The following is a 107,290-nucleotide window of genomic DNA, read 5'->3' as shown; positions in this document are numbered from 1 at the left end:
TGAATACACATCGATGTTATTCTCAATGTACCCTGTCTCAATGTAGCCTGTAAAAATTCTCATCTGAGAACGAAAATACCCACAGTTGTCTCTTCAACCAGTATACGAATGGTATTTATATTTTCTTTGGTATTCATGACTATTGATCATTGCATCGTTGAGAAACTGTTCCTGGAAATGAAAGCAGTCGGTATTGGCAACCTCATAGTGACATAACCAATAGTACTGCAGCATTCTCGGGAGTCAACAGAGACATAAGGACATAAAGTCCTGCGCACGATTAAAAAACAAAACATACATGTATATATATATATATATATATATATATATATATATATATATATATATTTATATATATATATATATATATATATATATATATATATAATTTATATATTTTTTGTACATACAAAATGTATTGCATTGGGTAAGTCCTCTGACACAGTGAGTACGACTCATTCGTAACTATGGTTTCACATTCATATATATATGTCGATAAACAATAAAAAACAAAAACAAAGCTACATGGTAAATACAATAAGATTGACATGAATACACAAATAGCTAAGAGACAGTATTCGTGAAAATATCCGTAACACAAGGCTTATATACCGGGAGATGGAAAAAGAAGAGAAAGGGGGGGGGGGGTTAGAGAGGAGTATTGAAGAATTTAATGATCAGTTCAGTTACATTACACTGTTTATACAATGTACGTCTAGTACATTGTAATTCGCAATCAGTAGTCATCACACAACAGAACCAAAATCTTTTTCGATCTTGACCACATTAGTTCCTGAGCCAATGACCGAGTGAAACACCAGCATTGAATGGAATCAGTGACTATAGTACTGTAATATTAATGGTGCGTAAGCAGATAACACGGTATAGTACCACGCAGATAACGTACACGCTATAGTACACAATGAATAATCACATTGCTATAGATACATGTAGTGTTAAATCCGGAACCTCAAAATCAAAACCTAACATTAATACGAAATCTAAACGGTGTACATTCTTTTTTTTTCTTACTTACTTTGAATAAAGCCAAAAGTGAGGAATGGGACATAAAGAAAGAACTGTAAAGCATTAAATGATATTCATGTGAAAGCATTATATAAAAGCAAAAAAGCACATGCATACATAACTTCCGGATGAAAGTGAGACATAACATTTGACTGGAAATCTCCTTTCCGCATGTGATTATCAAAATAAGAGTTCTGTTCAGTCAACACACGTACGACGTGCGAGGCTCCATTTTGTCTACGCTAGATTGTTTGGTGTTCATATCAGTCATTTCATTCCGCAATTCAACGGACAATATGTGTAAACAAGCTTTCAAATCAGATTAGTTTCTTTCAAAACAGGCCTCCTACTAATCTCTCCTTAATGTTCATTGAAATGCCATTGCATGGAGAACATTAAAAGCTTATAAAATTTCAGTCTTTGCACATAAGTCGCACCAGTTGGGACTACGCAATAAAGACAATCCTTAAAAAACAGAGGCCCTCGAAAGTCAAGGCAAGGCGGATTTTTTTAATAATGATAACTAATTATCTTTTTTAATGGCATCAAAAAGAGGTGACTCTTTCCTGAGTTTTCAGGTTGTGGAAAGCAGTATATGAAACATCTAGTAAGTTGATTCTTTTTATATTAATTGTGTGTGTGTGTGTGTATGCATGGAATCAAACAGTAATATACCGCCTTCCTTACCTCTGCCACAGCTAAAAATCAATATTCCACTGAAATGTATTTCTCGTACAGTTTTCCAGTTTGTATGAGCAATCAAGGTCTTTGTTTAGACAGAATTGAATATTCTTTCTGCGATGCAAGCTGTAGAATATTTCTTTACAGATTGATTATATCATGACACCACAATAACCGTGACGCTGTATAGTCAGTTCCTAGACGAAAGAGCCAGGATAGTCCCATTTTTTTTTCAATATACAATAACTTGGTATATTTAGAGGTCAGTGCGGTGTGGCGAGTCGTTTGCGCCCACCAGGAAAACAGACATTTTTGGAGTTTAGAAAAGTGTTTCATTCAAGAGGACGCTAATACGGTGTGATTGCAATTCTTTCCTGAGGTGAAATCCTTTCATGACATATATCTTACATAAAATATAATTAAAACAAATTGCACCTGATTTCGTCTTCAAGTGCAATTCCAGTCCAAAACTATAGAACACATATTGTTGCATGGGGGCTACTAGAGTGATGGTGTGCACGAGACAATCATCTCGATTGTGAGTAAATAATACTGACTCAATAGCGATTGGTCCTTCAGCCCCGAACACGGTGCATAAGCATTGCTATTTATATTCATTTTAAAAGGTTAATGAGTTTTAAAATATCTATTTAAGGCAAAAGCATTTCTTTAAATTCAAATCTAGGGGCCTACACCTTAATAATTATTTCTAAGATCTTATCAATTCATTCAAATTCTTTCTGAAAATGACCAGCGTGTTCGTCGTGCACCATACCAATCGAACGTAATCACTCAAAAATTATATAGATTTCTTTTCTACGCGCAATTTCTTGTCTCGAGAGAATTCCGGGTTGCGTCACGTCCCAACCGTCATGTTATGGACTTGACCCCGAGTATGTTGAAAATTTCTTCGATGTTTTGAAAAGGAGAAAAATCAGCTAGACATGAGAGTCAAAACGAGGGAGCCACTCATCCGGACGGTACTCTAGCAGACCCCCCTCCCGACGAAGCCGATGACCCGCGACCCTGACTCAGGCCCTGACGCAGGAGACAACGAAACTGGCGAACCCTTTTAAAATAAGATTTCTAATGTATGGACTCTACTGTCTTGATCAGAGTTCGAACACAGGACCGTCTGGTGCACGTCAAGCGTCTAAAATGGTAAACCAGAAGTAAGGGAAACATTGCTTTAGACACCATTTCCATGCCTTTATTTAGTTCAAGAGTGCAGATTCCCTTTTTGTTAGGTCAGGCTCCATCGAATATCCAAATAATTTAAAATCAAGGTCATATAATCTGTAAAGTTTTTTAAGTAAAATCGGTGAAATCGTTTGGTAATATGAATTGAACACTTCGTCGCTGTGACTTGTGTTTCTCTCTGTGTCTTTGAAGTGTATGAGGTGGTCTACTTTGGTATATTTCAGAATGTTGTCTGCATCTTCGGAAGCCGTTTCTAGTTTTCCGATGTAGTCGAAATCCACCGTGCAGGGGAGAACCATGTGGTATATTTGTTTCCAGTGACCGTCTGCATATTTCGTACGACTGTCCGTCAGAAATTGCACAAATTCAGCGAAAGTCACATTGACACCCGTTCTCAGCTCCTCCCTGGTTGGATTCTTCCGAAATCGACTGATGATCGTCCTACCAAATCTCATCTGAAAAGATCGATTTGGCTGCTCGAATTTGCTGCGATACGCAGACAGCACGCGCGCGAGCGGGTCGCGAACGAAGATGAACTTTGTGTAATTGCGCAGACGATAGTCAATTTCAGTGGGTGTGTACGAGCTGAGCTTTTTTAGCCTTGGGTCGTGGGCGCGGGAGCCGGGCACTTCTTCTACACTTTTGTATTTACCCATCAGAACGAGGAAGGCGCTTTTCCAGTTTGTGGAGCCAACCTTGGAGACATAGGCGAATATCAATCGATACTTGTCGTCGACAATGAAAGGCCAAAGGAGTCGTCTATTGTTATTAATGACATACGTCAAGTCCTGCCAAAGTTGAGGGCTATCATGACACGCTTCCCGCAAGGTCTGTCTTCGTGCGTCCTGTCTCTCCAACCAAGTCTTCTCAGGATTATCTTGTAAAGCTGTTGTTATGTCGCACGTTGCTTCCTGCGAGAAAGGAGACATACAAATCGCAGCGTGTCATAATGGTTGAAACGCATTTTGAACATTGATTACAAGGGAAAATACACTGTAGTTTCAAAAACAATGAAGGAATCACAATTTCCTACTTCGCGATGATGGATTGATTAGAACACCTGTAAATATACCCATCTTTTACGATCGATTTTGATCCCTCATGGAGACAGGCATGAAGATAGTGATACAGTTTTTTGTCACGAGTATATTGTTAGCAGTTCCAGAAACCTAATTATTATGGAACTTTCAGACATTTACAGGTGGAGGTAACAAAAGTAGCCTAACTACAATAAGGTACAAAACACACAAACAGACAACAACCGAGGACAGGTGATCTTGTTCATTGTGACTATTTCTTTTACTAGTAGTGAATGAAGTGCGACTTTTGCTTTCAACATGATCACGTGACAACATAATCAGAAAGACAGCGAGGAATATTCAACAGGGCTTTATTATTAAGACACAGCCAGTTCCACTTTAACACAGAAAGTATTCGGAAATATAAAATATCTTGGGAGAACTTGTGAACACAATAGTCATAACTAAATTGTCAGATTAACAGCTTAGATCGCTAGGAGATTTGGCATGAAAGAGCAAATTATGGATAAATTAAAGTACCGTATTCTCTTCAAATATGCATTTACGCAAGGACTTAAATGCTTAATATATCTACCAGTGTTATGTACTGTATTCATTGAAGGGGCTAAAGAATGCAAAAAGAAATGAAACGACTCACCAACTTTAGTGTCGAGTTGTATCCAAATAAGTCGAAGTCCGGCTTGTACAGCTCCTGAATACCCTGCATGTCCTCTTCTGATAACTGCGAGTAAAAGCGTCGAAGCTCTGTCTCCGTGACACGTGAGGCATTATCCCTTTCTTCCAGATGCACAAGCTGGTCCACTTTCAGAGCCCGAAGGATTTCATCTGCATCTTGTCTTCCCGTTTCCAGCTTCCCAATAAAGTCGAATTCTATATCACAAGGTAGGGCTGTTTGATACACGGGCATCCAGTGCTTCTCGACAACATTCAGGCTCTTGTCGGAAATGGCTCTCACAAATTCCCTGAATGTTACCGTACTATTTTTCGTTGCTTTTTCGTCGCCTACATCTCGATAGTGCCCGATTATTTTCTGACCGAATTTGCGCTGGAACCACTCCACGGGCTGCATGAATTTCGTTTTGTAGGCTGACAGGACGCGCACGTATGGATCCCGCACGAAAAGGAATTTCTTGTAGTGACGAAGGCGAGTCTGGATTTCTTGCGCCGTGTAATGTTTCAGTTTGCGCATAACATGAGCCTTCCTCGCCAGCGAGTCAGGCACGTCTTCAACGCGCTCATATTTCCCAGCGAGAACAAGGATTGCCTTCTTCCAATTCGTGGACGCGACTTCCCCCACGCTGGCGTAAATGAAACGATGTTTGTCGTCGACGATGAACGGCCACAGGTGTCCTGGGTTGGTGCGGATTACGTCTGACATGTTGCTGGACAGATAAGGATACCTGAGGCAGGCGTCTCTCAAAGTTGATAGTCGTCTAGCCTGTTCTGTCTCCCATGACATCACAACATCAGTTGAGCTGCTTTTGGTTGTGAACTGCAAGTGTTTGAAATATCATAATGCAAATGAGGGTATGTCTCATTTTCTTAGTAAAATGAAACATGCCATATTTTCCTTATCATATTATCCGACAATATCATAATTATGAGTGAGGAAATAATACATGTAACAGGGGCCCACTGCTGATTTTGAAATGAAAATGAAAGGAGTTGATCAGGCAAATCTGACTGAAGATTCGGCCATGTATTATGCCTTACACGTATAACTCCATTTCAATCGCAGAAAGAAACCCTTTTCGATGGAATTGGACTATGCCAAAGGTCCAGAGGGAGAACCATGAGCTCATGTCATTTGCCTCTTGATTAAGACCGGTAGAAGTCAATAATAACGAGGTGAATGTGTTAAAACAGTTTAAGATGTGAATGGATGAAGGACTAAGCGCATGGACATGGTCTTCAAAATCCCATATATGCAGCACATGCGCATTGATTTATTAAGCTTTCAGAATATCTCCTGGAACAAGACGCGATATCTTAATTGGTGTATTTGATAGTCGTACTGTACGACTGTTGTGTACCATCACTGTACGTGTACGTAACACAAATTAAAACACTGATCAAAGTTAGACTTTAGTTACCCGATTTCCTCTCTAAAGAACCAGAGAGAGAGAGAGAGAGAGAGAGAGAGAGAAATCGAGATGAAATGGACGGAGGATTACCTAAACGAGTAAATCCGTTGACAGATTAAATGGGATCGGATAAAAGAAACAAGAAAAGGTCCAAAACTTACTTGATTTCGCTGGTTTGTATGAATTCCTGGAGTGATGTCGTCTGATACCCGGTAGATGATATTTGTGATGTTCCGTGCAGAGAAACCAGATCTCCTCTCTTCGGCCAACACAGCTTCTCCTCTACCTGACGTTGGGGATTCATCCGACACTAATAGCGGCCAAAGCAGACGATTGAACAGGGCGACATAAAAGGCGGGAAGAAGAAGGCGCGGAGATGGGCGAGGAGATGGAGGAGAGAAAAGGAGTGACAATCTCATTTTATTTCTGCTGATTCGATATAAATACTGCAGTAGCTTCCTCTACAGCAGACTGCCAGGTCCACAATCAGTGATCTCTCATGGCCAGTTTTTCACGTTTATGACGAGGCATGACAAACTGCATGATAACACACGCAAACATACGTTACGCGCAAAAAAAAAAAAAAAATGGCGAAATGATGCCAGCTTGTGTGCTTCGCGAAAGTTGAGTTACAATGATCAGCAATAAATGGTAATAGCTATCTCACCCGAAGACACATGGAAAATAATATTTATATTCGTTTCATGTTCAAAACAGATTACTTGGCACATAACGTGACTCCATTAGCAACTAAAAGATTGTTGTTTACTGTGCAGCAGAAACAACTGACCCCCCCCCCAAAAAAAAAAAAAATATCGTTGGTTGTTTGACAAGTAAGTTTGAAATGCTTCCATCCCAAACGTTTGTTGTTTTGGCAATCAACCAATTCTTATCAATGTTTTAGTAGTAAAGGTGAACGCAGTGACCAATATTGTTACACCGAATAGAGATTGATCACGACAATTATCTGACATAAATATGAGCATGACATAAGATACACAATATGACTCGAGTGATATGGGCAGATTTTGGTCCTACCGGCGTAGTGATAGTATACTGCTTTGCAGGAGGATTCTTGAGAGTGATTTCATTCAAGTCTAAGGATTTTGTCACATTCAATGACCCTTAATTTTCATGACTGCAGAAACGTTTTCATTTACAACTTACGGAAGACTTTGATCTGGGTCCATAAAGAAATCAATACAGTCAGGACGAGACAGTGAAGAACAATGATCAAGAAGAATAGGTAGCGAACCCTTGGAACATTCATTTTGTTTCCCTCGGTCCAGGCGTGTTTCAAAAGATGTAACGACCTGCGCAAACAATGAGAAAACAAGATTTCACAGAACATATTGCGCATCAGCACTGTCCTCGTGTTAAACCTTTCAGGACCATCTCTTCAAAGAGTCATGTACACACGATTTACCTGTAATAACGACTCAGTTTCAGATACATTGTATGAGCAATTCCAGCGTTACGTTACATTTAGAGAATTTGCTGTGACTTTGTGGGCTTTTATTTCAACAACTCGATCAGCATGATCATTCTGAATCCATTCATGGTTTATTCTAACCCAGTCGTCCTGAATGTTCACATTCTGAGTTTTGATTAGTTACTATAAATCATTTGGTAGATATTACACAAAATGCTTGCCGTTACAGACATTACATTTTTTTTTTTGGACACAATTATTTACTTCCATGTGGATATGATGAGAAATTTATGAATTAGAGCATTAAGTAAGAGAATTTCAAAGCGTTCGCATTTATATACTAGTACTTGTTTTTCATGACTGTTGTACGCAAATTCGGCCTATAACAAGAAATTAAATCACAAAAAGGGGTAATATTTGTATACACTTTGACACAGTAATGATTGAAAAATTGATAATTTGAGATAATCAGAGTGAAATGATTGATGAATTATTTGTCTGAAATAAATGGATTGAAATAATTTCGAAATTTTTTAGTAGATATGACTGGATTAAGTTTCCCTTCCAAAGGGTGCAAATCTTGTTTAAATGTCAAAATTATTTCCTTTTCCTACATTTGGCCATGTGAGTAAAACGATTCAACATTTAAGGCCAACAATATCAGGTAGTTTTATCTAATATAATAGAAAATCATTCAAACGAAATATCACCTCGCGTTGGTGGATTTGAATTGGCAAACGTGGAGTACAATAATTATAATCATGTCGTCATAAGGGACATGCATTACACTGCTATTGGCATCACAAGCAATACAGAAATTCGTGGCGATAAGACGATGCCCGGTGTTTACTATACTTATTTAACGAATTCTCGAATTCTTTGAACCTGGAATATCTCTTTCCAGGCAACAAGAGAAAACATAATATTCATTCAACAATAATATCATTAATGTATGCGTTCGTTGGTTCGTGCATTAACTAAAAAGGGAAAAAAAAGGCAGTGTTGTAAATGTTCGCCCATTGAGATCGTGATGCAAAGTTTCTGAAGAATTTGAAAGCGAGAAATAAATCAGGTTTCTCAAACACAATCTGGCAAAGCCTACACAATCTACATTGGTCGTTTTAATGTTAAATAAAAAGTGTATGTTGTGGTCAAACATATTCCTATTTTCTTATTCTTCTATTTCGAGGGTAACTATAAAGAATTGCTATTATGACAGGTTATGCGTTATCTGCACTGTAAATCTCCACTTAACACATTTATAATAACTAATACATGTACCTTCCTTGTACAGAAAAGAACACTTACTTAGTATGTACTTTTATAAGTATGCCTTATCATCCGTGCTATGTGGATGATCTATCCACCTGTAACGGAGGCTTACTGTTTTGGACGGGCATTAGCCTACTTGCATGTACTGTATTGCTAATGTAATACGTGGTACCTACTACACGTTATACGCCACGTCAGATGACATTGATGGCAGTTATCTCGTGCTTTGCCGGATAATGATGATGTCCATCAAGTAACTGCAGTTCCTGTCTCTTGAAAAAGAATAGTCAAAGCTGTAGCAGAACGTCATCGCACCCGCAGTGGTCATCTTCACCCAGAGAGATTCACCTCCCCCTGTCTTCACCCGATCACGACACGTAGAACGTCTTGTAGGCGTTACATGTCTTCTGTGTGTAGATTGAGCTCACCAGCTCAGGTAGATCCACAACTTGGGCGTGCAAGGCCGGAGACACGTATGAATGAGTAGCTATTGTCATGTATCCGAAGACATACACCAAGACGCAATGCCCAGTCGCACCTCATCAGGAATTCCGCATAATAATGGAACCTACCCACTGCACATGAATAAGAAGACTGTCTTTTTTTGTTTGCCTTCTCCGACGGCAATATTAGGGGGATTCTGTTGCAAGTATGCAAAGTACACTGACTTCTCGGAGACCATAATCTCGGACCGGCAATACCGAAACACAGTGTTTAGAAGAAGACCCTTGTGATCTTAAGGTGTGTTATACGCTGGGTGGACTCTCTATGCAGCAAGTTTGTTTACATTTTGGTCCCAATTAGTTAACAGTTTGAGTAGCCTAATTAGTAAACAACAAATATTCTCCAGACCGAGCACTCCCATACATCGTGACTCCGGCCGGTTTAGTTCCTTATCATGGACTACGACATCTTGAATTCGTAACTATACTGAACAACCATGCAGATAGCTGCTAAATTGCTATCAGAGCTATTCCAATAAATGTAATAGTGTATCATGTAGAAACAGTGTGGTAGCAATTGAAAGGTATTAGCTAATTTCTCGTTTCTTTGAAAGTTGTACACATGTATTCTTTCTGTCACCTTTCTTTCTCTCTCTCTCTCTCTCGCTTTATCTATCTACAGAGGATCTCCACTTTTATGAAATGTATTATTGTGTATGTTTGTATATGATTGTTATGTATATATTTTATTGTATCATAAATATGATTTGTTACAGCAGAGCTCCCTTGGAATGCAGGTCTTGCGGCTTGAATGGGACTACCCTGCTTTTATAAAGAAGACAATAAATAAATAAAATAACTAAAAATAAACAACTCTGGCATAACTTCCTGGTTTCACTTCGTAATTTTGATGTTGAAACCAAACATGAGAGGAGGTGATGCTGCTGCGTTACGTCGGTGTGACATTCTCGACACGTGAATTTTGTTACATTTTGTGTTGATATGACCAAGGATGTGGCCCATTGCTTCAGTTTGATTTGGTCACAAATAAAAAAAAAAAATCATGCAACTTGAGTTGGCATACAGCACAACGATGCAACGTACGAAGGAGGTAACAGTAGGCCTATACACACGATGATCATTTAGTGTCTGTGTTTTTGTATATAAAAAGCTATGGTAAGGAAGTCAGTTTTATTAAGAAGTTTACAAATGATAATTCATTTAATTATTCATTTACTTATTTGTTTATTCATTCAGTTGTGTATTTACATTTTTATTAATCTATTGGTGTATTCATTTTGACAAGGTCGACATCCATGTTCCTCATTCACAACAAATCTTGTATCCATAGATGTTTGTTATACCCCCCCCCCCTTTCAAACTTACATGCCATATCCTTGTGGAAAGGATGTTTTGAGTAGTTGAAAAAGCTATTTTAGACAAATGCGCGGTGTTGCGAAAATTGGTAGCCAATGCTACCCTCTCGCTCAAATTTGGAAGAGAAGAAATCAATTAATACGTGGTTAAAGGTGAAATCCATGATGTAAAGGTGTCGTTTTAAAGGGTAAGGTGGATGACCGATTGGACTGTGATACAATAGCAGTGCGCTAAACACAAACCCTGTAAACTGTACAGAACGCAAAGTTCCTACGTCGATTGCCTTTATTGGTTTCTTCGTCCTTACAGGGACCACACCCCAAAAATAAACACAAAAGTCTTTTGGAATCTTACCCCGGCGGAATGTTCCACATTCCCCCATTTCCCTTGATAGAATACGTTGTGAGTATATGGTTAATGTTAGGGTTAAGGTTAGGGTTAGGGCTAAGGATAGGCGTTAAGCCAAAGCGTTGTGACTGTGTTACCGCACATATTACGTGATGATGATAATGATTCATGAGTTTGTATGGCGCCATATATCTGTTGTAGAAACATTCAAAGGCGCAGAGCGCTTTTCCATTATGACATATTTGACATCCATTTGTATTGAGATATCCTGCAAAAGCTGGTAGAGCAAATCAAGAAAGATATTTGAAACAGTTTCTGTCGTGATCGATGATGAAACTGTGTAAGAGTTTTTTAAAAAATAGACTGCTCATTGCCCGCTTATGAAGAAATGAGTGGGGAATGATTGTGAGCAGTCTAGTCAGGTGTTTGAGTGGATTGTCTTATTTGTCACCCTTTAAAATGTCAGCAATCGACAGTATCAATGTTGATAAACCAAATATTTTTGTAAAAAATAGCTTGAGGTGGTACCATATACTGTTGAAAGAGTTCTTGACTTTGTTTATTCATCGTGCTGTGAGCTCTCGAAGACGGGCGTATGGTTATTATATGCTCTGACAAAATATTGACGTGTGTGTGTGTGTCTGTGTGCATGTGTGTGTTTTTATGTGTATGTGTGTTCTTTTATAGAAAAGTATGAATATCCGTTGGCCTAAACCTGTCCTTCTTTACATAAAATCAACGTTTACTAATATTTTTTTTTTGGGGGGGGGGGAACTGTAGATCGATATCATAAGTTCCTTATCATCGTTCGCACACATTGTTTCAATAAGAAGGAATGGGATGATTGTAACAGATTGTTCAGCGTGTAGGCATTCTCTTCTCTTTTTTCCTTCTTTCCATTCATTCTGTCAAGTCGTGTCATGTTGTTGTTGTGTGTCTCCTGTTTTGTTCCGTCTTGTCTTAAATCATATTTGTGCTAAGCATTTGCAAATAAATATTTCATAAGATTTTCCTTTGAGTAGTTCATAATATACAAGCTTGCTTTTTAGTGGACCTCTCAATTCTTTTTTTTCTCAACTGAAACATATAACTTTGTATTTTTTTTTGCCAGTATGAATGCATATATATCTTTATTTGTATCATTTATCCTTTGCAAAGTTAAATGTATACGTTTGTGACATAATTCCTGATTTATTCTGTGTTGTGCTCTGTTGGAAAAAAAAGAAGAATTAAGATAAATGAATTGAAATGAAATTGAATTGATTTAATGCATACTGAAATAATTTCGATGTCTTTTCCATAATTTGTTGTCCTCTTCCTAATCACATATACCACGGGTTAAAAAAAAAGAAAAGAGAAAAAAACAACATGCTCGTGTATGAGCCTCAGACAAAAACAACTACAAACAATATAGATTCCAGCAAAACATACCTTGACAGAGAAACTGTTGTGCTGGATTAAATAAATAAAAGAAGAACAGGAAAATCCTCATACATAGACCCAAACACAGACAAACGAAAAAGAAAGGACCGCAAACAAACAAACGAAAATAGAAACATAGGGATGCCTAGGTGCCTATATTATGACATGCAATAGTATAGGACAAATTAAGATGTGCTCAAGAATTAATCGTAACAGTGAGTGTTAATGTACTTTCAGTCATAATGTAGGTATGATTCCATCGCAGAGAATGACATAAAAAAAAATACATGTGAGAACATTTTCCTCTATACTTCCCCTTTACCACGACCCCTCCCCCCCCCCCCCCAACACACACACACACCGTCAAATGGACATCCCGTCACCGTAGATGGCAGCATATGAGACAAAAGAAAATCTGTTTTAATCGTACGTAAGAATGCTTTTCGTTTGCAATGCGTCGAAGTGCTGATGGTGTTCCAAGGGAGGCCAAGGCGACATTTTGAAACGTTACGTACGTGATGAAATGTTTGCATATCCGTGCTGTCTTGGTGTATACCAGGGAGACCACCTCCCTGGTGATACTGTGCGGCAGAGCTTTAATTCGGGGAATAATACGTTTGCTTCACAATTTGGCGGTGGTGCCTTTGAAGAATGTACTTTATAGCATGATGGCCTTGATAAAACTGATGACACACAATAACATCGGACTTTGGGACTTGCTGAAAGAATCGTTACTTCAAAATGCTGAAAGAAAAGAGAGATATCAATCATGAACAAGACACACGTTCTTCCAGAAAAAGATGAATCGGTTCGGAAAAATCATATTAGATCAAACATTATTTTCAGTCACGGGACATGTGTGTGTACAGGGGTATAGGTATGATAAATACCTAGAATGGGATATCAAGGTGCCTGACTCGGTTAACGATGTAAAGGGATGTGTCTCAGGTGATGTTGTTTGTTGTTTGTTTGTTTGTTTGTTTAATTTTTCCATTCGAGAAGATGGCTAGATAGCCCATATTCCGCAGCACAATCTGGTTTTCCATGGGGTCTAGTTTGATGTGAGGCGAGACCACCTCACCGGGTTATCCGATGCACCCTGAGCTTTTTGCGATGAATGGATGAAGCGGGATGTTTTACGTGCATGAGTTGTGACTCTCTCACACAATATTTAGTAACCTCCATTAAATGTCCTATCCGAGGGACAGAGTGTATTGCCTCTTACTATAGAGGGGACGGTATAATTACACACAACATTACTCAGATAGACTCGTGAATCTAACCCGGGTCCTTTGGATCTGGAGGCAGACGCACTACCGACTGAGCCAAATCACCGCCCTGTTCGTTATTCCGAAGGGTCATTATTCCGAAAATGAAATAAATGATTCTGAAACACACGAATTCCGTACACCCAGATGGCGAAAACAGAATATGGTTCGTTGACCTGAACATCTTTTGCGTTATTCCAAAGGTTCGTTAATCTGAAGGTTCGTTAATTCCAAAATGAAAAGGGGTTCATTATTCCAAAGGTTCGTAAATCCGAAAATGAAAAGAACGTAGGCCTACGTATTGACGAACCTTGGAATAATAAACCTTATTTCATTTTCTGATAAACGAACCTTCGGATTTAAAAACCTTCACTTTCGGGGAACCTTCGGAATAACGAACCTCTGGGGGGCATTTCATGAAGGAACTTGTCGGATAAAATGTCCGACAAGTCAATCATATCCGACAAGTTTTGAGAAATCAGCCAATCAGACGAAAGAATTTCTCAAAACTTGTCGGATATAACTGACTTGTCAGATATTTTATCCGACAAGTTCCTTCATGAAATGCCCCCCTGGAATAACCAAAAAGTAACCCTTTTGTCCTTAAAAACAAAACAGGAGAGGGCGCTTTCACCAGCGCGTGTTTCTTGCAAGAGGGAAGATTACGTCTACAAACATATAATAATTCCGCAGGCGCACTGGAAGAACTTGCCCTTCTGCTGGCGACAGACCTCGAAAGGAGGCGTCACTCTGCTCTTACTACACGGAGACGTCTGGGGTGCGAGCTTTGCTGTCACGTGCTTGCGTACAAGATAAGCCATTTCTATTTTCCATTTCAACATCAACACGACGTATAACATGTGGTGACACGATTTAAGACGTTCAGTACATTACATTCCATGTGACCCTCATTCAGATCACTACGCAGTCTAGGAGAAAGAAAATTATCATGAACATATCCACCGTTTTCATTCTATGTTTTTTTTTTTTTCACCGCAGGTCTACCTTTCCTCTTAAATTCATCGCCTACCTACGCATATCCTCTTCTAATTGCCTTGGCATCTTAGTTTATTTCTGATCTCTGAGATTTTCCTGATTTTCCCTTTGTTTACAGTTTCTGACGAAATATAACATCACATGTTAGCAGACCTATAGTGCAATAAAACAGCAAACAGTGATGCCTCAAAACTACACTGGTCATGCTCACCAGGGTTTTTTTTTTCTTTTGTGTGTTTGTTCGTTTATTCTTGACGCAATAGTTCAGCATAACTCTGCAGTATAAGTCGTCAGGCGTACGTGTTCCCTTAACATAAAAATGAAATGTCAACGCTGCCGTAAAAAGTTGGGTGAGACGGGGGGGGGGGGGGGGCAGGGTGTACCAGAGAGGCTCCATTCCCCCCCCCCCCCCCCTCGAAATGACAAATGGTTTAAATATTTATATGTGTATATGCTCCATAATGTTACTTTTTTGGTAAAGTAAATAGATGTGACGACGTCAGAGTTTGTGGCATTCGAGACATGGGGAGTTCCTTTACACACTAACTTCCCGTCTACGGCCTTGCACCCTAAATACACGGTGTGAGTGCAATGCATATCATCAAACACTGAAAAATGAGTGCGCATCACGGAAAGAGAATTAGATGCAGGTAGCCTAATAAAGTATGCATTAATGGGAGATGGTCTCGGAGATGTGGTGATACGTCGAAAGGGGCTGTGAGTCCAGAGTTCACTCTATCATGGACGTATAAGGAGACGTGTCCAAACAATGTCTGGATAACGAGGACTAACCATCATTATTAGGATGCCTGTTGGTATCAGTCGCCAAGCCTGATCAAACACCGACACACTAACGGCGGGATTCGTGATCGAACGGAACGGTTTCCATGTGTATGCATCGATCAGTGAGGATCAAAAACGTCCCGTAGTGATCGCTGGCCAAAAAGTCCGGTCTCTTCGACTTCACTTTCACGTATAGTGTAGCGGTGGCATCGAGGTATGTAGGCCTACATAATTATTACTGAAAGGTTGAAATTATCTTAATATTTTCCGCTATCTGATTACAAATACGAGAGGACGCATATCGTCGGCCCTATTTCAGTGCAAAAGCAACGTTTAGTAGACATTTTTAATTAAATCGTGCTAGTGTCGATGCTGTTGTAAATGTTGCATGCTCCTTTTAAATTATCTTAACAAATTGAACAACTTCGAAGGTATGATGCTAAAACTCATTGTTCTAATGATACTACTGTACGGAGACCTTAGTGGTCTGCTTCTGTGTGACGAGTATACTGAATAGTCCTACTGCTCAATACGCTTTAAGTCAACATGTAAACCTCAAAGTTATGAGTGTTTGCTTAACATTTTTATGTTACTTGCTCTGACAACATGCAAGATTCGTGGGTGGGGAGGTGTTGAGAGCCAAAACAAAAAACAAAGAAAAAAACTAGTCGTTTTATCCTGTATTTCTATAGTCATAGATCGTCCTGTCTCATACACAAGTTTGTTTTCGAGTTTTGAATCCGTACATCAATTTCAGACACGTTGTTTGTTGGCTTGTAATAAAGACCAGTTGCTGGATTCTGCTCTAACTCAGGAATATCTGTCTGGAGAAAATTAGGCTTAAAATACATTCATATACGTGAGATTGATCAAGCTGATACTCCTGAAGAGTCTCGAAATATTTTAATTAAAAAACAACAACCTTATTCTTGAATTGTATTGTATTATATTGTATTATATTGTATTGTATTTCATTCTTTCGGTGCTATCAGGTCAACTCTAAGTTCTACTTAAAATGTTTCAAATCATGAATTATAAGGTTTGGCCAATTATGTGGAAAAAGTGAGATACAAAAAAAAATACACAGATGGAATTGTATTGTAGATGTGAATTTTACATCAGACAATGTCAGATGTCAGAAAATACAATTTACAGCAGTCACAGTGGTTATGCGGGTTGACTGGAAATTTCCAAGTGAAGCCCTATGTCAGTTGATCCAAACAAAGTGTAATGATAGCATTGATCGACTTTCGGATAGACGCGATAAACAGTTGTTATGCATTATGTATAAGATTGTGAACGAAAACATGCCTTCACATACAAATGAATTATTTATGTACAGACAATATTTGTATGGTTTGAGGAAGACAACCCTCCAGCTAGATGTACCCAAACCAACCACAAATTTAAAAAAAAAACGCAGTTTTTCATATCGCGGTGCCCTAATGTGGAATAGTTTGCCAAGCGGCGTTAAACAAAGTGCTTCTTTAGCTGCATTCAAAAGTGCAATAGATACGTTTTATACAAAGGTAGGATTTTTAAGATAATTGCTTGCAGTTTTATAATGTGTGTGTGTGTGTGTGTGTATTAAGTCTATATGTTTGAATGGTCCTACTTTATTTTTTTTCTTTTACTTTTCCTTTCTTTTTCATTTATCACATGTGTGTGTATATATATGCATATTCAAATTCATGAAATTCATGAAATTCATGAAATTCTTCGACGGAAGAATTTCATGAATTTGAATAACAAAGCAGTACCCGCTGCATGCTATAAGGATTAGAGCCAACACTTACTGTCGGGCGAAAGCTCGGTGGTCTAGTGGAGATGACGCCTGTTCGGTGATCAGGAGGTCGTAGGTTCGAATCCTGCTCGAGTATGTACGCCCATGATTTTTTATCATGGCTACTACTAAAACACTGATCAATTCAGTGCTTATTTACGTCGATGTAGGGCAATTTGTCAATCAGTTGCAATATATGCATATTTTTCTTCTTGTAATGCGTAAGTAATTTTATGGAATTATTTCAGTATGAATTGCAGTATTCTTTAAATATGTCGTTGATTTTACAGTAAACAAAATTGTGTTTGTTTTTATCTCTCATGTTTTGTATACTATAAGTATAAAATGTTGTATTATGTTACTTTGATCTGTTTTTACCTCCTCACGGACTCACTGAAGAACAGCCATTGGCTGAAGTGAGTGACCGTGTCGAAATAGAATAAACTGAAACTGAAAGTGAAACTGAGATAGAATCGTATCTTCGAAATATCGGCTGACATTGGCACACCAGAAAACACATTTTCGGACGAACACAAATGCACATTCTGATCGTCTGTGCGATTGAAAATAGCTCGTGATATTATGTAACCAGAAGTTAATGGGCAACTCTAGCTCGATAAACAATATGTGGTGAGACACTCGGAGATTTAACAAGGTCAGCAAGGGGCGTTTCTGTTGACAAATCCTCGTTTCAGGGGGATAGCTATAGATTAGCTAGAGGGTTCTGGAACATATAGTGAGATACATACATACATACATACATACATACATACATATACATACATACATACATACTACCACCACTATTACTACTGCTGCTACTACTACCACTACTACTACTACTACTACTACTACTACTAATGATAATGATGATAACAATATCATTATTATCATCATTATAATTGTAATTATAACAATAATAACAAAGGACATTCACATTGCTCACCTTCTATGATAACATATTCCACTGTGCATTATACAAAATAAAAGTTATGACATACATTGGGTAGTAGAAGGCTTAACGGTGCACCATGCATTCTTTCTTGGGTATGTATGTGGCCCTGAAAAGGGCCTACCCACTCCCGACGTTTCGGCAAGCATGTTCTTGCTGTTCTCAAGAGAATGAGTAATTGGAGGGAAAATCTGGCTTTAAATACGCATTCTTTTGAATTTTCAGGGCCACATATTACATAGGCTACCCAAGAATGAATACGTCGTGCACAGTTAAGCCTTCTACCATCTACTCTGTTCTACCGTCACGGAAGACTTCAAAGATTTCATTATGTCATACATATTTTAAACTTATGTAGCATTTTCAAAAAGATGAGTTTTTAACAGAGGGAGATTGTTCCATACAATTTGGGAGCAGCATGCGTGAATGCCCTGCATGTCATCAAGGGTAGTTTTTGATTTCCCTGAAGCATACTTCAACAGTGTCTGATTTTGATAACTTCAGAGATGGTTAAACGTTTGAGATGATGACTTCACTTCTACAAGTACTTTCCTGGGCTGTTACGAATTGATGAAACAATATGATTTGTGCAATTTATGATTGTTTTTTTTTTTTACCCTTTTGTTGAATAGAGATACACGAAAGATGATGAAATTCAATTATCTGTACACTGGTACTATGCCATGAATTATATACATAATATATGTATATATATATACATATATCTGTGTGTGTGTGTCTGTCTGTCTGTCTGTCTGTCTGTGTCTGTGTGTCTGTGTCTGTGCGTGTGCGCGCAGTGTATGTGTGTGAGTGTGTGTGTGTGTGTGTGTGTGTGTGTGTGTGTGTGTGTGTGTGTGTAGATAAAAATTATGCTAACATTAGCACTATACATAATGTTTAAAATGTCTCGCTTTCTCCTTCAAACACAGATATAGATTCACATAACCTTACGGACAGTTTTTGATCGGTTTTCAGATTTATTTATTTTTTTCTTTTACTTCGTGCCTGGCAACAGGCATTTCTGTCAAAGATGACAACTTGCCAGGATCAGCTACGTGGGTTTGTGCTGAAGGCGCTTCTCGTCATGGTGATTCTTAGCACCGCGGGAGCCGCGCCGGACCCAAGCGTCTGCATCCCGAAGCCACCCACTGGGGAAGGGCCGCCCTTGCCGAAGCTTCCAAGCCAGTACACATTGAGAATCGAGGGTAGGTCAAGCTGGTTACTTGTTTCCAGTAGCACCACATAGCTCTGTGCATTCTTCCCTTTGGTATCATGCAGATGTTATTGTTGGTTAAAGTGATTGTTTGATAAAGTGACAAAGACACCGACACATATCAAATGCGAACATTTAATGCACATGAATGTAACCACTTTATACATACGCTATAGTCTGTAATTTTAGTTTGGATCTGTGAATTACTTTGTCCTTATCACGCCTTTCTCTGTGTGTTTTTTTTTTCTCAAAATAATGATAAGCTAAATTTGTTGTCCACAGGGAATATCGTAACGAAGAACTATTCCTTGGAGATGCAGGAGTACTACGATGAGCCGGGAAATAGGGGTGCTGCTGACACCCTCTCACGAGGTTTTGAATCTCACACCTCGTATGACTATAAAACTGGACAGTCTATCACGACGTTTGGTAATACTTTTCTTTGTCTTTATCAAAATGTTGTACTTACATGTATGTTGTTTACTGTTTTACGTTGCCAAACAGTTCAAGGTCGAAATCTCTTGCCTGTGATGACTTGCTTGTGTTGTTCTATTTTATTTTTTTTCTTCAAATTTCTACATTGTCATTATTTTGATATAATCACATTATAGTACTCTCTTCAAAATAATGTGGGAAGGAAAAATAAATTTTGCAAAGTTATAAAGATGTATACGTAAATTACTACTTCAATGGATTATCAAGAAGAAAGGCACAGATGCTATAATAATCAATGTGATATCACGAAGTGTATTGACATGTTCTAATGATGTTTTTATTTCTGAGTACATGTGTATCTCCCCAAATAAAGACGTATCTTGCCTCTCAGTGCATAAAGGGGAATTAATCCCCATTACCCACAGCTGGTTTGTTGTCATAAGTCTGGAATTGAGATTCATACAATTTGCTGGGGCATGCGTCCCACGAGCTGGACTCCCACGAGCCATACGGCCCATGAGCTAGACACTATAAGGGAAACAGGCCCATAGATCAAGACACTATGTGTTCAGCTCGTAACTACCGTGCAGCTCGTGGGCTAAATTAAATGTGATGTCGACTTCATGGACCTTGTTCATGTTTAGCTCGTGGGCTGTACGACTCCTGAGTTGCATGACTCGTGGGCAGTGTGACCCGTGGGCTGTTTGACTCGTGGGCCGTATGACTCGTGGATGTGTAGCTCGTGACATGCACCCGATTTTCTCTGATATAAATGATGGCACCCGGGAAGGTCCATTCTATCTAAAGGGTGTGTCTGTTTTTCTCGCCTCAGGTCATCGATGCGCTGTTGCCAATATGTCAACCACACCATTCAATATGTACGGATTCAAGCTCGAGGATGGTTCTCCTCATATTGGTGGCGTGAATGATGTATTCGTGTTCGGAGGAAAGGTGAGTCGAGACAAGGGGCCAGTTAACTTTATCATTCGTCGTTGCACGCATTTATACAGCATTATGGGCAGGCGAGTAGGAAAAAAACATACACACGAACGTCTGGCTCTCTGGAAAAAAAAATAAAGCTCAAAACAAACTTCTATAAAAAAAGAAGAAGATAGTTCCACCCGTAGCAGGGGGAGGGGGAGGGGGGTAGTGAAGGGGAGGGGAGGGGAAGAGTTTATATAGGCCAATTAATCTATTATCCTCTGATAAGTTCAATACTTGAGTTTGAGAAGCTTGTAGATATATCACATAGAAAGGTACATTTTTTCTGAATTCTAGTTACACTGCAACTCTTCAGCTGGTGTCGGCTGTATCAAGAACTTAGGATGTCATGAGCCAATGCCGGTGATATACTCGAACCGTGAAATATCATCTCTTCCATCCATCATACATTTAATGTCATATGAATAGGCCCTATGTAAATGAAGAGAGCGCTTTCAAAATATAGTTCTCATTTATTATTTTTTTAACATTAATCTTCTTTCCCCATTCCAAGTACAATGAAACTTACATCGGACAGGAGTATGTGCGTGGCATCTTGACCAATCACTGGCAGAATTGTATGTACATCGAGAGCGCGAATCAGACTTATTTGCTGGACTACTACTTCACTCTTCCCGGCCAACACACAGCGGGTGGCGGCGAGCAGATTCCAGTGCGAGCTACCATCAACGGAACGGGTGAGGCGATATTATGATAAGCATAACTGACCCACTGTCGCCATAGGCGATCATAGTATGGGTGGCCGTTTCAACCTTATTATATTTCCAACAATTCGTAAAGAAAAATAGAATTTTGATTTTCACAAATTATAAGTTTTTCGTATCGAGAAAATGCTGCTAACAAACTAAAGGATCGCCTAGAGTATATTTGAACTATTCGTGCACGCCACTTAAGTTCCCCCCCCCCCACGATATCGAGTAATGAATGCATGAAATATCAAGTACTTTGTAAAAAAACAAACAATCAATTATTTGAAATCTCGATTCACATTCAATCTGGCCCATCAAGTCATTTTATATATGTATATAGTATTCGTGTCAAATCATGCAATTTTTGTGATCCACGTAATACCCCAATAAATATCACTCTTCTATACCTATAATGTGTCGACCGAGCTAATCCCCTGGGTTTGCATGTTGAGAACCGCATCGGTAATAACACAAAGTCATGCATTCTTCGCTACCATAGTCTTGTTTGAGCGCAACTTGGATTCTATTTGTACTTTTTGTGGTGAATTAGCCTGTGACCCTGGGAAATATTGTCAGATTATGATCTTAGATGGAGTAATAACCTCCCAAAACAAAAACAAAAACAAAAACAAAACAAACAACAAAACACACTCAGAAAACAAACGAAGGTTTAAAATATCAATCATACGATCGTGGAAAACGCATCGCAAAGGTGCTTGGGAAAAATGGCTGCTCAAGATATTTTGGATCTGGATCTAGATAGTCACTTTTGCTACCCATTAGAGTTGTCGATCACAGATCGCTAAATTTGTCCTCATCACCCTCCTCTCTTTGATCAGAAATGACAAATAAATTTCGTCAAGCAGCATAGATAGTAACTACATATTAAAAATCATGCTTAGGGAATTTACAGATTGTACGGACAAGAGACAAGTATCCATGTTAATATCTACCTGAGATATTAGCATGGAGTATTGGATCAATTCAATGAGTATTTCTTTACGATAAGGCGCACAGAACGACTTTAATACTCTTTGGTACACTAATCGCTAACTCGTCTTGGCTGATCTTTGCAGCTCAAACTTATGTACCGACTCCAAGTGGTGATTTCATCCCAATCAACGAGTGGCACAGCTTCTATCACGTCTACGAATTCTTCGAAGTCATTCCCGGTCCGGTGGAGGACGAACGCGCCTTTGAGGTAACTATGATGATGATGATAATGATTGTACACTTGAATATGCTATTATTATAATAATGGTGATGATAATTATCATTATTATCATCAAAATTGTTATCATCATCGTCAATATCTATAACCCTTTCACAGGTTCCTTTTATCAATAATGGTGTAATATAACATACCAAATAACAGAAATCCGTATTGACATACCGCAGTCAGATTGAAATAAAACAAAACAAAGTAACACAGAGTTACACATATGACAAAAAACAAATCATTATATTGCGAGATTCTGAAGAAACTGGCTTTTTTATCATGTGACAAAATTATTATCTTTTTAGACATATCCACAATCAAATTGAAGTCATGATGTGAGATCGTGTGAACTGTGATGGTGAAGGAGCAAAAATCTAGGGAAACGCTAACTGCCAATTCTTGAGTTGGACCGTTAAAGCTGCTGCTGAGTTCAGAGTAATAAATACGAACGTGATCCCATGATTGAATCTGACTTTATTTGGTTTCCGTCAGCCACCTCTTGGATATGTCTGTGAGAACCGAATCAGCGAACAGCCGTACCCCGACATGTTTGCCAACTTGGAAGCATTTTCCATAGGCGTGGAGGTCGCTATACCGCTTGCTCAGCGAATCTACACTTTGTATGTAAGAAAACGGTTCTGTTTATTCATTTACATATTATTGTTTGTACCCAACACCAACATGAAATTTTACATGCAATCATTTATATTTCGTACTCCCCGAGTCAATTAAGTAATTCCATCATGAAGGAATTTTCATCTAGGCACACAGTTGTACGACTCTGATGAGCCATACGTGTGTGCACCACGTGTATTCAAATCAAACAAGAGACGGATGATGACCAATAAATGATATCCCCCGAGTATTTCAGAAAATACGAGTTTTACTGTGAGAGATACCTGTGGTATGATTAATATACACCATTGCTCCGTTCACATGGTTTTTGATGTTTATATTCGATGACAGGAATACTACAACTACCCAGGAAACATCGTGGCCTACCAATATCAACCTTGGGGATTGACAGAGCCACAGGATCCCATCAAGGAGGTACATGACTACAACCTCGGTAAGTCACGAATCTTGCGTCACTTTGCTTGCAGCTACCATTTAAGACCTCCAAAGCTGCCAGTTGTGTCGCTGCAAGCTTTCCACATCTAAATGATTCTTCCGTCAACATGTTGAAAGATGCGCTCTAGGGTGAAAGTTAAATCATCATCAACACAAACACGCACAGACACACTGTCCACACCTGGACAAACACTTAGATAAAAGAAAATTAGGACTTTCATGTAGTTCCTCCAGTTTGACTCATTTCAGTTCAATTTTTTGTTGAAAAGGGCATGAATAATGATATAAAGTGAAATGAAATGAAACATTATAAAGATGTAAAGATATACAGCAAAACACCACATTTTTCGTTTTTTTTTTCTCTATGCGGTCACCATCCAAATCAAATTCCGTTTGAGATGCAATTTCCCCCTTTTCTGTTTCTGCATTGTCTTTGAAATACAGGTCTAAGTTTCAAAATTGACCTCGTGAAATCAGCCTGCACAATCGGCCCGATTCCGACTTACTCGGGCGAAGCAGGCTCGTCGGATGACGAGCACGTGTACTTGCGTTCCATCTCCAGTTTCTTACAACTTGGCAAGGTTAACTGGGTGTATGAAGGCAAGGTACGCGTATATACGTCAGTGCTCAATATTTACTGTTTTCTCTGTTGGTTTGGTCTGGGCCACTAAAATATTAATGAGGTATTAAGTGCGTAAATTATCTTATTGCGTAGATGGATTTGTAGCACGGGTTCTTCAAGAACGCTACTCTTGAAAGCAAGAGATTATAAGCAGAGGGGTGAATATTTGGGGTATATCTTCAGAGTTCTTATGAGTTACATTGTAGAGGGAGACAAGTTGAAGAAAACTCATACCCCACAACGCTACTCATGTTTCCAACTCACAATAAAGGTAAAACATTCAAAAGATTTCTCTACCAATAGAGAATTTTTTACCTAAATGTAAGAAGAGGTCAACTTGTCCCTTTGCTGTGCAGGGTATCCAGTAATGATTATTATTTCATATAATATACATAAAAAGAAAATAGGTATAGACAATACACTACACATGACGGAACTTACTGCGCATAAATAGAGATAGACGTAAAGTCTATGTTTGGGTACGAAAGAAAACATAAAGTGTTTAGTTACGTATAAACATGCTAGTTTGACTTCAACTCCCAATGGACCCTTGGTGCCTTGGGGTTATACGGGGTATTGTTCGAAATATGAATAAAATCATAAACACGAGGAAGTACGGCAATCATATAGGTGCATTACACTGTTATTGTATTGCAGTCATATTTCCATTAGTGTTTATGTCCACATGTCAATGGTCCAATATTCCAAATTATCCTAAAATACTATCACGTATTTTATCCCGCTCTTTATTTCATGTTTGATGCAGTCAACATACCGGCAGATTCCAGTGGAATCATGGATCGCGCGAATGTACAACTACCCGGTGGCACCGGGAGTAGAATCTAATGTGACTTTCGAGTACTTCTTTGCAAACGTGAGTGAACAGGCATATAGGCCTACTCAGTATACATTGCTGAATCATTTGTCTTTTTTTTTTCTATTCTACTTTAAACTACAAGTACTTGCCTTCTACAAAGAATTCATTATATAACCAGATAACGGTTTTGAAAATCCCCTGTAATCAAATGTCTTATTGTGATAAATTTGGCGGAGTTTATTTTGTTATTTGTGTAAAAGAGTATCACTCATTACTTAGAATTTTGCAAGTAATATGCGCAACAATTCAGAGGTAAATATAGGTATACATTTAAAAACATGTGGAGTTTACCTATCACTTTGAACACATTCAACCTTTAACTGAAGTTCTCTAGAATGCACCTGTAGAAAATAGGCGGATTTCCTATTTGATATAGCACTCTCGTATTGGTGTCAAAATTACAAATGAACTTTCCCTTGAACATTTGTTTGCTCCGACCTCTTTACGATATTATGCTTTTTGATTATTCCCCCGAGGCACATTGAAAAAAAAGAGGAAAATATCAAGACATAGTGTAGTCTATTGTCATGAGCATGCTTTTGAATCAATAATAGATGTGCTACTCGTATGAATGCTACATTCTAATGCGTTTGATTATTCTCCCTTCTGTGACGTAATTAGGAAAGTTGGAGTTCGGAAGCCGCGCTGCACCATGCTGTCAATGAAATTCCCATCGCTCTTGACGTGTCAGTTTCTACAAGGGTAAGACAATTCAATCATGTAGATAATAATTCATTTCCTCCACAAAGGATTCATCATCCCTTTGTTATCTACGAAGATTAAACAAGCTTTATCATCATTAGTTAGGGTCTACATTCCTAATACTGTATCTGATATTATTTGATTCACACATGTGCCTCATGTTATATCAGTATGATTGTTCATGCAATGTACTAATTGTTTGGAATTTCGTTTTGTCTTTATTTTTTTCGATGTACTCACTGTGCTGCACAAATAAATGAATGCTTAAATATATGCATGGATAAATGGACAAAGTAAACGTATACCAACCATTTGTTGTGTGTTTTTTTTTTAGTAACAATGGTTCCTTTGATTTTTGTCATATTCTTTTTTTTTCCCTGAGGGGACTGCGATATACAAGTTAAGCTTTTCAGCAGTTGTCCCCCTTTCCAACAGCCTTCCCAATTATCCCCATTGTTTGACACAATGTTAACTGATTCCATTTGACTTAGTTTAAAGTTTGCTACGTTTGTCATGTAGAAATTCATTCATTGATGTAAATATTTGAATTATTTTGTGTTCATGATAATCAAATTGTGTCAATGAATGTATACAAATTAGTTAGAAATGAAAAATAGAAAAAAAGAAATCTAATGAAAATGAAAAAAACAACAACAAATGGTATTATAATTTGTCATTTGTGTGCAGGACAATATACCGGCATACACGAACTACATCGCGTCACAGAATTTCTTCGCGTTCAATATGGGGGCCTTTAATCCGTATATGCACGACGTCAGTATGTGCTATGACTCATCCGACAGCAAAGAACTAGCCGTCAATATGAAAGACAAATGTGAGTTTGGTTTGGTGTGAGTTAAAGATGACTTGTCGGTGGATGTCTCCACTTTGCCCAATTCATCATGTACTAGTAGTTATAAAGCCACTAATACTAAACAGGCAGTTTACCTCATTGTTATGTCAAGTATTATGTCCATTTCTTTGATAAACGCATTCTAGCTTTACTCGGCTTGGGTAATTTCTGACTTTGAGGGTGGAAAGCTATTACAGCACTCTTTAACACTAAAGAGAGGAAGGCTAAAAGCTTTGGGAGATCGTCGAGAGTAAAAAAAAGAGAAGATGTTGTTCTCGAGTGGGAGTTCTATCCGGACTGGATGTCAAATCAAATCCATTTACAGAGTTCTAGTCAATACGAATCAGGTTCCAACAGTTGTGTTTTCTTCTTTTCCATTGTTCATAATTATCAGTTTACTTGCTTTATTTCTTTTAGACGTTGTATTGAATGCATTAGACTTCTAAAATATAGTAACTTAGATATTTCTCCCACTCTATCTATTCTCTTTTTTTCTCTTCTTCTCCTTTGTGTAGTCCTTTATGATCAGTACGTCCAAAATAGTTCCAACTCATTCTATTTTGGCGTGGTGAACAGTCTCGCTAGGGCAGCCAATGTCACGTCAAGTAGGATCACAAATCCGCTGGTAAGTATTATCAGGAACGAAAATGAGCAAGTAAAGTATATTATATAGCAAGTCAAATACCGAACTCTAAATGGTACAGTCCAAGACAATGCCTGTCTCTCGTTTCATTCCTTCACTAACTTGTAGAAACTGTCATTTTGTTTGCCGTTATTTGCATTTGCAATACCGGTTTTACCTCTAATTTTCATGTGAAATATTGGTAATCAAAGTTCATGCAAAAGCTAGACTCTGATTTTGAGCTTGAATAAGATGGTTACAGATACATTACTTAGTGTATGTGCGATGAACTGGTAAATCACAAAGTAACGTCACCACAACCCCCCCCCCCCTCCCCCCACCACACACACACACTTCAATTCCATTTTCTCGATGTTCTGGTTGTAAATTCTGATTTGATATTTCCATATTGACCTTCAAGTCTCTCTTTCATCAAAATTATATCCAATAATATTTACATTCTTACAATATCCCGTGTTTGTTCCGCTTTGTCGTAGGCTGTGGAGGGAAGCGACGGGATTATGACAATCTACTTCCGGTTGCTGGGGATTCCTCCGGTAGAGGGCGACGTTCTGAATGTGACCCAGCAAATCACCCTCGAAGAATCGTATGCAAAACTGGAGACGGCCGTCAATACGGGTCTTATGATCACATTCCGTCATCAGACAGAGGTACAGTGATACGATAAATCAAATGAGGTCATTATTAATAGATCTGTCTAAGTGCAAGTCCTATTCATCTCACTGCCCTCGCAGTGGGCAAAATGACTTTAGCATCGACCTTAGCTCTTTCTATACATATTGAAGATAAAGGCCAGATTTTCAGTAGACCATCATTATTGGAAAAGCAAGGTGGCCTTGAGCTAATATTGATTAGTTACACCCGAAATGTGTGTACTGCTCATGACATAGACAGACGCAGAACTTTTAGTTTCTGCTGGCAGTGGGATTGATTTGAATTGATTTGATTTGAATTGTGCATTCTTTTTTCATTAAAATATAACGCAGAAAGACAATTGAATTAAATTATTGAGTAACATTGAATAGCAGAAATACATGGAAAGAGGTTAATGATTTATTTAAATCAACGGCACAGTTTTTTCTCAATAATACAAAATATATATACGATGTGGTCATCAACGTATTAAGAATGGTTTTTAAAAACAAAGATGTCACGGACCTACTGTTCAAAAGTCAAATTACGCAAATCCAAGTGTTATAGGAATGCAGGAGACCACACTGTATAATGCAGATGCTTGACAAGAATAATGGCCTCAGAAATATACATTATAACGCGATCATAGAGAATCAACTCACTACTCACTGATCAGATGCCGAGTGGGAAAACAAGTTTGATGTGGAGTGGTGCATAATAGAAACTGTAGAGAGCTTGTGTGTAACATAGCGAAGTGTTGTGTGTGTGTGTATTTAGGATGTATATTTCATGATTATGTTTGTTATAATACGAGCAAAGTTCGAGACCATTTCTTGAATACTGATAGTGAATATACTTAGATATAATTATTTTGTTTCACCAAGGGATCTACAAAAAATTTTGATTGAATGTCAAACGAATATTATCACATTTGCTTAAACTTAGCTACTGTCACTTTTTCTAATCTATGTATGCACTGTAAATTTTATCAGATGGTGAGTCTAGAGGTTGCAAGCAAAACTCTTCGTGCCGATTTCTACGAGACGTCCACCTCGTCCGGATATTCTGTGGGTGAGTTAAGCCGCACCATCTTTTGTTACAATGATGATGATGATGATGATTATGATAATTATATAATAATCATTGATATTACTATCATTATCATTATCATTATAAGAGTAACTTATAGTGCACTTATCTAGTTAATCTAATCTGTAGTGTGCTCATACATAACATATATGACGAAAAAAAAAAGAATCAAGAGCTTCTTCATTCCTTCATGTTTCCTTTATCATTATTTCAAATGTTTTCTTACCCAAGTGACATGACTCGGCGTAGATTATGCCCATATCAATGAACAATTGATGAGCAGGGCCTACTTAAATTCGACTCTATACGTACCTTTAATTACAATTGAACCTTGCGAGCGAAAAAAAAAAATCGGAAGTTGGTCGGTTTGCCCCTGTTAATGCCCTTCTTAAAATGATGTCTCTTCGGAATAATTGTTCATCCTCAAACTTCGTGGGTTCAAAATATATATTTGCGGGCGCCCCGATGAAGCAATAAGTAAATTATCTACAATGTATGTATAAACAATAATTTCTTGTAGATTCATACACACAAATAAAGGCCGTGTCACACCTTTCCGGGCAAGCCTTGCGTGCGACTTTTGCAGATCAATTTTTGCCACCCGGAGGTCCCCGTAGATGACCCGCAAATGACCCGCACATGACAGTACCTAGCACGTATCTCACCCGTAGTTAACCGGAGTTACGCACGCAGATCCTATTTACCCGTAACCAAAAGAGGCCCTGTCACACCTGTCCAGGGAAGCTACGCGGGCTAGTTGCGTGTGGGGATTTTCCAGCACGCAGGACAAGGATTTGGGCGAGTTAAGCGTGCTTCCTATGTGCTGGACCCGTGCTACGTACGTTATACTTACGTGCATTCCATGTGATCTACGTGTCAGGCGCATGGGTGGCGAGTGAGTGCTGACAACTTAGCGAAGGAATCCCTCTGAAGGAATTTGATGTGGCAGAACTCCCACAAAATGCCATTATCTTGGCCGCAGCCAGCTCTCAACTAACCAGCAGAAAGGCAGTAACTGACCCTCAGCTTGCACGCAGAATTGGCAGTTTCAACACCGTTCCTTGCCAGTGAAACACCCGTATTATGCTTGTAGAATGCCCGCAGATGACACGCTCTTCCGGCGCATAAGCAAATATCCACGGGCAACTTACGTACTTCAAGTGGGTCAACTGCTTGTGACTTGCGGCAGCTACGGGCATCCTACTGGTGTTCTGCGTGGACCTATGCGGGCAATCCCCGCGATTCACCCGGAAAAACTTTTGGTCATGTTCAATACTTTGCTGCGGGTAAATCGGACTTGCGGGCCAACTGCGGAGAGCTACGGGTAGCAAATATTTTTCCCTGAAAGTCAACCCGCAAAACTTTCCCCGATACGGTATGTTCCGGGTGAGTCGCGGCTGTTCTCGCAAACATTATTGTCCGCCCGCAGAAAATTCTCCTACGTGCTGGAAAGTCCCTTCTCGCAACAAGCCCGCGTAGCTTGCCCGGAAAGGTGTGACATGGCCTAAGTTTTTTTACGGTACGATGAGTATTTAATAAAATATAACATACAATATACACATTGTTTGCGTATTTTCATCATCTACTTTTTTTTTTTACGAAATTTCGTTATAACGAAAGAAAATGCCATTCCCGAGGATTTTGTTATAACGGGAGTGCACTGTAAAGCTTTAGATATGGCAGCTACTATAAACAACAAAGTATACACATTTGTTTTATTGCATTGTGTTTTCTTTGTCTTTCTTCTTCCCTTTTATTTTGTCCTTCTTTCAACCCCATCTCTCTTTCTCTCTCTCTCTCTCTCTCTCTCTCTCTTCATCCAATTTCCATTCCCCCTCTGTTTCTTGGACTGCATGCTTGTCTGTTTCACGCGCCGCAGGAGCTCTGGTGGGAATGGGAATTGGAATGTTTGTATGCGGTGCCCTCATCGTGGGAGCTGCATTTTTCGCGATGTCCCGGATGTCGAAGGGACCATTTTCTTACAAAACCCAGGAATAGAGAGGAAGATCGTCCATAGGAGGGGCAGTACGATGAAGCAAAAATTCGCCGCAGTGATGTTGCCATTTTGCGGATGCCTGCCAGGCTTAAATCGACAGATATATATATATTTTTCTTTGAAGAAATTACATTTTGTACGTGCATTATGATGACAGTTACATAATCATGACTAGATAACTTAAAGCACTGCAGTGAATTAAAGTGACAGGGATTTTCTCTTGCTGTCATCGGAAAGCCGATTTTGTGTTGTTGTTTTATGGTGAGGGCGTTTGTCAGATAGGTGCCTTATTTATTTATCTTTTTTTTTGAGGGGGAATGTACAAGGGGAAGCTGAGCTGTTTTGAAGTTCACGAAGAAATGAGGAGCTTGGATTAGAACGGTATGATAACATTATAATCATCTTAGAACATTGGAGTCCGTGTAAAACACACATACTATACACTGCTTGGAATCACTATTATGAAGACTATAGGTGTAGCAGAGATTATCTGCTCTTTTTCATTTAGTAAATTCTTTTTAAGTAGAATATATTTTGATACTTACACACAAACAAACGTACACACACACACACACACACACACACACACACACATATATATATATATATAGGACCTATATGTGTTTGTACACGTATACACATACATATTGAAAAAAAAAAAACTATTTTCAGAGAGGAAAAAAAAAGCATTCATTATACTTCATCTATATAGCCAGAGCGCCGATTTTAATCAGGATAACTTAGGATCCGAAGCGAATGTTTCTGACAAAGTTTTGCTAACCGCATTGCACAGTCGTTAGAAAGTAATTATTGTAGGAATAAGAAATTGTCTTGTGCCATGCATCTTAAAATGTGTGCTTGTTAGAAATGTATTGTTACAAAATGATATGCTGAGAAATAGGTTCTAGCATTCTTTATAGTTTTCTTTATACACATGTTTACTTTTGACTAAAACGGGAGGCAAATAAAGTGAAATGATGTATTCACAGATTCTGCGAATTATCAAGAGGCCTACATGGATTTTATTCTATACTTATCACGCGTTTTGATTGTGGACTATACACCAATTAGTTGGAAATCCTATCCAACTTTGACAATATTGTTTGTGACAGTATTCTGTCATCTATATCGAAGAACCATCAATGATAGCCAATTGAATTCGATGTGTTCTATCTTTTAAATGTGTAAAAATGAACGTAACAACAACAAGGAAACACTTGTTATAAAAACGGATCTGATCCAATAGATGCATTTTTGGTGTTATTGTCAGCTGGTGATATGCATTTCAATTTCATTCTTTTGAATCAGAGAGAAACGGAAATACACATAACTGGTGCCGAAATCAACTAAGCAGTCTATACTTTTATCGAGAGGTGTATGAAGTACCAGAAGTATGGAAACTGAATGAAATGAAGCAGATTAAAAAAAGCTACATTTTAAACTTTCAATTTGTCAGTGATTTTAGGTAATCAAATTATCTCACTCCCGTTTAGAAGAGTTTAACAATTTGTTCGAAGAGTTAAGCAACGAGTAAAATGAAGTCGAAACGAATAAAGAACAAGGTGTGTGTGCGTGTGTGTGTGTGTATGTGTATGTGTGTGTTTGTGCGTGCGTGTGTGAATGTGTGTGTGTGTATTTGTAAGCAGGCGTGCGTGGGAGAGGTATTGAGACGAATCATTAAATCAGGATTTTTCTATCTTTATGGTGTAGTTGTGTGCTGTACCGCATTTAAGATTATCAAAATGGATGTTTTTAAAGAGACTTTACCTGAAGTATGTACATATAATGTATTCATGTGGATTCAGTAAGAAAAGCAGAATTAATCTTAGTACAGGGTGAATTTTTGAGAAAATTGGACAGTCAGTCCCAATTAATTACCAATCATTATTATTTTCCAAAGGGAAACAGTAACTATTAAGTCCTTGCCCTAGAGTGCGTGAGCTCACCTCAGTCAACATCATTCTTTTAGGAAAATAATCTGTGAGATGTTGACTTTGACAACTGGTTATGTATTCAACCACCAGATTATTGAAAATTGTACTTAGTCCACGAGCATTTAGTTGTTATAAATTATGCCAAGAATATATAATTATCTGCATTCATAAGAGTCGTATACTCAATTGTGCGAGTATTATAGGAGGGTTCTGCACAGTATCGGAAGAAGAAGAAGAAGACTTTTATTACATATCCCAGTGACACTAACAATAGCAATAAGAATAATGATGTTAATAACAATAATGATAATGATACTACTACTATTACTACTACTACTACTACTACTAATAATAATAATAATTATTATTATTATTATTATTATCATTATTATTAGTAGTATTATTGTTATTATTATTATTATTACTATTATTATTATCATTATTGTGACTATTATAACAAACAAACAAATAGAGTCTCATCACCGCAAAACGGCATTTATAGAAGTAGTTTACACCAAACGTAAACGTTTGACCACGTCATTCAAGCTCAAAGAGCATGTGGCAGTGCAGCAGACTGATGTATATGACGGAGAACTACTGTAGATTGTTGCTGAAAGTAACCTCCAAACCACGCAGCAGTCCTTTTCCGCTGACTTTTTCAGGCTCTGGTATATATGAATGAGTTGGACGTAAACTCCTTTCCACATCTAATATAAAGAAATGGAGGACACTTTTATCGTCTACTGTTATAGAACAATTTCTTCGCTCTTCGCTCTTCGCTCATAATTCTTAATTTTGCTTTGACGTGAAAGTTTGTCAAAATATCAACTTTAGCAGCATTTTCACGCTTTCCTGCTGTGTCTACTCGGTAATCACGGCACAGCTTTCTTGATTTCTTTAAAGATTCTCCGTCTTTTATTCTTTTTCTTATTTGATAGACGATTATCACATGTGAGTATAAAAGAAGAAAAAAAAAGGAGAGCTCGTCATTCTTCCACCTTCTTCCACCAATCTAGGAATGACGTATTTTTCCAAAGGTTGTTGAATCATTGACAAGGACAGGATTGGCGTCATTCGTTGGGCATATAAAATCTGATCGATCAGTACTGTAGAATGTAGACTGTGTGTAAATGGGTTGGGTGTTCATGAGAATATCTGATTGTTACCTGATATAAAAGAGGCTTGGCCGGGTCACAGATTATAGCTCAAGCGTTATGCAATTCGACGGGAGATCTACATTGAAGTCAAAGTATAGTCGCCCGCAATGTTATAATGTCCGAAGTTCGCTGGTATTTTGATTTGTTTTGGTTTCGATAAGAGGATTTGATCACACCGGGTTAATATTTGGCGATGAGTAAAGACACTAACGATAAGAAATGGTGCAAGTTGAGAACCCGTTGATCAGTTTAATGCGCTGTATTGGCTTGTTATTCCTCAACGTCTCAAATTTTTGGATGGATCTGTAACAAGATGCAACATGCAAAGCCACCGGCGGGATCTATCAGGCATCGTTAGTTCACTAATACTTGAATGGTTGCGCCTAAAATTGACGTCGGATCCGTCACCGAGAAGGCCGACCAAAGGCGACCCTAAGCGAAATCATCGCGGGGAAGAGGAGAAAGTAGAGGAACCGGCTTTTGGCCACACTTTCACAGAGAAGCAAATAACCCCGAAAGGTCGTGCATAGAAAACGAGGGAGAACAAAGTCCTGAAACAAAAAATAATTCCACAGGGAAATTTCTGTTGTGTTTGTTGCTGCAAACTAGAGACAGGTGAGCAATAGCTTTCAAAGTGTTATTCTATGTCGTATATAAAGTTTGTTGAATATTTTAGCAAACTCTTTCGTTCATGTTACGATTTCTGTATTTTTGCCTTTTCATCTTACTACAAAGAGGGCTTTCCCGTGATGCATATGCAAGGGGGTCATCGATAGAACAAACATCAAGTAAGCAAGTTGGTAATTCTAATCTGAAAATATTACACGCTTTCATTCTGCTCTCCGAAGTTGATGCGTTTTATATATGTCAACAAACATTCGGGAAGAGGGGAAAACATTTGCACGATTCAAACGAATGAGAAAAGACATCTTTATGCTTTGGATGCTATATACTGAACACCTTAACAGAAATGACAAAGCTCAGTGTTGATCGAATTTGAATTATTACAAACGTTGTACCCAAAAGACTGTTATAGCTTTCACGAACGTTCTCGATTCGAGTTTATCAAAATAGGAACTGGATAATGGAATCCCATTTTTTGTTGCTCATTTTTTTTTCATTTATAAATCATATACATTTCTAATCAGTTTCCCTTTGATTGTTTTCAATTAGAATAGCAAATAATGAGTTTAACTTTAGGAACTCGTAAGAGGAACACTGTTGGTAATTGAGCTTCCCTCCTCGTAACCCCCCCCCCCCCCAGAATATAAATCTCTAAGATCAAAGGACTGTTTGTAGAAAATAAGGCAAAATGCACTTTACTGTTCTGAAGTGGAACAAGTTGAAGCAATTTTCAGTGTTTGCCCTCTTTGCTCTTTCGAATCCGTGAACTTTACTGAGAGGATGTCGAGAAAAACAAGATGATGTCCAAAGTATGGGAGAAAGAATTTTATAATGTTACATAGGATGATTGTTAAATAATTTAGTAATTGGTTGATTTATTTTGCCCCCTTCATAAAGAATCTTGATAGATATTTTGCGCTGAGACGACTTAGAATAAAATCACCATCAGCGGAAAATCATGTTCCCTTATTACGCGGTAAAACACATTAGTACCATTCTGCACTTTATCGCTAACGAGTTAAAATGTTGTTAGTTTTAATCAGGATACTAACTTTATCACAACTACCCCCATTACCTTTGAGTGGTAGCTTTTGCGTCCTAATAGGTCAATCGATTTATTAAATTTTACGAGGCTGCCGTGATATGTTAGTCCATTAATTGGTTAATTGGTTTGCTTTAAATGAATAATTTCGTCACAGCGTTCAACGTGAACACTGAATGTTGCCTGATCTGGTGAATCTTCTGGGTTGGTTGTCAGATGTTTGTCCTCCCGTTGCTGTTAATGCTCATTGTACTTTGGTCTATTCCAGAGTTCCCGAGGGGCCGGGGAGGAGGGGGGCTCGCTCCCCCCCCCCCCCCCCCCCCCAACTTTTTGTTTTTTGCACATTGCATAGGAATACGTTGGCCGTAACAACTTTGAACTAAAACTTTTTTACCCCTATAGTGGAGCATCAGAAAAATAAAGTAGATTGCAAGATGTACCAGAGCACTTTTTTTTTTTGGGGGGGGGGGGGCAGTCGAAGAACCCCGGAAGTGGAATCAGAAAGTTGCGGTGAAGATCTATTTTTCTTTTCTTTTTGCTTGTCAGCTGATGAAACCCGGAAGTGGCACCAGAATATAAACTGCCCCCCCCCCCCCTCCTTTTTTTTTTCTTGGCGCCGGATAATTCTGATTCATTTCTCGTAGTGACGAATGGGATTCTTCTTAAATTGTTTCAGTATTGACCTGGTATTGTCTATCTCTATTACACAAACGTGCACAATACTGTATTTGCTGCACAATAGTTGCCCCGCTGATACTGATAACACAAATTCCATACTGTTTGAGCAATTACGTGACCACAGCCACGCCTATAGTACGCCCATCAATTTGCCCAGGGAGTTGACGAGCTTTCTAGTATGCCTACATCTTTTACTTCTGTCTTCTTGGGAGACTTATGACAGACGTTAGTGTATTTTTTTTTCTCAACCACGTTCGCTTCGCCCTCTCGCAAGAACTTGAAATGAATCTAGCACCTGTTAATCACTCCTGTGTGTAATACGTTGATTCTACCTATCTCCGCGCTGTTGAGTGTTAACAGTATACCATTTTCGTAATTGCGAGGTGAAACGAAGGCATGCAATCGCATCACCACACCACTCTCTACTCCTATACCGTTGTAGAAAACGTGGTGACTGCTCAAAAGTCATAATCATTCCTCTGCAAAGTCTATATGATATACAGAGAATAACATAGATTAACACACACACACATACACACACACACACACACACACACACACACATGCACTTACACACAAACAGAAAGAAGGTATTTGTGAGCATGTGTTTCTATCTAATTTTGTATTGACAGACGAGATAAAGCTGATTGAACTGAATTGTAAACGTAATCTGGGAATTGGGTCGAGTACATGAACGTGTTAATCTCACGATGATATTGCACTAATACATAACCTACTCCATATTAGAGGCAATAAACAATGGCATTTCCTCATATCTCAAGGTCATTGTTCAAGAGAACCCGTCAAACCAGCAAGTGCATGTAATGACCACAGTCGTTCGGTCTTCCTGTCACATCTAGATACAAATCCGACCCTTCGCAGCATTATAATGACTAACGATATGAGTTCACGCATTTCACTCACTCACTCACACACACACACACACACACACACACACACACACACACACACATACACACACGATGATTTTACACACAGTGTACCATTCGTTTGATTTATTTTCATTGTCTGTAATTACGGCAAGGCTCACCAATAGACCAAAAGGCTGGCAATGGGACCGGATTTGTTTTTACCAATGTCGACAGAAAGGCTTTCATATGGCTAATACTCTGGTTTCATCTGCCTGAACCGTTGTATTTGAATTAAAGAATTCAAACAATGGGGAAAACCTGTAACCCAGTATAAACAATTCTAATACGCACATTCGTACATAATTGCATCCTTGCCCACAAAAGAGAAATCATGAAAATAGTTGCTTTGTCACCGAAAAGACATGGTTATAATATAATGTCAAGTTGTGTGTTTTTTTTTTCATATTTTCATATCTATCTGTTAAAGCGTAATGTGATGTAAAAAGCTGAGAAACATCAAAATGATTTAATCCTTTAATCTCTCTGCCAATCTGTCAAAATGTGTGTACCTGTATCAGTTCCTGACAAAACATTCTGTTTTCATGCGATTTTTAAATATGAAATCCCTCGCCATTGCAGATTCTTTAAAGGGGATAAAGAAGCACACGTGGAGCAAGCGACATGGCCACTTCTAGCTCAATAGAAATGGCGACCATAGGAGAGAATGGTGCCGGGAACACAAAGACGGAGGAAACCGAGGTGAAAAAGAAGAGCGACACTGGAATCTATATCTTCACTTTTACCATCATCTTCCTTCTAGTAGCGGCAGCAGTTATCAGCATGTCCATTGTGTTTACACAGAACGAGAACGAGGAGGTGTGCATAGACAACGGGCAGTTAATCATACCACCACTTGAAGAAGGTAGGATGAAAGCTGATAATAATATTGTGATATTTGAGGTATTATACTGGCGTTAAAATGTGATTTATGATTACATGAGGCGTACCGCATAAGGCTGTGATCTTTCAAAAGTTGATATCTTGAGGTCGAATTTTACTTGGTGTTTACATCCTTTGGACGAATAATTATTTCCCCACAATGTCCCTTTTCAATCGGGAAGTTGATAATGTTGCGTTGTGATAGTGGTTAGGTCCCTACAGTTCGTTATTCCGAATGTTCGTTATTTCGGATAATAAAATAAGTTTCATTATTCCGAAGGTTCGTTAATATGGAAATGAAATAAGGTTCGTAATTCCGCAGCTCCGTTAATCCGATGATGAAATAAGATTTGTAATTAAGAGGGCTCACTAGGTCGCACGTTGTTTACATTTTCCAACCTCCCCCCCCAAAAAAAAAAAAATAAATAAAAATAAAAAAATAAAAAAAAATCGAACATCATAGGTATACGGAATTTGCGGGGGGGGGGGGGTTGGAATAACGAACCTTATTTAATTTTCATATTAACGAACCCTTGGAATAGCGAACATCACCTGTGATAATGGTAGGGTATTTGAGGATAGTAGTGCTTACATTAAGTGGGCCTACAGAGGGTCACAAAACCATAGACATGAATAGAAATGAGGCAGGAAACGCAATTACTGTTTATCTTTTCTTTTTCCTGCTGTTGATGTCCTGTCTAACTAGTATTTAGTATACATTGTACTTAGAGCAAAGATTTAAGAATAAAACACTGATGTTACCAATAAGTTTGCTTTCTCACTCGTCTCTGTGATGATAAAGCAGGCTTTACTTTCACTTGCATTCATGGAATTCACAAATACGATATTGGTAGTAAATATATCAAAGAATTATATATCATAAATCAACAACAACAGCTGCATTGCATTTCATTGCAGCAACCGTCCAATTGTGAAATGTTCACGTCCTCTTTTCCCCAATATGACAGTTTACCAACATGTTCCAAATTATGGGTTTTCTCTTTTTGACGAGTAAACTCATATACAATAGATTATAATGTCATCTTTAGTCTTCCGGCCCTTCATCGGTTATTCTATGATTTATGTGTGTGTGTGTGTGTGTGTGTGTGTGTGTGTGTGTGTGTTTGTCTGTGTGTGTGTGTGTGTGTGTGTGTGTTTGTCTGTGTGACACCGCTTGCCTGTGCGGTCTTGATCCTTCATTTCAAATCATCAAGGCTTAGATGTGACCGCAATTGTTTTTATGCAGGTCCCATCATACTCATTTGTAATCCAATGGTAAGCCAGAATCATTCTGTAAGTGACTATTTTATCTTGTTAATTATATCAATTCTGTACTCAGAATAGAAACGTTTAATCGTATTGTATATTATGATGAATAAATGACATACTGCCTGTGCTCTTTGTTACCATATTTCAATAAGTCATGTGCACCTCTGCGATCGATCTTGGCTACGGACCGAACACCACTTTGAGGTGGGGTTACAACGCCGACGAAGAAGCTTGTGTTAACTTTGTCTACAATGGTTGCGGTGGGAATAGAAATAACTTTTACACAAAAGATGACTGCAACTCAGTTTGTGGCGGTAAGTTGGAATTGTTCATCTTTATAAATAAAAGTCATGATGTCTTTATTCACAATGTACAATATACTATCTAAATATTCAGATGATAACAAACACTCATTATGTAATTATGCATACATACATACACTGATCAATTTCAATACTAAAGTACTGGCATAATTTTACTTTGCTTATTAAGTCCGCTGTAGGAACCTCTAAATGGTAAAGTAAACAAACAAACAAACAGACAAACAAACAAACAAACCCTGGAGCATTTCTCCTTAATCTCCTAGGTATTCAGAGCTTGCTGAGTCTTGAAATTTTTTTTATCAACTTAAAGGTATCCAATTCTGGCCAATCCAATTCTTCATTTATCACAGAAATGACATACACAACTATAAGAAGTTAGATGAATTTTTCTAAATAAATCTAATGTGGTAATCTTACTTAAAGATAAGAAACACTAGTCTTGTTTGGTGTCGTACTGGACAAATCTTTCAAACGTTTCGAATCCTTTCAGGAGTCCATTTCCGTATCCAAGTAGTGTATTATCATGGAACTCACGTGATACTTTTTTTTTTCAACTTTAGACGCGGGTGGTCTACCCAAGACTTGTCGGCAGCTTCAAGACACGCCCTTCTCAACTTTGAATGTCTCCTATTTATTCGGTGTGGACACCACTCTCCTGGACGTGGCGCCTCCTAACGACCGGGTCGGCACGCTGCGCGAAGGTGGCGCCCTTCCAACGCAGCATTTTGCCTGTAACCAAATCAACCACGGTCCCCTTACCCCTATCCGACAATTCCCCCATTCTGGTAAATACAACTTGTTTTTCATTCACTTCTTTATGGCCCGCACTTACATTGAGCAACAGGATGTAATATCTCAATTGAAATACATGTATTTGCCTAACATCTTGTTTCCATATTAGGGTCTGTATGAACGATCGAGGTTAAAAGATAGAAGAGTTATATGATAGGATTTTAATTTAATTTTCGTAATCTACGAAATTACATCAACACCTTACCAACATTACATTATTTTACACCTGGAACGAGTTTCCCTTGTCAAAGGAGATTGAATCAATTTAAGGACGTACCAGGTTTCGGTGAGGACTCTTTTAACATGCGACCTTTACTTATCACATTCCACAGAAATTGACATTGATTTCATTCTGTCACTCTTAAAGTTCCCATCTGAAGAACAAAAAACAACAACAAACAAACAAGTTTTACATCACCTTTATTGATGATAAACTAAATCGGATGACATCATAAGTGAAGATGCAAAAGGCGTATGCTTCCACAGTTGCGATGTCCAACGGCTGGTGGCTTCGGAGATTCCAAAATTTTGTAATTTTCGATGGGAATCAAGACACCTATGCATAGTCGTAAGCAAGCGCGATAGTTAATTACGGCATGAATCGCAAGCTCTCCTTCATGACGTCATCAATCTTGGCCTGCTTCCAATGCAATTTGATGACGCGTTTGTGATGTCAACCGGTTCGTTGTCATATCATCTTCTTTCTCATTTAAACTACGGGTATAAGCTAACATAGAATGGATTGTTCGTCAACTTAACATAAAGGTCTCCTTGTCTTTAAATCAGCGACCATGGATGCGGAGGGTGTGACTTACGAGGCGTACACTTTAGATCGCTGGACTGATCCAATCCGGCAGGATCCCAGTTATCAGATGACCCCCGGCCGGGAGGAAGCCCCGTGGGAGAAGATGGAATGGTTCGGAGCTGGGATGAAGCAAATGGTGTCCGCCCCAGACAGCATGCCTTTGTCGATCTTCTCTGGTATGATCATTTATCTGCGATTATAATTTTTTTTGGATAATCGTTTTGTCCTCCCCCCCCCCCAAAAAAAAAAAATATATATATATATCACCCTACATTCCATTTCAAGCGCTGTTTGATGATAAATATGTATGGATGAAGTTTTCATTACACTTCATTCCTCCGTAAGTGTTTAAAGAAACATCGATCAATTGACTGAGTCGATAATTTTCTCATTTATCCTACACTGACCAAGAAAACGAACAATATTCTAAATACCGCCCTAAGTACCCCACCCCCCCCCCCCCTTCCACCAAGGTGCATGCACCCATCTATCTGATTTAGATGGTGAAGTATAATTGTTCCTGGCTCGATTTCTTGGATCAGGTGCGACCGGAATTCGGGTTGGGATCGCAGGCAATGAGGCCGATCCAATTATGACGGACTTCGGAGAAATGTACGCCAATTTCCTGTACACGGACGGTCGTGGTGGGACCATGGAACTTCCCATAGTGCGAGGGACGGCCTTGTTAACGCACATCTTCAACGACGCGACGCCCGTCCTGACGCCATACTGTCTGAACGCCATCAACGGCCAAACGGCCACGTCGGCTTGCCCGGAGGAACCATCAGGTATGACGATAGGCAGAGAAACGTAACTCAATGAAGCTAGCTTGCCACCCTGTTGATTTGATTTTCTGTAGGTATCTTTTGATAATGTTCTTTGACGAGTAAGTGGTTGACGATGGAGCTTTCCTTGAATTTCTTCTTTTTTTGTGTGATCAGAAAATTGTCAAACCTTAGGCTTTTATGGTTATTACGACCTATATAAGATACACCTAATTGCTCTTTGAAACTACTTCATCGTCTAAGACAAGCAATACCTTCTACAGTTTTGTCTCGTAGGAAAATTGCGAGTGATTTTGTCTAAAATGATATTGTGGCAGTAGTCTTTATTCATTTATGTTTCGGATGATATGTGTGCTTTGCTTCGTGACTCAATGCCAAATTTGCTGCCTTGTGGAGTCTCGCAACTTTTAGCTGACAATTCTGATTAACGATCACTTATTGTGATATTCTTTGTCAACATAGTTGAAGACGCTGGAAGCGGCTACGTGGAGTCCTCATGTAATTCCACCTCTGAGGAGGTCACGCTTGTGCTACATCTAACCAAACCCATTCAGCATGTCAGCGAAGTCCATTGGGTGGCCAGTGAGTCAACTGAGTAAGCACTCGATGGGACTTCGTTTCTTTTGTGTTCTCTTCTGCTTCAATCCCAATTCTTACTGGCAATGAAATTGTAGAATACACATACAAAAGTTCTATATATCAGGTAGTGAATCAGTCTGTGTAGTGACTGAATGTCATGTCCCTTGTTGATATACGAGTGGGATATTTTTATATTTCTAATACTCTTGAATTACGCTTGATTTTTATTATTCACTTCTATTGTCACTTAAAAACAACCACAAAAATAATAACAATGATGATGATGATGATGATGATAATAATAACAACAACAATAATAATAATGATAATAATAACAATAATAATGATAATAACAATAGCAATAACAACTAGAGAGGGGCCGTCAAAGGCGGCAGACCCACGCCTAAGTACAAAGTCGGGGTAAACATAATGTGCATTCGGTCATCTACCAGAATTCGGCCACTTAATTGCCAGTGTGCTTTATCACCAGCCAGTGAGTTCTACCAAAGATCGTACACTGAAGTGTACGATCTTTGGTTCTACAGTCACATCACACGCAAATCACATAATTACACATACGGTATTAACACTCATTCACGTACAGGAAAGTCCTTAAGTCTCCTCCAAAAATCCATCAAAAATCCCAAATTCCACCGTCAAAAGTGCAGAATCGGAACTTTTCCAAGCGCGCGCGAATTAAGTCCAGTTTTAAGAGTATTGTCTACGCGACGGGTCGCGGAAAAAGCGCTAAAAATCGAGAAATACGCCGTTTTCTTGCGGGATATTTTGATTATAGCAAGCCGAGAGTGTGATGATATCAAAGGTCGTATGAGTGTACGATCTTTGATGGTATCCACAAAAGCAAAAAAGAAAAACAAAATTTACGTACCCCCTAGGCAATTACCCCTATGATTAGTGTCTACGGGAATTATTCAATGCAAGGGTTGAATGCAAATGTCTACTGCACCAGTATTCGGCCACCAACGAGCGCGGCAACGTCCCCGGTGCAATTTTGCACCAACAGTGTAGAGCGCGATGCATTTTCAGCGGCCTTGCACACGCATTGACATTGAGCACGCATATCGTGCAGTGTGACTGCGACCGAGCAAAATGCTCCTCCAACGAAAAAAACAATCAATGTTAATTTGAAAAATCATCAAATATCAAAGGTCGTATGAGTGTACGATCTTTGATGGTATCCACAAAAGCAAAAAAGAAAAACAAAATTTACGTACCCCCTAGGCAATTACCCCTATGATTAGTGTCTACGGGAATTATTCAATGCAAGGGTTGAATGCAAATGTCTACTGCACCAGTATTCGGCCACCAAACGAGCGCCGCAACGTCCCCGGTGCAATTTTGCACCAACAGTGTAGAGCGCGATGCATTTTCAGCGGCCTTGCACACGCATTGACATTGAGCACGCATATCGTGCAGTGTGACTGCGACCGAGCAAAATGCTCCTCCAACGAAAAAAACAATCAATGTTAATTTGAAAAATCATCAAAATACGGGCCAGTTTGTGATGACGGAGAACGAACTTTCATAAATCTAGAAGGACATAGTCCCTCAAATAGGCCTAAACGTAAATTTCGGAATTCTTACGAACATTTGAGCAGCGAAGTCGGATCGTTGGGGAGTTTATGTCTTCGTATGGTAGCGGAAAATCGCAAAGTGAGAAACGGGAAATTTTCGGAATGGTCACTATACCATGGGGTCAAAACTTCAAGGTCACACAGAATTTGCAAGGGTCAACCGATTATCACCAAAATCTAATCGATTCTTTCCTGTCATTATCCAAACATTCCCTGAACATTTCGTGCAAATCCGTTTACCCGTTCTCTTGTTATCTTGTACACAAACAAACAAACAAACAAACAAACAAACAAACAAACATACAAACAAACAAACAAACAAACAAACAAACAAACAAACAAAAAAACAAACAAACAAACAAACAAACAAACAAACAAACAAACATACGGAACCCTTTACATAACCCCCTGCCGATTTTCATCGGCGTGGGTAATAACATGTTTGAATAGGCCTAGATACGCTTTGCCCTACATCGCATTTTGATACCTCCGTAGCTTCACATAAAAAGGACCCATTAACACGTAAAAGAGCACAGAACAAAATAATTACAAACAGAAGGCAGAAGCAGATATTTCAGAGAGAGATTTCCCATTTGCCAGCGTCCTCGGGATCCGATGTTATCATATCAATGTGATTCCAAAATGGGTCTCTATACAACTACTATCGTTTCCATCAACAGGAGACCTATATTTTTTTTTTAGGATGATAAGACGGACGTCCAGAGATAGTTAGATAGATAGATAGGTAGATAGATAGATAGGTAGATAGATAGATAGATAGATAGATAGATAGATAGATAGGTAGGTAGGTAGATAGGTGGAAAGACAGATACGTAGGTAGATAGATAAATAGAGATAGATAGATTGGTAGATTGATAGATAGATAGATATAAGTGTAGATAGATAGGGAGAGAGATAGGGAAAGAGGGAGGGAGGGAGGAGATCGGTACTTGTTAAGATACTAGGAATGATGAAGATAATTTCATGTCAGCTTTTACAGTTATAATGTAGAAAACCATGCATGGTCCTTCTGGAAGGTTTTCGGTTCTTCTTGTTCTTCTTTCATCTTATATAGATTCGAATTCGATAGCGGTGGGTTTCAGACCTGCGATGACACGTGCTGCCTAATGTCTCCAGATGGCAAAACGGTGAGAATCGACCTCAACGGCGCAACATCCAATATGAGTTTCGCTATCAACATCCTCAGCAAATACGTCGTTCCCAAGCAGGACTACGTTATCAACTGGTTCACGAACCCCGTGACGATCTCGTGTACGCACACGGCAGATGTGACCATGACCAAAGGTGAACAAATGCCGTCGTGGTTCTACGGCAGTGCAAGCATCGAGTCTTCGGGCTGTGCTCTCGACGAAACTTCCGGAGAGACCGTGGTTACGGTGACTCTTACTTTGACCAATCCAGCGACAAAGTTCTATGAGGTAACAAACAGTCATTTTTCCCTCTCGATTGGTCTTTTACTGATTATTCATACTCTTATGCCGTTATTGTTCAAAGTCTGCCGTTGTAACAGTGTGAGACAGCAAGAACAAAGTTTAATCGCTCTTATTGAAATAATACATCTGTTGATATATTATTAAATCATGCTATAAAGACAGGTGACTTCATGTGTGTGTAAAATGGTTTTACTGTGACGATAAAAAGACAATCACAATAACTGAATTCATTCGAAAAGACTCTTGTTTTTTATTTCTGCTGTTTGTTGTGAAGTATGCTCGAAATAAGATTGCAGTATATTCTGCCGTCAATTATGACAAAGCTTTTTATTTTATGTCTAAAGTCCTGTGGTTCGCAGAACGTGGAGAAAAGAAAGTACATAATTTACCGCATATTTTGTCTACTTACATATAGACAATACTTCTTGGAAGAATCATTTCAATGAAGAATGATTTTTTGGAAATATTTGCGTTGAAGTACATGCCTTAATAGGCAAGTAAATAAAAAAGAATAAAAAGATTAATGTCTTATAAGTCCTTTCGTATGTTCATATTTCCACACAATCTTTAAAAAAAATCATGCATTAACATGCGTTTGACTGTAGTTTTGTTATACCTGCATGTTCACATTCCAAGGTCTAACACATTTCTGATTCTGCACACCCCGCATTTTGTTTACTGCGTCATTTCCGTAATGCCGAATTTGATATTAAATGTGAAATGAATGATTTGTATACATGCAGATGATTATTATGTCTCTGTTATCAGTCAGCATATTGCATCATAACCATAAATTCGTTGTCGTAGAACGTAGGAAGGATGCTGTCAGGTCATTTAAAAATCAATCTTTACTTTGATAGCATAGGTGAATAGACAGAGAGATAGATAAACGAATGAATAATAAGAGATGGATAAATACTTTGAATCTGATCACACTGATCAACAGATTCAATACATCACCACCGATAGCGTAGAGAGCATGGCATCGGGTCTGCCCTGGACAACGTGCAACGAGGACAACTGCGTTTTTCAGGATGGCGGCACCACGATTGTCATAACAACCCCCGTCACCCATTCAAACGTCTTCTTCGCTGCTAATGTCATTGGTCAATACGTGACCGAACCGGTTCCATTCAACTGGCAACGTCAGCCAGAGAGAGTAAGTTCTGACAGTATGAATTATTTTTAAAGAACGTTTTGTTAACATGTAAACACACTATCAGGATGCTATTTGAGTACCAGTACGTCTATTTCTTGCTTGTGTAATTGATTGCTCCGAAAGATTTGAAAATCACCAAAGGTGGCGCTATATCTTTCAGAGCTTGGATCTCACTTCACATATTATTTTGTGATTCTCTTGCAGAGCTGCTACCCTTAGACTTTCATTGGTTTGTGCATACATTTAGAAATGATTAAACCATCATGCATTATGCACGCAATCAGAAAAAAAGAAAAGAAAAATGGTGCAGTTGTCATCATGATGTTCTAGGTAAATGATATCAATATCAAAGAAATTCAGATGTTTAAAAAGGTGTATTAGAAGAAAACATAATGACCTAATGGTGTGTCTTAAAGTTAGCCCTGGTAAACTGTCAAACAGCGCCAACCTGTGCATGGGAGAGAATTTTGGGAGAGATTTATATCACACAAACAGGTGTTAGAGGTTTCATCAGGATCGGCAATAAACATAGAAAGTTATGAGATATTGGAAATGTTTCATGTTTTCACCGAATAGAGATATTCGTCACAACCACACATAAAGACTGGAACAGGTATGATGTCATCACCTTACAACTTTTCAGTTTGGTTACACACAAACATAATATAAACAAAAAACTGCTCGGTCAATATACACCAATTATACTACCCCAGAAATACTATCATAATAATAACAATGTATACTAATAGATATAATAGATACCTAAATCAAATCAAATTAAATAAAGTCCCATAAAAGGAGTTCCTGCTGGGTTAACAGAAAACTGGAGTAACTTGTGCGCGAACTTATACATTTCATGTTAAAGATCTCATGTACGAAGCGGGAGTTTTTTTTTTTTTAAGATCTATGTTGAAGTCACTCCTTGTCAGACTTAAGATAATAACAACTTCACCTCCACAAATTTGCATACGTGGATGTGACTTATAGATATGCATTACTGATCTTGAAAACATGTAAATCTTTGAATTTCCGTAACTTTCTTATCTTTACGTCTGACCTTGATGAGACCTCTACAATTCTGAACGTCTGATTTTACTCTTCTTGTTAAAAATCAGCTTAGCAAGTACGTGACAAGGAAGCGCACTTATAAAGTCCATTCCTCTCCATCTCTCGCAGATCTACTGCCCGGATGCCGAACCTGAGCCTGGCCCCATTCCACTGACCATCACCGACAACACATTCGTCTTCGAGCTATCCGAGCCCCTCCCGACTGGCCAGAACACAACGCGAAAGTACGCCGTCTTCTTCTCGGAGGAGATGACAATGACGTATGATGAGAACGGGGCGGTGTTCGAGCCGTCGGACGGCGGCGGCGGACTCCTGCCTTCTCGCTTCACGGGTGTGATGCAGCTGGCCTTCGCGGGCACCGGTGAGCAGATCTCAGCTTTGTTTTTGTTTTTTCACACCATAGTAGTATAGGGGTTGTTATGACAACCAGAATGCCCTACCGATGAAGCCTGACTCAACAACGTTGATGTATGCAGACCGGATTCCAACTGCATTGGCATGCATTAAGAATGAATAGAAAAACAAGGGAGTTTCCGAATTACTAAAATCTTACGCAAAACTCAGATCAAATCATTAGCCTTTCGTGCTAATATGCTGCCCACAATAACTCGCGAAATTTTGTTTACAGCATTCCTATGTTATCTGGGCAAGTAGAGAGTCACACCCTGCGTGTGGCGTTTGATTCCAGGTTTCGGTGATGTTCAATCGACCCAACACTTTACGACTTTGTATAAATTGTGGCATGCTCATGGCGAATATCTAAACCACTGAATTACATTCATACTGAAGAGGTGAAATTAATAGGTTGTTGCTATAGGTCTTGGGGGTCCATACGTCTGAATACATCAAAAAATGTTAAACCGGCCTTTTGTATTCAAACAAATTCATGTCTTTTCTAGGAGAACCTGGAAACTACCAATGGGTCGACACGTTGTCCGAATACACTGGGTTCTACGCTTACAACCCAAAGACCAGGTTCTGCGTGGAAGACGATTTTGGTTACATCAGTTTCGACTGGAACAAACAGGGCTCGGATTTCCTCGGCACTAACCCAGAAGGAAATATTCTGACTGTGGCCGTGCCTCACCAGGTTTGAAAGGTCTTTCTTCCTGGGATGTGATGTGACACGTGTGTGCGTGTGTGTATGTGTGTGTTTTTATATTCTATATGATTAAAACATTGCCATCGTCATAATTACTAGGAAAAGGTTAAGAGAAAAGTTAAGATACTTCTCCTTAAACATCTTAACGTATCTCTTTTTTCCTTCACAAATCCATTATTCACCAGATAGCAGACCTTTTTCTCATTAACATGAATTGATAGGCCCTACTAAGCCTACATAATTCATACCGGAGAAGTCCGGATTATCAGTTCTTGCATGAATTCACTCGTTGTTTTTCACAGTTTACATGTTAAATCAAAATTGTGTCTTCAAAACTAAACCAAAAAAAAACACATCTTTTTCACTTTTCGATCAGCTTGCAAATAACGTTTGATAGGAGTAATGATTATGGTTGTGAGCCTTATTTTCTTCCAGTACAAAGCGCACGGTTCACACGAGTGTATTTTTAACATAATTTGTATGCATACTATGTATATACGGAAAACAACTGCTCCAAGTTTGGTCATGTCTTACAGTGTCTTATGAAAGCGATGGAACTTGATTTTTAGATTAGCATATTCTGCACACACACACTCAAAAAGGTTAACATTAAAAAAACTTGCTGCTGGCTCATGTTGTAGGAATCACTTCTCGGCGACGACTTTATCGACACCCCGTTCGGCTACCGGGGTTACGTTGGGGATTGGTGGGTGATGAGAGAGGAGCTACCAGCAGCCTCCATGGAGCCCGACCCAGCGGCCGTTGACAGAATCAGAGGCAATAACGACAGGCTCTCGGTAATCATAATATCTGCATAATAGACGTTGGTCTTAGGACATCGTTCATGTTAATGACGTGCTCAATGAGTAGGAAGCAATACTATTAAGGAACGGCTTGAAACTAAATGGAAACAACAACAACGAAAAAACAATGGCATAAAGGGTACAATGAGAAAGAGAAGGAGATAGAACTCATCAAAGTGAGAACGTTACATCGGTGGACATTTGTGTGTGTGTGTGTGTGTGTGTGTGTGTGTGTGTGTGTGTGTGTGTGATTGTGTTTGTTCATTCACTAATTATTTTTAGTATCATTTGAAGCCTGATACGAAATGTGACAAGGATTAATATCGAATCATATCCCCCTTCCTGCTACAAAATGGAGAATATAGGACCTACAAGATGTGGTGAAACAGTCCCTTTAGAACGGCGAAAAGAACTTGACGTTAAGCGTGATGCGGAAAAAATATTCAACACTGATCCCCGCTCTTTAAGTGTTTAGACAAGTCAAGCAGTCGATAATCAGGGGAAGGTGTCTATTGAACACTGAACTAGAAGAAGCTAGGAATTCTTATTTTGGGCTTACGACGACGTGGCGAATTTTAATATTCTCTCCTCCCTAAAATGTAACAGGAAATTTTGGCGGCGATTGAGAAAGATTCTGCTCAACAGACGCTTGAGTATGACTGCACCACGTCCTCCATTCATAGCTACGAGGCAGGCAAGAGTATCGCCATGGTGGCCCGTCTTGCCAGCATTTCCCGCGCCTTCGGCACCGATCACTACGTCGAGTTAGAAGAGACGCTGCGGCTCTGCCTCGACCTCTGGCTCGGCATCGTCGACGGGATCGCCGTGGACAATGAGATAAAGTAAAATTAACATAATGATGGGAGGGCGAAGTTGACTTATTCTTGTGGGTGGGGTGTAGTGTGATGGGAGCGTGTGTCTAGAACTAACTGAAGCAAACTTTTGTACTTTTGACTATTGTAGTGTTCTTATCAATTATGATAAATGCTTGTTTTGTCTTCTGGTCTTTCATTCCAAATTACGAAAGCTGAATCAAAGATTCGCCAGCACCGGTAGTCAGACATTTGATGAATGCGGGAGAGTACGAGATAAATCTTACTGCTTCTACGTGTGTGTGCGTTTCGACACTCTAATGATGAACATAATGCATTCCCGCTATAACGAACACGGTTTTAACAAAATTCCGGTTACAAAATTCAGGCCCCAACATTATCCGCTCTGTCTTTTATTGTTTATTTGTTCGATTATCACGAAGTTTCGATTTAAAACAAATTGCCGGTCCCGAGGACTTCGATATAACGGGAGTCCACTGTGATGCCTTAACTTTCCAGCTCTTTCTTTTTCTGTTTCTGTCTCTGTCTCCCTCCCCTCTTTATCTAATATCTATCTTATTCAACTATCTTCATCGTTACCTTTTTGTCTTACTCTGTTTGTACTAATTTCATTTTGTTATCATGCATCAGCACAAACAGCACCATTTGGAAATACATGATGATGCATACGATCACTAATGTCATCATGATTATAACAATTTATTGTTATACTTTTGGGTTTTTTAATCAGTATTTATACCATCATACAAACACTCACCACTATCATTACTATATCAATACATGTATTATGTTCGTCACTGTTATCGCAAATACAGTAATAGCTATTGATATACGAATTCTTTATTGCATGACAGGTTAGTATTCCCTTACACATTCCTGATTTCGTTATTGTATATCATAATTGCTATGGGTTATCGTTCTTCGTTGCGATAGATATGACACGGTGTGGGGAGGTCTCTGGATGAGGGGAGCGGGGCCCGATGAGCCCATCTATCCCTGGACCAACTATGGTTTCGTCAGCTACAACGATCACCACTTCCACTTTGGCCTCTGGATATACGCAGCGGCGTATTACGCGGAATACCACCAGTCATGGGCTCTGGAAGAAGGTATATTCAATGGTCAGATGGGGGGGGGGGGGTTCATTTGAAATAATTACAAGCCTATACGAACTGAGACTTTTGGGGGAGGGGTGAAAATTGAAAATAGTGGATCTCTCTGACGAAGTGTGCGACCATGCTATGTGGGGTAGGGTCTGGAAGGGACATGGTCGTATAAAGTATTTATTTATTCATATATTTTCTTCTTCTTCTTCTTCTTCTTCTTCTTCTTCTTCTTCTTCTTTTTTTCGGGGGGGGGGGTTGGAAGAGGGTAGTTCACCTCCCTTCTCAGAATTGAAATTCAACGTTCTGGTGCACACTTACTGGTATATTTGAAAATTTTCAATCAGGAAATGTTTGAAATAGAACATGGTATCAAATATTTGTTTTCAGAGATGGATTCTGATAAGTAAAAGCTAAGTCACGTTGCTGTGTTGGGTTCATTTCAATTTCACCACCCAATGACAGGACACGGAAGACTATTCTGCATGTAAGAATGATCACCATATATCTCAGCCACTTGCTGACAACCACCAAAGCATAAAGATGCTAGGGTATTTCGACTCAAATTTCTGGCCTCATCTATTTTTCCTAAGTATAGGATATAATCGGATACTCTTTTTTGCACTCTTTGATGTGGTAGTTGCAATACATGTACACGTGATAATTCTGTTCGTGTATAGTTTGTATAATACATTGTATATAGAAATAAGACGCTTCACATCTTACTGCAGGGTGGTTTCAAGGGTACCATGTATTCTTTCTTAATCTTGGATGTGAGCGTGGTCTTGAAAATTGCTTACTCAATCTCGTCATTTCGATAAGCATGATTTTGCCGTCTTCAGAAGGTATAGGAGTAGGCCTAGGTCCTTTCCAGGAACACACTCATCATATACACGACAGAATAATAGTGTAGGCTCTACCGTGAAACCACCCACTATCAAACGTTTCTCGACCCCGGGTTGTCATCATGGAAACCTTCAAAGAATAAACTTCGCATCTTGTATCGTCACAGACAACTACAACCGCCTAATGGCACTTGCCAGAGACGTAGGAAGTCCAAGCAAGAAGGACCCGTATTTCCCGACAATGAGACACAAGGACTGGTACCTTGGCTTCTCCTGGGCCACTGGTATTGGGGGAGGAGGTCGACAAGAGGAGTCATCCAGCGAGGTAGGAATATGGTTTCATTACTGCTGGGTGATATAGGGATCGTAGGGAGAGGAGTTCCTCACAACACTCTACCGGTGGCCGCAATGCCAGACTACCATATATTTTTATGCCTCCGCCACGAAGTGGTGCCGGAGGCATTATGTTTTCGGGTTGTCCGTCCGTCCGTCCGTCCGTACGTCCGTACGTCCGTCCGCTTTCGTTTACGCGATAACTTGAGTAATATTTACTGGAATTTTACCAAACTTGGTCCAAGTATGAAGTATGATGGGGCAATTATTTGATTAGATTTTGGGTGAACTCGGCTAAAGGTCAAAGGTCAAAGGTCAAGGTCAAATCATTAAATTGTATCCGTTTACACGATAACTCAAGATTGGATTGAGCAAATTTCACCAAACTTTGTTGGAGGATGATGTATGATGGGACAATTACTTGATTAGTTTTTCAGTGAAATCGGACAGAGGTCAAAGGTCAAAGATCAAGGTCAAATCCTAAAATTTATCTGTTTACGTGATAACTCAAAACTGGAAGAAGCAGCTTTCACCAAACTTGGTCCAAGGATGATGTATGATGGGACAATTAGTTGAGTAGATTTTAGTGACATTGGCAAGAGGTCAAAGGTCAAAAGGTCAAGGTCAAATGCTACAAATGTTGCAATTTCCCCCATATCTATGCAATGCCCAAAAGGTATTTTCTTGAAACTTGGTGTGGACATGTACTACTGCGTAAAGATTCTCCAGAGAGAGTTTCATGACATAAGGTCGAAGGTCTAAAGGTCAAAGGTGAGACGAAAATGTTGCAATATCACTTTTCTCGCAAATGGTTCAATGTATCTTCGTGGAACTTGGTAAATACGCATGTACTGACTGGCAGGGATTATCTAGGGAATTTAGGGGTCATGGGTCAATAGTCAGGGGTCAAAGGTCAAGGTCAACTCCTCAAAATTTTATTATTTCCCTCATTATATGCAATGCTTGCATTATTAGTTTCAAAACTTAATACATGCATTACCTAATGAAGATTCTCCGGGAAATTTCCAGCCAGAAGGTCAAAGGTCAGAGGTTAAGGGTCAAAGGCCAGGTTTCAATGCCCCCCCCCCCCCCCCAAAAAAAAAAAAAATCTATTTTGTACCATCATTACACTCTTTCATCATACCTTGGAAATTACTCAATGCATAAACTAATAAAAAGGTCCGTCAGAATTCAAGTAAAAATTCTCAATTCCCCAAATATGTGTACCTGCACTCTTAGAAAATTATAGCAAACCCAGTTCAAGACATTTCTGACAGACCTGTCATTTCAATATTTTGCCAGTTATGTGAAACTGTCATGGATCACACATTGTGAAGACATTGTACTATACGCCTATTGGGAGAATCATGCATTATGGCGGAGGCATCAGTCGCCATAGCGACATTTCTAGTTTTTTTTATGCTTGTGTTTTTATCTACGTTGAAACACAATACATGCAGTCCCTCACGCGCAATATGAAGCATATATCCAGCACCTAAATTTGTGAATTCTGTTGGGTTATTTACTCGCATCGGGCAAAATGAAATTTCGTAAATTAAAACCACGATCTGTGGTGTTTGATATGGCACGCAAAGAACGCGTGTTACTCAAACGATTAGAGTGAAATGCGATTTAAAGCTGTGGGTTAGAAGTCTCATACTTGTAAAACAGAATCTTCTATCCACGCTGGAGGAGTTGAATCTCAGTCCAACAAAATATCTATTGGTCCTTTGCATTTTCACAGCAAGACAATTAGGAACATCTCATAGCGTAGTTCGGCTCCAGTGAAAGCCAGTGAAAAACAAGAAAAAATATATGAATATGTCATCTCCGAAGAAAGATCACAATTCCGTTTACGATGACAAGTAACCAAGTCAGGGTAACACTGTTTTTGAGGAATAGGAAAATGCGCTCTTTTTACGCAGAAAAAAATTTGTTTGCAATTATCCTATCCCCATCTCTCCCCCTCCCCCACACACACATACACACACGGGTGCATTGTCACGAGTTCGACACCCATGAGTCATACAGCCCACGATTCATACAGCCCATGAGCTTGACGCTATAAGCAAATAAGGTCCATGGGTCCGACACTGAACAGACAAGGCCCACAAGTTCGCCACTTGGCAAAAAAGGCCCACGAGACCGACACATTAAGCCCCGTGATGTAATGTCGATTTCGTGGGCCTTTGGGCTCGTGGGTGTCGGTCTCGTGGGATAACCCCCCCCCCCCCCCACACACACACACACACACACACGCACATACACATACTCCTGTGGTTTTCCTTTCTTTTCTTTTCTCAGGGTATCACCTGCTATCACGCCGTGGCTGCCTTAGGTCATGCCCTAAATGACCCCGTTCTGCAAGGCACTGGTCAGTTGATGACCGCAACAGAAATACGATCAACAAGGTAAGTTATCGGGGAAGGATTATAGAGGAACAAGCATGCCCTTATGCCCGTATAAGCCCCCGTTCCACTATATTTTACCCGATCCTTCCCGATCTGAGAAAATTGTCAAATCGTGGCAAGAACGGCATAGTGGAACAGGGGCTTTATAGATACATGTATTTCATACATCGCGTCCGACTACAAAGAATATGAACAAGTACAAAGGCGATGTTGTGTGATACAAGATAAGATTTTGACATGAGAAAACAATACATCGCGGTAGGCCTTTACTACGCAAAGAATTCATACACCGAAAAGAGAAAACGAAAACGTGTTCATTATGAAAGAATTGAGAGTAGGGCTAGATAATAGCCAAGGGTAATAACAATATACTGTTGATTACTTTTGTATTAATACGTCTATGTGTTAACAATTATATTATATTTTTTTTGTGTGTGTGTGTGTGGGTGAATTGTGACTATACAAGGCAAGAAAAAAAGAAGATAGCCCACTAGATCAGACATACGAGAAGAGAAAAACGGAAACACACACACACAGTTTCGCGAAGAACTTCTCTGCAACAAACTTCTGCAACAAGCAATTATGCGCATTTTCAACGTTGAACGGCATGGGTCAAGCGCTGTTGTAAAAGCGAGTACAACTGGAGCATCAAAGTGAAACAATATCCTTTGAATATTTGTGATCATTGCATGATGGTCATCAAATCACTCATGATTGAAATTGAAACGTCTGCCTGTGCATATATATATGTATGAATATATATATATATATATATATATATATATATATATATATATATATGGATATATATATATATATATATATATATATATATATATATATATATATATATATATATATATATGGTCACATCATTATGAAAGAGCCCTTCTGCCAGGCAGGTGATGATACGTAATCCACTGGACTTTAGCCATTGTCGCAGGATCACATTGTATGTGCACCCACCTCTCCCATCTTCCACAATCCTTTGATTACAGGCACTATTGGCATGTGCGAGAGGACAACCGTCACCTCTTCCCGACCATCATTCAGGAGTCGGGTGTTATCGGCCAGTTCCAGGAGGACGGCATCTATTACTACGCGCTAAATTGGCCTTGCGAACCGGACCAGTTTCCCCAGCGCCACGCCTGCATCGTTGGCATCCAACTTATTCCGATCACCTCCGTGTCCCATCTATACATGGACCAGGTATAGAGCGAAATCGACATGACAGTAGTATTACACACCTTGATACATTGGATAAGTTAGCTACCGTCTTTGTTTTGTGTTGTTGCCATTTATATAGAAATTGCCCGCCTCTATCCCGATTGATCGTTTCTTCTTAATCATCTTTTTCTTCTTTTGTCCTGATTCGCTCTTTCCCCATCTCGCTGTAACTCTATTTTCAGCCATTCTTATTCTTATCCTCTGTCCGTATTTCTGTCTGGTTTGAACTGCCATATTTTCATCGTGCACTGTTCCGTAAAGCGGTAACCTCACCCTCAGAAAGTAGTTGTCCCCAAAAGTTAATGCATGTCGACACAACAATCGTATCGAACTCAGTGAAACACGAAACCTTCACTTATCTATAACCTTTCAGTGATGATATATACCATCTTAATACTCTGATGTCCTTTGTTTCTCTTCCAATCTCCATCACATGGGGGGGGGGGGTCACTCTGGTATAGTGGGAGAGGATCCGGACTATTACTTTCACAAGAGATCCCTACTGAATCCTTTTTATACGCTTACGTCCTTGTCAAGATTGTGTTTCTACTAGTTCCCTCTTGACCCTCGAGTATGAATCTGAGTAACTAAGAATTATAGAGTAATGGTGATAACAGGGTCTCATAAGTACAAGAAATAAAAACACTGTGCTACCCTGAATGAATAAGATCATAATTATGACTATTGTCGATGTCTCGATCCATTCCTTCAGGAGTGGGCGAGGAATGTGTACAACATCTGCAGCCAGGCCATTGATCCCAGCGCGGTTCCAGGCGCCAACCTGGTGGACACAACTTGGTACACACTGGAGCCCGTGACGACCCGCTGGTCATCGTTCTGTCAGTCCATCATGTCAAAAGTAGACTCGGAGAAACAAGAAGCGGCTGCCGAGTATATTAATACCTTGGATACTACAGATCTGGAGCCCGGCACTGGACTGGCCAGTACTTTGCTCTTTATATACGAATCTACGTGATGACATCCCATCCTTGTTTTAAGGTTGAATTTGCTGCGGGAGCACAGAAATGTGAACAATAAGATGAACAATACAAGAAAGAATAAAAAACAAAAACCTTGATGACAGTTGGTCATTTTGGCCGATTTACACTTAAGAAAGAAACGTCACAAGAATTTACAAAAGGAGATGATCGCATGGTCTGCATTATGTATTTAAAAAATGTTTATATAGAAGCATACTGCTATCAAATAAAACGATACATATTTTACGGGTTCATCTGTCTTCATCAGACATAATAGAGTCTTTACAATGCCATAACGCATCTATCACCTAATACCTACCTTTTCGGTAAATCCCACTGGTTTGATTGAAATTTTATGACGATGTCAGGTATTTTTAATCGACCAAACAGAAAACATTGAGCATTACCGGGAGTATTACAGGCAGTTAAAATAAGAGTAGCCACATGAGCGCACAGTGTGTGGTGGTTTTTTTTTAAAACAATTCAACGTGGCTTATTTGTATGTTTATATCTATCGTTGGTAAGAGGTAGCTCGATATCAATTGCCTATATTAATGAAGCCAATCATAGATAACGGCTTCCCGGCAGATATCAAGGAAAGTGTTATCAGCAAATGAGTGCTAATGATTCATAAATATTCACGAATTCATGAATAGTAAATAACTAATCTGGGATACATCACTGTATATAAATTCTTGGAGTCAAAAGGGGCCTGAGCTTTCGATCCCAGCAGAATCTTCGACAGAGGCAAATTGCCTCTGACGAAGATTCTGCTAGGATCGGAAGCTCAGGCCCCTTTTGACTCCATTTTACTCCATTGGCTCGCCTTTATTGGATAAGCAGTTTTCAGCAGCTTTTTTTGCTACACTATATAAATTCTTGTCAAACAATTACATCTATTATTTGACGTGCACAAGAAACATGTCGCAAAGACGAACAATGGCAATGCTATGGAAATTGTAATTCTTTAAGATGTTCAAGCTTTTGGTAATTTTAAATCTCATGTATTATGGGGTTGTTGTTTTTTTCTCGTAGTTCTTGTTTTCAACATCCTATCTTGTATTTATTTTCATTTTTACATTCCAAAACAATACAAATGGGTGTCTAACATGCAATCTCTCTTAATAAACAATTCATCAATATTTAATATTGTAATCTGTAATCTACTCCTCGACCGTTTGTCCATCTTCCCTATCATGTGTTATCAAATCAAAGTATGCGGAATCATCAGAGAGAAACGGTGATGAAAATTGAATGCCCAAGCTGTAGTCATCCCTTCAGTACAAATATTCGTCATCTCCTGTGTGTCGACAGTGAACTACAGTTATATCTTTCGAATAGCACCTTTCAATCAGTGTGGCATGAATATGATGGAAGTTGAAGTTGTACTAGAGGAGACGGAAAAATAGGGCACAGAGACAGTCATAAGGAAGAATAGAGTGAAAATTGGGTAAAAGGCTCGAAAATCATTGGGAGGAGAAAGATGAAACAGAAAGGAAGGAAGAAGAGGGAGAAAGTGAAGGTTAGAAAATCATGGAGATGAGAGAGAGAAGTAGATGTGAAATTCCATCAGGTGTTTCACGAAATGAACGGTGAGAAACAAAGTCGGTAGTGATGTCGACTATGGAACGTGCAATCAAAACGATGAAAGCAGGAAATAGCACAGAAAGGAAAGAGGTTAGTCGAGGAGAGATGAGACTATAGTGTAAGAGAAAGGAAAGAATTGAAGATTATGTTCAGAAATAAGTTCATTTTCAAGCATCGACCAGAAATGTCTGTGAACTTGACAGCACTAGTAAACTCCATCCTAGTGGAACCCATTTTGATGGCAATAATGTGTACCATTTCTGTGTGTGTGTGTGGGGGGGGGGGGGGGGGGAGGGAGGAGGGCCTGTGTGTCAGGGCTCAAGGTTCACCAGTTCAATAGCAAAAGAATACATTTTTTCCCCCTCAGCTTTCCACTCATCTGTGCTATGTGTACTACATGTATTTGTGAGAAATATGAAAATAAATTGAAATTCAAATTGAAAAATCTGTCCTCTTTCATTTCCTTCAAGATATTAGTTCTGGCAGTAATTCACAGCAACAGAAAACTCTTCTTCTCAACTTAACTCAAGTACTCCTGTATGCTTTCATCTTTTTGAAGGTATTAGTTTTGATCTGGACTAACATACAGCAAAAGAATACCCTTTAACTTCGCTGTCCAGTAATTCATTATGTATCGGCTCTTTCAAGATACTAATTTGAAGTTTGAATTGACTTGCAGCACGTGAATACCTCTTTCCATTCATCTATCCTCTGTCACCTCCTTCAAGATATTAGTAACATGGAAAATCTCGCAACTAATTCACAGCAAAATAATACCCCTTTTTCTCAACTTTCCGCTCATCTTTTCTCTTTTATCCCTTTGAAGATGCTACAATTGTAATTCCATTGAGAACTAATTTACAGCAGCAATCCTTTTTTTTTCTTCAACATTCCACTCATTTGCATTTTCTGAACAAACTAGTTCCTAAACTGATACATAACAGCAAAAAAATAAACATTTTATCTCGACTCTCTACTCATCTCAGCTATCTCTCTGAAGATATAACTTCCACTCGGAATCAATATACATGATAAAATACACCTTTTCTCCACTCTCCGTGTTTACTGTAAAAGTGGATATTTTCGCGTGACTAATTTTTCGCGCTTCGCCGGGTAAGAAGAGTTTCACGTGTTTTTAATTCCGCGGAATCATGACATCACGCACAGGAGCATATGCCAAGCAAAAATATTCACGTGCTTTTATTTTCGCGCTAGTTTCTGGTTGCGCGAAATGCGCGAAAATTTCAACACCGCGAAAATTTCCACTTTTACAGTATACTGTTCATTTTTGTGTTCAGAACTGTTTACAGCAAAAGAAACACTCCTTTTTTTCTTAAGTTTTTATTTATAAATTCTCTTTATAACTCTATCACAAAATTAGTCCTTAGGATATTATTCTTTAGATCTTCCATTTCTTGAGTTAACATTTAAAAAAGTGGTGAATGTCTCATATTACTCTCAACAGACACTATGGTACCTTTATTCTCATAATCCTGAAGTCCTACCCATCTGCACTGAGAGAATGACAAGCAGAGGCATAAATATAATTTTTCTGTACACAAATATTTTGTGTATTTATTGTTATGCTGTGCAAAGACAACAACAAATGCCTGTAACTGATCTCCCTATGTGTCAGCATAGACCTACATGGTACACAGGACATATAATTATATGCTTTTGGCATGCACTGTCATAAGATTGGTATCACAGCTATGAACTCTTTATGTGCCACGCTCGCACGCACGACTCAGTCGACGGCGTGACAACTTCACATATTCTGCTCAAACGCACAGGCCTGCTGGATTTGTGTGTAAATTCTAAGTTTCAGGGGCTGTTTTGTGTGCGGAAGTCATGTCTTTACAATAATGTAGCTACTGGTCATTTGAAAGAAAAACAGTCATAGGTTTGTCATACAGTTTACATCAAAGAAAAGCTTAGCATTTTCTTTACAACTTTACTCACTATACATATCCAGCTTAACAGATATCTATAAAAGTTACATAGACTTGAAAAACAGAATGTTTTCCCAAAATATGACTATGTTGGAGTCTCAGAATAATATGGCACATATCTGCTTGTATTGTTGCAATGATGATATGAAGAGCAGACGGCTGAAATAAAAGGGACTTTGTATTCTCTCCCTGACAAAACGGTAACACTAGGTAGTACGCATTATCAACAATGCTCACCAAACTACAAAAATGTGGTTTCTGTTGACTGTGGAAACAAGGAGAATCTGATTCAAAGTCGGTGCAGCAGTAGGTAACCTATCCCCTGCAAGACTCTCAAATGCTGCAGACATTGCACATGACCAATCAGATTCCCATGGAGAATGGGTTAAATTCCTGTAAATTGAATGAGCTGTGGCATACCATAATTTATTCTTACTCAAGTAGATGGACATGAGAGCAGCCCTATGCTAGTCTCTACAATACACAGACACAAAACACATTTTGACTGGTCCTTTCCAGTATATGTTTGTATACCAGGATCAACAAGGAAACGTTCTATCATTCATCATAATTTTACGTTTTACTGAGCCAATCAGGGTATGATACAGTCGTAGGTGTACATATTCAATAGAATTTACTGTAGAACCAGAAAATTTCACTTGCATGAAATTTTTGTGAATTTTGTAAGGAGCAAAGATTCACAAAATTAAAATGCATGCAAAAGTTCTTGCCTACATTATACATGCATTGATTGCCAATGGCAATTTGCAAAAATTTAATGCCGCAAAAAAGGCTGTCAACTCCAATTAGCAAAAATTTCATGCCACGAACATTTCTGGTTTTATGGCAGTCTTATTACATTTATCTACAACATGCTTTTTGAACATTTCTTTCATACTCACAATATATTTCAAACATGAAAATGGATGGAACAAGAAGTGCACTAATTCCTGATGACTGCTTCAGGATAGGGTTCACAAACGTTTTGAAAATCTTTGAGGATAAAGGGTTATAGTGCAAGTCAGTGACCTTTAATAATCATCAGTTGCAAGTTTAACTTTGCAGGTTCAAGTTTGCTGGTGTCCTCGTCTCTGCACAGTGGCCAGACGAGGACATCAAGTGATAGGTATCTCTTCAGGGTAGAATGGCACAGTTCTGTATCAAACTGATGCTACCTTACGAATGAACCTCCTAAATGCTAATTTCAGGATACTGGGTTAGTGACATCATCAGCATCAGACTATATTTTTAGACAATGAATGTCCATGACACAAGGAAATGGGCAATTCGTCGGCAATCTCATACATCACAGAGTAACCTACACAATCCGTGCAAATGGCGTCATCTTCTGAAGACTGAACATCAGTACCCTGCATAAGGGAAGATGGTCTGGTAAAATCCCAGGTCAATGTTTCATCTTTCCTCAGCGGAGCTTGGTTCCCTTAGGAAATCAAGGGACACAGTGCATGCAGTCTCGATGTGGTACACACAGTTTTGTGCACTGTCCACGATAATGACATGATATTGTCCTGCAGGATTGCACTTAAAACCTCAGTCAAATGTCCAAGGATCCACCATGTCAAGAGCCTCAAGTCTTTGGACAGCATCTGCTATGTTCCCAACTTCAGAGTTGTCTGAACATACAAAAAAAGAGCGATAGATATCAAATTATTTGATGCTCTCTTACAAGTCTATCAAAATTTCAATTCAATATTAAAGTTGTGGGAAACATTCATACACACATAGACAATGATTGTGGTAATGCAAGGACAATAATAGGGAGCTTTAGATTTTAGACGCACGGACATTCACAGGGAAAAAACATGTTCTGAGCGTGCGCAGAAACGAGCGTCAAGTCGATCTATTTATAGCTTGCGTCGCCAGAGTTTTTCACTACGCGTACTGGGCTATTTTTACGTCCGCACAGTTTGCAACGTAGAGAACTACTTCATGCAGTGATCATATGCGGGCGCGATTTTATTTTTTATACGTTGCATCCCAGCGTAATCTAAAGCTATTTTTCAACGTGACGTCCAGAGCACTCGTCGTCTCAAACGTCCACGCATCAAACTCTAAAGCTCCCTAATAACAGAAGGCAAACTGCCTCGACAAAATTAAGATATAATCATTGATACAAGGGGGAAATGCATATATATATATATTCGAGTTGAAAATGTGTCACATATTTGTTACAGAGAATGATTTCTATGTCAAAATTCAAGAATTATTTCATTACCATTTTCACACACATGTACAGCTGTGCATTAAACATTTCTGCAGTTTGGATATATGATTTCATGTGTTTCATCAAATAAAAGGCAGTCATGAAACCTATTTCCAAATGGAAAGTTTGTATCGTATCAAAATTATCCTTGGAATGATAGAATGAGATACCCCACAGTGATACACCATGGAGCCCTGTGAGTAATCCAAGTTCACTTTTGCCAGTTTACAAGAGGACATCAGAATTCATAATTTCTATACACAGGAAACAAAATCCAGATGACTTTCTTTAACAAATTGTAATTGTATCTCTATTTCCTGTGAAGAAAGACCCGTAAAACAAAACAAAGTAAATAAGAGCATGCAGCACAGATACAAATTACGAACACTGTCGATTTCTGCCCTTGAAAGTTGTCCAAGTGGTGGTGTTAAATTTGGCTGTGTGTGTGTTTTTTTTTAAGTAAGATGTAATGTAATTATAAAGAGAAATGGAATGTTTAAGAGTCACACACAACATCTGAAGTACCTGTAATACAACTTATTTTGTGATGACCTGTATGATGCTGCACTGTAAACTTACTCTGCTCATCCACCTTGCCTTCGGTCAGTTGGGACAGTGGGTGGACAGCTTGCAGCAGGGGACTGAGGACTTCGCTGGACAACTTGCGGGCCTGCTTCAAAAATGGGTGACCAAGCAGCTGATGGGCACTGGGCCTGCATTTAAAAAAAGAAAGTGATAATGAAACAAAAATAAATTGAGCCACACTCCGTCGCTCTAGAACTTCACATTGGCCTTTTACATGTGCTGACATATAGGCAATTCCACACTGCAAGGATCACTGTTGTGCAATGGCCTCTTTCAGTTTTCACTTTAGTTTGTTTTCATATTTCTAAAAAAAGAAACAATACTTTGTGGTAACACAAAATACATAGCACGGACAAAACACAACTCACAAAGATATATAGTAAACATTGTGCATCAATGGTCATTATGCTGATATTGCAGATGCAAAAGAGCAGAAGAAGAGAGAAACATGGAGGAAACCTACAAAAAGCTAAGGTTCTGTACAAATTGCAGGTTTCCAAGGAATGTAACTTCTTAGAATGATGGAGGTTGACATTATGGAGCTTAAAAGTGATTTGAAACCGACAAAAAAAAAAGAAAAAAAAAAAGACCCCCAGATTTCAAATACAAAAAACAAACAAACTTTCTTCTGTTTCCATCAAATCTCTTTGACCTGCCTACCCACCCCTAATGTAATCAGGTTATGTGCATGCTTTTGTCGAGAATAGACATAGAGCTTAAAATTAAATACTTGGCCCATGCGACCTAGTACATGCTGCATGTTATTTGAAATACAATGTATAAAGATGCACATGAGAAATTCGACCACTAACCTCTTATCATCAGCATACAACATATTATGCTTTTAAAGGGATGGTTTAGTTTTGATTGAGATGGGGCTTCAGGTTTCCAACTTTTTTGTGAGATAATGAAAAACATCTTAGGAAATATAAAAGAGCATACAATTCTTAGCGGGATTCAATTTTTATTTGGTGAAAATTGATTTTGAAAAGGCTGTGATATCCAAAAAACAAATAGGTCTTAATAAAAGGTGGCACCCACCGTTTACTAGGACCACTTTGCTTTACATTGTTTTTGGATATCTCAGCCATTTCAAAAACCAATTTTTATCAAATAAACTCTGAATTTCTCTTAGCATTGTATCCTCTTTAATATTATATAAAAAGTTGTTTCCTGAATCTGAATCTACCGTCTCAAAAGCTATGCCATCCCTTGTTAACCTTATATTTCCATTGGAAACTATTGGTCCTGAACTATTAAAGGAATGCAGTGCATGGAATATGATAGGTATCTTCATATCATATTCCTCATTGATGATGGATGACCAAAAGAAGACAATACATGTACATGTCTTTGATATGACACAAACATCATCAATTCAAATTCTCAGTTCACAATGTGACCTTGACCTTACTTAATTGATTCTCAGTCCAATGAGATGACAGCAGAACATTTGTTGCTGCTGTTTGTTCTTGTGTTTGTTTCAATGTAGTTTTACTGTGTTTTGTTGTTTGTTTTGTGTAGGCTTAACAGCAACACCAGCACTCACTGTTTATATCAATCAAAGAAATGACTAGCTTGTACCACACCTTTCACTGGGCTCCCTCCTGAGGCAAACTTCGATGAAATCATGAAAGTGGGATGAGAACCGCCTCTCATAAGGGTTGGGGATGTTGGCCAACCCCCTGCTGCCCCCAATGCCACTGTCCACTCTCCCCTCCTCTGGCTGGGCTGTGTTCTCATCTTCGCATAGTGTGGAGCTGTCCAGCAGTTTGGGTGTGGTGCCATTTATTTTTTCCAGCAGCATCTTGAGAGTAATGCATTAAATAATGTGTACAGGTTAGTAGTTCATATGCAGCAATGGCTTGGAAATGAGCACTAGCTGTTGGTTTATGCCAGGATTATCAAACTTTTGTAACAGCTCATGATGATGAGAAAGTTTGCCCTCCTATCCTCTTAACAAGGTTCAAATAGAATACTAAATTTACATGTAATCTCCAGTAACCATGAGGGACTAACATGAATCGGACTCCTAATCAAATCCCCATTTTTTTTTAATAACTGACCAAGCAGTATGTAGAATACAAACTGAATGGGGGTGGTTGCTTTGACAAAATAAAGCTGAAAACATGAGATATACTTACAACAGCTTACTATAAACCACAGCTCCGATGCATAAAACTGTTAAACAAGAAACATCCTTGGCATGAAACTTTCACGAATAGCCAACCACCTAAAAATTAGGGATACACTACATTGTGTGGACTAAAACTTTTGCAAATCTTGGCCTCCTCGTGAAATTAGTGAGTTTCATACAAGCAAATATTTCTGGTTTTACAATAGTCACAGTAGCCTTGAAGTTGATCAATGAAATATAGTACATGCCACATACTCTGATGATACTTTTAGTTTCTTGTTCTTTATTTCTTTTCTTTTACTCCCTACTCAATCACAAATTTGAGACAGAGTTCACACTCACTATCTCATACATATAGTCTTCCACAGCTTCGACGACCACGGACCATCGATCATGCAAATACCTGTGCATGCACTTTGCCATTAAAACCAACAGTGCTGATAAAACACATGATCCATAGGCCTACTGTACACACAGTGCATTTTGCAGAGTTTTTATTTTTGTGAGTTTCACAAGACAAGCGATATTTGCGAGATATTGCATCTCACAACTCAAATGCATTGTACATCATATCCAAAGTGGGAAAATGCAAAGTGTTTTTGTTTTTGTTTTGTTTTTTTTTTTTTTTTTGGGGGGGGGGAGACATAATAGTCATTTCTCATTCTGTCAATACATTTCTTGATTGCCAATTCCACCACTTGTAAGGACACTCACAACATATACGGCACATGCAGTAACTTGCAGGTCAGGACAATCAACCACTGTGCAGATTCAGTGGAGCAACATAAAGAGGGCTGGTCTAGTTCTCTCTCTCTCTTCATTCAATATGTAGCTCAATGCCAGCACTTCACACAACCAGTAAATGCACAAAAACATGAATTCTACGTCAATGTTTACCTTCATCGGCACCATGTCTGAGAAAGGAACACATCCATTGGCTAGCTCACAGGCTGCTATTCCTACACTATAAATGTCAGATTTGGCATCATATCCCAGGAGATTCTGGGTAAGGAATGGAAAGAGGGTATGATGTCAAAGAAGAGTTCATCCTAGAATAATTAACACACACAAACACACACAAACACACACAAACACACATATAAAATCACTTTTATGGAATAGAAGGGAATGAAAGTAACCTTGACACAGCCTTTTTGGCTACTTTACCCCCCCCCCCCCCCAAAAAAAAAAAAAAAAAAAAAATGCTAGGGTAAGGTATGTACTCCTCAGTAGATATATAATGCGATTTCATTCATTTGACACTTCAAACAAAGTAAATTGTATCGATTTATGAGTTGTTTATGTGGCACATAAAGAAACAATAAATGCTTGTAACTAAGTGAAAGCAGGAAAGACTGCATAATGTTCTCTCTTAAGGACCAGGCAATGAGGATTACATGCATTGCCCAGGGGCACAAACCATTGCTACCAAGGGACTTGAACCAGGGACCTCATGACTGATAGTCCCTGGTCATATCCACTGAGCCATGACAGCTCCTTCTCATCAAAAATATTTCCTTTCTGAGTCAACTATGGTGTACCACAAATTCCCCTCCTATTGTAGATTGCTGTATTACTTAATGGGTGTTCTATATCATTATTTCAAATTACATTCAATAACAAATTTGGCAGTATACATGTGGTCTTTGTGAAAGTGAAAATTTTAACATCGATCTTTCTCTTTATCAGTTACAGCAAAAATCTAGATGAAAGAATTGCCATACTGATCTAACATATGCAACATATGGTTGAAAAGAAATATGAAGTGACATTATAGAAACTTATGTTACTACTACAGAATGACATTTATCATTTGATTTTTAAGTTTGTCTTGATCTGACACTTGTGAAGTCTAGCACCATCATCACACATTATGGCTAATGCTTCGGCAAGGGATGACGAAAAGTGCCGAGACAGCAGGAAAACAAGCCAAACTAAAATTGACTCTGTCACCAAACAGAAGTAAGAAGTGTGGACATAGAATTGCACTGCTCACCTGTTCCAAGACCTCTGGAGCCAGCCAGGGCAGATTTCTCACAGTGTTAGTGGATGGAAAATCAAAGACTGCCTTGAGGCGCTTGCCATCCTCAATCATGCTGATGGCAGTTCGCAACCCAGAAAGGTGGATACCACCAGACCTTGTGAGCAAGATGTGACTGGCTTTAATACTCCTGCAAGTCAAAGAAGAAATGGGATATTTAGTATTAATGGTGGAATTACATCAATGTAGAGTTACTACATAAAACAGGATATGGATTTACACAATTGAACAAATCCTACGTATAAATCAATAAAAACTGCTTTAGCACACACTTTTAATACAACATGGATATTATAACAATTACACTCTAACAGACATAAAGAGAGAGAGAAAGAGAGAGAGAGAGAGACAGTGAGCGACAGAGGAGAAAAATATTTGAGGATATCAAATAGTAAAACGGTCAATTTACTCTTTCCACTGATCCTGGCAGTATAAATAAATGAAGTCAAATTTCACAGTGGAAAATGGCCTTTATTAACATTTGCTGATCATTCCAATCCAGTCTAAGGATAAACCACACCATGGAGCTATATAGATACTTTAAGTTAGATGAAAAATAATCTCATCATAATTTACAAATATGACAATCATGAGAGATGTTTTCATCAAATGAGGCAAGCATTAGACAAGATTTCACATAAACTACAATGTGCCAAGAGTATATTGTTAGCAAGATCAGCTTCAACTACAGAAGATTTCACACTGATTCACCAATTTAAGAAGCTTAGGATTACTGACTGATACGTAGCTACACATAAAATTTGAGGGGTCATAACTATCATCAGCACATGGAAGACTTCTATTTCAGATGAAGATATACCACAAACATATTCTGCTATGCGTATCTATGCTCTACAGGTTTTCACACTATCTTCATCTTTATCAAACAATTCCTCCTTCCCCACCTGCTAACCTTTTATGTTTTGCAGCTCTATGCTTCTTGCGTGTAATTCACACCCCTCCCTCTTTGAACAATGAGCATACACCAATGACTTGAAACTGAGTAGTTTGATGTGTGCAATTCTGCCAAGAAATCTTACTGTACCTGTGGATGAAGCCCATTTTATGTATGTAGTCAATGGCCAGAACAACATCCCTCATGATCTGGGCTATTACATTCTCCTTTAGACCATCAGGACAGTTTCTGTCCAGTAAGTCTCTGACTGAACCTGCAAGAAGAATTAGAAAGAAGACAGGATTAATTGACTATGGTATTCATGGGAACAAAACAAGAACAAACAAACAAAATCATACAAGCTGACAAACACAGAGCACAATGCATGTCAAAAATGCCCTTCATCCAACCAACATTTACTACTATATTGTGAAATTTGAAACATATTTCTCTTAGACTGTGGTATGAGGAACAATGAGGTTTACTGACAAATATACAACTATAAATACGTGAAAGGTATTCTCAACCATGGCAACTTTACACACCGATATGATTGCAAAAGTGCACAGCTAAGTACTAGTAAAATATAACCTGTGAGGGGATACCACTCTAGATATTGCTTATTCGCTTATAGAGTTACGAACTCACACTTAGTAAGGAAATCATAATACATAGCTTATTTTCTCATACACGTGTACAAGAGGGCACCTTCTGCTCTACTAAGAACAAATTGTTCCCTGAAGAAGAAGAAGAGGAAGAAGAAGAAGAAGAAGAAGAAGAGGGATAAAAGAAAAGGAATGAGGTACAAGTGACTTACCATGCTCCATGAGAGGCATGACTACCCAGAGTTCGTTACAATGGACAAATGATGTATGGAACGACATGATGTGTTCGTGCTGCATCAGCTTGGAGAACTGACATGCTTGCTGTATGGAAATGAACAATTGGTTACAGTAAGAAATAGGAGCAACATCAGGGATACAATGTAAGAGCCTAAATTAGGGTGAGGTGGGGGTGGGGTCAACCTTGATGATACCACTTATGCCCCAATCAGAACCACATGTACCCTTTGCCTAGCCACTAATAAGGGTGGTTCCAGGTAAATTTTACTAAATATGTGATTAGAAGAAAATGAGACACAGCCAAGTTTTTCTTAGGGGCTCTGCTGGATCCAAAGATCTTACACTATGAAGTACCCAATCAGTCAGCCACTGGCACTCCCATTGCCATGAATTAAAGTCTTGCCTAAAGGCTCCTATGGGAATACTTATCATTTGAAAAAAAAAAAATGTATCACATGCCCTACAAGCAATCTCTAAAACAGTGACCACGTATTTGAAAGAAGATCCACATCAAAGAGCAATCACAATAAAAGAATGAAGGCATTAAAGGTAGGGGATACCTTTTACAGACCTCCCAAAATGCAGCAAAACATTGAATATGAACCTCAGGGGATTTATTTAGGCCACTGCTGAGAAATTTGGAAGTCAACAGTTATCTACAATTTGAATAATGCACAAAACTCAACTACTCAGTAGTTCTGTGTGTCAGCCACACTTAAGCCTTTTTGTTGCAGTCTTCTGTATTTTTTATCTATAAACACAAATCTAAAAGTAAAAGAGCTGATGTAATAGCATATAGAGTGTGTGGCAAGAATGTATATAAAATGTTTGTAAGTTTTGATGAACTTTCTTCACAAAATATACATGATGGACACACATACAGTGCATGGGTCTGCAAAGGTAGCCTAGTAATGTACTGGAATTTACAGTGAGCCCCGAAAAAAATTCAATTCAAAATCTAACGGTCAATAAAAATGTACTAAATGTTACCTTCCACTTTCAATACTTTATGGAGTTTCTAAAATGATACTCTCTTCAACATACCACTGTATTTATACAACTCTTCACTTAAGGCATGCAAATGGGATTCCCTACCTTTAAGGGTAATAAAGATTGCATGAAGGGCAATGTTGTATATAAAATGAGAAAGTACAATAAACCAACAGAAATAGCATACACATTTACAAAATTACATTTCTCTAATTTAAACTCCTGTTTTACACACACACAAAAAAGGAACTATTTTAATAATCGGCAAAGCATGAAAAAAAAAGGGTTTTGAACAGAAGGGAAACATGGGTTGGTAGAGTTAAAAAAAATGAGTTATCATTTTTCTAACATGTCTCAAAACTATGGGGGAAAATAACAGATACTTTACACTTGTACTTCAATGAGTAAATGTGAATAATGGCTGTAAGAGTCATCAAGCAGGGTAAAAAGAGTGGACAAATATATTCAGCAATAAGGGGAGGGAATGATTTTTTTTTTTATCTACATAAATATCACACTTATGAAGTATACACTGTACATAATCTTGGATGGAGGAAAGGCTGAACAAACATCCCATTTTCATCTCTTTGCAGAGAATGAGTGGAAATCGGTCAATCAACAGAAGTGTGATTCTCATCAGTTTCTGCTATGCAGTGCACTGAAAATATGTCTAAGACTACATTCTGCACCCAAGTAACATCACGCATGAATCTAGTGTGAAAAGATCTGTGATTAAGTTTCTGTTTATCACAGAGAAAAACTGAAAGGAATCTTTTAGATTGAGAAGGACTGTCTCAAAATTGACAGAGATTAGAATGCAAAAGCACAAAATAGGATCAGGTAGCATATACATGTCCCTCTTTGTACAACCTGTAATATCTTTTTATTTAAAACCATGTGCAACCTACAAGCTTTCTTGAAACAATTAGACATGACACTTAAAGTTTGATATCATGCACAAAGATTCAATTTCTGTAAAAAAAGGAGACTTGAGATTTTGCCATGACAACACAGACTACAACACCCTGCTATAGATGATCGTTTTATTTGGTACAGAATGACATGGTCATCTGCTACTGCCATATCAAACCTTGGGATCAGCTTCAGAGTATTTAATTCTACAGCCATGTATGACTGCATTAGTGTGTTCTCTCTATCAGTCTCTGTGTGAAGAAGTTTTATGTCATTGGACTGTCTACAGTAACCTAGTGGGTCTAGTCATGGGTTTCGTCATCCTGTGCCTCAAGGTTCAAATCATTACAAAGCGAAGACACTCACATTTAGCCCCACAAAGCCATCTGTCATCTTCTCAAGGTTTATTCTTCTTATTGCCACGAGGTCTCCAGAAGGCCCATGCCTAGCAATATGTACCACAGCATTGCCTTCAAAATTGCGACCTGTTTGATCACACAGACAAAAAAAAAAAAAGAAAAAAAAAGGGAGGAAACCTCAATACAACATATTGAATCAACAGGAAATACAGTGCAGACCTGCTGCAAGTGTCACAGAAACCTAAATGGATGTCATGATAAAGACTGCACTAAATGCTGAATAAATGAGTATGGTCAATAGCACAATCAGGGTATGCAATTGTGTAACAGGGCAAAAATGAAAAAACTTGGTGAAAATGCTTTTTTTGTTGTTTGTTGTAGCTGAGTGTTCAAATTTTCATTTCATGTAAAGAAAGAGTCAAAATTTTGCATTAAACTGTGCATAAATTAGCATTTAAATTAGGGGTGTCGAATTACATTGAAATGACTAATATATTGGAAAAATTCATTTAAAAAAAGGAGAATGTTTTTTTCATCTGATATTGCTGTTAGATATTCCTGATAAATATCCCTTTCATTCACCACCAGCACATAGCCGTGACATATCACAAAATATGAATGAATTTCATATTTTCACTTCTCGAAATGGTGATCAATTTTGTAGGCATTATTTTGAATTCAAATAAAACCACTTTTACATATTTTATCATATTTCACTTTTGCCAAAGAGTGAAGAGGCGAAACTTTCAGGAATAGGTAACAGACATATAGTGGCCATTATTACAAATTTTTATGAAATTAGGGCTGGTACTTTGGAAGATATTATATTTTTCATCAAAAAATTATCTGTACAGTTTGACCTTGAATGTGCGCACAGTGTTTGGATCAATTCTCATATTTGTAAACACAGATAGAAGAATGAATGTGAGATTTATGATGACTTGAGTTGATATCCAAGCTGTGACACTCAAACAATGACATATTAAGCCAAAATACTATGTTTTTGCTTATGATATCCTTAAAAATTGAACAAGCATTGAAATATGAGCACTGAACACTTATCATATGACCTTCATGCAGTATAACATGGGCGTGTATCACACTTTTTTATGCCCAGCAATTTGTAAAAATATAAAAAAATAAGTTCCTATTGCTCAAATTTGCTAAAATTTTCACACAATAGATTTCTGCATGTGTACAATTCATGGTTAAAAAAACAAGGATATTCAATTAGGGGAAACGATTCTTTAAAGTAGTCAAATTAGGATATACCTCACTGAAAATACTGAAAAACAGCTGCACTTATTTTACTCAGCATTTGAAAATGGCTCAAAACTCAAAACTGGCTGAACATTTATTGGCAAACAGCGCACCATATTGTAGTGTGTCTTCAGTACTTTCAGGAAAAGCAGAAAAATAAGCTGTTTCTCCATGTATAGCTGTACAGCATGGGTTTAAAGGTCACAATGTCACAAAAATAAGCCAGCATTACACTCCTACCAGGATGGCACTTCAGACCTTATAACTTTCTCCAGCTGAAAGAACCACTGTTTTTTATTGCATGCAAGCAATGCCAGGAAAAAATCCATTAATTTGATACCAAACACATAGGGGTAGACTTAAAATATGGACCTCAAATCTTGATTTTACGTAAGTTGTAAAACGCTTTTTTTTGACGCATTACGTGGGTTTTGAGGGACTTTTTGGTAATTAATCTTTAATAATTAGATTACTTCTGAGACATACATCACTTGATGTCATTGGTTTGAATGAGACATTTTGTGATTCCATGATTGATGATTCTGAATTGCATATCGATGATTATGTCCTATTACGTAGAGACCGTACAAGACATGGTGGCGGTGTGGCTGTATATATTTCCAAAAGATTCAACTATAAAATAAGAGACGATTTGAATTCATCTACTTTAGAATGCCTTTGGTTTGAATTGCATTATCCAAATAAGCCTTCCATCCTTGTAGGGGAATTTTACAGACCTCCGAATTCTCACGTCGATTTCTTTGACGAATTAGACAGGACTTTGGACTGTGCTCTCTCGGAACATATGAGTTGTATTATATTAGGTGATTTCAATTGTAATTATATGCCACACCAATATGATGTGAATGCCGAAAAAGTTATGTTTTATACAAATATGTACGGACTAAGTCAGTTAATTGATACTGCCACAAGAGTTACAAATACTGCTTCTACTTTAATTGATTTGATATTTGTATCAGACAAAGAACTTTACAGTGAATGGGGAATATTTGAGACTAGCATTAGCGATCATTATTTGGTATATGCTATTCGGGACTTCAGTGCAAAGATCCATAAAAAATCTGAATGTGCGGAATTTCGCTCATTCAAAAATCTTAATGAGGAGGAATTTTATAGTGATTTGAGAAGCGCTCCGTGGCAGGTCATAAAAGATATAGACGACGTTGATGATGCGTGGGATATGTGGTTGACTCTTTTCAATGATGTTATCAACAAGCACATACCTTTGCGCAAAAAGCGGATAAGAAAACATGCATGTCCATGGATATCTGATGAGATTGTTAAGCTCATGACGGAACGTGATAAAGTTCTCAAAGCTGCTAAATCTAACAATAGTGATGATCTTTGGAGTACCTATAAATATCTAAAAAACAAAGTTACTCATCTCATGAGAATAAGAAAAAAACAGTATAACACTGACCAAATTTTACAAAATCGTAACAACAGTAAGAAAATGTGGAAGAGCTTGAGGGAACTTACGCCTAAATCATCACCCATTTCTCCCAATACCATAAAGGTTGATGATGCAGAAGTATCGGACAACGCAAGTATTGCTGAAGCATTCAACAATTTTTTCATATCTAATGCTACTAAAATTACAAAAGACCTGCAGAGGAATACTCCGCAAATGATATTTGATGAGGACAAAGGCTTTGTTCCATCTCATTCTCAATTTAATTTAAGTATGATAACGAGAGATTTTGTATTGAGACAGATCGAGCTTCTTGGCATAGATAAAGCAACCGGAGAAGATCACATCGGCTGCAAACTTTTAAAGATGACAAAGAATGTTATTGCAGAATCTCTTTGCGATATTATCAACAAGTCCCTGTCTACGGGAGTTGTTCCACGTGAATGGAAAAAGGCTCGGGTAGTACCGATATTTAAAGCGGGAGATATTTCTTCGTTGAATAACTACCGCCCCATCTCAATCTTACCAACAGTGAGTAAAATTATCGAAAGGGCCGTACATCAACAACTGAGCGAATTCATGAATGCGAATGATTTACTACACCCTAATCAATCTGGTTTTAGACCATTTCATTCCACATCAACTGCTCTTGCAAAACTTGTGAATCAGTGGTCTTTGAATATAGATAATAATCAAATTTCTGGAGTTGCCTTCATAGATCTTCGGAAGGCATTTGACACTGTAGATCATGACCTACTTTTACATAAATTAAAGTGTATAGGGTGTAGTAAGACGACTGTAGATTGGTTTAAATCCTATTTAAGTGACAGACAGCAAGTGACGCAATTCAAAGGAGCCAAGTCCCACCCTTCAACTATTAAATTGGGTGTACCTCAAGGGTCAATTCTTGGTCCCCTTTTATTTTCAATATATGTCAACAGTCTACCCGAGTGTACTTCAGAAGGTGTTATAGATATGTACGCTGACGATACGACCCTCACTGTCAGTGCTAATGACGCAACAGTTTTAGAAGAAAAGATAACTGTTGCACTAAATAAAGTAATGGGGTGGATTAAGAAAAATCGGCTCGTCCTTAACACTGACAAAACTTCTGTCATGATTATCGGCTCCCGTGCTAATCTCGGGAAAATTGAAAATTTCAGTATTTCATTAGATGGTAGTCGGATTAAAAGAGTTCAGTTCACTAAATGTTTAGGTGTTTTAATAGATGAAGAACTGAAATGGTCTAAACAAATCGAAAATGTATGTAAACGTACCCAAAAAAGTGTCTGCATGATAAAGAGAGCGAAGGCCTTTTTGCCCCAACAATCCCTAAAATTACTTTATAATTGTCTAGTGTTACCACAATTTGATTACTGTTCTGTTGTTTGGTCAAACAGATTTCAATACCATACAACTAAGCTAGAAAAAATTCAAAAGAGGGCAGCAAGAATAATTTTGGACAAAACATATGACACACCGTCGGCTGATTTATTCAAAAGTCTTAAATGGATGACACTAGACAAACGTTTTGATTTCAGCCGCGTTATGATGATATATAAATGCGTCCATAACTTAGCACCTTCGTACCTTCAGGTGCACTTAGTTAAGCCTAGTGATGTGCACGAACATCATACAAGGCTAATAGACAGTGGAAATCTATGTGTGCCAAGATTTCGCTCTGATTGTCACAAGTGCAGCCCAATCGTATCCTCTGTACTTGAATGGAACAGGCTAGATCATTCAATTAGATCAGCTTCTTCCATATATTCATTTAAGAGATTGTTTAAGCAAATTTGCTATTTGTAAGTAACACACGAAATTCATTCTGGGCTTTATCATTCCTGTATAATAGCGTTTTTAATTGGTATTTCGGCATTCTGGTGAACTCTTGCTGTGGCATGTACTTTTTATGTTACTTTGCAATGTACAGTATGCTGGTATGTATCTACACTGTATTATGTCATCTTCTGTATATACGTTTTGCTATTTAATGTACATATGTTCATCAATATTATTCAGGGCTCCATGGAAGACCACTATTTATTGGTGAATGGACTACCCTGACAAAAGATTAGAAATAAATAAATAAATAAAATAAATAAATAAAATAAAAAAATAAAAATAAATAAAAAAATAAAAATAATTAACAGTAAATGAGAAGAAATTAGCTATTGTCTTACCACATGTGATTACTGATGTCTTAGCATGCTGCATGTGAATTTTTAAGTCAGTTGGTGCATTCTTTTAGAAGTTACAATTTTTTAAAGTGAGAAAGTCATGATTGCATACCCTGATTGTGCTTATCACCGTATATATTCAAAACAAGTCACAAAAGAATTACAAGTTGTATTGATTGGTGTGTCTATTTCACACTGATGAGAGTATCACCAGGGTTAAAACACATCCACACACACATCCACACACACAAAGTTTCATGTCCATAGTACACCAAGAGGGTCCAAGAGATTGTTGTATTTTCAACCTTACAGAACATTCAAGCAATCAAAGATTTCTGACTAGCACTATTCATCAAATTTTCTGTGCACTCCTCTCTTGATTTGATCTCAACTTATCATTGTACTTTATAGGGTAATCAACCAAGTTTGCTTTGTATGTCTTTTATAGCTCAGAGGTGAAAGTTCTTGATGATACAGTTTGGCTATGTCAATGAAAATAAAAAGGTCCAAATTTACATTCATAGCCATATATGTTGTCTCTGTACATGTAGATGTCAAATATCACCAAAGTCTATGTATTATTCTTCAGTCCCATCAAAATGAACTTATTATTGTATCATCATGCTGAGTTGACTGGAATGGTTTCTACTGGTTCAACATTCATTCAACATTTCAACATGAGTACAAACCTATTAGAGTTAGGAGAGTGTAATGCCTAGAATCCCCCTCAAACTTCTGATCAGTCATTTTCTGCAGTGGTGTATAGAAAAGAAACAGGAAGATTGATAAACACTAATCAAAATGAAGTAACACAAATTATCATCTCAGGAAGCTTTGTATCTTTATAAAATGCTTGCAATATCTGGCCACATTGCTTGGTGCATGCTAAGACTGGATTTCCATTGATAATGTATAACACTCTGCGCTCATCATGATTAACAAGTTTGATTAATGTGCATGCACCACTCTGCAGCAAACTCTGAAAGACACACAACAAATGGAAGAAGAATAATCATATTAAGAGATAATGCCATTAATGCAAGCTGCCCATAATTTGACCAAAATGCCGCTCAAAATTTGACCGCCCGTCACAACATGTAGAAACCTACACATGCCCTTGCGCATGGTTAGACCTTGCAGGGAAGGCCAAACCTTATTTATGTGCAAGCTTTTTAAAAGTGGTTGTAAACAAACAGAACAGCATACCACAGGTACCCAGAGGATGTTGCTTCCCACATGACGGCAATCAGTTTGGAACTTCTCTGTATCTACACAGTATTGGCAAAGAATCTGACTTCTTGTAAACACCCATTAATCAAATTGGGACCCTTAAAGCTAGATAGGATTCTTTCTTTCTGAGGCAAGGTCCCGGGCCGGGGCAGGCCGGTGCAGTCTGGATCTGGATCTGGATGTGTAGGATGCAGGGCCCTATTTGGGTATTGGGCATAATGCATCTGATGAGAGAGGGCGCAGGGATAGTTAGAAAGTTCGATAGGTGGCCTTTTTGAATGAGTCTATGATCAGCTGATGATGGCGAGTTGATAGTGGCGTCACTCAGCCTCTCAGGTGGTTCCACTCGACGGTAGATGGGAAGAATGAGTTCCTGAATTGTTCTGTTTGTGCTCTTAGTCTGATATGGTTAACCGCACCAGCGACCCCAATATATACTAGTTACAGCGCCCTGCACCGGGGCTATTACATGGTTAAAGCACTTAGTGCATTAGTTATTTAATTAACTATTGATAAATTGTCACTTGTCTATCTAATGTTTAACGTTATAACATCTAATCAATGGTAAATTTATAGCAGTTTGTAAATTGCTTGGCACAAATACATCATATAGATTTTATAGGTTGAACGAAATTTTGAGTTGGGAGAGCAGGCACCAACCCCCTTGGGCCCTAACCACTTTGAAGAAGAGGGTGCTTTTGAGGTTCCTTGATCTTCTTTCTATGGAGATGCAATTCAGTCAGCTTGTATGTGACAGTCAAAGCCATCATCTCTAAGTTAAAGGTATTAGCTCACATTTGCAAACCCACAAAAATCAAAACTGCATAAAACAGGTCCAATATGATTTCAAGTGCAAGTTATAACAGTAACATACCTCACCTGTTGCTCTTTGTCTATACCATTCGATAAAAGAGAGGAAATCATCGTTTTAAAGGTAGGGAATCCCATTTGCACGCCTTAAATGAAGAGTTGTATAAATACAGTGGTATGTTGAAGAGAGTATCATATTAGAAACTCCCATAAAGTATTGAAAGTGGAAGGTAACATTTAGTACATTTTATCGACCGTTAGATTTTGAATTGAATTGTTTTCGGGGCTCACCGTAAATTCCAGTACATTACTAGGCTACCTTTGCAGACCCATGTACTGCATGTGTGTCCATCATGTATATTTTGTGAAGAAAGTTCATCAACACTTACTAACATTTCTATATACATTCTTGCCACGCACTCTATATGTTATTACATCAGCTCTTGTACTTTTAGATTTGTGTTTATAGATCACAAATACAGAAGAATGCAACAAAAAGGCTTAAGTGTGGCTGACACACAGAACTACTGAGAAGTTGAGTTTTGTGCATTATTCAAATTTTAGATAACTGCTGACTTCCAAATTTCTAAGCAGTGGCCTAAGCAAGTCCCCTGAGGTTCATATTTAATGTTTTGCTGCATTTTGGGAGGTCTGTAAAAGGTATCCCCTACCTTTAAAATCAATTTTCAAACCGGGTCAACCCGACCCAAAATCGAATTACAAGTGCGGGCTAGCTACGTACATGTAACTTTAATACACATGTATCGCATGCATGTAGTACGTACGTGGACCAGAGCTAGTGAGCGTAGTGTACATACGCATGAATACGGTGTATTTTCATTTATTTTTATGAAAGTATGGACTAATTGGAACGAAATTTTGCACAGGTGTTACTGCAATCATACCCAAACTCCATGCTAACTATGAGACCAATTGCTGCAGAGTGCAGGTTTACAAATGTAGGCTAGTATGGTTGGGTGTTCATAATACCGGACACCTAACGTTTTTCTATCAATAGAAACGTGAAAAATCTCAACAATTTGCCTGAAATTTTACTCACGTGTGGAAAAAATACTCCGGATTCACAAGCGCGCACTGAAAATGCGATCTGAGGTACGCGCTTTTAGATGGCGGCTTCGAACGCGTGGGGTGTCATTTTTTCCGCACTCAGTTGCCCTGCTCATTTCTACCGACCACCCTGACAATATGCATAAAGGGCACTTAAATGCATTTTTTCGACAGGCCGCTGTTTTTTTCTAGACGTCATTTTTTCCCCAATAATATTTGAATATATTTTGAATCCTTCGATATTACTTTTGAAGGACTGTTTGATGAATTTGACTTGATTTTCATTAGGAAACCTTTCATCGTAATTGAAATAAATTAGATAAGTCGGTTTGTTTTTTTCACATTCATTTCTCGTTTCTGCATCAACTCGTACGGTCGTAGCGGGCGACAAAATGTTTGTCATGTGTATGTGTAACGTGTGTGCACGATCGTACAAGCGGCGGTGACAATTTTGCGGTCAAAATCGTCAAATTTATTATGGAAGGATACTCTACATCTAACAATGAGTCAGCAAAGGTAGGCCTACAAATTGTAGTTATATGTACACTGTGTAGTTATACACGATAAATCTTATTCGATTTTGCTAAAGTTCGGTAATTTAGAGGGAATACTTATTTGTTTTCGCCACATTTTTACTCGGTAGCGTAGCCCAGTGAAGAATCGAACATCGTTGCGCGTAGTTCCATGCGTACATTTTCTGTCTGTACGCGCAATGCCATTATAATGCGCGGTCGGTCGTTATGGACCCGGTCGGTGGGTTGAACACCTACCATACCTTTATTTAATGTTAGAGTTTAGACACAACTTTTTTTGCCCAGCGCGAATTAGGTATGGTACACATGCGGTGAGCTGGGTCACCCTCATCCTGTGCTAATTACTCAATCTACAATTAAAAAACAAACAAACACAACAAACAAAAGACACACACAAAAAAACACTGTAACATCGAAAATGACCCCAACCAACCCCGGGACGCGTTTTTTTTTAAGACGGCACAGATTGGGGCATGGCGCGTGTTAAACCTATGGGAAAAACGTTGGGTTAGGGTTTTTGGTTATGGTTAGGGTTAGGGTTAGGGTTGGGGTTAGGGTTAGGGTTAGGGTTAGGGTTAGGGTTTGATGGTTAGGGTTAGGATTAGGATTAGGGTTAGGTTTAGGGATAGGGTCCCCGATAGATTTTTAGTTTCCCCAATCTGTGCCGTCTAAAAAAAACACGCCCCCGGGACGCGTGTTTTTTTTAGACGGCGCAGATTGGGGACCCTAAAAATCTATTGGGGACCCTATCCCTAAACCTAACCCTAATCCTAACCCTATTACCCTAACCCTAACCCCAACCCTAACCCTAAACCCTAACCAAAAACCCTAACCCAACGTTTTTCCCATAGGTTTAACACGCGCCATGCCCCAATCTGTGCCGTCCCCCGCCATTAGATACCGGTACTAGTCCCATGTATCGTATTGTGTGTTAGTATAGTGTGCTCAATCGACAACAATCCACTCCAGTCCTTCGTAAACCTGGCTTAAGTTAGATATTAGTGGAGGAGTCCTTCCTTTTCTGTCACATAAAAAAATAATGCAGCATTCCAACGTACGATTTCCTATAACGTTATGTAAATATCAATACTCACAATGCAAAAGCTGCTCAGGATCTTCAAAGACTCGGATGAGGTTTGTTATCGTATTTCGTGGAATTGTACACAAACACGTCGATCGATACCTAATCGGTGAGGGTGCGATAGCGGATGATCGACTTCGGTGCTTCCCCTCCACTCGACTCGGTGATTGTGTGTGCGTGCTGTTGTTACATGTACTAGCAAAATACGTGTATTCAGGGAGGTGAGACCTCTCACCTCCCTGGTGTCACTGGCGTAGCCAGGGGGGGGGGGGGGGGGGGGGGGCGATGGGGGCGGTCGCCCCCCCCCCCTAAGATTTGGACCGGGGATTTGGGAGGCGGAAAAAAAAAATGCGTGTATACTGTATGCATGCACATGAAGCGGGTCTCCTTTGCAACCTTTCATCAAATAAGATATTTTTTTTGAATATTTTCACTCAAAGTGTGCACCAGATCGTTGAATTTCAATTCAAAATATGCAAAATCTCTCGTGCTTGGGAGGGGGTATCCCCCTCCCAAACCCTCCCCCTCTGTGCCTCTTTCCCTAGCTTAGTACACTTTTTAGATTTACAAAAAAAATATGAATAATTCTGAGTGCACAAGACTTATCACATACCTTCCAAAAACTCAAGGTTCCCTCATGTATAAGAGGAATTTCCCCTTTTAATCGACCCTTTCCTCCCTCAGTCCCCTCCCCCCATCAGTTTTTTTTTTGATTTCCCAAATGTTGATTCCATCAAATATGCGTATACGAGATATCTCAATTTCAACCTTAAAAAGGCAAAAGCTCCATCGGAAGGGAAAGGTGGAGATAACACTCGCCCACGCCTTCTCCCTGCTCACCCGCCCCTCCTCCCCCCCCCCCTTCCGCCATGCATATAAGTAGACTGTGGCTATACCCAGATCGCTTTATTTCAATTCTAAAAACGCAAAAGCTCCGCGAGCGGGAGGCGGAATTCCCCTTCCCCTAAGCTCTACCTCACTAGACTTTATACACTGACACACAGATGGTGCACATTCGGAATAAGAGCTAAATTCCGTGATTTTAACACTTCGATGAAAAAGTATTGCACCAAAAATTTGCACCAGATCGTTGAATTTCAGGTCTGAAAACGCAAAATCCCCTTCGTGTGGGAGGGGATATGCCCCTATCTACAACCTCGTGTGCATGCTTTTTCTGTTTGATTGCTGAACAGACAGCGTTCATGATATTCAGTGTAAGAATTAATACAAGAAGTGTATTTAAATATAGGCAAATTGTTCAATAATAATCTACACTAAAATATACTGCAACCTCAAACAAGTGGGACTGCTTCAACTCGTTAAAACACGCAAAAACATGCATCAAATTGCACCATTTTGCAACATAAATATGCAAAAAGTTCTCACCGTAGGAGGGGGGACACCCCCCTCCCACACCCTCCCCCTCCCCCTTCGCTCGCTCCGCTCGCTCGGGTTCAGTCGCTTTCATGATATTCAGTGAAAAGAATTAATACAAGAAGATACCATTTTATATGCAAATTGTTCAATAATAATCTACATCAAAATATACTGCTACCTTACACTAATGTTACTGTTTCACGTCGATAAAACGCGCAAAAACATGCATCAAATTGCATCATTTGCAACATCAAATTGCAAAAAGTTCTCACCGTGGGAGGGGGGACACCCCCTCCCACACCCTCCCCTCTCCCTTCGCTCGCTCCGCTTGCTCGGGTTCAGTCGCGTTCATGATATTCAGTGAAAAGAATTAATACAAGAAGTGTATTTAAATCATACCATATTATAGGCAAATTGTTCAATGATAATCTACGTCAAAATATACTGCAACCTTAAACAAGTGGGATTGTTTCAACTCGTTAAAACACGCAAAAACATGCATCAAGTTGCACCATTTGCAACATCAAAATGCAAAAAGTTCTCACCGTGGGAGGGGGTACACCCCCTCCCACACCCTCCCCCTCCTCCTTCGCTCGCTCCGCTCGCTCGGGTTCAGTCGCGTTCATGATATTCAGTGAAAAGAATGAATACAAGAAGATTATTTTAATGATACCATTTTATAGACAAATTGTTCAATAATAATCTACATCAAAATTTACTGCTACCTTACACTAATGTTACTGTTTCACGTCGATAAAACGCGCAAAAACATGCATGAAATTGCACCATTTGCAACATCAAAATGCAAAAAGTTCTCACCATGGGAGGGGGGACACCCCCTCCCACACCCTCCCCTCCCCCTCGCTCGCTCCGCTTGCTCGGGTTCAGTCGCGTTCATGATATTCAGTGAAAAGAATTAATACAAGAAGTGTATTTAAATCATACCATATTATAGGCATAACTAATTGTTCAATGATAATCTACATCAAAATATACTGCTACCTTACACTAATGTTACTGTTTCACGTCGATAAAACGCGCAAAAACATGCATCAAATTGCACCATTGCGACATCAAAATGCAAAAAGTTCTCACCGTGGGAGGGGGGACACCCCCTCCCACACCCTCCCCCTCCCCCTTCGCTCGCTCCGCTCGCTCGGGTTCAGTCGCGTTCATGATATTCAGTGAAAAGAATTAATACAAGAAGATAATTCAAAATGATACCATTTTATATGCAAATTGTTCAATAATAATCTACATCAAAATATACTGCTACCTTACACTAATGTTACTGTTTCACGTCGATAAAACGCGCAAAAACATGCATCAAATTGCATCATTTGCAACATCAAATTGCAAAAAGTTCTCACCGTGGGAGGGGGGACACCCCCTCCCACACCCTCCCCTCTCCCTTCGCTCGCTCCGCTTGCTCGGGTTCAGTCGCGTTCATGATATTCAGTGAAAAGAATTAATACAAGAAGTGTATTTAAATCATACCATATTATAGGCAAATTGTTCAATGATAATCTACGTCAAAATATACTGCAACCTTAAACAAGTGGGATTGTTTCAACTCGTTAAAACACGCAAAAACATGCATCAAGTTGCACCATTTGCAACATCAAAATGCAAAAAGTTCTCACCGTGGGAGGGGGTACACCCCCTCCCACACCCTCCCCCTCCTCCTTCGCTCGCTCCGCTCGCTCGGGTTCAGTCGCGTTCATGATATTCAGTGAAAAGAATGAATACAAGAAGATTATTTTAATGATACCATTTTATAGACAAATTGTTCAATAATAATCTACATCAAAATTTACTGCTACCTTACACTAATGTTACTGTTTCACGTCGATAAAACGCGCAAAAACATGCATGAAATTGCACCATTTGCAACATCAAAATGCAAAAAGTTCTCACCATGGGAGGGGGGACACCCCCTCCCACACCCTCCCCTCCCCCTCGCTCGCTCCGCTTGCTCGGGTTCAGTCGCGTTCATGATATTCAGTGAAAAGAATTAATACAAGAAGTGTATTTAAATTATACCATTTTATAGGCAAATTGTTCAATAATAATCTACATCAAAATAAACTGCTACCTTAAACAAGTGGGACTGTTTCACGTCGATAAAACGCGCAAAAGCATGCATCAGATTGCACCATTTACAACATCAAAATGCAAAAAGTTCTTACCGTGGGAGGGGGGACACCCCCCTCCCACACCCTCCCCCCCCCCCCTCGCTCGCTCCCTCGCAGACTAACCGCCCCCCCCCCCCCCCCCTAAGATGAAATCCTGGCTACGCCGTTGCTCACATACACGTCATTAGTTCCTGTGTAAAGTTCAGGTTTTGTACAGAGGGTTAAAATTTGACCAAAATCTGGAACCTAACTTTGAAATTAATCATGGATTTCATAAAACTGATATAGGTTTTCATATTCAAATCACCTCCAACTAAAATGTACACTATTCAGCTATTGCTCATATCAATGACAGTTTTATCTGATATATAGTTTTCGAGCTATTAAGCATCAAGAGTGGGAAATAATTTGTGTTTTTGTATTTGTAACACCTAGTACTAATTAATGCAAACCCGAAGATACAACGCTATCCTATGTGAAAATCACCTATATCGATTACATACATCGGAAAATGACACCCGATGTACAAATGCAAACTCATAACGTTTTCCAATGTTAAAATAACCTAAATCGATTATAAATATCGGGAAATGACACATCGAAACACTTTAGTAATGCAAATTCCAAAACAAAAAATTTTCCTACCTGAAAACTACCTACATCAATTACAAATATCTGAAAATAACACCTCGATATTAAAAAACAAACAAACACGATATGACATGTAAAGCCATACTTCCAAAACACTATTATTTTCCTGTATCAAATTTTCACTCTTGCAGAAGCGCAAATTTAATTAGCACCAGACTGAATAACAGTTTCCAGCAAGAGTGGGGTAGTGATGTAGAGGAAATTTTAATTCCCAATGTTAGAACTCTCAAATTTTCAAGCGGGAGCTTTATTTTAAGAAATACTTCCAACACTCCAATGATTCGCAGAGAAGTTTTTAAGCAAATTCCGTCGGGCATATCCCAAATTGCCAATTGTTTCTGGAAGATAATAATCACATTCCTAGAAATTAAAGATTTTGTACCCATTGCAATAAGAATAAAATTGGTGATTAATTTTTCATTGCAGTCTCTTAAATGAGCAGCGAAAGAAATACTTAATCAGATATCACAGGAAATACCCAAAATGAAGGTGGATCAATTATTCAATTGTGGAAAGATCATGGCAGTCCTTCCTAGTTAAACCAAGATTTAAAGTTAATAAGGAAATATGTTTAGATGACTAATATTTTTCGACCTTTTCTTAATTCCTACATAGCCCTTTTTACAGCCTGTGCCTTATCTGCAACATGTATCCCACTCTCCCCTCATTCTCTTCCTTTCTCTTCTCGCTCTTGTGTCCATATTTCATGTAATTATTCGACCAAGTAAAGAATATAGGATACATATCATAAACATTGCAAACATGAAACAAACCAGAATGAACATTACAAAGGAATGCACTGTAGGCCTACTGTATATGTCACTCCAAAAAAAAAAAAAAAATGAAATAAATGGAGCCAAAATGAGGGTCAGGGGACACAGAAGTTATTTACTATTGCCCGTAGACATGTGAACCCACACGTGTTGCCCCTAAGAAACATTTAACATTCTTTATTCATCGTATGAATATATTTCTGTATGTTTTTACGTTTTTTTAATTTTCTTTGTTGTTGTTTTTTTTTTTTATTATGTTACTCATATTTCTTTCGTTAATTTGTCCACGGAATTTGTCATCAGCTTTGTGTCCTTCTTACTGTTTCCTCTTACTCTTTGTTTATCCTCTCTCTCTCTCCCTCTCTCTCATCTGTCGTCATATTTTCCTTCCTTTTTTGTTCACTCTATCGTTTATATAAAGCATGTGTTTCTGTACATTCTTCTTTGTTTCTTTTCATCAATCGTATTTCACTCTTATTTACTTTATCATAGTTGTTTGTATAGACTTAAAGTTACGTGCAACTCTGTATTATTGAAGTATTAAAATGAAATATGATTTTAAATTGGACTCCGAAAGCCATAATATGGGTTGTTGAGTAAAATGAACTTTCAACTTTCGACTACAGTCCCGCAAACACGTCATGAAAGGAAGGTGTCGATCGATTAACAGATCGTGCAGCGCAAACTCCCGAGCGCATTAGATCGATTTTCTTTATCTGATTCCTCCAAATTGCTGCCAATTACTGTGCCGAAAGGATGGAATAATAGGTAATATCAATACTGATAATTGACTTATATTTGTATGTTAATATTTTCATGAATGCTTGTTCACAACAATAGGTAAAACAAAATGCACCGTCTAGGAGATTGCTTGCTTGCTTGCTTGATTGATTGATTGATTGATTGATTGATTGATTGATTGATTGATTGATTGATTGATTGATTGATTGATTGATTGATTGTATGAATGATTGATTAATTCTATTCGATTTGAAATTATTTCCACTTTGTGTTCGCTAGCACAAAAACAAACATAATTGACTTACAATGATTATACAATAGCATTTTTGTCCATTTTACTTGGACGTACAAAAATTATAAAGCACATGAAACTTTTGCAACAGAAGAGCATTTATGTAGTCAAAGGAGCCTACGCAGTTGTATTACCTGCCCCCCCCCCAAAAAAAAAAAATGAATTAATCACATCGTTACTTTGATTGAATTGATCTGAATTCATTTCCACTTTGTGTTCACAAGAACAGGAAAAAATGAGTTACAATAATTATGAAAAAAAGGGAAAAATCTATCTTTTATGTAAAAAACATAATAATCTAAAAACATGTTCAAATTACATAGACGCTTGCAACAAACCGTAAATAACTAGTTTAAGAACCTAAGTGGAGGAGTCTGAATCAAAAGCACAGCCAGTATATTAGATAGGCCCCCGAAAAAAATCCCATCATTACAGAACCGTAATTTACAACAACAACAACAACAGCAAAGTATTCATACCTTTAGAAACAAGCCAATAACTATAACAACTGAAACTAAAGCCCCGCAATGATTACAGAAAATGAGATGGAAGGATACGAAACAGAAGGAATAGATGAGACAACTTAAGATTAGAAGGGAAAGAAGAGATGGAGAGGGGAGCTGATATCGAACAAAAGGATTTAACATTTCAAACATAACATTGTTGTAATATTTGGTTCCTAAATTGTCTCTTAAAATAAATGATAGACTGTCGATGTGTCAAAGTTGAATATAAATTGGTTAGTATATAAATATTTTTTGCATGTGGGGTTGTGTTTAACCTGATGTTGTGAACAAAGATTGATAAAAGTACTAACATACAAAGGCAACTATTAATATAGCCAATGTAATTTTGATTGTTTTGGTACAGTAATTGTCAGTAATTTGTGGGGAAACAGATTCATTTTAAGACCAACTGCGCTGAGGAGTTTGCATTTCAGAACCTGTTAATCGATAGACACCTTCCTTTCACAAGTTTGCAGTACTGTGATTAGTGGAAAGTTAGAATTTTATTTCCTTCACTATATAACCCATATTCTTGGTATCGGAGTCCAATGTAAAGTCATATTTCAATTCAATAATACAAACAGAGTTGCAAGTAACTTTGAAAATATAACAAATAAGTATATAAGTAAATCAGAGTGAATCACGATTGATGAAAAGAACCAAGAAAATGTACAGTAATATGTAATATAGGCCTATTATAATACACGACCCCGTGAACAAAAAAAAAGAAAGAAAGAAGGAAAATATGACGAGAGAGAGAGTGGGAGAGAAAAAGAGGGGAAGGGGAATTCCTAAGAGTGAGAAGGACCCAAAACTGATGACATGAGCACAGCTGTACAAATTTAGAATGAAAGAAATACGAGTCACGTATAGTTAAGAAAAACAAAAAGGGAAAATAAAAAACCCAAAGACGTACGGAAATATATGCATATGATATAAGTGAACAAAGAATGAAGGAAAATGGAGACGAGAGAGAGAGAGAGAGAGAGAAAAATGAAGAGAAAGAGGGGGAGAGTGAAAAGACACGTTACAAATAAAGAAGTCACAATCTGCAAAAAAAAAGGCTTATGCAGTAACTAAGAAAAGGACGAAATATAGTCATCTTAACATGTGTCATCTATAACTACAAAACTTAGTTTAACTAGAAAGAACTGCCCTCTTTTCATACTTTTCACAATTAAATGATCCACCTTCGTTTTGGGTCTTTTTCTGTGTTATCTTAGTATTAAGCAGGTCAATTTCTTTCGCTGTTCATTCAGAGGCTGCAATGAAAAGGTAATAGAATTCATCACCACTTTTATTCACACAATCTTTGATTTCAAAGTATTTGAATATCTTCCAGAAACTGTTGGGAATTTGTGATTAGCACAACGGAATTTGCATGAAAATTTCCCTGCGAATTATTTCAGTGTTGGAGGTATTTCCTAAAATGAAGCTCCTGCTTGAAAATTCGATAGTGCAAACATTGGGGATTAAAATGTCTTCTCTACATCACTGCGCCACTCTTCCTTATAATTTTCATTTAATCTGGCGCTAACTAAACTTTTGCTTCTGCTAGAGTGAGATTTGATGCTTGATTGTACCAACTTTCCGTGAAACCTAGGTTGTCAAATATCTAGATTTTTAAAATATTTTGGGGCGTTATTTTCCGATATTTGTAATCGAATCAGGTCGTTTTTTACATAGGGTAACGTTGTGTCTTGGGGTTTGCATTTATTAGGATTTCGGGGTGTCATTTTCCGATATTTGTAATCGATTTAGGTCAGTTTCACATAGGATAACGTTGTCTCTTGGCCTCGGGGTGTCATTTTCCGATATTTAGAATCGATTTAGGTGGTTTTCAATAGGATGGCGTTGTGTCTTGGAGTTTGTGTTGAGTTTGCATTAATTAATATTTCGGGGTGTCATTTTTCGATATTTGTAATCGATATTACGTGGTTTTCACATAGGATAGCGTTGTGTCTTGGGAATTTGTGTTGAGTTTGCTTTAATTAGTATTTGACCTTCAAAGTAATCATTAATCATTCTGTTCTACATTTTCCACATTTTAAAAGCAAAATAGAATCTACGTGACATCTATTTGGTCAAAAAATTTCTTAATATTTCAATACAAAATGATTTTCCGCGTTTTAGTTGACTGTTGAGATGAGATGCTTGAAGAACTGAAGTAAACGTGACGTTAGTCATTCGTTGATAGGATGGATTTACTTGATCGATATCTGTTTCGAGACGACTAAGTGGCCTACAAAGAGCCAGGTCCAGGTGCTGTAATTCTCCCTAATTTTCACCGCTAACGGTTTGTATTAGTTTGCATTAAAATATTAGTAATGTGCGTTAGTTTGCATTAACTAGTAGTTTGTATTGAGTTTGCATTAGTTTGCATCAGTTTGCCCCAGTTTCCATTGGTCTGCGTCAATTAGTAGGACGGGGCATTCGGCTGTACAATGTTGTTTGTGAATATGGACAGGGAGGTATCACCTCTCTGTCCATATTGAAAAAAAACAAACAAACAAACCCACACTTTTATTAGATTTTTTTTTAATGAACAAACAAGTCAGATATCACTGTCTTGTGAGGCAATGACAATGTCCTCGTCACATATTACTAATTGTGCTTGAGACGGTCATTGCAGTTTTGGAAAATGCAATAAACTTCGATAGTCATAAGCTTTCCATTCTTTAATTTCTGGATTCAACTTCTACCAATATCTGCTTGTTTGGCCTTACTGTTCTGCCTAACAATACCACATTATTCGTAACAGATAGTTTATAGCGATGTTAGCACTCCCGAGGGCAAGCCGCCTCACATGGTAATAGTATAGATAAATCTGACTTCAGAGCACTGTAGCTTAAATGGCAGCCGTAACTGGGGGCTTCCAATGAAGAACAAGAGCACTTTCAATGGGTTATGAGATGAGTCAGGTGCGTTGCAATGTCAGTGCATGAATTATCTTTTGTCAGGCATACTTGAAGCCCCCGGTAAGAAATTACCAGAAAACAGTACCCAAACCGAATTGGTCTATACGAGTGCCTCACATACTGGCAACCGAGAATTATAGTGAGCACTGATTTCGCATGATATCAAAGAATCTATTCTCCGTATAGAATCTTTTATGACATTCGACATTGCAAGGGTTTATCTGACAGGGGGTTATACCATATACGTGCAGTTTAGGCTGAGTAATGGAAAATCTCACGGCATCGCTGATTCGTTAGCTTTTTGAACGAAGCAAATACAGTCACTTATATACTGTGGAACGATTTATTCCAAACCCTTATACACTGTAGGTTCCTAGTATAAATGGACGAATAGCAAATGGAAATAAATGGACGAGTAGCAAAATGGACAATTAAAAATGGCGTGTTTGATTCAAATGTTTATTGCAGACTCTTTATGTCCGGAAAAGTACCAAACATAGCATGCTTGTTAGGCCAAGGAGGTTTAAGAAATGGAGTAACAACAGTCTCATTCCCTTTGATCCCATGTTTCATCCCGCCACTAAGAAATATTTGAAGTATGTGCTAAACTGGAACTGCCTCACAGATAGGAAGACAATTGATTCATGTGTCATTGCACCATGACTAGTCACTCTCAAAGGAAGATATGTCTTTATGATGGTAATTACTTTTCGCTGTCCCTTCTTACAAAACAAGCGAAACATGATATATGTATAGACACGGGGATGTGCGAATAAAAATTGTTCAAAAATTGATGAAATAAAAATAAAAATTACTCGACTTTACATGACTTTACACTAATCTAGCATATGAATAAATAAAGAACTATACTTGAAAATTATACCGTTTCAGTTTCATATGTCGGAGGTGATCGGAAAGATGATAAAATCGGCTTTGTAGTGAGGGTACAGTTTCAAATATTTTCACGACAAACAGCTCAGGTTTACACTTTTGCGCATAATCCTGGATGGGACTTACTTTTATTTTATATGCTTTGTCATGAAGTGAACATTCATTCTATTTAACAAATAAACAAGCAGAATATAGCCGATATCAAGTTAGAGTTTAAAATGAATCTTCAGATTGCTCAAAAAGACGGTGGCATGGAACCCCGATCAAAGGCACAAGTGCACTTGTGGAATTCTTTTGTGCATCAATAAGAAAAATAACAGCTGTTTGAATAATTACAGCCAGTTGGAACTCCATCTCTTAAACCTCCTTGGTTAGGCATTATATATAGATTCAGGAATTCATGCATGCTGTTGGTATGTATATTAAGACTGGTAGTAGCGCAGATGCAGCTGTAAAGATTGGTCGAGATGCTTGCATCGGCGGAGAGTATGAAATTTTGTTTCTAGAAGTATTTTGGGGGCGCTGATTTGAAGAAAAAAAAAATTGCCGGATCCAAGAGACATGACCACTGGATCGGCCCCCATCCTGAATTCCAAAATCATGGCCGCCATGAAAAAACAATTAGGGCTTAAAAATTTTTGTCTTGGCTTCTAAATGACTTGTGGCAATGATATTTCATGCACAAGGGCTTTTGGACATGCTAACTTCAAATTCATGTGGCGGATGGATTTGAAATGTTTGACAAACATATAGAAAGGCAGCCATTTTGGATTTCAGTGTGCATGCCGCCTCGACGAAAAGTTAAAAATCCCTATCTTAAGTTCTATTTGACGAATGTCGCTCCGTGCAGGGAAGAATTAATGAGATCTATCGCAGGTGTTGATGATTTGCTTCGACGAAACACAGCGTTCCTGTTTAAATATGCATAGTTCCTCAATCACAGCATGGACCTGCATGATCACAGCAAACCGAACGAGCAGCAGTTCGAAACCCCTTTCAATACCTTCGGCAGCGATGTGGATAGAGAACAGGACACGTGAACAAAAATCAGTTTAAAAAATTTAGGCATACTTCGGATTGTTAACTGTAACATGATACTTAAATATACACATAAATCGGGTCATGCTTTAGCCAATTACATTTCATAGCAGAAAGATTTCACATTCAAGTTCTAAACTTCCCAAACGAAGCCATTTTGTGCGCAAGGTAGTTGATCGATTTTTTTATGAAGAAAAACTGAAGGGATTTGTTCCCTGCCATATTACCCCCAAGTCCCACACAGGATTTCCAAATTTCTTTTGAACGGAGGTCTCCATGATATATTCAAACTCTGTAAAAGAGCGGCCTAGAGCACAGTCAAAGACAGTGGAATGTCTGTAAGCATTCAAGAATTGTCATGCAATGAATCTACGAAAAAATTGCACAAAGTGCGAAGAGATTTCGCTCCTTCTGTAAAGGCATATCGAGATAACGAATGCCCAAACGAATTAAAAAAATGGAGATGCGTTCGGATCCGTTGCTAATGCTTAAGAATGGTTCATAACAATAAACCAAGTTTGACGTTTTTTATTTCCAGTAGCTAGTTTCGCAGAGATAAGCTGGAGCAGGTGTTTATTTTTTTTTTTTTTGACATGTTCAAAATAAAAGTCAGCTCCGGCGTATCTCTGCGAATCCCTGTACAGCAGAGCAACAGCCCCGAGCTTTACATGCATTATTTGCATGATATTCGACGGTCGAAAGGCTTCATTTGAATAAAAGAAACGTTACCCGCTTTGGCAAATTACTCATTACTTTACGAGCCGGGATTACCCGTCATTGACAGTAGCATGGGGGCGTCAGAGGAGAAGAAACGAGAATCTTTTCTTTTGCCCATGCTCCATGAAGTTATGCACTCTACCGCAGGTGTTCATAAATTGCTTTCACCTAAGACAGCACTTCTGTTAAAGTATGCATCATTCCTAAAATACAACATCCTAGCCAGTAGCAATGCGCTGCCCCTCGATAATAATTTCAGCAGCAATTGTACAATGTGCAAAGAATATAAATCTATATAGGACACACGAAGGAATGTAGTAAAATATGTACTTCTTTAACTGTAAAATTCGACTAAACAGGCAGAAACACACAATTGCCAAATACTAAATTCGAAAGATTTGATAATTGAGTGTTAAAACCGGCAAACAATATTGTGCACTAAATATACGCAAGATTGTTAAATATTACCTTTTTTATGAGATATTAATATTCAGTCCGGAGGTATTAATAACAAGGAGATTTGAAGAAGAAAAAAAAAATTATTTCACACACGATGACCACCAAGTTGCATACAAGATTTCAAAATTTCCTCTGAAATACAGTTCAAAATTCCTTAAATCAAGAACCTCTTCTTTGGTCTCCATATCCAAACACTATGGAAGAGCGGCGTGGAGCATGGAACATCAAAGCCAGTGAAATGCTAAGGGTAAGCGTTAGGGTTTGTCTTGCTATAGAACCCATATGCTATTCGCACAAATTGCGAAGAGACTCCACTCCTTCTCCAACACTTTTTTTTTTTTTTTGGGGGGGGGGGGGGAGGGGGTATAGTAGTGGAGAGCATTAGCTGTTATTTTAGACGCGATCGCCATAACAGAGTGGCGTTTTGATTACGAAAGTGTTGTATACAGTACATAAATGTACCTCTATTTTCTCAGCCCCCCTGACATTCACAACGCTCCCAAATACAGGAACTACTTGATTAACAAAAGACATTGGAATGCATCTTCACAGTATAGTGGACATACACTTGGGTGTTTAACTGCAATGTCTTTTGAACATGGAAGCATGACAGTTAGGCTAGGGAAAGCTGCATTCCAATTTCTTTCATTAATCATTAGTACCTAAGGCTGCGTTCACATAGAAGTATTCGGTATTCGGTATTCGCTATTCGCTATTCGGTATTCGGTATTCGGGCAACGAATACACCGCCACCCGCACCGTCAACTCACCATCCCATACAGTGAGGATTTCTTCCTCCTACATCCCAGCAAATCTTATTAACAATTTCTAAACTGCATCAAAATGTCAGTCTACATGCTTAGATTTGCTAAAGGGCAAATCCAGACCAAAAGTGTCATTATTTCATAAACGAGAGACGGTATACGCTGCAAGAAAATCGAACAAGCTCGATTCCCACTTTGCTATACTTTTCGCAGCTATTCGTACTTTCGAATAGTGCCCTCCTATGTGAACCGGTGTGAGGAAATCCTATCGTTCGATTCAAGCTATTCGCGTGCCCTCGAAAAACGAGCCCGAATACCCGAATAGTATACTTCTATGTGAACGCAGCCTAATTGACTGACTAAGGCCACTAGTAGGATCTTGGTTTTGAAGTGGGGTTTTTTTTTATGGGCGTATAAGAAAAATAATAGAAGACTATTATGAAACATATGACATGTATTTAGACATTCATTTGGTCATTGCACATGCCGTCGAGGGTATCATGAATCAACGCAAAGTCCATGCATTTGCATTATAGGCCCTATAGTTCATTTACGGGAAAATCGAGTCTTTGTTCAACATGACTTTTGATAAGTAAAATAATGACATCAACCAAACACGTTAACGATGTATGTTTTTTAAATTATGGAAAATTTGGAAATCAGGGCTTTTTTTCATGATTTCCCAGCAAAGTCATAATGAACAACCATAGACAAATCAGATGAGATGATGAATCCGTAAAAGCTCATATTCCTCTACTGCATAAATGTTCGCTGTTTTTATTTCTTTGTTGATATGAATAGACATGTAATGTATTAAGACATCATGCATGCTTATGATTCACAAAAGTTGCAAAGCTTGCCGGAGGCTGGCCCTACCATGGACCTAATATGCATGGACTGTTCACTGCAGTCTTTCTTTGATGTATATGATCGTCGCCGACACCTGATTATGTGCATCTTAATGAGTACATTTTGTTTCTAGAGGTATTTTGGGGGCGCTGATTTAAAAAAATGCAGGATCAAAGACACATGTCCACTGGGTCGACCGCCATCCTGAATTCCAAGATCATGGCCGCCATGAAGAAACAATTAGGGCTTAAAGATTCTTGTCTTGGCTTCTAAATGACTTGTGGCATTAATATTTCGTACACAAGGGCTTTTGGACATGCTAAATTCAAATTCATGTGACGGATGGATTTGAATGTCTGACAAACATATCAAATGGCCTCCATTTTGAATTTCAGTATGCCGCCTCGACCAAAAAGTTGAAAAATCCCTATCTTAAGTTCTAAATGACGAATGTCGCTGAAATTGATGCACATAAATATTATAACACGCTTGGTTAGGAAATGGAATAATGTGATCTGTCTGACGAACGGTTTGCCCGCCATTTTGAATTCCAATATGGCTGCTAAGACCAGTATTACGACTAATTACATAAAAAATATAATGGGAGCTGGGGGGCGGGCGGACTGCTGATTCAATTTGCATTGGTGAAGAAAAGGATTTCGTCATGAGGGCAGGGAGTAGGTCTACACATCTTGCTCCTTTGGTTATGTCTACAGAAGTTGGTCTCAAAGGCAACAGGCGCCGATAATTGCTTGAGTAATCATAGAATTCAATTTCTCACAGTTTGCAGGATTCATGACAGGCCCCATGTAAAGCACAAGCTGTTTTGATTGCGTAATATAGTGAATGAAATCTGCTGAATTTCTGGCTGTTAGCACTGGAGACGACAAGGAATTTGTCTTGAAGGAAGAGGCTTGTTTGCTTGTTTTCCTCCTTTGTAATGCTCACCGTTGCTTGCCTCACATAGCAACAGGCAGTCAGAGTTTGCATGCATTTAAATAAAATTCAGCTTTTGAAAGCATTCACTTAACTAGAAAATGTTATCTGCACTCAGTTTGGTGGCGCAGGCAGGTGGTTACTAGAAAAGAAGTGACATCTCTTCGCGATTTTGCAAAATTATGCGTAGGCCCTATATGACTTGTGTAGGATGACAATTGAAAAAGTAGCATTTTTCTGGCTTTGGTGTTTCATGTTCCAAGCCACTCTATAACGCCTCCCTGTTTTCCTTCAGGTAGGCTGTCGGCGGTTATGATGGGATCCAAGTAGGAAAGCATGTTTAAAATATTATTGTAACGCTTTTGACAGAAACCGTAATAAACGGGTGATGAATGTCCATGGTCAAAGCAATTCAGTATAAAACCTGCGATAGAGCGTGTAACATCTGAGCGATACGGAGCAATCTGGGGGTATAAAAAAGAAAGGATAGATTGTTTAAATAACACCTCTCAGACGGACGTCGTGATAGGCATCTTTCAAGAACGGCCGATTTCGATCGCACCAATGAAGACACGGGGAATTGTCTATAGTATATAGGGCACCCAGAGGACATCTTGTTCCTTCTGTATTGTTCATAGTGCCTTGCCTCACATAGTAGTCCATGGGCCAGGCCAGATATTGGTACCATCTGAGGTGGCAATACCTTTTTGGTGTCATTTTGTTTGTCGGGCATAGATATGCTTATCAAGCTATGATAGCATTTCCACATGAGTAGCTTAGTCATAGTAAATTGGTTCCTCTGATGTAATGACAAACTATCGACCAATATCAGTGTTATCTGTTTTTTCCAAGGTTTTTGAAAAATGTATTTCCAATAGGCTTGTTGAATTTCTTACGAAGTGCAATATCATTAAGAAAAATCAGTATGGATTTAGACCGGGGCACTCCACATCTTCTGCTTTGATTGATTTTATTCATAAGGTGATCTGTGCAATAGATAGCGGGAAAATTTTATTTGGCTTATTTTTAGATCTCAGTAAAGCATTTGATACACTTGATCATAATATTCTTTTAGCTAAATTAAGTGCGTATGGATTTCGTGGAGTCACTTTAAAACTTTTGAAAAGTTATTTGAGCAATCGTAAACAGTTTGTGTCCATTGATAATAATATATCAGATTACAAAAACATAAGATGTGGAGTGCCCCAGGGATCGATCCTCGGGCCTATTTTATTTCTTTTGTATATAAATGATTTACCCAATGTTTCTAATATTCTACAATGTATTTTATTTGCAGACGATACAAGTATATTTCTGTCTCATGATAATATTGATTCTCTGCAAGAGGTTTTTAATAAGGAATTGCAATATATTACAAATTGGCTGCGAGTGAACAAATTATTAATCAATATATCAAAAACTAATATTATGATATTTACAAAGAAAAAATGTAACACTGACAATGTATTTATTAACATGTGTGGTTGTCAAATTATGCAGACGTCTTCAGTGAAATTCCTTGGAGTTCATGTAGATAATAAATTGAATTGGTCGAATCATATTGATTTTGTTTGTAATAAATTATCAAAAAATATTAGTGTAATGTATAAACTTAGTTTTCTCCCAAAGTCTGTTTTAAAGTCAATCTATAGTGCTATAATTTTACCTCATTTGTATTATGGAATAACTGTTTGGGGCAATGCTCACGAATGTTACATTCAAAGACTTTTAGTGCTTCAAAAACGTGCAATACGAATCATTTCCCATGCCACTTTTCTTGCCCATACCCAGCCACTTTTTTTATCCCTGAAGATATTGCAGTTGAATGATATGTACAAATATCAAACTGGCATTTTTATGTATTTGTGTAAAAATCGTTTATTACCAAAGACTCTCTTAGGTTTGTTCACTTTTAATAATCAAATTAATAATTATAGCACGCGATCCGCGAATGATTTTCACCTACCTCTATCCCGTACTTCTTTCTTTCAACGATCTATCATTTACATTGGTCCTACCCTGTGGAATTCTCTCCCCTGTGCAATTCGTAATGCTAACTCTTTGAATACATTTAAATCTGGTTACAAAAAAAAAAAAACTCTCTTTTATAATTATAGCCAAACTCATTGAGGTCAAGAGTATAATCTTTTATTCTTTATGATTCAAGACATCCCGTATTTTGTTGTCATTGTGTGTTTTGTTTTGTCTTGTCTTGTCTTGTCCTGTTCCTACATTTTACTTCAATTGAACACACTATAGATACATGTAATTGAAATTGAATGAATGATTTTAGGTCAGCTAAAAATAAGGGACATTTCCTTTCTGGCTGCTACCTTCCATAGCATATCTGTTAAACCTATGTATGTATGTGTTATTGTCAATCTATTTCTGTTGTATTTTTTTCCTTTTCACTGTATTATTGATATGTTTGTAATCGTATCCGAATATTGATGTATGTATTGTTTTTTAATATGTTCCATGCTTTGGTGAAATAAAGAAACTTGAAACTTGAAATGAATTTTAAACCAATTTGGTTTCGCTGTTATATCCCTGTACTTCTGAATCGAGACCAACCGCTGTACAAAGAAGAGCACTGTCTTCTGTATGTTCACAGGTGTTCTGTTGTAAACGCGGTGCGCTTAGTCTTTATTCAAGGCAGCGAAGGGAATATCCAAGGGTTATGATGTCCACAGCGCTTAGTCTAATATTCAAGACGGCAAAGGGAATATCCAAAGCTTATGATACAGTGTATATCCCTTTATCTAAAAACAACAACAACAAAAAAAAGCAATTTCTCGTGAATTTTAGCGTCTTTTTCAATTATTTATCATTTTCCGGTGAAAACGCTACGTTGAAAACGCTAATACCACGCCAATGTCGCTTTATTTCCATCCAACAATGAAAGATTATGCAAAAACAATGTATCGGTACACTACAATACATTATAATTAATAATGTTATAAATGAACAGAGTGATTTTTGTTTAAAACTGATGTATTTGTTAAGAAGGTAGTATAAAAACAGTATAGATAATCCCTTTTATTATAGGAAATTTAAATATGATGACGGTACATTGTTCTAGATAAAGACTAAGCGCACCGCGCGACAGCTGTGGACATCATAACCCTTTGGATATTCCCTTCTCTGCCTTGAATAAAGACCAAGCGCACCGCGTTTACCACAGAACACCTGTGGACATACAGAAGGCAGTGCTCGTATTTGTATAGCGGTTGGTTTCGATTCAGAAGTATAGGGATATAAAAACGAGACCAAATTCGTTAAAAATTCATTTATTATGACTAAGCTACTCATTTGGAAATGCTATCATAGCTTGATAAGCGTATCTATGTCCGACAAACAAAATGGCACCAAAAAGGTTTTGCCACCTCGGGTGGTACCAACAACCCATTTTTCGGCTCTTGGCCCATGGACTATAGCATCAGGTGGCGGGAGTTTGCATGCATTTAGATACTTGGGTGACTTTGAGAAAGTGCTGATTTCGATAGCACTAATGAAGACACGGTATTTTTTGTCATTAGGGCAGCGAGTGATCAGGTTGCCCCTTCGTACCGTCCGTAGATAGGAGCCTGCCTCACATAGCATCAGGTGGCGGGAGTTTGCATGTATTTGAATACGATTCATGTTTTGAAAGCAAGCACATTAACGTTAACCTCCTCCAGTTTGGATCTTTTAGCACCAATGAAGACATGCACGGTATTTTGTTAATGTGGCAGGGAGTGGTCACGTTGCCCTTTTGTAATGTTAGTCGTAGCTTGCCTCACATAGCACCAGGTGGTGGGAGTTTGCATGCATTTGAATACGATTCAGGTTTTGAAAGGAATCAACTGACTAAGAATGTTAACCGTACCAAGTTTAGGTCGTGTGATAGGCTACGCCTACTTTGAGAAACTGCTGACTTTGTTGGCACCAATGAAAGCACGGCATTTTCTCGATAAGGCATCGATCGAGTGGTCAGGTTGCCTATTTTGTGATGTTCGTAGTAGTTTGCCTCACACAGCATCAGTTAGCGAGAATTCGCATGCATTCGAATATATTTCAGCTTTTGAAAGGAATCATTTGACTAAGAATGTTAACCGCACCCAGTTTGGTTCGTGTGATAGGCCAGGCCTACCCTAAGAAACAGCTGATTTTGTTCGTAGCACCAATGAAGACACGGTATTTTGTCAATGGACATTTTGCCCCTTTTGTATTGTTTCTAGTATAGTCTGCCCCTCATAACATCAGTTGGCGGGAATTCGCATGCATTTGAATAAAATTAGACTTATGATTGGAATCCCTTGAGTAGGAATGTTAACCGCACCCACTTTGGGTCGCGTGACAGGATATATTGAGAAACTGCTGATTTTGTGAGTACCAATGAAAACGAGGGATTTTCTCATTTGGGCGTTGAAGAGAGTTTTTACTCCTGTCATTGGCTAGGGGGTAGAGTCAGTGAAAAGTATTAAAGGGGACAGCGTGGATAGAGACCAGCCTGTATCACCGCTGGAGGAGTCTATGCTACATGGAGGAGTCGTGCATGCTGAGGAACGAGTCATTTTTCCCTGCAGCAAGGCATCCGACATCATACCGGTGAGGAGCGGAGAGGACCGCGCGGCCGCTTCGTGGACATCATCTCTCTCAGGAGTTGGGCAGCTGTCTAAGTAAAACACATTTAGCACTCTGTCTTTATCTATCTATTTGCTTCACGAAATATCTCTATAGACTATATAGATCTATGGTCTTAGTGAGGAAAAAAAACTACACACAATGTGTGCATCCAATGCTGTTTTTTTTATGTTTACAAATTATGTTATGTAACATTGTTTGTGTGGAAACTGTATTAACTGGTTACTTATACTTTTTATACCTGTCGTATCAAAGGTGAATGCTAGTCGACAAGCCCACCAGCCTTTATGGGGGACGTGCAGCCAGTGAGACCAATCCAAGCTCGGACACCTGCTGGACCGATCGACACTGAGCCATCCCCGGCAGCAGACACCAGTCCACCTGTACCCGCCACGATTGGGCCATTAGTAGTTTAGTCTGTGTGTTTTAAATCTATGCTTGCAAAATGATATTGTTTCACCTGTGTTACAGTATAGGGCGTGTCCAATATGCCACTTTATCTCTTTTATCTCTTGTACAGGTTCCGTAACCATTTATAGAATCTAGCAGTTAGCTCAAGTGGACATCGTTATTTAGCAGAATACGGTGATAATGTATTGGTTGTAAGCTCTCATTGCCTTTGGTTTTTGAATTCCATATTTGGGACAGAAATTATAGAAAATTGCTATGCTACTACATGCCATGTGCCACCGTATCATCTAAATTTATATCCTCGACTTCCCTTTGGTTTTCTTTTTATTTGAAAAAGTAAAACTAAAAAAACGTGTTAAGTAATACCGATTCTAATCAGTGTAGTGAGATGTAGATTGCGGAAAAGTTTGATATCATGTTTTTATGTCTATAGTTAATAATACTTCTACAGGTTACTTGTCCAGTCTACGACCCAGAATGCCGAGCATCCCATTGCCTTAGTGGGGTATACAACCAACGAGACTAATCCACGCTCAAACAACCCATTACTAGAGCTGACCATAGAGCCATCTTCGACGGCCGGGGCCTCCCCTCCCGCACTTCACATTGGTCAGCACGGTGGGGACGACTTTTACGATCCCGGGTAATGCATCTAAAGTTTTTAGTAAGTGACTTGGCTGTCTTTTTGGGGACTAGCTGTTTCTTTGCTTCATCCCAGATAACTTTATTCCTTTATGATAGAATCTGAATGATCTTAGAAGGCAAATGACTTCGAACCAAGTTTCGCTTTTAATTGTAATTTTATACTTTCGGGTGGAACTGCTGTTAAAACCATTTGTACATCAAGTAAGATAAATTAGATAAACAAATAGCTGGCGACGTGCTTTGTGATGCATGTCCTATAACGGTATTCACCACTGCCTCGAGACATTTAGCTGAATAACATGACTTGCCCTCTAATAACGACAGCTTCATCTTACGACTCGAAAGTCGCTCAAAGACCTGCTCAAGCATCAAATCTTTAGTGGAAATGCAGATTGCTTCATGCACGTCTTGTAGATATCTTGTACAGTTGATTGCAATAAAGATGAAATAACGTTACGAAATAAATTTAAAAGAATATTTTCAGAACTTGTTTGTCTTATTTTCAGAGTGCCCAGATTGAAATGTGACATCCATCTCATTTTGTTTGCAGAGTATATAAGATGAAATGTCAAAAGTGCAGAGTGTGCAGACCCCAGGGGGTGTGTTGTCACAGTGCCTATCCAGTCAGCACTGACAGCACACCCCCTGGGGTCTGTACACTCTGCACTTTTGACATATTTATCTTATATACTCTGGCATACAAAATGAAATGGAAAATAAAAATCATTTATTTAGGTTTCTAATTTCGGGAGTGCTGTGAAGGTGTGAAATGTGACATCCACTTAATTTTGTATACATCACAGTATACAAAATGATTTTAAAACAAAGTGTGTGTTGGTGTGACTGCGTGGCGTGTCCCATATCACGTAGTAAACAAGACTATACAAAAAGATATAGAAAACTAATTTCTTAAAAGACACAAAGACTCGACCGGACAACATCATATATCATGTGCCACATCCAGGGGGTGGAGGAGTTTAAACAAGATACACTCTTGTTTACAACCCATCCACTAAGTGTAGCACATTCTTTGATACTGGGTCATGTCAGGGCAAGTGTTTGTGTCTTTTAAGAAATTAATATTTTCTATATCATTTTGTACACAGACCAGACCCAGGGGGTGGGGGTTCAGAGGAAGAGTACACAGACCCAGGGGGTGGGGGTTCAGAGGAAGAGTACACAGACCCAGGGGGTGGGGGTTCAGAGGAAGAGTACACAGACCCAGGGGGTGGGGGTTCAGAGGAAGAGTACACAGACCCAGGGGGTGGGGGTTCAGAGGAAGAGTACACAGACCCAGGGGGTGGGGGTTCAGAGGAAGAGTACACAGACCCAGGGGGTGGGGGTTCAGAGGAAGAGTACACAGACCCAGGGGGTGGGGGTTCAGAGGAAGAGTACACAGACCCAGGGGGTGGGGGTTCAGAGGAAGAGTACACAGACCCAGGGGGTGGGGGTTCAGAGGAAGAGTACACAGACCCAGGGGGTGGGGGTTCAGAGGAAGAGTACACAGACCCAGGGGGTGGGGGTTCAGAGGAAGAGTACACAGACCCAGGGGGTGGGGGTTCAGAGGAAGAGTACACAGACCCAGGGGGTGGGGGTTCAGAGGAAGAGTACACAGACCCAGGGGGTGGGGGTTCAGAGGAAGAGTACACAGACCCAGGGGGTGGGGGTTCAGAGGAAGAGTACACAGACCCAGGGGGTGGGGGTTCAGAGGAAGAGTACACAGACCCAGGGGGTGGGGGTTCAGAGGAAGAGTACACAGACCCAGGGGGTGGGGGTTCAGAGGAAGAGTACACAGACCCAGGGGGTGGGGGTTCAGAGGAAGAGTACACAGACCCAGGGGGTGGGGGTTCAGAGGAAGAGTACACAGACCCAGGGGGTGGGGGTTCAGAGGAAGAGTACACAGACCCAGGGGGTGGGGGTTCAGAGGAAGAGTACACAGACCCAGGGGGTGGGGGTTCAGAGGAAGAGTACACAGACCCAGGGGGTGGGGGTTCAGAGGAAGAGTACACAGACCCAGGGGGTGGGGGTTCAGAGGAAGAGTACACAGACCCAGGGGGTGGGGGTTCAGAGGAAGAGTACACAGACCCAGGGGGTGGGGGTTCAGAGGAAGAGTACACAGACCCAGGGGGTGGGGGTTCAGAGGAAGAGTACACAGACCCAGGGGGTGGGGGTTCAGAGGAAGAGTACACAGACCCAGGGGGTGGGGGTTCAGAGGAAGAGTACACAGACCCAGGGGGTGGGGGTTCAGAGGAAGAGTACACAGACCCAGGGGGTGGGGGTTCAGAGGAAGAGTACACAGACCCAGGGGGTGGGGGTTCAGAGGAAGAGTACACAGACCCAGGGGGTGGGGGTTCAGAGGAAGAGTACACAGACCCAGGGGGTGGGGGTTCAGAGGAAGAGTACACAGACCCAGGGGGTGGGGGTTCAGAGGAAGAGTACACAGACCCAGGGGGTGGGGGTTCAGAGGAAGAGTACACAGACCCAGGGGGTGGGGGTTCAGAGGAAGAGTACACAGACCCAGGGGGTGGGGGTTCAGAGGAAGAGTACACAGACCCAGGGGGTGGGGGTTCAGAGGAAGAGTACACAGACCCAGGGGGTGGGGGTTCAGAGGAAGAGTACACAGACCCAGGGGGTGGGGGTTCAGAGGAAGAGTACACAGACCCAGGGGGTGGGGGTTCAGAGGAAGAGTACACAGACCCAGGGGGTGGGGGTTCAGAGGAAGAGTACACAGACCCAGGGGGTGGGGGTTCAGAGGAAGAGTACACAGACCCAGGGGGTGGGGGTTCAGAGGAAGAGTACACAGACCCAGGGGGTGGGGGTTCAGAGGAAGAGTACACAGACCCAGGGGGTGGGGGTTCAGAGGAAGAGTACACAGACCCAGGGGGTGGGGGTTCAGAGGAAGAGTACACAGACCCAGGGGGTGGGGGTTCAGAGGAAGAGTACACAGACCCAGGGGGTGGGGGTTCAGAGGAAGAGTACACAGACCCAGGGGGTGGGGGTTCAGAGGAAGAGTACACAGACCCAGGGGGTGGGGGTTCAGAGGAAGAGTACACAGACCCAGGGGGTGGGGGTTCAGAGGAAGAGTACACAGACCCAGGGGGTGGGGGTTCAGAGGAAGAGTACACAGACCCAGGGGGTGGGGGTTCAGAGGAAGAGTACACAGACCCAGGGGGTGGGGGTTCAGAGGAAGAGTACACAGACCCAGGGGGTGGGGGTTCAGAGGAAGAGTACACAGACCCAGGGGGTGGGGGTTCAGAGGAAGAGTACACAGACCCAGGGGGTGGGGGTTCAGAGGAAGAGTACACAGACCCAGGGGGTGGGGGTTCAGAGGAAGAGTACACAGACCCAGGGGGTGGGGGTTCAGAGGAAGAGTACACAGACCCAGGGGGTGGGGGTTCAGAGGAAGAGTACACAGACCCAGGGGGTGGGGGTTCAGAGGAAGAGTACACAGACCCAGGGGGTGGGGGTTCAGAGGAAGAGTACACAGACCCAGGGGGTGGGGGTTCAGAGGAAGAGTACACAGACCCAGGGGGTGGGGGTTCAGAGGAAGAGTACACAGACCCAGGGGGTGGGGGTTCAGAGGAAGAGTACACAGACCCAGGGGGTGGGGGTTCAGAGGAAGAGTACACAGACCCAGGGGGTGGGGGTTCAGAGGAAGAGTACACAGACCCAGGGGGTGGGGGTTCAGAGGAAGAGTACACAGACCCAGGGGGTGGGGGTTCAGAGGAAGAGTACACAGACCCAGGGGGTGGGGGTTCAGAGGAAGAGTACACAGACCCAGGGGGTGGGGGTTCAGAGGAAGAGTACACAGACCCAGGGGGTGGGGGTTCAGAGGAAGAGTACACAGACCCAGGGGGTGGGGGTTCAGAGGAAGAGTACACAGACCCAGGGGGTGGGGGTTCAGAGGAAGAGTACACAGACCCAGGGGGTGGGGGTTCAGAGGAAGAGTACACAGACCCAGGGGGTGGGGGTTCAGAGGAAGAGTACACAGACCCAGGGGGTGGGGGTTCAGAGGAAGAGTACACAGACCCAGGGGGTGGGGGTTCAGAGGAAGAGTACACAGACCCAGGGGGTGGGGGTTCAGAGGAAGAGTACACAGACCCAGGGGGTGGGGGTTCAGAGGAAGAGTACACAGACCCAGGGGGTGGGGGTTCAGAGGAAGAGTACACAGACCCAGGGGGTGGGGGTTCAGAGGAAGAGTACACAGACCCAGGGGGTGGGGGTTCAGAGGAAGAGTACACAGACCCAGGGGGTGGGGGTTCAGAGGAAGAGTACACAGACCCAGGGGGTGGGGGTTCAGAGGAAGAGTACACAGACCCAGGGGGTGGGGGTTCAGAGGAAGAGTACACAGACCCAGGGGGTGGGGGTTCAGAGGAAGAGTACACAGACCCAGGGGGTGGGGGTTCAGAGGAAGAGTACACAGACCCAGGGTGGGTGGGGGTTCAGAGGAAGAGGTACACAGACCAGGGGGTGGGGGTTCAGAGGAAGAGTACACAGACCCAGGGGGTGGGGGTTCAGAGGAAGAAGTACACAGACCAGGGGAGTCGGGGTTCAGAGGAAGAGTACACAGACCCAGGGGG

The 107,290-nt window shown here is 39.3% G+C and overlaps 4 protein-coding genes across 4 annotated transcripts; 2 read left to right on the top strand and 2 right to left on the bottom strand.

The window, feature by feature from the left end:
- Window positions 1-2,921: 2,921 nt before the first annotated feature.
- LOC139740909 (uncharacterized) lies at window positions 2,922-14,414 on the bottom strand. The gene is made up of 4 exons (XM_071651494.1): window positions 14,270-14,414; window positions 6,193-6,341; window positions 4,578-5,439; window positions 2,922-3,793 (listed from the first exon to the last, which is right to left on the bottom strand). Exons 1-4 carry the CDS (start codon window positions 14,412-14,414, stop codon window positions 2,922-2,924), a joined length of 2,028 nt encoding a protein of 675 aa, XP_071507595.1.
- Window positions 14,415-15,449: 1,035 nt separating this feature from the next.
- Window positions 15,450-31,237, top strand: LOC139740912 (uncharacterized). The gene is made up of 16 exons (XM_071651497.1): window positions 15,450-15,586; window positions 19,123-19,312; window positions 19,603-19,749; window positions 20,588-20,706; window positions 21,251-21,434; window positions 22,523-22,647; window positions 23,158-23,289; window positions 23,632-23,734; window positions 24,181-24,341; window positions 25,125-25,232; window positions 25,857-25,937; window positions 26,625-26,772; window positions 27,306-27,415; window positions 27,910-28,083; window positions 29,059-29,137; window positions 31,035-31,237. Exons 2-16 carry the CDS (start codon window positions 19,138-19,140, stop codon window positions 31,151-31,153), a joined length of 1,965 nt encoding a protein of 654 aa, XP_071507598.1. The 5' UTR covers window positions 15,450-15,586; window positions 19,123-19,137; the 3' UTR covers window positions 31,154-31,237.
- A 6,902-nt stretch (window positions 31,238-38,139) lies between these two features.
- LOC139740908 (uncharacterized) lies at window positions 38,140-57,859 on the top strand. The gene is made up of 17 exons (XM_071651493.1): window positions 38,140-38,380; window positions 39,819-39,980; window positions 40,550-40,774; window positions 41,568-41,762; window positions 42,129-42,374; window positions 42,834-42,966; window positions 45,621-45,984; window positions 46,946-47,158; window positions 48,335-48,587; window positions 49,126-49,316; window positions 49,970-50,125; window positions 50,738-50,973; window positions 51,898-52,073; window positions 53,080-53,237; window positions 55,550-55,656; window positions 56,655-56,865; window positions 57,596-57,859. Exons 1-17 carry the CDS (start codon window positions 38,140-38,142, stop codon window positions 57,857-57,859), a joined length of 3,531 nt encoding a protein of 1,176 aa, XP_071507594.1.
- Window positions 57,860-62,953: 5,094 nt separating this feature from the next.
- LOC139740911 (STE20-related kinase adapter protein alpha-like) lies at window positions 62,954-82,097 on the bottom strand. The gene is made up of 10 exons (XM_071651496.1): window positions 81,995-82,097; window positions 77,949-78,009; window positions 72,395-72,513; window positions 70,102-70,210; window positions 69,435-69,558; window positions 68,345-68,519; window positions 67,246-67,350; window positions 65,801-66,018; window positions 64,179-64,339; window positions 62,954-63,036 (listed from the first exon to the last, which is right to left on the bottom strand). The coding sequence occupies exons 2-10, from the start codon at window positions 78,004-78,006 to the stop codon at window positions 62,954-62,956; spliced, it is 1,152 nt and encodes a 383-aa protein (XP_071507597.1). The 5' UTR covers window positions 78,007-78,009; window positions 81,995-82,097.
- Window positions 82,098-107,290: the final 25,193 nt, after the last annotated feature.

This window comes from Diadema antillarum, unplaced genomic scaffold (assembly GCF_040938485.1).
Source record: "Diadema antillarum isolate AM-2024a unplaced genomic scaffold, OU_Dant_1.0 seq00000890_RagTag, whole genome shotgun sequence".
Lineage (NCBI taxonomy): Eukaryota > Metazoa > Echinodermata > Echinoidea > Diadematoida > Diadematidae > Diadema > Diadema antillarum.
The sequence above is the reverse complement of the archived record's forward strand: the minus strand, read 5'-3'. Positions and strand labels throughout refer to the sequence as shown.

Excerpts from the sequence above, each read along its gene's own strand:
- LOC139740908 (XM_071651493.1), top strand. The coding sequence starts at position 38,140 with ATGGCCACTTCTAGCTCAATAGAAATGGCGACCATAGGAGAGAATGGT. Across the intron at positions 53,238-55,549 it reads AAGAGGAGTCATCCAGCGAG|GGTATCACCTGCTATCACGC; the intron begins GTAGGAATATGG and ends TTCTTTTCTCAG. Across the intron at positions 55,657-56,654 it reads ACAGAAATACGATCAACAAG|GCACTATTGGCATGTGCGAG; the intron begins GTAAGTTATCGG and ends CTTTGATTACAG.
- LOC139740912 (XM_071651497.1), top strand. The coding sequence starts at position 19,138 with ATGACAACTTGCCAGGATCAGCTACGTGGGTTTGTGCTGAAGGCGCTT. Across the intron at positions 23,290-23,631 it reads AGCGAATCTACACTTTGTAT|GAATACTACAACTACCCAGG; the intron begins GTAAGAAAACGG and ends ATTCGATGACAG. Across the intron at positions 24,342-25,124 it reads ACTGGGTGTATGAAGGCAAG|TCAACATACCGGCAGATTCC; the intron begins GTACGCGTATAT and ends TGTTTGATGCAG.
- LOC139740909 (XM_071651494.1), bottom strand. The coding sequence starts at position 14,414 with ATGGCTTATCTTGTACGCAAGCACGTGACAGCAAAGCTCGCACCCCAG. Across the intron at positions 6,342-14,269 it reads CGCCTGCGGAATTATTATAT|TGTCGGATGAATCCCCAACG; the intron begins GTTTGTAGACGT and ends GGCCGCTATTAG. Across the intron at positions 3,794-4,577 it reads GACACTAAAGTTGGTGAGTC|CTTTACAAGATAATCCTGAG; the intron begins GTTTCATTTCTT and ends ACATAACAACAG.
- LOC139740911 (XM_071651496.1), bottom strand. The coding sequence starts at position 78,006 with ATGACTGATCAGAAGTTTGAGGGGGATTCTAGGCATTACACTCTCCTA. Across the intron at positions 70,211-72,394 it reads ATGGCTTTGTGGGGCTAAAT|CAAGCATGTCAGTTCTCCAA; the intron begins GTGAGTGTCTTC and ends ATTTCCATACAG. Across the intron at positions 67,351-68,344 it reads CTCCAGAGGTCTTGGAACAG|AATCTCCTGGGATATGATGC; the intron begins GTGAGCAGTGCA and ends TTCCTTACCCAG.